At 30.9% G+C, this 142,723-nt stretch overlaps 18 protein-coding genes, 1 long non-coding RNA gene and 1 other non-coding gene across 23 annotated transcripts in view; 10 read left to right on the top strand and 10 right to left on the bottom strand.

The window, feature by feature from the left end:
* The window catches only part of LOC114378070 (probable terpene synthase 2), a 4,627-nt gene extending 3,133 nt beyond the window's left edge, over positions 1-1,494 (bottom strand). Inside the window, exon 1 of the mRNA XM_028336587.1 lies at positions 1,313-1,494. Coding sequence (XP_028192388.1) covers positions 1,313-1,438 — 126 coding nt within the window. The 5' untranslated portion in view covers positions 1,439-1,494. The remainder of the gene's footprint in view (positions 1-1,312) is intronic.
* Positions 1,495-6,872: 5,378 nt separating this feature from the next.
* LOC114379038 lies at positions 6,873-8,555 on the bottom strand. Its single transcript, XM_028337595.1, has one exon. It carries the CDS (start codon positions 8,553-8,555, stop codon positions 6,873-6,875), a length of 1,683 nt encoding a protein of 560 aa, XP_028193396.1.
* A 6,027-nt stretch (positions 8,556-14,582) lies between these two features.
* On the bottom strand, positions 14,583-17,997 carry LOC114379896 (scarecrow-like protein 21). Its single transcript, XM_028338705.1, has 2 exons — positions 17,829-17,997; positions 14,583-16,688 (listed from the first exon to the last, which is right to left on the bottom strand). The coding sequence occupies exon 2, from the start codon at positions 16,543-16,545 to the stop codon at positions 14,830-14,832; it is 1,716 nt and encodes a 571-aa protein (XP_028194506.1). The 5' UTR covers positions 16,546-16,688; positions 17,829-17,997; the 3' UTR covers positions 14,583-14,829.
* A 15,557-nt stretch (positions 17,998-33,554) lies between these two features.
* On the top strand, positions 33,555-38,744 carry LOC114380538 (calcium/calmodulin-regulated receptor-like kinase 1). Of its 2 annotated transcripts, none has more exons than XM_028339644.1 (8): positions 33,555-33,815; positions 34,743-35,119; positions 35,656-35,809; positions 36,129-36,255; positions 36,865-36,950; positions 37,028-37,099; positions 37,451-37,651; positions 38,143-38,744. In XM_028339644.1, exons 2-8 carry the CDS (start codon positions 34,803-34,805, stop codon positions 38,479-38,481), a joined length of 1,296 nt encoding a protein of 431 aa, XP_028195445.1. In that variant the 5' UTR covers positions 33,555-33,815; positions 34,743-34,802; the 3' UTR covers positions 38,482-38,744. The 2 variants fall into 2 exon arrangements, with proteins under 2 accessions (XP_028195445.1, XP_028195446.1); XM_028339645.1 differs by lacking the exon at positions 33,555-33,815 and adding an exon at positions 34,192-34,447.
* A 2,254-nt stretch (positions 38,745-40,998) lies between these two features.
* LOC114377986 (50S ribosomal protein L24, chloroplastic-like) lies at positions 40,999-44,099 on the top strand. Its single transcript, XM_028336478.1, has 4 exons — positions 40,999-41,166; positions 42,511-42,549; positions 43,093-43,323; positions 43,678-44,099. The coding sequence occupies exons 1-4, from the start codon at positions 41,059-41,061 to the stop codon at positions 43,882-43,884; spliced, it is 585 nt and encodes a 194-aa protein (XP_028192279.1). The 5' UTR covers positions 40,999-41,058; the 3' UTR covers positions 43,885-44,099.
* Positions 44,100-47,496: 3,397 nt separating this feature from the next.
* On the top strand, positions 47,497-51,446 carry LOC114378493 (putative anthocyanidin reductase). The gene is made up of 6 exons (XM_028337090.1): positions 47,497-47,735; positions 49,279-49,446; positions 49,532-49,749; positions 49,945-50,104; positions 50,593-50,803; positions 51,158-51,446. Exons 1-6 carry the CDS (start codon positions 47,618-47,620, stop codon positions 51,312-51,314), a joined length of 1,032 nt encoding a protein of 343 aa, XP_028192891.1. The 5' UTR covers positions 47,497-47,617; the 3' UTR covers positions 51,315-51,446.
* Positions 51,447-53,612: 2,166 nt separating this feature from the next.
* On the bottom strand, positions 53,613-55,899 carry LOC114378620. Its single transcript, XM_028337266.1, has 2 exons — positions 54,731-55,899; positions 53,613-54,435 (listed from the first exon to the last, which is right to left on the bottom strand). The coding sequence occupies exons 1-2, from the start codon at positions 55,407-55,409 to the stop codon at positions 53,804-53,806; spliced, it is 1,311 nt and encodes a 436-aa protein (XP_028193067.1). The 5' UTR covers positions 55,410-55,899; the 3' UTR covers positions 53,613-53,803.
* Positions 55,900-70,663: 14,764 nt separating this feature from the next.
* LOC114377960 (probable histone H2A.3) lies at positions 70,664-71,475 on the top strand. Its single transcript, XM_028336444.1, has 2 exons — positions 70,664-70,926; positions 71,112-71,475. Exons 1-2 carry the CDS (start codon positions 70,738-70,740, stop codon positions 71,340-71,342), a joined length of 420 nt encoding a protein of 139 aa, XP_028192245.1. The 5' UTR covers positions 70,664-70,737; the 3' UTR covers positions 71,343-71,475.
* A 2,356-nt stretch (positions 71,476-73,831) lies between these two features.
* Positions 73,832-74,693, top strand: LOC114378016 (probable histone H2A.3). The gene is made up of 2 exons (XM_028336521.1): positions 73,832-74,136; positions 74,267-74,693. The coding sequence occupies exons 1-2, from the start codon at positions 73,948-73,950 to the stop codon at positions 74,483-74,485; spliced, it is 408 nt and encodes a 135-aa protein (XP_028192322.1). The 5' UTR covers positions 73,832-73,947; the 3' UTR covers positions 74,486-74,693.
* A 3,821-nt stretch (positions 74,694-78,514) lies between these two features.
* Positions 78,515-83,678, bottom strand: LOC114378198 (formin-like protein 5). Its single transcript, XM_028336748.1, has 6 exons — positions 83,018-83,678; positions 81,784-82,363; positions 81,049-81,682; positions 80,576-80,784; positions 79,967-80,202; positions 78,515-79,570 (listed from the first exon to the last, which is right to left on the bottom strand). Exons 1-6 carry the CDS (start codon positions 83,180-83,182, stop codon positions 78,701-78,703), a joined length of 2,694 nt encoding a protein of 897 aa, XP_028192549.1. The 5' UTR covers positions 83,183-83,678; the 3' UTR covers positions 78,515-78,700.
* A 3,175-nt stretch (positions 83,679-86,853) lies between these two features.
* On the top strand, positions 86,854-88,286 carry LOC114378402 (21.7 kDa class VI heat shock protein-like). The gene is made up of 2 exons (XM_028336994.1): positions 86,854-87,194; positions 87,776-88,286. The coding sequence occupies exons 1-2, from the start codon at positions 86,885-86,887 to the stop codon at positions 88,042-88,044; spliced, it is 579 nt and encodes a 192-aa protein (XP_028192795.1). The 5' UTR covers positions 86,854-86,884; the 3' UTR covers positions 88,045-88,286.
* Positions 86,965-89,465, bottom strand: LOC114378403. Its single transcript, XR_003659324.1, has 2 exons — positions 88,588-89,465; positions 86,965-87,291 (listed from the first exon to the last, which is right to left on the bottom strand). It is a non-coding gene; the product is annotated as an uncharacterized LOC114378403 (long non-coding RNA).
* Positions 89,466-90,282: 817 nt separating this feature from the next.
* TRNAA-AGC lies at positions 90,283-90,355 on the bottom strand. Its single transcript has one exon. It is a non-coding gene; the product is annotated as a tRNA-Ala (tRNA).
* A 5,149-nt stretch (positions 90,356-95,504) lies between these two features.
* On the top strand, positions 95,505-101,993 carry LOC114380535 (kinesin-like protein KIN-14N). Its single transcript, XM_028339638.1, has 17 exons — positions 95,505-95,829; positions 95,987-96,239; positions 96,477-96,621; positions 96,704-96,813; positions 96,936-97,055; positions 97,178-97,360; positions 98,590-98,799; positions 98,884-98,958; positions 99,046-99,192; positions 99,271-99,409; positions 99,519-99,628; positions 99,834-99,995; positions 100,082-100,305; positions 100,633-100,714; positions 100,813-100,917; positions 101,004-101,108; positions 101,587-101,993. The coding sequence occupies exons 2-17, from the start codon at positions 96,048-96,050 to the stop codon at positions 101,764-101,766; spliced, it is 2,289 nt and encodes a 762-aa protein (XP_028195439.1). The 5' UTR covers positions 95,505-95,829; positions 95,987-96,047; the 3' UTR covers positions 101,767-101,993.
* Positions 101,994-102,680: 687 nt separating this feature from the next.
* Positions 102,681-104,477, bottom strand: LOC114379074 (photosynthetic NDH subunit of lumenal location 3, chloroplastic-like). Its single transcript, XM_028337630.1, has 3 exons — positions 104,090-104,477; positions 103,236-103,522; positions 102,681-103,142 (listed from the first exon to the last, which is right to left on the bottom strand). The coding sequence occupies exons 1-3, from the start codon at positions 104,436-104,438 to the stop codon at positions 103,026-103,028; spliced, it is 753 nt and encodes a 250-aa protein (XP_028193431.1). The 5' UTR covers positions 104,439-104,477; the 3' UTR covers positions 102,681-103,025.
* Positions 104,478-107,251: 2,774 nt separating this feature from the next.
* On the top strand, positions 107,252-108,843 carry LOC114379309 (thioredoxin-like protein CXXS1). Its single transcript, XM_028337949.1, has 3 exons — positions 107,252-107,464; positions 107,592-107,714; positions 108,453-108,843. The coding sequence occupies exons 1-3, from the start codon at positions 107,363-107,365 to the stop codon at positions 108,606-108,608; spliced, it is 381 nt and encodes a 126-aa protein (XP_028193750.1). The 5' UTR covers positions 107,252-107,362; the 3' UTR covers positions 108,609-108,843.
* A 1,733-nt stretch (positions 108,844-110,576) lies between these two features.
* On the top strand, positions 110,577-112,986 carry LOC114377938 (transcription factor ILR3-like). The gene is made up of 5 exons (XM_028336417.1): positions 110,577-110,900; positions 111,017-111,079; positions 111,798-111,875; positions 111,984-112,146; positions 112,407-112,986. Exons 1-5 carry the CDS (start codon positions 110,770-110,772, stop codon positions 112,671-112,673), a joined length of 702 nt encoding a protein of 233 aa, XP_028192218.1. The 5' UTR covers positions 110,577-110,769; the 3' UTR covers positions 112,674-112,986.
* Positions 112,987-113,344: 358 nt separating this feature from the next.
* On the top strand, positions 113,345-114,734 carry LOC114377937. Of its 2 annotated transcripts, XM_028336416.1 has the most exons (2): positions 113,345-113,493; positions 113,536-114,734. In XM_028336416.1, exons 1-2 carry the CDS (start codon positions 113,424-113,426, stop codon positions 114,441-114,443), a joined length of 978 nt encoding a protein of 325 aa, XP_028192217.1. In that variant the 5' UTR covers positions 113,345-113,423; the 3' UTR covers positions 114,444-114,734. The 2 variants fall into 2 exon arrangements, with proteins under 2 accessions (XP_028192217.1, XP_028192216.1); XM_028336415.1 differs by having other exon boundaries at positions 113,346-114,734.
* A 165-nt stretch (positions 114,735-114,899) lies between these two features.
* LOC114377936 (probable galacturonosyltransferase 12) lies at positions 114,900-118,532 on the bottom strand. Its single transcript, XM_028336413.1, has 6 exons — positions 117,876-118,532; positions 116,933-116,988; positions 116,685-116,840; positions 115,988-116,578; positions 115,574-115,876; positions 114,900-115,411 (listed from the first exon to the last, which is right to left on the bottom strand). The coding sequence occupies exons 1-6, from the start codon at positions 118,084-118,086 to the stop codon at positions 115,127-115,129; spliced, it is 1,602 nt and encodes a 533-aa protein (XP_028192214.1). The 5' UTR covers positions 118,087-118,532; the 3' UTR covers positions 114,900-115,126.
* A 10,107-nt stretch (positions 118,533-128,639) lies between these two features.
* LOC114379875 (autophagy-related protein 18f-like) lies at positions 128,640-135,400 on the bottom strand. 2 transcript variants are annotated; one of them, XM_028338667.1, is made up of 8 exons: positions 134,494-135,399; positions 132,085-132,549; positions 131,590-132,009; positions 131,007-131,240; positions 130,077-130,892; positions 129,804-129,973; positions 129,265-129,631; positions 128,640-128,899 (listed from the first exon to the last, which is right to left on the bottom strand). In XM_028338667.1, exons 1-7 carry the CDS (start codon positions 134,788-134,790, stop codon positions 129,292-129,294), a joined length of 2,742 nt encoding a protein of 913 aa, XP_028194468.1. In that variant the 5' UTR covers positions 134,791-135,399; the 3' UTR covers positions 128,640-128,899; positions 129,265-129,291. The 2 variants fall into 2 exon arrangements, with proteins under 2 accessions (XP_028194468.1, XP_028194469.1); XM_028338668.1 differs by lacking the exon at positions 128,640-128,899 and having other exon boundaries at positions 129,499-129,631; positions 129,775-129,973; positions 134,494-135,400.
* Between the last annotated feature and the right edge of the window lie 7,323 nt (positions 135,401-142,723).

Genomic DNA, 142,723 nt, shown 5'->3' with positions numbered 1-142,723 from the left:
CTTATCTGTACTTCAAAACAATAATATAATTTTTTAAATTTTTTAATCTTTGATAGCTAAAAAAAATTAATGAGTATGTTTTAAAACATTTTTATTTTATTATTTAAAAAATGAACACTTCAAAAAATATTAAAAGTACGTGCAAAGATTTTTATTAGTCTAAAAAGTAATTAGAAAAAATATTGGTGTTTAGAGATTTTCTCTCAAAATTGATCTTTCTGCTGTGTGATGCAAGGTTCGTGTTGGAAGTGTTAGTAGCAAATTTCCAAATTAACATTAATTCAAGTGATTTTGAGATATATTCCTTCTATTATAAAATAACAGATGTTTAAGATTTTCACATTTAAGAAAAACAAGTATTTCAAGATAATAGTATTTTTTTAGGGGCATTTTACTAAAAATATTATTATTCTTTTCTTAATCTCATTAAATGCATTATATATGTCTTTCCAGACATCAATATTTATTAAAAAAATTGAAATTGATGTTTTAATGCATAAGTTAATATGATATATATATATATATATATAATGCTAAAATATTAGATGAAGGGAGTAATATTAACGAGGGAAAATTTGTATTTGTTGATACGTGCATGATGATAAAAATTTTTTAAAAATGAGATAACTCTTGAAATTATAAAAAGTAATTAATTGGTAATTATCCCAAAATGTCTTTAGAAGTAATTTATTACTACTATAAAAAGAGTCTTAATATCACCCCAAGTGGAAGGGGCTCATATAAAGGGAGAAGATTTTCAAATTGTGTGTGTTCTAAGCCCTAAAGGACACAAGAAACTAAGAAAATTATATATTACCATGCTAAGAAAGAAGAAGAAACATATATTAACAAAAATGTCAACAAAATTTAATTTACATTATAAAAAAGCTTGATTGAACATATATCACTTCTGTTCTCTTGTTTTATGAACACTCCATTCCACAATTAATTTGATCTCTATCATGTTTGTAAAGGGAGAAGTACAACGCTTGAAAGAGCAAGAAAAAAAAAGTGCACAGGTTTTGATGGTATTTTTTTAAAAATAAATTGCGATTCTTGTTTTTTTTTCTTGTTTAATATTTTAAATGATACAATTTTATTTTTGCAAATAAAATGTTATTTTTATAATTTTATTCAATGCTTATCTCCCTTATGGTTGAACTTATTGTCTTGTTCCTATCTCTATATACTATACACGATGAGTTTCTTGCTTGGAATTAGACTAATCCGAAGGATGTGGCAGTTTTTACATCTGAAAGTGCTTTCATAATAATAATAAGTCATATCTATTTCAAACTATAGGGGTGTATACCTTAGATTCAGAAGCATATTGAAGGAAAGTATCTCCCCACATGCTAGGAGCATATCTTGTAATAGGTCGCTTGATGTCAAATACTGCATGTTGAGTTGAAGCAAGTGTTGAAGCTGGAAGGGACATCTTCTGCGCGCTTTTACAAAGTGCTTAACTTGAAATGGAAAGGTTAAAGATTATTGATGAAACACACAAACATCTAGCTAGATATTTATAGGGGTCAGGTTAAAGTTTATCAATACTTTTAATTTTTCTTTATCTATTTTTTTTATTACATTATAGATCTTATTATATTTATAATTTTTCTCTTTTTCTACTCTCTTTATATATTAAATAATATGTCTCTCAACCATTAATTTTTCTTTATAAACATTTACATACAAACCTTCGTACAATTAAGATTTATCAAGAGTTCAGAGAAGATTTATTGTCAGAGTATAATAATTCAAGATCATGCCAGCGTACTCTCAGAAGTTTTCTTTTCATCACGTGCCAAATAGTTATTTAATAATTAAAAAAACTGTAATATAATTTACAGCAAATACTATATTTACACGCTTCATACTATAAAGGAACAAGATATACACTTTTTTTTTTCATCTTCTCCTATTTCTTCCCACACAAATAAGTCACAAATTTGAATACACGTCAAATTTTAATTCTAGAAAACTTTGCTATGTATGCATATTACTCATCACTATCAAGACAAGCCAGCATATCTCCAAACATTAATGGTCCACATTTCTTAAATTACAACAATTTATATCGGAAAATATGATAGTCCCTAATCCCATTTAAAGCAAGGAACACTCATATGCAGTCTACTGGCTAGCCTAGGAACATAATTTTACTTTCAACTATTATATGAATATGTTTCCCACCTTACATGGTATTAAGCAACACTTTCTCTGTTATGCCAATATTTTTTCTGTGTCCTTATTCTTTCCCCAAAAGCAAATGAAAAAGGCTGAAAGGGAATAAGGGACTCTAAGAGTGTGAAAGGCATGCCGCTAGCTACTCCATATCGGGTGGAAATGTGGAATGAAAAATTATGATGAAGGATTTTGCCTAATTCTGTTCGACTCTAGTATTGGACATGAACTTCATGGTTTGAATCATTTTTAATACATCTACTTTTATTGGTGAGCCAAAAGGAACTAATAATCGGAGCACTGCTTTGCAACAAAACTTTATTGTTTCTTTGTGTTGAGAAAACCAAGGAAAATTAAACACTCAAAAGATCTTTAACAATAAATCACTAACAATAATATAAGTGAATTTAATATCATAATTTAATTCAAAATCAGATTTTAGATTTATATGTCTTCTTTACTTATATGTTACTTAATTTATCCATTTTTACCTAATGTGAGATTTCATTTTATTAATAATTTAGAACCAAATAATCAACTAGCCCTATTCATTAACAGTTCTTTGTTAATAACAATATTGTTTACTTTCTTTTGATCCATCATGTCATGTACTATATGCTTGATTTCAACATTTGAATTAATGTTCATCTTGGGCTAGCTACATGCTAGACTATAATCAAATTGTTTCTGCCTTGCTTACCTAGTGTTCTCACTAGACTATAATCACATTTCGTTTTTATTTTATTTTATACTATATTTGTTCTTTTGTTTTAGAGTAACTTTCTTTGTAAAAATATTGATGTGTTTCTTAAATAACGGAAAACTAAAGCCAGTTTTTTAGAAGTCAGAATCAAAATTTTGATATTTCAAAAAATATATTACCTTCGTCCATAATTATAACATCATTTTAAAAATTTATTTGTATCTTTTTGTAAGATTACTTTTTAATTTTTATATACTTTAATTATTTTTTTCTACATATGTTTAGTTAACTAATGAATTAGATTACAGAAAAATTAAATTCATAAGTTGAGATAAATAGCATGACTGAATTTACAATTAAAACTATATATAATATAAGAATCAGTCTGTTAGTATGTCCCTCGGGTGGCCTGCATTCAATGAAGTTTTACGCCAACTTAAGAGTTTTTTTTTATTATTATTAATATATATATATATATATATATATATATATATATAATATGCATATACTAAAAAGTTTTACTAGTAATGACTTTTTACATAATAACTATATTCATATTTTAACCCAAGAAAAATCTATATATATATATATATATGTGTGTGCTTAACTTGAAATGGAAAGGGGTAGATTATTGATGAAACACACAAACATCTAGCTAGATATTTATAGGGGTCACAGGTTAACGTTTTACTTAATACTGTTGATAACTTCAAAGTTCAAACTAGTTTATAAAGAAATTTATTATCAAATATGCAGTAAATATTTAACGGTTAAAATTTATTCTGCTTTTATTTCATTTTGTTATTATCTGTTGTTGTTATCATGTTGCTATACATGTTATCACCAAAACTGATAGCTTCTGGATTTCGAGGTCCAGACCCTCCACAGAAAAGATGAGAAAGAAGAAGGTAATTAAGGAAAATATCTTCTCATTGCCTTATGCTTTATTTACATGATATTATATAGATGGTCTAGTAACAGAATTATGCTGAGCTGTCTTTCTGGAATAATTCTAGAATATGCATATAACAGAATTGCTTGTCATTATCCTTTGAATGAGTATATATTCGTAATTTTCCTATTTGTTAGGCATAAGGCTAAGTATGATGAAGTATATTGTTCTGTTTCTCTCCTAAACATAATCCTTTAGATAATTGGGCTTGATAACCTTCCTTTTGGGCTTTCCTTCTCTTTGCACCCCTCTATCCTCTTCTCCCATCTTACTCAGATCATCTTCTTCCTCAGCGTCTTCCTTCCCAAGCTCTGTGTTCTCTGTACTCGTATCATCCCTCGGCCCTTGCAGGATCACCTTGTCCTCAAGGTGATAATCCTGGCAAAGCTGATGCCAATCTTCCCATGACGTTTCCTCCGGTGGAAGACCCTGCCACTGGACCAAGACTTGCCACGGACTCTGGGGATCAGAGGTTGCCCGACGAAAATCCAGGATAGAAAGGGGAGAGACGAGTGGTTGATTTTCATGGAAAGTGGCTGGTAAAGGCAGAGGGGATGAGGAATCTGGATCCCCGCGAAAGGGCTTAAGCTTCGAGCAATGAAACACGGGGTGGAGCCGGACCCCCTCTGGTAGCGCTAAACGATATGCCACGGGTCCGAGCTTAGCAACAACTTGAAAAGGACCATAATAGCGACGGGCTAGTTTCTCATTCGTGTGGTTCTTATCTTTTGCAGAAAATTGACGGTATGGACGAAGGCGGACCAAGACCCAATCACCAACGGCGAACTGTACATCCCGACGGTGTTGATCAGCATAAAGTTTCATCTTGCTTTGAGCTTTCAGCAACTTTTTGCGAACCAACTGGAAGGTAGTGTCTCTATCAGTTAAGATTTCCTCCACTGCCTCAATTTTAGAAGACCCCGCAAGATAATCGGGAAAATTGAAGGGCTTCCGGCCGAAAGTAATCTCATAAGGAGTGGTGCCCGTGCTGGCCATCCAAGAGGTATTATGCGACCACTCAACCCATGGTAATAATTTTCCCCAGCTTGTCGGTTTCTTGTGTACAAACGCACGCAGATACTGCTCTACTACTCTATTTAAGACCTCCGTCTGCCCATCGCTTTGTGGATGATATGCAGAACTCATCCGAAGCTGGGTACCACTGGATTTAAATAATTCTTGCCATAGCTGACTAATGAAGAGAGGATCACGGTCCGAAACGAGGCTCCGGGGAAGGCCGTGGATCTTAACCACTAAGTCCAAAAAGAGCCGAGCGACAGCAAGAGCGGTGTGGCTCTGAGGGAGCATGCCCAAGTGGATGCCTTTTGAGAAGCGATCCACGACAACAAGAATCGTCGTGTTGCCCCGATACGGTGGTAACCCACATATGAAATCCAAGGATAAGTCAGACCAAGGTTGAGTGGGAACAGGGAGAGGGCAGAGAAGTCCAGCTGTTTTCTTAGTCTCATATTTGGTGACCTGGCAGTCAACGCAGGTTGCAATGAAGCGCATGACGTCATCTCGTAGACCAGTCCAATAGAAATTGGTGGTGAGACGAGCTACCGTTTTCGCGACGCCGGCGTGGCCCCCCGTAGGGGTGGCGTGGTACTCTGTGAGCAAGGTCTTGATGATTGGTACGTCCGACGGCAACCAGATGCGGCCCTTATATAGCAGAAGCTTGTTGGCAATGGAGAAATCAGGGTGTTTGTCGGGAGTATCCCGTACCTCTTGGAAGAGATGTTGGAAAGAAGAATTCGCAGCAAGCTGGGTATGAAGCTCCTCCAGAAAGGTGAGACATGGAACAGAGAGGATGAGGAGGGCCTGAGAGGGATTTTCCGGCAAACGGGATAGTGCGTCTGCGGCCTGATTGTGGCTTCCGGAGCGATATTGGATCTGGTAGTCGTAGCCCATTAACCTTGCAAGGTAAGTATGCTGTTCAGGTGTTTGAACAACCTGACTCATCAATTCTTTTAAGCTCCGATGGTCTGTTAAAATAATGAAGCTATGGCCAAGGAGGTATTGCCGCCACTTCTTCACGGCGGCCGTGATGGCAAACAGTTCTCTAACATAAGTCGAGGCTCAAAGCAACTTTGGACTAAAAAGCTTGCTAAAGTAAGCGATGGGATGGCCCCGTTGGGACAATACAGCCCCCATTCCGATTGCAGAAGCATCAGTTTCAATTGTAAAAGGCAATTGAAAATCAGGGAGAGAAAGGACCGGAGCGGAGGTCAGAGCCTGTTTCAAAGCGTCAAAAGCTGCCTGAGTGGAGGAGTTCCACTGGAGAGGTTCAACCGTGGTGGCCTTTACAAGCGGGGCGGCAATGGTGGCATAACCCCGAATGAACCTACGGTAGAATCCGGCGAGGCCAAGAAAACTCCGTAGAGCACGGACTGAACGTGGTATTGGCCACTGAGCAATGGCATCAAGCTTCGAAGTGACAGGTTGAACACCTCTGTGTGAGACCAGATGACCCAAATATTCGACTTCTGACTGCGCAAAGAGGCATTTGGAGAGCTTAAGCACAAAATGATTCTCATAGAGTATCTGAAATGTGGCCTGAAGATGACGTAAGTGATCGCTGAGGGAATCGCTATAAATGAGAATGTCATCAAAGAACACGATGATGAATCGCCGGAGATACGGTCGGAAAAGAGTGTTCATGGTTGCCTGGAATGAAGAAGGCGCATTACACAAACCGAAGGGCATCACTTTGAATTCAAAGTGGCCGTGATGCGTCCTGAAGGCCGTTTTCGGTATGTCTTCCGGTTGCATGCGTATCTGGTGATACCCCTGCAACAAATCCAATTTGGAAAAGCAAGACGCACCGCCGAGCTCATCCAGAAGCTCATCGATCGTCGGAATCGGAAAACGATCTTTGATGGTCAGGGCATTCAATGCGCGATAGTCCACGCAGAAGCGCCATGTGTTATCAGACTTCTTTACCAATAATACCGGCGACGAGAAGGGGCTCTTGCTGGGTTGAATTATGCCCCGGTGAAGCATGGTTTCCACCTGAGCTTCGATTTCGCGTTTCTAGTAATATGGATACTTGTATGGCCTGACATTCACTGGTGTCGCATGTGGAAGAAGGTGAATTTGATGGTCCGTGTCTCTTGCCGGCGGAAGAGTGGTGGGGTCTTGAAAGAGAATGGCGAATTGATGAAGAAGATGTTGAACCTGAGGGTCAACGGGCTTGGTCAACGGTTGTGCGGAATCCTCCGGAAGCACTGTGATGTGGAAGTAAAGACTCTGTGGTTGATGGCGGCAGACACGCCGGAATTGTGGGGAAGATAAGAGTTCCCTGTGGGCGTCGGGGTCGCCGCGGAGCTCCACTAACCTATCATCATGAAAGAATTGCATGGTGAGCTTTGTATAATCAGTTAAAACTGGGCCCAAGGACTGTAACCATTGGACACCCAATATAATGTTAGCGCCGGCAATGGGCAGGACATATAAATCCATGGTGAATGAATGATGTTGAAGGACGAGAGTGGTGGAACTGCAAATCGTGTGGCATTGCAGATGCTGCCCATTTCCGACCATGACCTTTAATGGGCTGGTTGATTGACAAGGAAGGCCCAATTGGTGAACGAGTTGCTCCTGGATGAAGTTGTGGGTGCTCCTACCGTCAATGAGCACCAGGACGGGAACGCCGGAGATGGTTCCGAGGAGTCTCAAGGTCTCGGGTGCAAGATGACCCGCTAAAGAGTTGATGCTGAGGTGGGCTGGTGAGTCGGGTCTGTCCAATGGGCCGGGTAGCGGGTCGGGAGAGTCTGGTGGATTTATATTAGAACCCGCGGGGTCAAGGGGGTCTTCATCATCTGCTATCAGTAGATGAACCCTAGGGGCGCATCTATGGCCCTTGTGAAATTTCTCATCACATGAGAAACACAGGCCGCGCTCGCGGCGCGACGCCAGTTCCTCCGAGGTCAGGCGACGAAACATCGGTGGTGGTTGCGGGTTAGGACGTGGCGGCAGAGGGAGCAAAGGGGGAAGGGTGGAGGCGCGTGGAGGTGTGTAGGTTGGGAGCGGTGAAGTCTGCGGTGGGGCTACAGGTGGTAGCTGAAGAGGGCGAGGTCGGTTGGGTTGGCGGAAATCGAAGCGAAGGTCGCGCAACTTCTCCTCGTGGAGACGTGCAAGACCCGCCGCTTGTGCCACCGTAAGCGGTTGATTGATCATCACCTCGCGACGAATCTCCGGCGCAAGGCCAGAAACGAAGCAGCTTAAAAGGAACGGAGCAGGGAGGCCGACGACCCTGTTCGCGAGCTCCTCGAACTCATATAAGTATTCTGCAACTGTGGTCTTCTGAATGAGCTTGAATAGGGATCCTGAGGGATCCTCGTAGTTGGACGGAGCAAACCTGGTCTGTAAGGCCTGTAGAAATACGGGCCAAGAGGTGAATTGGTCGTTGCTTGACATCCATTGCAACCAAGCAAGGGCCCGTCCCTCCATATAAAACGCAGCGATGGTAATACGATCAGTATCGGGAGTGCCGTGATACTCAAAGAATTGAGTAATTTTAAAAATCCAGCCCATAGGATCAGTTCCATCGAATCTCGGAACGTCTAATTTCATTCGATGTGTGTGTGCAGGAATCGGACTGCGAGGAGGAAAAGGGGGAGAAGCTGATGGATTCACGTGCTGCAAGAGGTCCTCAATGCGGGAAGTGAGGCGGTCTAAGGCAGCCTCGACACGATCAGTACCGGAATCAGCCATGGAAGCGGAAGGTCAATGAAAGCACCAGTGATAGCTTCTGGATTTCGAGGTCCAGACCCTCCACAGAAAAGATGAGAAAGAAGAAGGTAATTAAGGAAAATATCTTCTCATTGCCTTATGCTTTATTTACATGATATTATATAGATGGTCTAGTAACAGAATTATGCTGAGCTGTCTTTCTGGAATAATTCTAGAATATGCATATAACAGAATTGCTTGTCATTATCCTTTGAATGAGTATATATTCGTAATTTTCCTATTTGTTAGGCATAAGGCTAAGTATGATGAAGTATATTGTTCTGTTTCTCTCCTAAACATAATCCTTTAGATAATTGGGCTTGATAACCTTCCTTTTGGACTTTCCTTCTCTTTGCACCCCTCTATCCTCTTCTCCCATCTTACTCAGATCATCTTCTTCCTCAGCGTCTTCCTTCCCAAGCTCTGTGTTCTCTGTACTCGTATCAAAAACATAAAGTTGTATATATTGGAACCATGAAGTGCACGTACAAAAAAACAAATAAGCCCACAGCACCTGTTCCTGCATAGCCTGAGTCATAAGAAAATTGTTTTCTATCAACGAAAATAAATAAAAAATAATATTAAAAAAATTATAATAATTGATGTATTTTATTCATTAAACGAGTTAGATTTTTTTTACAATCATAAGAAACTTTTATATTAGAGAAAGTCATGTTTGACTTTAATTACCAAAATTACGTGAGATATATATTTATAGGTTATGAGCCGCCTTAAACAATAAAAATCTGTTAACATCTACACTTGAAATAGTAAAATTCGTCCCTCTCTAATATTTAACATACTTTGGTAAAACCTACCTTCCCTAAAGAATAAAAATATATTGTAAAATATTCTTGAGCCGGCCCCCACCTACCCTAAAGTAAACACTTTAAAAAAAAATAATCGTAATTTAGCATATACATTTAAAAAAATAAAAACTTAACTATAACTCTATTTAATTAATTTTAGTTCCTAAACGTACGTATGTCTTTTTATAGAACTAGTATAGTATCCATCCCTCCACAAGGGTAACATCCATACGTACACGCGTTTTAAAAGTAAATAAATAATAAAAGGTAAAGCATATTTGTGGTTCTTTAAAATTTAAAAAATATTAATTTTGTTCTTATAAAAAATTTATATTAATTTGATCATATAAAACTAAACATGAATAAAAAAATTTGTGACGGTTAATCCCAAAATGAATTAAATAATTTCTAGTAGTTAAAACTCCCAAAATTGTAAATTTTAGTCCTTTCCTAAATAATTTTCTCACATTTTCTTATTAGAGTAGGGAGAAAGATGAAATAACAATTAGTTCCAGTATCTTCTAAGTGTGTTTGAAAAGGTAAAGAGAAAAAACAATTAAATCAGTTAGTCACATTAGAAAACTGTCTAACAAGTTAGGAATAAGGATTAATAAAAATATATTTTATTTTTAAACGGATCAAATTAATACAAAAGTATTATGATGATGAAACTAATACTTTTTCAAATTTTATAAGAACCCCAAATATATTTTAGTCAATAAAAAACACATCAATTTATTGAGGTCATTAGAGATGTTTTACTTGATAATATATTGTTTACATGGATAAAGTATGAAGTAAAAAGTTAAAATTTCTTACATATTAAAATACATTTATTATAGAAATATCGAACTGTGATTTGGTAACATCAACTTCGCAATGTCATACAATCACACCATTTCAGATTTTGGGCTGCTGAATTAATGTGGTTGACGTCGACAGAGTCTGGGCTGGAGATTTCGGACCCTTGTTGCATCCCAGGCCACCATCAGGACGTGTTATGGGCCTGCGGGGCTTCTGCATCAGGGCTTGTTTCACGTGTCTATGGGCTTATTTGTTTTTTTTGTAATTATTTTATTTTTGAAATATTTTTTTAACAGAAACTGATTTATATAATGTAATTATGTTGTAATATAGTATTATAAAAATTAAATCCTGTAATGTAAATTTTTACATACATTATGAAAATTAGTTTCTGTAAATTAATAACGAACTAGAAAATGGTTACATCTAATTTTCGTAATATACACAAAAAAAGTTTACGAGTAAAGGTGAGAGGAAAAAAGAATATTTTGAAAAAATAAGAGAAAAAAAATTGGAGGTAGGAAGAAAAAAACAAATGAGGGTACAAATAAATAGAAATTCTTGTGTCTTTCTATGTGTTATATTTAGGAAATTGGTAAGCGGACTGATCTACCCCGCGTAAGGCTCGCTTGCGTGAGCTCGCATTGATAGTTAACCGGGTCAACCTATCACGCACTCTTACATAAACCTAATAAATTGATTTGCCCCAATCCCAAGGACCACGTGGGTCAAACAAGCTGATCTGTGGGCCTAATTTTAGAAAAATTACAATTTCAACAAAAATACAACAAAATCAAATTAAGTCCAACACAAATGTAAATAAAATTTTAACAATTAGTCAATTACATCAAGAAAATAAATAATGTATTAACAAAAGAAAATCCAAACAATAAATCTAAAATATGAAACTTAAATATCTCGAACAACAAATGATTCCATATTTAAAGTAGCTTGAATATTCTCCGTCTCCACATCTTCACCTTCTTTTCCTAAAACTCAAAACAACAATAAATATTATAATCAACTCAAGTTAAGTGATTAAAAGACAAAATAATTATTACACATTATTTACCTTACACATCAAATCCTAGCAACCAATTTTTAGTACATATCAAGACTTGCACATTGTCGACAAAAAGCCTAGTTCGATATTTGTTAAGCACCCGTGAGCCAATACTAAATACTGATTCGGAAGCCACAATTATAATTTGGATGCTTAAAATATCACAAGCCAACAATGAAAGATTTGAAAATCGAGTTTGATTGTCCTTCCAATATTACAAAACATTAAGATTGGGATGATATTTATTTGAAAATCAAGTTTGATTATCCAGTTGAGATTTACCCACTTGCGACGTATCTTCATCTTCAAAATTGTATATACTCCTACGTTAATTCCACAAAAATAAAAAATAGTTAATCAAAGTAAACAAGAATAAATGATTGATAGTTAAAAAAATTAAGTGAAACCTTGACTTACATCCATAACATCAACTTGAGCAATACTACTAGTACTAGTAGTAGCCATAGTCTCTTGTGATGAACCTTGACTTAAACCAACATTACTTGTTTCTTTGGAATACATTTGAACATACTCATCATATAGAGTATACAACTTGTGCTCCACAACTTTCAACTTTGCTTGACAAGATATTGGATCAAGACCAAGTTTTGAATAACGATACTTCAAAAGTTTGATTTTAAAGGGTGGATCTAGAATGCACCCAAAGGAAAGCACATTACTATAATCACTCCAATATTTATCAAACTTTTTTTTCATATCAATTGCTATGGTTCTAATCAACTCATCTTCATTACTCAAATTTTGAAGCAACAAACATTCAATTTTCCACACTTGCATGAAATACAAATTAGATGTTGGGTAAGAGGAATCAGATATCAACTCTGTGATTTGAAAGAAAGGACGTAGAAAATCACACATTTTTTGTCATCTCTCATTCATCATTAGTAAGACAACTTGAATAGCTTTTATTATCAAATGCAAGACTACAAAAAGCACGTCAATATACAAGGGCACTCTCAAGCATTAGGAAAGTAGAATTTCACCTAATAATGACATCTAAGCGCAAACCCATCTCTGTATGAATACCACCAACTTTTGCAACACAAACTTTAAAAACTTTCATTCTAGCCTCTAATTCCTTAATATCTACACTTGAAAAAGTAAAATTCGTCCCTCTCTAAAAGTTACGGCTGTTACATAAATCACGGGTTGTCCAGAGCAAAAAAATAACTCTACTATAATTAATAAAGGTACAAGAGAGTCTCCAACAAATGCACTGAAACATGCTACAAACAACCAAATCAAAACATAACACTAATGCTTACAACAGAGAGACAAGAAGATGAAACCCCAAAATGCAGAGTAGAGAATGCGAAACACTTATCTCCCTCTCTAGATATCATTTTAACAATCCAACCAGGCAATATGAAGTGTCACGTGTGTAGAACCTACTGTTCACAAATCAGTCTGATTCAATGGTGAATAAATTCGCAGTTATAATCTGAAAAATGCTTTCTGGTGGGGTGTGTGAAAATCATAAATGATTTTCCCTCTCATTTCTCTTTCAAGGTTTTTGTAACTGTTTTTCCCTCACAAATGAGTATATATCTCTCATCCTAATTTGACCCCTCTCAATTTAAAAAAGTGAGACAAAATGAACCTTCTCATTTGAGCATTTACTCCACATAGGGAGGGAGCCCAAAAGACCCAACAAATCTCTCCCTCACAATTTTGTGGAGGTGATCGTCAAACTGACGATCTCACAACAAGCTTCAAACTTCATTGCATCCAAACATTTTTTTTCTTTTCTTCACTTTCCATGGCCTCTCTAAAGCACTCAAGTCCTCCATCGTCTGTTAGGATCACACACTCATTAGTAGAATACCTCCTAGAAGGTTGTCTCTCCCTGTTGGACTTCCTAAGTTGAACTTGAGGTGGTTTGGTAGCATCACCAATATTTTCATCTTGTGACCTTCAAACTTGCAAGAACTTGTAAGGAGCATCAATAAAATATAAAGTGTAAAATAGAAATTAAGAGCGCACAAGAAATATATTTGTTCAACGTGAAAAACTCCTCACTAAAAGCCTTGCAATGGATGGCCTCAAAAGATTTTTCTCACATCCTTTTTGAAATGGACTGTAAAGAGGTAGTACATAAAGTTAATACTATAGATATAGATAGTATTTTTTTTATAAAATTATCTTTTATAGAAATCAGTTTTTTTTTAAATGTAATTATGTTATAATATTTTATAGGATTTAATTTCTCTAATGTAATTTTTTATATTATAAAATTAATTTCTGTAATGTAAATTAGTAATGTATTAAAACATTACTCTACAAAAACTAGTTTTCATGATATCTAAGAAAAGGGGTGTGAAGATGAGAGAAAGAAACAAAAAAATGTGAAGGTATGACAGAAAAATAAATAAGATAATAATAGTAATTCCTAAGTTTTATATTTCGATTGTTATAATATATTTTAAATTAAATTTATATATTATATTAAAAGTTTGTGTGTTTTTAGGTTTCTGTGTTGATTGTTATAATGCATTTTAAATTAAATTTATATATTATATTTAAGACTTGAATATATTTTTATTTATAAATATGTCATTTTTTATTTTTAATCTCTATGTCATGTGACATTATTAATAAATTTTATCATGATGTGACATTTTTATTGACATATAATCATAATGATTTTATCATAATATTTTTTATTAATTTGTTTTCACACAAATATTATTATTAATATTTTTATGATTAACCTTATTAATAAGGACCAAATATGAATTAATTATAAAGATTAAGCATTCATAGATTTTTTTTAAAAAGCATTCAATTATATTAATTAAAATCATATTTAAATCTATTTAAAATAATGTATGCGATTAAAATTATATTTAAATCTATTTAGAATAATGTATGTGAAAAATGATAAAAAAGAATAATATAAATGAAACAACTTTTTTAATTTGAATCCTCTTACCTTCTTCATCTCTTTCCTCAATAAAACCTTTGGTTTAAGTTCATTTTTTCTTTAAAATCACTTTTTTTAAAATTAAGCAAGCAAGCAATCTTTTTATTTTCTTAGTTGTTTAAATTGCTTAACAGAGTAGTTTTCACTTTTTTAAGAAGCAAATTTAAGTTTTTTTTTAAAAAAAAAAATGGTCCATCATGTTATCAATCTCCCTTTCCCATTTTCCCATAATTTCATATCAGAACCCATCATGTTCAATCTGGAAAAAGTATCATCTTTATTTTTTTCCGTGAATTAATTATCATCTTTCTTTAGATATCGAAAACCACATCACCTTAACCAGCTTATGCAAGCAATTTTATCATACAAGATAAGAGTGCACCGAAGTCTACCCCCTAAAGAATGTTTTTATTGAGACAGTCAGTTCAAAATTTTGTGATTCCCATAGTTCATAGGGATCAGGCACAAGATCGAAATATTTATAGAACAAGAACAGTTAACATACGTGACATTTTATAAAAGAATCAATGTACTACTACACTAGTACATGAGATGAGATAGCACTGGCAATGAAACATAAACCGTGGTCAGCTTCCCCCATCATCATAATATTTCTACTACTACACAGTCTATGTTTTAGCAATGCCAGGCTGAAGCTGATATCAAATTTCTGTCCTTCCACCCTAACAACATGGCTCCATCCTTCTCCACCAGTGTATAGTGTTCTGAATAGCACCTCAGAAGGCTTCTTATCACAGAATTCACATAAGAACTCAAAGGACATTGCTGGAAGCCGGCCATCTTTAACCTTGACTTCCACTTGCCGAACAGTTCATGTCTCTCAACCCTTTCCTTGCCTTCACAAGCAATGATATTGACAATATCCCTGGCCAGACAATGTTGCTCCACATTAATCCTCTCCTTGCTGTCTCTTGGGAGGGTGACATCAATGGACTCAAAGATTGCCAAGTAGTAATCCAAGGTTTCAATGAACCTGTTGAAGAAAGGGGTTGTGTTTGTGTTTGATTCCTGCTCCACCAATGTGGTCACCTTGGGAGAAAGTGACCTTACCAATCTCAAAAGTCCATCCCTTGGGTTGCTTACATGAACACTCTCATCAGCTGTGTGATGGAGTTGCAAGGGGAAGTTCACAGCCAAGGCCTCTCCTGGCCTGATATCAAGCATTTCCCTTGTCACATCTGGAGCAAAAACTGGCACCCCATGAAACTCAACTGGGATGCCAAATTTCTCAGACATCAAGGCCAACCTTTTGCCAACAACTTCTGGTCCGTCGCCACGAGCATATTTGGAAACAGGATCATCAATCCCTGTGATCCGCACATGGGGAGCACCGCCAGGTCTTGCCGCAAGCGCTTGAAGAAGAGTCATCCATTGAGTTCCCTGAGCAATTTGGAAGTCTATGATGTGTATGCGATCCTCGTTTCTGCACGCTTCCGCGATGGCTCCATTGGCAGCCATGTAACCAAATTTTAAGTAGGGGCAGATTTCGAACAGCAGTTGCATGTAAGTGAGCAATTCATCACCCTCAGGCTCTTTGCACCTAAGGGCATGATAGATGCTATTCCCCGATGCTTGCGTCCTTGCAACAAGCCCTTCTACCATGTAAGCACCAAGCCGCTGGATTGGCTCCCCATTGATGGACACAGCATCTTTAGCCCTTCCTACCAATTGATCAAAATCATTCATGTTGTTTTCAGACAGGGCTTTGGCACATGCAATCAGCAATTGCTTCAAATTGTTTGGTGGGAAAGCTTCCAGTGTTGCTTCTTCTTCCATCAACTTTTGCCGTTTCTCTACATGCACAACTTCACTTGACTGCCTATTGCCGGTAGCATATGATGGCTGAGCTTGAGTATTATGTTGTGACACATGGTTCTCATTGTTCCAGGACCTGTGTCTCTCGGCCAATGTATTCGGTGTGGTAACTTGATCGTCATCCGGGGCCATCAAAGCAGTTTCTAGCTCCAGCAAAGCATGTTGGATTTTCTGATTAGAACTCGCATTCTGTAGAAGAGAGTTCCGATAAGAATATAATGGGAAACTGTCCAAAGTGGAGATTGATCTATTATACATATAATGGTTGGTTTCCAGTGAAGAGCTGACACCAGAGAGGATTTCTCCTGGGCTGTATTGCTCCTGGCCGTCACTCAATGCTGAAAGAGTATCAGAATCAAAATAAGTGGAAAAGGGTGAATTAGGTGAGTTTCCTGTGTCATATTTCAAGGATCTAAGTAGCCTGTTGGGTAGCGATGGAACAGTGGGAAAAGAAGACATGTAAGGTAATCCTGCACTAGTAACACCACCGAAACTGAAGAGCTGTTGTGAATCCATACTAAGATGATGGCATCAGCTGATCTATGTGAACAAGTGATTTAATAATTTGACTGGCAAATCAGAAAAGCACCAGCCTCCGCAAACTTAATGTTTTAGTTCAGACTTGAACCGCAACAATTTCAATAAAAGTATATATAACTCTGCAATGACAACATAGACAAGCACAAATGAGTATTTTCATAATAACAAAATCACAAGTTCAGGATGCCAGTCATGTAGCGCAACTGCAATTTGGAGAGAAGATAAACACATACACACACACTAGAAATAAAGAAATTGACCAAACACAGGAAAATTCAAGCTAATGAATTTTGAAAAAATTGAATTCATAGCTCTTTTATCCTCACTATGCCGTGCAGAGCATAAATCTTGCATAACTGATTGAGCAGGAAGAAGGAGGCAATCAATAACTTATAGCATAGAAATCATACTAATGAATTTGAAGCTTAGAATTAATTTGATGGTAGGTTGAGGTAATCAAAATTATGCCTGGAATGCCTAAGTAGGATGTCTTTGTGTTCTCAAATGTACAGATTGGATAAAGAAAAATGTTCACACACAAAGAGATAACACTCAAAAACACAAACAAGATGTTTAAGCTTATTGGTATTTAACATGGTATAAACACCTAAAGCATATAAGGGAACAGTTTCAACAACCCTCCCATATGATTTCAGAATTTCTGAAAACTTTGCATCTTAAGATGTAAAACAGCAAGTGAAAAATTCTCAAATATGATTGCATGAAAATAAAAATAATCTCTATCGGTTCTTTTATAATTGCTCCCAGTTCCGTTGGCCGGTAGGTAGATTCCAATCGGATAGAGCATATGAAATGTTTTCTAACTACGAAAGCCAAAAAAAAATTTCCAAACCCAGGAATCACTCTACTAATTCAAACCCCACAAATCAGCCACATCACATCCAAACCAAACTATTATGAAATAAAAAAAAAATAGTTCAATCAATATCAATGATATTATAGTAAAAAAAAATCCATGATGTAATAATCTGTCTATTAAAAAAAAACGTAATCCAATTGAAGAAGAAAAAGAAAGACGCTGAAATCATGACCGAAACAACAAAAGCTGAAACATTGAAAATTAACACAAACACGAAATAATTTTTTTCTTAAAAAAAAAAAAAAGACAGAGAAAACAGATACAGAGACATATCACATATGTTTGATTCAGACAACCACCGAAGTTGTATTGGTTTGGAACATCAAGAAGGCTAAGAAAGAGTATTCATTTTCAGTTAAAGTTGTAAAAGAAAAACTACCTTAGAAAAATGAACCAAATTCAGCGCCCAGAGTTTGAAACTCGAAAGCTTGAGAGTGTTGGATATTAATTTGTGCAGCTTCGATATTGTTGTTGTTTTAATTGACGATTGTGTTTGTGTTTGTTGTGTCAGAGTGTTTTTGGGGTTTGGATGAAGTTGAGGAAGGGGTTGTGTCTGAATGTTATATATAGAGAAGTGTTTGGGTTATCGGATAACAACGGTGACGGTAACAGTAACGGTAAATGGTAGCACTGCGTAATTACGGCGCGTATTTTAATCCTAGCCGACCACACGTTAGGGAATTACCCGAGAACATTCCTCGCTTTTTCTACTCTCACCTCCTACGCGGGTCGCGCGTGCTTCCACTCTCTTTGCTCAAGCCTGATTACTGAATTCTATAAATAAATAAATAAATAACCCATCGAATTAGAATTATGTTAAACGTATGTTAGAGGCAGGGAACTAGAAAACCTTATAAAGGGAAACAGAGATTTTTTTTCTTTATAATTATTTAAATTTTTAATAAATAACACTTTTTAAAAAAAAAATATTTTACACATAAAATTAAAATTAATTTTTATATTAAATGTTATAACCTTATTTTTTTATCATAAAAACAACAAACATATAATTAATTTTACACAGTTTTATATTAATTGTCACTTTAATTATTATAATAAAATAAAAAAATATAACTAATTTTATACAATTTATACTTATTAACATTGATCATTATTATAATAATAATATACAAAATTAATTTTATACTAATTAACTTAATATATATTTATATACCTGAAAAGTTTTAAGCGAGTTCGTCTCCTCTAGATCCATGTTTAGTGTAAGGTTTTGCTGTTTTTATGTGTGTAAAAATAATTTATTTAGTAAGAAAATTTCTATCTGATTTTCATTATATGCAAAGAAAAAAAAAATTAAACTGACAGCAATCATACAACAGAATTAATTCCTGACATAAAAAAGGAATATGTTAGTAATAAATAACTCAAGTACTTAATAAGTTATCTATTGAGTAATGTTTTTTTATCGAAGCCAAAACTTAGCACATCATTAGTGAGAGACTCGAGAGTATAACAACAAATTATTACAAAGAAAATACTAATGCTAATGAAGTTTCACCCATGTTCTTAAGGTCCAATTAAGGGTCATCGTGAGATTCGTGGAAAATTAACAATTGAAAAACTTGTTTGGGATTTTATGTCAACTAGTGAGTTTTCGTGCACTGCGCGCTTTTTATTCTTTTTAATTTAAGTATAATTAAAATGGAAAATGAAATTCATAAGAATGTGATTATTATGAATAATGATCGATAAATTTGTGATTCATAATATAAGAAAGAATTGAATGTAATATAAGATATTTTTTCTTGTCAAGAACGAAAATTTTGTTTGGTTAAATAAAAACACATTAAAGAAATAAAGTTTTGAAATTAATAAGAGAATTATAGAAATAAATTAATTATTTAAATCAAGATATATCTTCTTATATATCTGTACAATGAACAATAATACAGTTTTTCTATATTAAAATAATTTTCTTAACAAATAGACCTCTTGTTTAAGAGTAAATACTCGTGTTAAGGAAGGAAGGATTAATATATAATAATGCTAAAAGTTCCTCTCAAATTAAAGTCTGGTCGTTAGATATATCCGCTCTAAGAAATACTGGTACTATGTTGCTACGCAATTCTCATTTCTATGAAATTGTTAAGAATATTATATTCAATAAAAGTGTCTTTAAAAAAATCATATTCAATAAAAGTCGTCTAACATTTATTGGTAATTGCTACTGATTACATATATTTTCAGATTTTATAATAAGAATAGGGACTAACAAGTGTGCTAAGACACTAATTAAGGAACTAACAGTAAAAAAATTATTGAAAGTTGCAAAATAGTATTTTTAATTTCATGATTTTTTATGTGTTCTCCTGTGATTTATACATTAAAAAAAATTCTTTAACCAATGCTCTTAAGGCACCGGGTAACAACACCAAATAAAATATTTCCTTTAAACTCATATATAGTAAAAAAATATTTTTTTATGTTAAACTTAAATATAAGTAAATATAATTAGTTTGTATTATTGAATATTATCATCCTTAAAACATTCTTTATTTAATTATAATTCTATTTTTAGTGTCTTCTTTTTATTTATGATAGGAAGTTTAAGTGAATAATATTTTAGAAATAATTTTATTTTTTATTTGAGATTAGATAAATCAAATGATGTTAATTAATTTTTTTAATTAATGTAAAATTAGTTATTTCTGTTTATATGTAACTTCAGAGGAAAATTAGTTTATATATATATATATATATATATATATATATATATATATATATATATATATTAACAAGTAATAATCAACTATCTTATAAGTTTTAGTTTCCTAATTTATAACTTATTATAAGCTTTTAGTTAATTTTAAATATAGTTGCAAGGTCAAGGAAAATTATCATCTTTAACAAAAATTTATAATAGAATTAAGATATTTTTCATTAATAGGAAAATTTTAAATATTAAACTTTAATCACAACTAGTATATCCTTAATCAGAATTTTATTTATCTTTCTGTCAAATTAATTAAAATATTTTTTTCTAGTAAACCAAAGAGTTAGTTGTTGATTTGAGTGACAATAAATTTAAATTTTGTGTACGAAAAAAACATGGTTAAAAAAAAGATTCTATTAAAATTAATCATTCAAATTTTTCAACAATTCATAAGTAAAACTAATGAATATTCTATATTAATATCATAATAATTATAAAAAAAAAACCACAACTAGTGTGAATAAAAAAAAGGCATCAATCTCTATTGAATTAATAAACTAAAAAAACAATCAACTTAGTCAATGCTTTTTTAGGGATGAACTGGGGCATTATGACATCTAGACATGTGTTAAGATTATGCATCTCATCTAAAGCCAAACCTAAATTAACTAGCTTGTCCGCAACCATATTACAGTGCTGGTTTATCATGAATAATGGGATAACTATGGTCAATGTTTTTGGGAAGTAAAATCGCGTCAATATTTTGACTGATTTGATAATGAGAAGTAAGTTAAGGCAAACAGTGACATCAAGCCTTCAATGTATAGTAACATACAAATATTACAAAAGAGTGATGCCATTTATAACTCAAATATATGGAGAAGAAATTAAGTATTAGCTATTAAAAATAATATAAATTATAAATATATTACTATCACTTATGTAAAGTTTATTGCCAATTTAAGTTTGTAGCATTATAAATACGTAATAAATATCTTCCTTAATAGTTTGACTTGAAAAGAATAGTTGAAAAAAATTATATATGACTTTATATACTATTTAAATTAAACTTTTTAACCTCTCATTCATGTATCTTGTAGGACTAGGATAAAGAAAGTTATCCATTCACATGTCATTAAGCATAAGGGGTGCTTAAAATCTTATCAAGAAGGATCCTCTTCCTATCGATCTATCAAGAAACAAAGACTTGGTCCATGGCTTTGTTGTGCAGTGAGGATGATGAAGTAATGCATTAAATAATGGTGAGTTCGCACGCGCCACGGGTGGGTTGTACTTTACACTACGTGACTCATGGGTGACGTTATCAATTTACTTTTACAATTTACTATTATTATAATAATAATCTGCTGCGGTAACAGTACAAAAGCGCGTCACGGAAATGCCACCATACCCGTAACACTAATCTCACACAGAGTCATACACGTGTCAAATTCTGAAGCCCCATTTTCACTGTTTGACTTACGTGGCAAGCGTTCACAGGCTCCCTCCGACGGTTTTTTTATGGTCGTGGACCGCATTAATATCCAATCCCACTGTTAAATACTCTTATATCCAGATCCTGAACTCACCCGAGTCCACATTCTCAACATAACTTTTATATAAAATAATAGTTATTAATCACAAAAATAAGTTATTAAAATATTTATAACACAAAAAAATCTGAAAAGAGTATGAAAAAGAAATAAGAAACGGAAAACTCTAAAATTACGATTAGGTTCTATATTTGTTAACATCAATTTTCATAAACTTATGTTAATTGAGCAATGTAATATATATATTAGGCTCGCATGATACAAGAGAAATATACACGGTATATTTTCTTTTCTTTTAATGGCATATTTTAGATAATTCAAAATACAATTTTTAATTTCAAATAATTGTTATTTATATTTTTGGTATAATAATTTTTTTTTAGTGAAAATTGTGTAATTTTAGTTACTCAACTAATTTTAAGTGTTGATACTTCATAGTAACAAAAACGTTTGTTTTTGTTTCATGTTGTTGATCGAGTGCAATTAAACCACTTCTTTTATGATTGAGTTTTTCAAACAATTTTGTTGAATACTTGAATAAAAGAATTTTGCCGCCAATTAATCCTGACAATTGTTCTTATTGTCTATGAGATTTTTTTTTTATATTTTTACATTACTTTCAGTGTCCTAAAAAGGGTTAGTGCAACATTTTTTACAACTAAAAATGGAAATCGGCATAACAAAAGCACAAAAATTAGAGGATTTCTATAAAGTTTAAAAATGAAAAAGAAAATCAAGCAAGAGCAAAGAAACAAACAAAATGGACACCAACAAAGTGATGAAAAAAAAATAGAATTAAGCTGTTTTTATATACATTTGATAAATAAATAAATTAAAATATTGTTATTAAATAAATGTTTATTATATAAGTATCGAGTATATATCGTTTTTATAAAACACATATAGGGGGAACGGATCCATCATCTATTAAATGGGTTAATATGCAAGTATGTGGCACGTGTTTCAACAGATAGCGTATGTAGCAGTGATTTGTAGTCACAAATTGCACAACCGATCAAAGACAGAATCATGTAAACTCAAAATTAAATTCTCGTCATATCTTGAAAAGAGATGATCACGTATTAGATTTGGATATATACAAGCTCTAGTCATTGAGAGATGCCAGTGGTGTGAGTATCGATCCACCACACACTACGTACTACTGTTAGAAAAATTGACAGACCTCTAATATTTTTCTACCAATATGTGTGTGAATTCAATTATTTTTGAGACAATTCCACACCCTTTCTTACCCTATATAAGCATTCATCCATTCCCCTCCCTTCAATGATAATAAGCCCATCTATCTCTCCAATTCCTTGGCTTATAATAACCTGACAAAAAAAATTATGTGTCCTTACAGTACAGTTTATTCTAAATTCTAAATTCCTAATCTCTAGTTTCCCTTTCTCCTTAATTGTGCGTAGGTTAATGTGACAAAATGAGCGTTGACCAATAATAATACTAATAATGTTGTTAAATAGTGTTTAATTTTTTCACTTTTACTCGATGTGTGATTTCATCTGATACTTGTATTTCAACACATCTCCTCCCTTCAAGTGTGAGTGTTTTCCACATGCTAGCCAGCCTCTCCCTTAAGGAGAAGTCTTTATCGTTCACGAGTATAAACTACCTATGGTACTTGCACCGCATTCCATTTGTGGGACACGCTGCACCGCTATCTTATTCGTCTGAGCCAGTCACCAAATTGAATCATTGTACCAATTATTGAAAAGATTTGATGGGAAAAAACACCGGAAAGATTTACACTTTGTGGACCACGAGCCACAACAAATTTGACAATATGAATCACCACAAATCTAACAATATGTTCCTATACATTTTTTTTGTTGAGAGGAAGTTAAATATAAGAAAAAAATAATAATAACCACCAAATGTGCAGTCCAAATATCACAACTAACAAGCTAGTAATAAATATAACAACAAACCTTAATAACGTTTAAAAGGCCTCCAAAAGGATAAAAAAACTAAACACTAAATGAAACATAGTTTTTTAAAAAATAGGAATAAATAGATAGGAAACAGTTTTTATCTTTAAGAAAAAAATGATTGAGAAAAAAATATTTTAAAATTTAAATTATAGGAAAATATTGTTCAGGGGAAGAATGACATCGAGAAGTCAGTTTGAATGAAAAGGCAAAGTCAAGGAAGTAAGGAGAAAATAATCCACATGGATGTATAGATTGGAGGCGCATCACCCATAGGAGTGTGACAACCTTAGGAGCAGTGGATATTCATTAAAAATTGGTATGATATTAAAGGATTTTCTATTTTATTTTACTTGGTAATTTAAGAGGAAACTTGGTAAGAATTCTCTTTTTAAATATCAAAGGAAATTTCGTATTTTACTTCACTACTTTTTAAACAAATAGAAATGGGTGATGTGGACATATTTTATGCTACTCCTCATTTTGTGAACTATTTGGCAATTTTCATATGTAAGAATCACAATGCTAAGTAAATATATGTTACATTTTCTCAAAAAAATTAAAAGTTATATTATTCCTAAAATTCCCAAATTTAAATAAATAGTATTTTTAAAGTAAACAAACCATGTTAGAAAATAAAGCAACAAAGTTTCACTATTGATAAAAAATTAATATTCGGTATTATATATATATATATATATATATATATAACAAATTATAGATATATTAAAATATCAATATTTTTAATTTTACTTCTACATAATGTGTTGAAAGTATAAGATAAAGTACAATAATAATTATTAATTAAAAAATCAACAGTTAAAATTGTAATTAACTTTAAATTTTATTATAATTTATTTAATTTTATCAAAATTCTCATTTGTTGATTTTTTAATTAATAATAATAAGTACATTTTATCTTTTAAACATAGTACACGCCTTCATTTTTTTATAGTAAAAACTAAAGATTATTTTTCGTTGAAAACAATCATACTTAATTCATATAAGATTATTATGAGCTATAGATTTTCACTTTGAGTATTTAAAACTCAAATTCAAAATCTCTCATTAAACTAATTTTTATTGATTTAAATTTACTCATTATTTTAGAGAAGCTAAATGTTACTAAAAAAAGAATTAAAAACATAGAACACACAAGTATGAAGAGATCCCATAACATTTATTTGGAATTGCAATAAGCCAACTATAAGACACTAGCCTCCACCACTAACCCCAAATATTAGTATAATCTAATATCCGTCCATTTCTCTTTTGGGATGCCCATAACCATAAGCCTGGTCTCAAATTTTAATGGGCACATGAATAATGTGAATCCTAAATACACGTGCTTTTCTAAATCTACGTATATTTTTTGTTTGTGTATTGTCCAAATTATACAAATCCCCACGTGGCTTTCCGCAGCTTTTCAATTTCGCCTTCACTGTTGAGTCGGTATGGCACTGTGCATATTCTTGTTTTTTTTTTTTTCAAGCACTTTTTATATGTAGTAGTGAATAATTTAAAGAATAATTTAATTCGTATGTATTTTCTGTGTGTTTTTTTATATTATTAATCAATACAAAATTTATTATTAATAATATTATTTTTTGTATAATCGTCAGAAAATTTAAAAAATTTATCATTCTAACAATTTATAATTGAAAGATAATGTAAAATAACTTTATATTATTAATATTTCTAAAGTACAAATTTTCTCCAAAAAAAAAAAACACTACAAATTCTAACACGGTGAACATGTAATTCAATTAAATCATTAATAGTTGAGTGTGATAGTAATTATTTATTTTTAAATCTCTATTTAATCAAAATATTTTTATTTTTAATGTAAAAACAAAGACTAGTATTATTTATTTTATAAAGAAACTATAGTGCATGTGGAATTTAACGATTTAGCAAAATTATAAAAAGAATGCTATATCTTATAATAGTATTTTCCTTGAAGTCTTGTTATTTTTATAAAGAATGCATTAACTAAAAAAATAAATGCATGCAATATTTAAAATATTAAAATGTATTAATAAATTGATTAGTAAAAAGATTTAAAATTAGAGTCTCATGAATGAATATTTTAAATATACTAATTAATAAATTGATAAATAAAAACTATATATTAAAAATCACTATATAAATATATTAATGATACTTTTCCATAGCGTTATTTATTTTTGCTTAATAATTTTTTCCTTAAAGTTATTAGCTGGGTTTAAAATTTTGGAATGGAATGGATTGAAAGGCACAAAAAAAGCTTCTATTTGTTTGAACATAAAAAAATAAAAAATTTACTTCAAAATAATTTAAATCTTATTTCTTAAATCTGTCTGTTTTCTTTATTTATTTATTTATTCTTTATAATCTTATTATTAGCCATATAGGAGTAGTATTTTATTTTTCTCTTTAATCGACATCGTGAGAGACAAGACAAGAGTGTGATATTCCGTATTCGTGAAATGATCACGTGGGGAATTGCAATAGACGAGATTTTATTATTATTGTGTTCCCATTTATCACCTTATAATATCCACGCGCCACGTAAGCTATTCAACATGCTGTGTTTTGTGGTCATAAACTAAAGTGACGTAGTACCTTATAGTTAGTTTGAATATTTAAATTTAATTCTTGTTTCTCCTTTTTTGCTTAATATATAGATAAAATAGTACAGTATTTTTTAAAATTAATTTTTAATGGGAGCAGGAGTTTTATTTTGGAAATTTATGCTCATTTAATAAAAGTTTTATTTATTATGTGGATTATTAAAGTGAAAATTTGTTTTTGATTAATTATTCTAAAATAGTAATATTTAAGAATTTGTGTGTAAATTTTATCAAAGTTATATTTAATTCTTTTACATGTTAAGTTTTTTTTAGGTGGAATGTAAAAACAAAAACAAATAAATAAATAAAATCTTGCAACGTGATCTTGGATTGGATCGAGTCAAGACAGAGAAAGGCGCATTGATTTTGACTCTTTCTCCAAATTTGCTGCTCAGCTAGCTACTTCCATTCTTTCAATTCCACTTCGTATAAATTATTTTATTTTATTGATAAATCACATGGTCAACAGACCGAAGCCAAACAACAAAATTTTATAATTCTATCAAACCATGCTTGGATATAAAAAGAAAGTGTACATATATAAAGAAATTACTTTTGGACCATTGATCCCTTTTCTTTTCTTTGGAGAAGTACAAGTGGCCAAGTGGGAGGACAAAAAGATTATTACATGACCATATTTGTATAAAAAAAATTGTTTGTGCATATAAAATATAAGCAAATTATCTTTTTGTCTCTTATGGAAAAATTTAAATTTCATTTCCTTATTTTTTTACTTTAAGAATTACATTCTCTTTGAATAATAAAATAATATGTATTATATTTTAATTCATTTTAACGTGAATAAATTTTTAGTCTTTTTGTGACTTTTAGCATTATTGACAATTTAGTTTTAAACCCATACCATCAGATTTAAACTTTTAAAAATTAAATAAATATTATAATTAAGGTGATTGTGTGATTATTTGAAATAAATTTTATCTTCTAATATCATAAAATAAATCAATAATAGTTATGATTAAAATTAATTGTAAGTAACCTTGATGAAATTATAGAGAGGAGAATAAAATAATTTTGATGTGTATTTTATAACTTTTTTATTACCACCAGGCATTAATAGATTTATTTAGGGTAAAAATAGATTAAAATATACTACTAAAATTCTACTAAACTCAGCACCTTAATTAATCTAATACTTTTAGGTTGGATTAGATAAATTCTCTATTCTTTTTTAAGAAACTCGAGAGAAAAAGAGAATATATATATATATATATATATATATATATATATTTAATAAGTGATATAATTTGATAGGAAGAAAATAATAGAGAGAAAGAGTGTCAAATAAGTATTTGTGGTATATGAGTGTCCATATATCATTACTTTCCTTAAAATAATTATCTTTGCAAGCAACTTTTATTTCTTTATTTACAATACATTTTTTTAACCAGGCAACTTACTCTAAAGGTCCATGTTATTAAGTATTAACACCTCATCTTCTCACTTCCCCCTTTTTCTTTTGTTTTTTGTTTTAATTTCTATTTTATCTTTCTTTTCATACACCCTCTTCATTCTCTAAACAATCCCTACTTCCTCATCTTCAAACATTTTCTCACTTTATTTTCTACAAGCATGTCTCTTTCTTGTTCTTTATTGTCTTTTCCATGAGTTTTCGCACCTCCATTATTTTTTCTTTCTAACATTATTTAGTTTGTTATTCTTTTTTGCGTGTCACCTATTTGACAGAAACTAGTTTATGTTATGTCAAAATACACAATACATATTAATTTTTATTAAATATTTTAACAAAATTTTGTCAAGATTTACGACAGAATACCTTTATCAAATATATTTTTATAAAAACAGAAACAAAAATGAGAAGAGAGTGCGAAAATCGAACAGGAGGTGTCAATATCATGGGCCCGCTCAAAAACGAGATACGATGATATGTGCAACTCATTCATTGGGAGTTGCTATTGACACTGCCATTTTTACTATTGGCATTACACACGTGGGTGCCTTTTAGTTGTATTTTCAAATTATCCCTTGGACATTAACACAATAGAAACATGTCTTTGTTGCATAAATGAGAGTGTGAGTAAAAAAAAAAGGAATTATGATCTCATTATATTGTTTAACAATAAAATCATGATTCCGTTATATATTTTTTGACCCTAAACAACATAACGAAATCATATTTTCATTGTGTCAAAGGGGAGTGTAAAAGAAATACACAATAGAAATATGACTCTGTTGTATATTTCATAAAAAATATACAATTGAAACATATTTTTGTTATATATTTTTTACACTACTTTTAATTAATTTTAATTGCAAGTTACCTTTTTAAAAGCAATAAAATTAGTTGTAATAGGATTTATTGTTTTTAATAGTAATCAATATCTTTTTTTAATTAAAATTAAATTAATCGGATAAAAGTTACCAATTATAAACGCAACCGAATTACTTAATATATGTATTACCTTTATTGATAGTAATTAAGCAAATGAATTTATGATATTAATTTGTATCATAATTAATTTGATTACAATTAAAAATGAAGGGGATAAAATAGTGTGAGAGGAAGTGAAATGGTGAGGCTGTCATGATGGAGAAGTGAAGGAGGAAGGGAGAAGAGTTGGAGGTGTAGGAAAACTCAGAAAGATAAAATGATCATTTACTAAGACTTGGTAGTGTCAATACAAATTCTATGAGTAGCAATAGGAATGCCCTAATTCATTTTAGGGGGAAATGGGGTTAAGCCTTTGTTCTGTTGTCCTGCTTTTGCGATTAAAGGCATTTTTTTTTTGGTCCAACAGCCGTCAAAAGGCAAAGTGAGTATGACCAATATAGAAACAGGTAGAATTTGTTTCTCAAAATAAGTAAAATATTATTATTTTTTAAACAGAAGAAGTATAGATAAAATACTAAAAAAATAGAAAACTACTTATTTTGTTATTTTTTTAACAAATAACTTTAAATAAACTGGTCCAAATAAACTAAAAAAAATGTTTATTTTTTCATAAATAAGTTTAAACTCAATGAAGAGTAGTATATGTTTTGTACTTCCACTAAAACATATGATTCATGAAGATGGAACTGGAACTGGAATTGTGGAGGGAGAGAACAAAAGCATATGCGTCCACATGTGCAAATCCAAAGACGGTATATATACAATCCAGCATTAATTCATGCTTCCTTCAAGTGCAACCGTACAAATGTATGTGTTGGAATATATATCTTTGCATTCAAGCTATACGTGCCTACAAATACAATCAATGATCCGTCCCTCTTTCTCTATCTCTCTAAAACAAAATAATAAAAAATAAACAAAAAAATAGGGGGATATGATTGTATATGCTTGCTTAATTCGTCTTGTTTGAGCATTTTCTGACAGGTAGCTAACGTAACCAAAAAGTTCTTGCCAGGATATTCACAACCATCTCAAAGCATGGCATATATTTCAGGGCTTCATCATTAAATAATTAAAATTAAAGAATAAAAAAAAATCAATCCTTTCTTATTCTTATTGTTTCATAAAAGCAGATAATTAGATCTTTGATGAACTAGTTAAAAAGATGAATCTAATGCATGAAACAAACTTAGAAATATATACCTTGAAGCTTGCTAGGGTTTTGCTTTTTTTCTAATTATGAGATGCCGACAAACACTCCAGTTTACTGTACTAACAAATTAAAGTCTCTTTTGAGCCATCTCATGTTAGGAATTGGCACTAGTTAACCTTGAGTTCGAGGACAAGGTATGTCTCCATGAACTACTTAAATTCTACTCATAAGGAAATTTGCAGAGGATAATACTTGCTCATTTTATTAATCTTTCATGTATTTATAGGCTACTACACGAGTATAAAGATAGAAAAGATAATCATTAGCCATTCACAAAATGGCAAAAGCAGGTAAAAAGCATAACAGAAATGCTAATCCACTAGTAAGAGAATTCCACTAATAGTTTCTCTAAGTGATTTTGCAGAGCAAGCAGCACTAAGACCTTCAAGCATAATCCTCAAGGTACGTTGGCTTCCTAACTGCCCTCTTGGGCCTGTTGTAGCTTCTTCCTATCATCTCACTTGACCAATCTCTTGCAATAATTCATTAATCAAACTCATGATTTTCTTGGTTCTCTGCATATATATAGAAGAGTAGGTAAAGTGAAAAAGGCAATAGCTGATTGATCCAATACTTCCTCATTTAAAAAATAATAACCACTACCAAATACCAAATATTGCATTTAACCTTTGGTTTAGTCCACACAAATCTAATTATAAAATCATACTAATGTTTTATTCTTCTATAAAAAACACCTTGAGATTCTCGTCCTAATTGTATTAAATTAAATACAAATATACTATTTACAGTACTGTTCAGTTAAGGTGTATATCATTGGCAACATTAGGGTTGTAAAAAGTAGAAGACAAATTGCGAGGGAAAAGTTTATTGCTTTGGCTTTTCCTGGCAAAATGACTTATTTGCTCTCACAAAATATGGCACTTTAGTATTATTAAGGACTATTTATTTCATTTTCGGTACCAATAGGCAATAATATATGATTTGTCCAATGAAACGTGTACAGCACCAAAAACATTTGCAACATTCCGTCGACTAGTTGTTGGTGTCTGCCTGAAAATCTATACATATTTTGGGGCCCAAAAATGAAAAATCTTTCTTCTTGTTGAGCAAAAGATATGTTATATTACTCATGGATTTGATTGAGGTGCCCTTTCAAGGATGTGGAATGGCCAACCAAACACGATATTATATATACGAACCAAATTTCAGCACTTTGACCTCGCATCGAGATTGATATTTAAAAGAATTGAAAGTTCAATTGGTGTTAGTTTCAGGGAAATATATGACAATGATACACTTGAAAAATAGGACAATGATGCATTTGAATAAAAACTCTATTCATAATTATGGCATAAAAGTTAAAATTAACGATATTTGATTCTGGGCAAAAACTTATAATATAAATTAATGTTACTGTAAATATTTGTATTTATTCTTTCATTTTTTTTTATGTTCGGTTATATGTTAGTTTTACTTCGTTTATACATGTACTTTGATTTTGACACTCACACGTATGCAAGGTGATTTACTTGATTTTAATGTTCACCAAACATTATTTTAAAATTTATTCCTACAGAGAAAGATCCAAAAAAAAAGTATTTTGTTTATGTTCAGAGATGAGTGTGGGGGAAGAAGAAGAAATTTAAGGTCAAGGTGCTAAACTATGCACGTATATATAATAATATGATAAAAGAGATGGGCATAGCAGCCAATAGCTTCTCGATCAGCAGGTAAACATATCTAATTGAGTTGTAAAACGTTTTCACCTCTCTGATATTTTATTCTAATCATATAACCTTACACTATAAATTATTTAGAACCTAAAATCTTTTTCTTAAAGAAAACACACTAACTATTTTTTCCCCATAATTTTATTCCATAAGAAGTCTGTATAGATTTCCATAAAAGGCAAGGCTATATGTCTATAATTTACATGCTTATTAGTTTTGTTCTTCATGATGGCATAGGCTTGAATATTATCTAGCTTAATTAAATGATAATCACAATCAGAATGAAGAAATCAAATTATACAAGAGTGATCACTTTCACAAAAGGTCAGAAGTGGGCTTCACTTTGTTTTCATCCCAAAAGTGCAGCATTGCTTGGATTCATCACTTTCCTTTTGTTTCATATCACATTAGGTCATTTAGGTGTGTTAGGTTGATAGTCGATCGCTTCCGTTCTCAATTTTTCCATACCTATTATCCGCCAAGAATCAACCAACTTCGCTTCACGCACCCGGTTTTTTTAATTTTGCATTTTCTTGCTTTTGGGATATATATGTTTAATTTGTGAATGAAATTTTTTTAATTCTCGTTAAATCTTATGGTTAAACATTTAAATATTTTTCATTGGTCGAACCAACTCCCCAACCCTCCCTTCTCCAAGTTGCAATTGAACCAGATTTGAGGGATAGCCCATAAAGTATTCAACTCTGGTTAGAAAAATAAATTTGTTCCAAAATATGTCATTTTAGTCTTTTAATGTAATATTAATTATCTTTTTTTACTGATATTTCTTATAGTATTAATGATAGAAATTAAAATTTATAAATAAATTAATAATAATAATATAAGGTTAATTTTATAAAATTATTATTTTATTTATTTATTTATTTATTATTTTATATATATAAAATAACTTAAGATGACGATAATTATTTTACAACAGTGGCAATGCATATATGTACAACCAGGTTAGTGATTGGTTGTTGGTACTACTCTTTTCTTTTTAATATAAGACTAATATTTTGAAGTATTAAAATTTATTTAAAAAATTAATCTTTTTTTATACATAATTTTTTACATACATAAATTTGAAGATCAAAATTCTAATAATGTATTTTAAAGAAAAATTTATTTGTCAATCATATCTATCATATTAATTATGTGTGATATGTTACTATTAACATTCCGTTTATTACTAGAATTTAGTTAAAATATACTAATAGCATAAATATTTTCCACACCATAAATCGTTAAAGAAAATATTTAACTTTATAGTTATAAATAATTACTATAAAGTTATATTACAATTATTTTTAATTGATAAAAAATATAATAATTTAATACTTCAACATAATTGCCACTTGCTCATCACAAGAATTGAATTCAAATAAATATGATAGATGAAAATGGAAAGCTCAGACTTGATGTCTGCTGCAAACAACCGTACAATGTTACTTCTCTGTTTTATAAATAAAAATATAAAATATAATAATAATATACTAATATAAAATATTTTTAATAATTATTATAAAAATTAATAAATTTATTATATATGAAATTATGATTGTATCATATTAATTATAATTTTTTCGTTGTAATAATATACTCCACCTAAACGAGTATAAAGTATAAAAGGCAAGGAGTTAATACAAAGAGTAAAAAAATTAAAATTATTACTGTATTTTTTATTTCATTCACATAGTAGAGATGTACAAGTGTTTAGGTTGGAGCTATTTACTCTTCTCAACCAGGCAATCAAGTGGTTATTAAATAATCATAAGTCTGATTGCACGACCAATGATGTGCCACGTGTCTAGCTTAATATGGGGCCTGCCGCATTTGACTTCTCTACCCACAATTCCCGAATCCCCAAACACCACCTCAATCAAAATAATTGCTATATGTCACAAAAGTAGGCAAAAAAAAAAGTCACTTTAATAAAAAAATGTAAATTACTAATTTATTTATTTAACTACGTTGGCGCTTTTTTATTGCAAATTCTATTAATATATATATTTTTTTAACGGCGACTTCACCGTTTTTCGTGTTCTGTCGTTTGTATCTGAACTATTTATCAGTTTTTCCGAAACTGTGTCTGCTTTCAACTCTCTAGTTGCACATAACATAACAGTAACACATTCTTTTCTCTCGTTTTTGTTATTGGAATCTCGTTCACTTCAGGATTCTTTACCCTTTTGATTCCTCCCCACTTCTGAGTTTCACTTTGGTGTCTTTAGCAACGCTTCCACGAAACACGTAGCCAACTGCCTTCAGTTAATTCAGCTTTTTTTCTTCTAGTGTGTGAATTGGTGAGTATACGCTTCATGGTTGTTTTTGTTTCCTTTTTTGTGTCAACCTTCTTTGCTGTCTCTCTCAGTGTTTTGATCTGTCATCCTATGTTTCTTCAAAGTGTGATTTGTGTCTGAATGTGGCTGCTTAGCTGGATATATGATATATCTTCTTCATTCTTTTTCTTTCTTTCTTTTTTGTATTTTTTAAGAAAAATTTGGTGTACCCTTTTTTGGTTTCTAAGAAAGAAAAAAAAAAAAAAAAAACCTTGTGGAATGAATGAAAAGAAGAGAAAAAAAAAAAGGGTTCTTTGCATTTGGTTACACCATGTGACTCACATGCTTATATAAATCTGTGTTGAGATTTCATTTGTGTGTTGGACTTTTTTGCATCATTCTGATCTTGCTCTCATTTTCCTGCTTTTCGGTCCTTGTAAGATTGGATGAATAGAAAAATGGATAAGGTTTCGAGATTTATGCGTTTCAGATTGGTATAGAGGAGAGGATTATGATTGTGTTGCGTTTATTTTGGATATTCTGGTGCCTTTCTATTTTGGGTCTTTGATGCACTTCTTGTTCTGCTTGATTTGTGGTTTTGGTGAATTTTAGTTTTGGATAGACATGATGGGTGGTAACTGGTGAAGTGGTTGATGGTAAGTTGTGCTTGATTGATTATTTCAATGTACTGATGTCATTGTCCAATGTCCAGCTTTGATTTTTCTACCTGATATTAGTTTTGTCTTCTGAGTGTTTTATACTTCCGAAGACTTTTTGATAACGACTTTGAAAATTAAGAGGAAAAGCCTTCAATTGACCGGTTCAAGTTCAATGTTGTAAACCAAGTACCACGGAATGCTCTATATTAGTCTATTACTAGTGGCATATATTTGACTATGTTTTGTTGCATTGTGATGATGATGATGACGATGATGATGCACCTTGTGGCAGGTATGTAAATGGATTGGATGATCAATAGGGAATTATAGCACAGAAGAGGAACGAGGAGAGATGAAAGAGGAGTCAACTGGACTTATCATTGGGATTTCCATAGGTGTTGTGATTGGAGTTGGTTTGGCAATTTCGGCATTGTTCTGTCTTAGATATCACCGGAAGCGGTCGCAGATTGGCAATAGCAGTTCCCGGAGGGCACATACCATACCTATCCGTGAAAATGGTGTTGATTCTTGCAATATTCTATCAGACTCAACCTTAGGTCCAGAATCACCTGTGAGGTCTGGACGAAATGGCATGTCCTTATGGCTTGATGGCTTCAAGAAGAGTAGTAACATGGTGTCAGCATCTGGAATACCAGAATATTCATACAAGTATGTTTGTCTTATAGTGAATTAACTTCATGTACTACCATTCTTCTCGCTCTGAGATGACCCTTCTCTATGTTCTTGCTCATGTACATGTGCTGAGACTGTATGAATAATAATTAGCTGTATGCTTTTCTTATTATATGAAATATGAAATGGTTGGCTCTAAATTAAGCTTAAATGCTTCATGATTTTTGTTCTTTGAAGAGAAATTCACTGGAATAACGGGGTGATTTGGTTGGAGCATTTAACTATTGGATGATGAAACTAAGGAAAGGATGACTTTAAACCACCATAACTATATGATACCATCATACTTGTTAAAATAAATGTTTGATTGTCTCTAGGAATTTGACTCATCATGTCTCATCCTTCCATACCTTATACCTATGATTGAAATTTTGCAATTTTAGTGATTACTGCTTGTTTCTAAAAGTGAATCCAAGTTTACAATAGTTCGAACACAACAACTTCTTGATTGATCATGTCATTTATCTCTTTATTTTTTTCTTTCTGTTTACTTCTTTTTGTCTATGCTTCAGGGATTTGCAAAAGGCAACATATAATTTTACAACACTCATAGGACAAGGCGCATTTGGTCCTGTATATAAAGCTCAGATGTCTACTGGCGAGACTGTTGCAGTTAAAGTTCTTGCAACTAATTCTAAGCAAGGGGAGAAAGAATTTCAGACAGAGGTGAAGATAATAATTTCTCATTACTTTGAGATGCATAGAAGTATTGATAGCTACATATCATTTTGAAAAATCAAAACACGAGAAATACGATTTTACTATATCCTAAAAGATAATTTTTTATATGTAATCCCTTCGTACAAATTTGTGTGCTAAACTTAATGTGAATAATTGTCAACTTAGCATGTTTCCATTTAGATAACTTTGCAATTGGTAATTTAGCAGTTGTGCAGTACTAAGGTATCATGTAGTTAATATTTCTGTATGATCTTTCTGCATATTTACCAATCTTAACCTTGTATGTTCTTTTAATTTTTCTCAGGTTATGTTGTTGGGAAGGTTACATCATAGAAATCTGGTCAATTTGGTCGGGTATTGTGCAGAAAAGGGGCAACATATGCTTGTATATGTCTACATGAGTAAAGGAAGCTTGGCTTCCCACTTGTATAGTAAGTTAGCCATCTATCTTTTTTGGTTTACAAACTTTAAGTCCTAAAAATTCTTCCTTGTGCCACTCGTACCACTTGGGGCAACACAATGGGTTGGATTAATTGCTAATTTTAAATGGCAACTATCAAAGTTTGTTGAATTGGCTTCTGGTTTGAATTTAATGATTAAAGTAGCGTGGCTTACCAATATCAACTGGTTAGGACTATACTTATGTTCTTCCAGGTTATAAAAGCAGCATGCCCTGGAATAATGCATGATCCCCTGCCCTTCATTTTCTTAGTCTTAACATGAAGTGGGTTCATGTGTAGACCGTAGTCAGTAGTCCTATATTTTTGTTTCTGAATATGCTTAATGGAAATATGCATATGCAAACAAAAGTTGAGAAGGTTTAAACTTTTCTGTATTCACTCTTAATATGTATTTCTTTGGGGTAATGCAAACTTTTCTATTAATTATTCAACAATTTTCTCTGCTAGAAGGCCACCTCATATTTCTTAACCAAATCATGTAAGCTCGTTATGAAATAGTACTTTGATGCAATGTTCCTTTCAAGTTCAACTTCCACATGCATTAATAAATGAAGCTTATGTACTTGTCTCTATATTCAGGTGAAGAGAATGGAGCTCTGGGCTGGGATTTGAGGGTTCATATAGCTTTAGACGTAGCAAGAGGCATAGAGTATCTTCACGACGGGGTAAGTGTTCATGTGATCTACACTGAGATAATTCTGCTTTCTCTATTTAGTTATAACTGTATTTGTTGACACTCCAGGCAGTTCCTCCTGTAATCCATCGAGATATCAAATCTTCTAACATTCTCTTGGACCAGTCCATGCGAGCCAGGGTATGTCTTTGCTACTCATCACCTTTATAACAAAAAAGTAGTTTGTAAAAGAGAAAAGGAAGGTTAGGTTAAATATGTTTTTACTCCCTATAAATATAGCAAATTTTGGTTTTATCCTTCAATTTTCTTTTTTGTTGGCTTTGATCTTCATAATTTTTGAAACGGTCCCTATTACTATTTTTTTGGTAATTATGACATGCATTTAGAAATGTCACATTAGTGACTATTCTAGCATGTCATGTGGCGTGACATGTCTAGTGATAATGCTGAATGATTATGTCTATTTCTTCTAGTCATTTAGTGTTGATTAGGATGCTTCTTACACATAGTTGTTGATGCTGAATCAAACAGGTCGCCGATTTTGGACTCTCAAGAGAAGAGATGGTGGATAAACATGCTGCAATTCGGGGTACCTTTGGCTATCTTGACCCTGAGTATATATCTTCAGGGACATTCACCAAGAAAAGTGATGTATACAGTTTTGGGGTCTTGCTCTTTGAGCTCATAGCTGGCCGAAATCCTCAGCAAGGTCTTATGGAGTATGTTGAGCTTGTAAGATCTCTCTCTCCTTCTCTTCTCTGCCAATAAGCCCTGCTTGAGATAATGAATTTAGACCCTCTTTGAATAAATTTCTCGATGAATACTCATAGGAGAGAAAAATAGGAAGGTAAAATGAATTTGAACTTTTCCCTTTAGTTAAAATCAATTTATGCACCTAACTTTTATACAAGTTATTTATTCTAACTTCTTCAAAAGCTAAGATGCATAAGTTGATTTTAGCTTATGGGAAAAGCTCAGCGCATTTTACCTTCTTATTTTCTTCTCCTATAAGTAGTTATAGAGAAGTTTCTCCAAATAGGATCTGGCATTTTTGGGGTGATATATAAATATACTCCATACAACATCAAAGCAAGTCATTGTCAAGCATGTGCTTGATGATTCTATGTGATGACATTGTCCTACCAAAATGCTTTGTATTAATAGCACAAAAAGCATGATTCATTTTTTATCCTAATGAATGCTATTGATTAATGGATGATTAGGCAGCAATGAACACCGAGGGAAAAGTTGGTTGGGAGGAGATAGTTGATTCTCGGCTCGAGGGAAAATGTGATTTTCAAGAGCTGAATCAAGTGGCAGCACTTGCCTACAAATGCATCAACCGTGCCCCGAAGAAACGCCCTTCAATGAGGGACATAGTGCAAGTGTTTACACGGATCCTCAAATCAAGGTACCAAAGGAATCATCATCACAAAAAGTCTCTCTCAGCCACAGTTGATGAAGTTTCCATTGATGTTGATCAGCTAGAAACCAAGAGTTCTGTCACTGATCACAGAAGAGAAGAATCTATAGATAGTACAGCTGACATTTATGATTTGTAGAATAAGGTTTTGCATTTAGCTAAGTTCTTTTGGTTACATTGAATTTTTGGTTTTTGCCTTTGGATTTGATGATGATGCCCGCCATCATCTTCTGTAGTTGTGTTAACATGTTCTTTTGTTGTTTTATTTTTTTTTCTCATTTGTTTTTTGTTTATTTATCTTACCTAGTTCTGTCGTCTCGCAGAAATGACACAACAAAATTTGTATATTAATACTTTCAAGAATTAATTTGAAGTGTCAAAAGAGAAAGTCATCTATTTTCATACTCTATAAACATCCTACATATTAGAATTATTTTTAACACAACTCATCTCATTACACTATAAATGTGTGAAATTATAATTGATCAACATCATACAATTTTAACTTAAAAATCAAATAGGTTGTGAGGAAGGGAACAGCAGACAGGTTAATTTTCAACAATGTCGATAAGAAGGACAACTTACACTGTAAAGGGGATTGATCCTTTTAGTCATACTACTTTCCTAAAATGCCATTGCTGCAAATGATTACTTAGTCACACTGAAGGGTTAAAAAAAAAAACTAATGTTACATTCACATGTAGGATAAATTTATTAATTTATTAATTTTTATAGTAGTTACCTTTAAAAGTATTTATTTTTATTAATTAAGCGTATAAAAAAATTTACAACAATAATATGTGCCTATTAAACTAGGCTTTAAAATCTCAATTTTTATTTATTTATTTTCGTTCTGTCTTAATATGCACTTACAACAAAAAAATAAATGACATACAAGTCTACTATTTATTCTCCACTTTTTTTTTTTTTGGAAAATCTTTATCCGCACTTTTCAAATTTTCGGTTTAGTAACCACGCTCCCATGTATTGAGTCAGTTTTTTGAGTTGGTTAAATGCAAAGGAATCAAAATTGCTTTGGTTGCAGTAATAAAAAAAAAAAAAAAAACTGCTGCAAGCAAGGAGGAAGTAATAAAAAAATTGCTTTGGCAAAGAAGAGAAAATCTTCTTGCAATTTTATATGGTGAGATTATTTTTGCTGACACATGTACTTCTTCTTCTTCATGTTTTTTCATAGACTTTGCAATAAATAATATAATAAAAGAAATCTGTGCTGCAAGCAAGGAGGAAGTAACAAGTTTCATATTGGTGAAAGAACCTATTATTCAAGTAAGAAGGAAGTAGTGGCCATGCTTTGAGGCTGTATTGTAGTCTTTATTAACGAGTAAAATAAAACCAAAAATCCTTGTTTTAGCATACGTCCATCTTCTTCATATTTATGTTGTTTTTTAATATATTATCATAATAATCAGAATTGTTTTTTCAATTTGAAATCCCTTACTTTAGTCTCACTTTGCTTTTTCTAAATTTTAATTTCTATTTTAAAACAACTTTTTTTGTCACCAAAAATTCTAATGTGTTTTTCCTTCTTTATTTAGCTTCTTTTTATTATTTTCTATAAACTATTTTGCTCTTAAGTGTTTTTTCTTTTTCGTTTGTTTTGTTATCTATTTGTTAATATGAAGGTTATGATCTTTTTTTTATTTTTTATTTTGTGTGTGTGGTGGAGATGATACTATCGAGCATGTCCTGTGACTTTGGTCCTTGTATGGATTTTTGTAGGGGAATGTAACAAGTGTAAGAATTAAATGAGACATGTGGCTTGGGGAATGCAACAAGTATAATTATTAAATGAGACAATAAAATGTAGAGATGATTTTGTGGAAAAAAAAAACTAGATTATATCTCTTATACTTATTTCCTATTTGTTTTAACTTAATATTTTTTCACTTTTCTGATCAACTTCTTTAATTATTTGTTTCCACTTAAAAAAAATAAAGGGAGTTAATTTCAATTATTTGTCTCTGTTTAAGAAAAAAAAAAAGGACAGAGTAACATACATAACTAATTTCAATTTTACAGCTTTTTACTAATTGTTTTCATTTACTGAAATCTATTAAAACTATCCATTTTTTGAAGTTAAAAAAACATACCAATATGTTAATTAAAATTGTCCATTTTTTATTATAAAAAATCTACCTATTTTTTAATTAAAGCTTCTTATTTTTAATTTTAAAAATATACCAATTTGTTAATTAAAATTATCCATTTTTAAATTTAAAACTATATATTGTTTTTATTTTTTACACTTTTGTGCGTTTTTTTGCTTGAACTAGATTATATAGGAGGGTCTCTTAAGATCGCCGTGCCATTTTCTTTAGAGATGATCGTGTCATTCTTAATAAACATAAGTATTGCTGTAAGATAATTTATACGTGCAAATTTAATTTATGCAAAGATATAGTAGTATAAAAAAATACAAATTTATTATCTAGCATTACGTTTTAACATTTTGGGCTAATAATAATAATAATATATCTTACTTTAAGAAAGCAAAATGTAAACAGAGTATAGGGTCCTTCCAAATGGGCCAAAATTTGGGCTTAATAAAATGGCCCACTTGAAGCCCACAATCAATTTTGAAACCAATGGGCACGTCGTCGTTTTACCTGTTCATTTTAACCACTTCTCTCACTCTCATCGTTTTATTATCCAAAAGCATTATCAGAAGCAGAAAGAACAAAAGGTTGCAGCAACAATGGCAGCCATGGCTGCACTCCAGAGCTCAATGGCCGGTCTCTCCCTCTCTTCCAACTCTTTCTTAGGCCAACTCCTTCCTCCCATCACTCTCCCTTCTCTTCTTCCGGTACGCACTTTTCTCTCTACCCGTCACTCATTTCCCTTTTTTTTTTTTTTTCCTTTTCTTTTTCAATTCAAGTTTCAATTTTGATCATTCCACGTGCTTCTTCTCTCTCAATACTCAAATGGGTCTTTTACTTTTTAGCAGATGTGCTTGTTCCCTGTTATAGTCCAAATTCATAGGAATTAACAATTCATGTTTTTCTCTTTATTTTTTTTAGTCTTTCATAATATGTTGGTATTGTTAGAGTATGTTTATTCATTAAAATGACTACGTATTCGACATGAATCTGCTATTGGAACAAGTTGGTAGCACTGAGAATGAATATAAACTAAGCACTTATTGGAGGGGTGGGGGAGCAATCTGTTAGTATTTATGAGAAAAATAATATACACTATCTGATTGAAGCAGTTTAATTTGACTTTGATGCCCGGATACAACAATAGAAACCCTATCCCGCTAGGTGAGGTCGACTAAATAGACCACACGACGCCATTTGGCTCGGTTATAAGACTACACGGATCTATATAAATTCACTAATGGTGAATTTGAGATATGAATTCTCCATTTGTAATGTGGCTGAAAGTACTGCTACTTGAAAATTTTGAGATATGAATTCAGACCTGGTTCTCACTATTCACTAATCTCCTACCTCAAAGCATATTCTCACTCTTTATGATGGAAAGCCTGGTAATTTTAACTGTACTAGGCTCAGATGCTTGGTGCTTGTCTATGTGGCAGTGGTACTTTTGAAGTTAGGAATTGGCTTAGCAAACGTTTAAGTTGAAGTTGTTGTCTTGTTATGCTGAAGAAACATACTCGACAGATATGGATAATGGAATAAAACTTTAAGCTTGTAGCTCTTTTCTAACTTTGGATTTGTTGTTTTACTATTTTATTATCTTTATTTTTCCACTATATTAGCTCTCACAAACTTTGGCTTTATTGAAAAAATTGCTTATCATCTTTTAATGAATATTTTTAAGTCATACTGCAGCTACGATTTTGTGTTCCTTTTAGTGTGTATTTGGTTCAAATTATTTTGCATATTTTTATAACCTTTCTGAGAGAACTTCTTATCTCAATGTCTCCAACAAATTTACTGTGATTTTTCTTATTAATATAATCTTTTAAATTTTAGACTCATTAAATTTCTTTTGCTCATCATTTTGTTGTTTCATTTAAAATAACAACTATAATAATATTTTGTCAGACAAACGAATTGAATGGTCATTAAGGATAAAATAAATCAAGTTTGTTACTAAATTTCATAATTCCTACAGATGCAGTACTCAAGAGTTTTGTAGACTAACTTGATAATTGATATTATATTATCTTTTTCATATGCAGGGTAAGTCAACAGAGAAGCAATGTCCCATTGTAATGAGGGTTAGTATCAGATTCTTGCCTTATCCATGACCAACGATTATTCTTTTCAAATTTTGTTAAGCTCAATCAAAATGGACTGAAGAACAGTGCATGTGCAGTCATTTGCAGTTCATTGTTTGTTGGTACTTAGTGGCACTTAAAAAAATCAATTTGTTTAAAATATACTTTGTTAGTATCTGAGAGCACAATTGAACTTGATCCAGTCAATGCTTGTGATTCAAATTTGATCCACACTTGATATAAAGAATTCTACAAATTTTGTGAGCCTTATTTTGCTTTGTATTTAAAAACCTATTCAAAACAAATGTAGTGTCTTACGAATAGTATATAGAACTTAATACTGATACTGGGATCCGTTTTCAATTGTCTTTACAATGAGTTATGAACCTTTTTCATGTTCTTGAGGAAATGTAAACAAAACAAGTCTGAAAGCTTCTCTAAATTTATATTGCAAAACAGTATCTAGACATAGTTATACTCAAATATATTATGTAGCTAGCCTTAATGTTTTGTGTAATATATTTTCTGTTTCTCCTCTGGCAGCTTAAACGATGGGAGCGGAAGGAGTGTAAACCAAACAGTCTTCCTATCTTGCACAAAATGCATGTTAAACTTGGAGATACGGTGCAAGTCATATCTGGACGAGAAAGGGGTAAAGTTGGGGAGATTACTAAAATCTTCAAGCATAACAGCACTGTTATAGTGAAAGATTTAAATTTGAAGACAAAGCATGTGAAGAGTAGAGAAGAGGGTGAACCGGGGCAAATTATTAAGGTTGTCTTCATTTCCCTTGCTTCACTGTTATAGTTATAAAGTCTTTTTTCCACTTTTGCATGTTCTTCGACAAATGAAAGTAACTTGTGTTTTCACTTAGAAAGTATGGATTCACTATTACTTTCTTTGACATCTCATTCATTGGTGTTATGTATAAGCAGAATGGAGTTATAAGATTGACTCGGTGGTTAAAGGAAGAAGGGAGAGGGGAAGGTTGTGGGTTTGAATCCCTCCTACTAACAAAAACTAACAATTAATATTTACTGATAAAGAAAATGTATAAGCAGAATAGTTGTTCATGGGTGTATATGTTCAACAACTAATAATTTTGGGAAACATTTTTTTTAATTCCAGATTGAAGGTCCTATCCACAGCTCAAATGTGATGCTCTACTCCAAAGATCAGAAGGTAGCAAGTCGTGTGGGGCATAAAGTCCTAGATAATGGTAAAAAAGTCCGCTACCTTATAAAAACTGGAGAAATAATTGATAGTTCAGAGAACTGGAAGAAACTGAAGGAGGCTACTAAGAAATCTGAAGAAGCTGCTGCTGCTGCTGCCTAGTTTTACTTATGTAATTCATTCATTCACTAGTAATGTAACTCTAGCAATACTAGTTGTGATCTCTGCTCCATTTTGTGATCTAATGTATATTTGTGGTCTGTCTATTGATCTCCATAAAATGAAACCTGGGTGATCAAATTTGTATATTGCTTGTTGAGCAATTGAGTTTTTTTGAAGAAATATTGTTTGTGTAATTGACAGAGTCGTTGTTTCTTTCTTAGTGTCTCACTGCTCAATCCTGTGGATTAGTGACTCTGTTAAGATACTAAATTAGTGGGCCAATGCTTGAATTAGTAGGTCAATGGTTAAAGCGCACAAACTAGTTTTTAAATTTTATATTACATATTATAGTATAAATTATATTTATCATTTATTAAAAAAACTACTTTAATATTAGATGATGAACTTAGGATGGCCCAACTTAAACTTAAATAGTGAAAAAATATATTTGATGGGTTTAAAATATTATTTATTTAGTTTTAGTTTTAATTCCCCAAATAATAGATGATGACACTTGCAGAATTATTATCTATTTAACTAGTTTAATTTAGGGTTTTGCAATGTGTAAGACATTAATGAAGGGACATGCAAAAAGTAATAAAGGGACAACTTCATCCCCAATCGATAAGTCTTAGCTGCAGACAAATCAAAAAGACATCTCACATATCCCCAATCTAGTTGTGAACAATTTTAGTAACCGTTAAATATGTCACAACAAATCAAGATCTAGCATCATACTGTTAGTTAGTACTAGATTAATTCACCAAAACCATAATGAGTTGAATCCACCCTTTTATTGTTTAGCATTAGCATAATGTTATGTTCATAATCTCTCTTTTTTTCTTTCTTTCTCAAATTAGGCACAAAGCCACAAACCGATGGTTTGGTGCTAGTGAGAATTCTGAAAATGATAGTCACCCATTTAGGGCATAAAACTGTGATAAAATTTGAAAGTAGAACAAAGTAAGCACAAACGGCCGAAAAGGTATCCTACGTACTCGATTAAAGATTTGGACGAACTATCAATGTATAATAATATTCCTATACAATTTTGTCATTATCTCCCATGAACGATCACTTATATTAAAAAATATGCCTGCGCATGCTAAAGTTGGATAGCCCTTATCTTTTAGTATATCTTAGTCCAACTTTCTTTACATAGTGTTCATCATCCGTTTTATTTTATTAATATGGCTTGATTTGAAGTTTGCTTAGACTGGTTGGAGTTTTGAAAAAATTAGTTTTGATGCTTTTTAAGATGGATTTGAGTTATATTTTGAGATGACCTAACATGATCTGAAGTCAATTTTGTTTAAAATAACTATGTATTTTCTAATAATTTTTATTTAAATAATTAATAGAAATATAAAACTCTATTTAAAATTATGACTTACTTTCTAAACAATTATCAAACATAAACAAATATTTTTAATATTTTCTTTTACATAATCAGAAAAGTAATCCATTCCGAACATACTCTCAAAAACAGAATTCAATCATGAAACGGAATTGTGCAGTTGAATTTGGTGCATGTGATTATGTGGTGGACACATGTACGCAATTCTTAACATTTGGCAACCATGCACGAAACTGATAATACTATTGTATAAATATTTATAAACATGGGAGTAAACAGTCAGTTGCTTTGATGAATTTAATTTAATTTCACTTATAATCAAATTTACATTATCATTTATTATAAATTATAATATATTATTAATTTTATAATAATTAATTTGACGATAGATTTCAAAATATAAAATATAAATTTAATACGAAAATTGTTAAAATGGAATTGTTTTAAATGTTCGTAAAAATATTATACATGATAATTCCACCTAACTTATATAAACATAATTATCTCTCACAAAAAAATACACCAGCTTTGTTGAAAGAAAGAAAATCAAGTTGAGTAGAAACGTTTCAAATTAAATCACTCACGACTCAATCTTATAAGATGTTAGAATTTAAACTTATTTAAAATAAAAATTAACAATAAAAAACTGAAAATCAAATCAAACTAACTATTTTTTAATTTGTTTGGATGATTTTAGGCTCAAAAGATGAGTTTGATTCACTTTATGATCTACATTTTTAAACTTAAATCAATATGTAACTTTATGGTTTATTATTATGTTTTTTTTATGTATATCACTTAAATTTTATATTATTTTTTAATATTATATATATATAATTTTACAGATTTTTATTATAAAATGAGATCCAACATATGTGATGTATATGCAATCGGAAGTAATCTGTTCATTTGTTGTCGTTTAATGCCAGTTCTGACATGTTGTTTCAAAAAAAAATTCAATTTGTGTATACTCTTTCCTCAACTAACAAAGAGATATTGACATAATTATCACATATGAAATTGAGCATAATTTTGTAAAGAAATAGTCTGCTTGTTTCTTAATGAAAAACAAACTCAATATCATTTGATTAAATAATTAACTTAGTGCCTTACTGTTTAAAAAAACCCTCAACATTTGATCTTGATCTTTTCGGATGGAAACAAATACTAAATTGATCTATGTGATTTTTTAGATAAAATCCATAAATGACTTATTTTTTTATAAGATATGGACATTACTATATTAAATTTTGATGTATGGTACACACAGTACTCCAAAACATTTCTCCTGTTCCTGCATGAATATAAGTAATTACTTATTCTGATTTTATATATTAATTGTTTTGAACTAATAGAAATTTTTTTGGTGGAATAGTTACATTATGTGTAATATCACTACTTTCAATACTAATCTATATAACATAGAAAAGTAGGATGCTCATGATGTGTACATGTAGGATGAACCAAATCTTCATTAAATTAAACTTTTTCATTATAAGGTGCTCGTGCCTGTTCTACATCATCTCTAGTGAATATTCCGTCAATATAAAAAGTTTTAAATGTTAATTGAGTGTTCAGTTTTCCAATGGAGTGACCCGTAATAATACATGCAGCTTCTCCTATTTTCACAAGTGACCATGAGTAGGATGGGTCATAACACAATCAATAGATCCAAGATGTATTTTTACATATAAAGGGAGTTCGGATAAATATTGATTGAATTTTTAACTTATTAACAAGTTTTGTAGATTGTTATTTGTAAAAAAAATTATTTAATTTGATTTTAAAAATTAATATATATATATATATATATATATATAAATTTTAGTGAAATAATATTTTAGTAAATATCATAAAAATTAATCCAAACTAAATTATAATAAATTGGTTTAATTTGGTTGAAATTTGATAATAAATTCAAATTGAACGAAATTGAATCAAATATGATTCTTATGTTTGATTTGAATCACTTTTTGATAATAAATTAAATCAAATCGTACCGGAATTCCAACTTGTAAATATTTATTGCACATGTCATAGTACGAACTTACGTGTTGGATGCTCGCCAACGACTATAATAATACAGTTAGTACAGATATTCACAATATCTATAAACACAATCAATAAAAAAATTCAAACAGCATTAATATAACTTTAACACAGATCTTATTATCTTTTTTATTATTACTTTATATATCAACAATTTTTTTAGTTGTACCATGCAATCATTAATTACTTTAAAAGAGAGAACCAATTGTTAAAAGGCCATAGCCACATCTAATTGGCACTTCATAAAGGTGGTTTAGTTATTGGGAAGCAGAGAAAGAAAAGGAGGAAGCACTTTTTAAGACGGTGAAGAAGAGCAAAGGTGAAATTATGGGTTCTTCTCCGGCAACATATTGTGTTACCGGAGCAACAGGGTATATTGGTTCATGGCTTGTGGAGGCTCTTCTTGAAAGAGGGTACACTGTTCATGCTACTGTTAGAGATCCTGGTTAGTAATAGTAACCTTTTACTACTTCTAGCTACACTTTTCCCTTAACTTTTTGTTTTAGCATTTTCTGAATCAAAGACAATTACTTATGATCACATACTTGTGCTGGCTATTTACTTTTCCCTCAATGAGCATGCTTGTGCTTCTAAATTATTGTTCTTCTAATGAGTCTAGTGTAGCTCATTGATCTTGACTTTTTGTTCTTCTAAATTATTGTTCTTCTAAATTATTTAAGTTTGATTTCTTTATAACGAATAATCAATTGAAAACAGAATGGTTGAAAAAAGTACGTGTTACACAGTAAAAATCTAATACTTCTTCCATCAAATATAAGAAGAAGAAAAATACTTTTTTATGTTATATATAAAAAAACATTTTATTTATTTTATTTTATTTTATATTATTATCTCTAAAATACCTTTTGATTTAATTATTCGTAGGAGTTACTTGCTTCCTTTTTTTTTTTTTTGGTAGGCACTCTTGGTGCTTCCTATCAATAAGTAGTATTCTTTTCTTTATTTAATCAATTAAAAGGTTGCTAATTATTAATTAAAATGCACACAATCACTTAAAGCTGTATTAACTTTATTTTTGTATGGACAACGGAAAAAAAAACAGTGGTCTAAACGTATATAAAATAAAGGATAAAATTTAAGTAGAATATTTTAAGTACTTTATATGTTTTTCTTTAGTTTAACTTAAAATTTTACTTTACCAAACTTGCACAATAAAGATCAGCCTTAATTATGGAAATGAAACTCTAATTTTAATTAAAGAACCGTATACAAAATATTTAAAGGCAACTGAACCTAAATTTTGTTTAGAAATAATTTTTTAATCCAATTAAAAGAGCGAATGACTCTAATTTTCATTGCTTTGTTACAGATCAAAATGAAGTATAAACTTGTAGGCTTTATTGCATTATTAAAATAATAGTGTTAGATATTTTTAATATTTAATAATAAATATTGAATAAAACATATGTAATTAATCTTTTGAGAATATAAAACTTTAGTACTTTTAGTAGTAAAAAATTATTACAGGAATTTATAACTATTTAATTAAAATAAAATAAAAGATTGAGAGAAAATTCCTACTTCCTAGCTATACACAAAAAGTAAAACATTAAATTTAAAATAAAAGCTTAAAAATATTTAATTTTTTTAAGCGACTGGATAATATATCAAAAAGCTGTATTTTAAAAAATTAGCTATTGTGGACTTGTTGGCCTAGTTAAAAGCCCATAACTTCTCTCTCCCAGTCTCTCTATTTACTTTGTGTAAACGAAAATGCTCATAGTGCCATATCTTTCTTATTATCCTTCCTTCTTAATTAATATATATATATAAAATAGCATTTTATGACAGCATCCCATTAGTGTAGGAAAAAACAAATCAACAGGATAACGAAACTAAAATCAGTTTCTTCCTATTTGAACACTCATTAACAAGTTGAATTATGTATGAAATTGAAAATATTGTATCAATTAATGATTATCTATAAATATTTGACTTTATATTGTTTTAATAATTCAATGTACCAGAAAAGTCACTACACCTGTTGTCATTGTGGACAAGAGGTGACCGATTGAGAATTTTCAAGGCGGATTTGAATGAAGAAAGAAGTTTCGATGAGGCTGTGAAAGGCTGTGATGGCGTTTTTCATGTTGCAGCTTCAATGGAATTCAATGTGGTTCAGAAAGAAAACATCGGTAATGTCATAAGTCAAAATAACCAATGCTTGCAATGAAACTTGAAGTACAAAATACTTTTGACACTTTAATGTTTAACATGCAGAGGCCTGTGTTCAAGCAAATATAATTGATCCAGCAATAAAAGGAACCATAAACCTTCTAAAGTCCTGCTTGAATTCCAATTCTGTGAAAAGGGTTGTTTTCACATCTTCAATAAGTACCATCACTGCTAAAGATAGCAGTGGGAAGTGGAAACCTCTTGTTGATGAATCTTGCCAAATCCAAAGTGAACTTGTGTTGAAAACACAAGCAAGTGGGTGGGTAAGTTACTTAGTTTTAAGTAATGCTTTCCCTTACTAGCTTTTTTTTTTAGTGTACAATGACGGCACTCGGGTTAGAACTTAGAACCTCGTGCAAACTATTCAGTCACTAGGCTGACTTTAGTGGGTCTTTCCTTGGCTAGTTTGCATTTGTATAGTATTTTGCTTCCTTTTGAGAGTTTCTTTACTGTGGCAGGTTTATGCACTTTCAAAGCTTCTAACAGAAGAGGCAGCATTTAAGTTTGCAAAAGAGAATGGCATTGATCTTGTGTCAGTCATAACAGCCACTGTTGCTGGCCCATTCTTCACTGCTAGTGTACCATCAAGTGTTAAAGTCCTACTGTCACCAATAACAGGTTAATTTTTTACCTTCAATGTATGTGTTGTTGGTATAATGTTATTTCACCTAGAGAGAGACATTGAAAAACCATCAACATATGTGGAAACTACTAGTTGTCTAATTTGTGCAAGAAAGGTAAATGAATAATCTATGACTATTGTCTATGATAACTAGTATTCCTGTGACTGTTTCAAGTGAAAGCCATTTTATTAAAAAGTGATAAGCATTAAATATTTATTACTTGAAGTTCTGTTTATTTGCAGAAATTTGGTCACATGAGTGGTCATCAAAGAACATGAACCTTTTGTTTTTGATACTGCAGATTGCATGTGTAAATTTAAGTATCTTGCATGCCAAATTCCCCAAAAGCATTGAATGAATCTCTAGGACTCCTTGTGCATCATAAAATAGACAGCATCAAACTTTTGTGCTTACTATTCCACTTGAGTTTATGAGTCATTTATCATGTCATTGTTTTTTACCATATTGATCTTATATGAATAGGTGAACCTGAGTTCTTCAAGATATTATCTTCTGTAAATGCACGAATGGGGTCAATTGCTTTAGTTCACATTGAAGATATATGCAGTGCACACATATTCCTAATGGAGCATTCTAAAGCAGAAGGTCGATACATATGCAGCAGCCAAAGTTGTCCATTAGACATGTTGGCTAATCTTCTTGCCAAAGAGTATTCCTACTCAAGCAAGAAAAGGTAATGTTTTGAGAAATTAGTGTATGCAATGACCGTATGAATTATTTTTACACTTTTCATCTAATTACTACATGTCATATATGATAAGTTTATTGACTAAGGTCTGTTTGTATACAAGTTACAAGTGCTTTTGAGATCTTTTCTATTGGAAATATAGAGTTTTTTTCAGTAGAGAAGCTCTTGAAAGAGCTTCTAACCTTGTATCCAAACAGACTCTATTACCATGACTTCCTTAAAAATCAGGCCGATTATGATTTCTGATTAGTTGAACAAGTAAAACTTTTTACCCTCTGTAGAGAAAATAACCTCTTTAGTTTTTTTCATTTTTTATGTTATTCTTATACACACTTGCAGGATTGCGGAGAAGAATTATGATAATGTTCCTTCTGAGATTTCCTCAAAGAAGTTAAAAGAGTTGGGTTTTAGTTACAAGCATGGGCTTGAAGACATAATCCATCAGACAATTATTTGTTGCCTAGATTATGGTTATTTACCTCCCATTAGACAATAGTCTTTCAACACTACTGTACATGATTTTAAAACTTTTGTAATTTTTTTTTTTGTGATCACAAAATAAATGAAGTCATATTCTAAAGAGAACAAGTTCCTTCTTGAGTATTTGTATGGACAAAACTTATAAACAGTTCCTTAGGTGCTTTTGGTACTGTTTTTCGATCAAAATTAGAGTTTCACCATAATCTGCACAATAAAGGTTTGCATTACAATATTAAAGGTTAATAAAAATAACTGAGGTAAAATTCTAGTTAGTCCGAGAACAACACCAGAAGCACCTATAAAACACTGTATATAAATTTTGTTTTATCTGTATATGTTATTTAATCTTAACTGTTTTACGAGAATTCATAGCCATCATTAATGATTTATAGCAGAGGCCTGGTCCCAAAATTTTCCAGCGTGATCTGCGGCATTTACACCAACCAGAAGGTGCTGATGAATTCAAAAATGTGACCACATTGTATATTCAAAAATAGAATCTGAATATCTGAGCCTACAATGGGAACCAACTGGGAAGTCTGCAATTATTATAAATATTTATAAGCAAATTCAATCCTAAAGATAGAGCTAAGCTCAACTCCTTAGGAAATATTTATAGGCAAGTGGGAAAACATGGTAACAAGTTTAAGCCATTGGTCTTTGAGAGGCTAGTTCTTCACTACTTTTATCAGAAAACGAAGTCTGAATCAAACATTTAAGAGGGAAACCACAAATGGTTCATAAGTGTCAGAGTTCAGAAAAATGATGTAAAGCTTCTCATGGCTGGGTAGTAGTTGTGGCAGCCTAATTATGAGTCTCATGCCAACTACACCTAGCTCATAACAATTCCGATATTTCCAAAATATTTTACTTCAAAAAGTTTGAAATATCCAATGAAGATACCTTCATTCAATGATCTCCATCCCCAAACAAGAGGGTGGTGTAATGAGGGTTAGTGCACATTTATGAGGTGCATGTGCCATGAGAAGTTGAAAGTTGTACAGATGTTAGGGCAATGAAAGGTCATTCAAAACCCACACTCGGATTTATGCTATGCCTATGCCATGCCATTGGGAGTTAAGACCCCAAAAAGTGGCCAATGAAACTTACCATATATATATTTGACAGCATATAAATACAATAGGAAGAGAGAAATTGACCACATAACCTTATCTTAAACAACCACATAGCTGTTTGAATTGATCCATAAGCTCCAACGAAGAAAAAACTGGCAATTAAATATTTATCAAAACATTGATAGCAATAGCACTATGGGAATATGAAAAGAGACAAGGGATATATGTCTCAACTTTGAACATATACTTCTAATCCTTCCCTATATTTGTTCTAATCCTTCCCTATATTTGTCCTTATTTTTGGAGTCATCTCAGTTTGAACTTGAACCATAACCGTTCAAGGAGGACCACATTACATTATTTATTTATTTATTTTTCTTACACAAAAACAGAAAATGGGTCATTTTAACAATATTTGCTCAAGGTACTAGCAGGGCTGTCACAGTTTATGGGACGGTCTATGTCCATTAATCTGTTAAGGCTAAAGTCACACAGGCTCTCTGATTTCACCTATAAATAACCCACCTATCATCATGAATAGTGACCTCTTGGTGAGTCTGTTTATGTCATTCAACAACCACTTAAAATGGAATCTAATCATCGATTGCATTAATATAAACAAAATAGTCTTCGCACCTTATCCTAGGCTTTACCACTTAATTAAATGCATGCACAACTAGGATTCTTCCATACTCCCATCTCTCTCCCATATTTTCACCTCTCTTCCTAAATATAATTTTTTTTAACTAATTCACGTCTTAATTAATTATATTATCATTTTAAATTTATCTTTTTCTTATCTCTTTGTCTACTTCATTGCTTCTCAATAATATTTGAAGAGAGAATAATTAAATAAGTATATGTAAGAAAAAAATAATTCATACATCTAAAAATTAAAAAAAAAATCTTATTAAAAAAAATAAACAAATTTTTAAAAATGATCTATAATTAGAGTGAGAAAGGATTTTGCAAATTTGATAATATTAGCAAATTCTAATCAAATTTGGTTACTATTTTACGTAGGCAACAACATTTTTTAGACCAATTAATATGACACGGACACAACTACTGCAACCAACAGCAATGACCATTAATTCAAGTGGCAATGTTAGTAAAAGGGATTGTTAATTACTCAAGTTGACTCAACAGTTTGTTGCCATTATCTTACAATATTTACTTCAGGCACTTCACTTATGCAGATGAAAATTTTCAGTGCCATTAAAAAAAATACAAATGTATGAATAGAAGGTTCATTCAATAAACAAAGAAGAAGCACACATGACTTTGTATTGGGAATCAAAATTCTTCAAAAGTTGGGGAAACAACCTCAATGGTTCATAAAAAGGCCAAAATAGGGGGATTCATAAAAAATCACACAATAATGTTCCCATTTCTTTTATTACAAAAAAAAAACCTTGATTCTTTAGCTTCATGGCTTGCAAATTACCACAAAACAAGGAAGAAGACCTCTAGAATTGAGCAAATAAAGCTCCTCAATATTTGAATAAAGACCAACTTTCCCAGCCAATGAATCAAAGCCTGTTTGTCCTGCCATTTCCTGAATGTTCTCCAGTGGTCTATGGACCCTGCCAGCAATGACCCTGCAGACTATAAGTGCTTTTCTCAATGAAGGGTCATGGTCAAAAACCTTAATACATTCAAAAGCCCTTCCACTTGTGGAAGTAGTGAAAACACCTACTCCACCCTTGAGCTCCTCCTTGGCAGAAAACCCATTTCTGATGATTCTACAAACATAGCACTTTTCAGATAAACACAAGCTGGAAGAGCCACTGAGACCAAGAGAGCATGCAACAGTGGTTCCATAGAACCTCAAAAGCTCATTGCCATCAGCAAGACACCTTGGATGCTTCTTGGGGAGTTTACTAGCCTTGATTTTCACCAACTCCCTATACTCCTCAAACCTAGCCAGAGTCTTTTGCATGTTATGCACTTTCAAAACTCTCTCAATTCTACCACATTGTTTCTCAGACTTCAACCAGCTCGTCCTGCATATTATCTCCACTATTTTCCTTGATGAATCTCCTTCCACAAGTTCAGTAACTGTCCAACAAAAAAAAAATCTCTTTAATTCTTAACATGTGTGAAAACAACACCAAACTATAAACAAACTTGAATTCAAATAAAAGGCATTTAAGAGGAGTAATTTTGGTAGTTCAAAAGCTTCCTCACCACAAGATAAAAACAAAAACCATTTATGTCTGATAAAGACGTGGCAAGAAAGTTTGTGGCAAGAAGAATGTGGACCTTATCCACTTGAACATAGTAGAAAACCATGAATGTCAAAAAGTTATAATAAATAAATAACTGACAAGAAAAAAAAAAGATGGTTAGGTACCAGCATGCTTGGAGAGATGATGAGCTTCAGCAGCTTCCCATTTGTTGAATTGATCTCCACATTTGTGGCAAGTGACAGTGGAAGACACATTTGAATCAGTCTCAAGAGGTACCCTTGTGCTAGAATGAAGTCCAAGTACTCCAACACCATGCAAACCTGACCCTTCTTTATCCGATGAATGGAAAGGAGATTTCCTAGGAGGAGTGGAAGTAGTCCTAAAAGAAGGATTAAAGTAGTGCATTGTAGGGTGCCCTCCAGGGCCAGGAGTGCCAGGCCTTAAAGTGCCCACAAAGGTACTCAAGTCACCACTTGTGGCACTTCGATTATTGGCACCTCCTCCACCATCACTTCCAACCCCTCCTTCTTGGAACCCTCCATAGCCAGTGATTTTCAGCTCACACCTTGAGTTGCTTAGGATCACCTCATGGGTTATTGGGTTGAGAAACTCACTGCTACCAATGGATCTTGGGCTGCAACTTGGTGGCTTCTCTAGATGCCTCTTGCTCCCATGGATTACATCTTTAAGATTGGCTATGGACCTTGAACAACCTGACCTACTTGAACCTCCCTTTTTGGTCAAGATTGTGGCCAATTGCTTCCTTGTTTTGGGGTCATGAACATCTGATGGCTCTGATTTGCAATGTAGAGATCTCTTCAAAGAGAACCACACAGTTGGCATATTATTATCCTCACTCCTTCCAACCTTTTTCACCTTTTCCTAACAACAACAACAACTAAACTCCCAAGTGCTAAACTTTCAACTTTTCACCTTCAACTTAACTTTTTCAGAATATTCAACCCAAAAAGGCTCAACTGTTAAAGATATACCATGCCATTTACCAACTTTTCTGCTTTATGCAACCACCCCCTTTTGCTACTATGCACCAAAGGGTCAAGAGAAGAAGAGCAAAAAACGTTTCAGAAGAAAATTTGCAAAGATTGTATCTATATCAGCCCTGAGAAATGATCAAGTACAAATGTCAGCAAGAGAAAAGCATTTGGCAAATTGCATGGGGGTGGTGTCAGGGGATCACACAAGAGAGGGAGTGGGACAAAGACTCAAATCCATACAAGAGGAGAAGTGGTGTGTGTTTGAAGTGAAACAAAGAATCTTTGGCTCTTATGGGACTTGGCACAACATGACAACAACTAATAACTTGAACAAACCGTGTTCAGTGGCGCTATTAAACAAGTATGGTGACAATTAAGGAACAGGCTATTTTGTTTTGATTCATGATTTCATTAACAGTCTAAAATTTACACGTGATCATGTTTGTGTTACTTTTTTTCATTTTATAAAAAAGACTTGATTTGATTGTGGTAATTATTAATTAAAAAGTCTAAAAGGTTTTAATTGTGTATCTACACACACATCATTGCCTACTTTTGCTGTATGTTTGGATAAACGTCCGTAAAAGTGGGTTTTTTTAAAAGTGATTTTTTTTTAAAATTGATTTTAGTTTAAATTGATTGTAAAATTATGTGATTTATGTTTGGATTTTATATTATAAAATTAAGTTAGGGGTAAAATTGAATATAAAATTTTGAATTTAAAGTTACTCAAAGTTGTTTTAAATCATAATTAATTTTAAATCATTCTTTCACATAAAATCAAATATGTAAAAATAAACAAATTTTGCTTCAAAAGAACTAGATTGATTATAAAATTATGTGATTTATGTTTCTTAGGAGTAAAATTAAATATAAAATTTTAATTTAAAGTTACTCAAAGTTGTGTCAAATCATAATTAATTTTAAATCCTTCTTTCACATATGTAAAAATAAACAAATTTTTCTTCAAAAGCACTAGCATAATCAATAATGCAAAAAAAAAAAAAATCAACGAATTAGTATTAAAGTCTTTTTTTTCTTTATTAAATGAAATTAAAGGTGGAACAGGCCAGGATTAGAGATTTGAGAATTTTTAAAGATGCATTTTCGTGTTCATGTTAGTATCATCCCACTAGTATAAAATTCCACCGTTGATAGCTACCTCGCTCTAGTATTTAGGGCTTGGTGATTGAGGAAAAAGGGATTTTAGAGTAATTAAGGTTTTTTTATGCGTTCAGAATAATTAAGTTGAAGTTATAAATTGAAAATAATTTAATTTTTTAATTTAAACTTCTATAAATTAAAGTACAGTTGGTCATTTTTTTATAGTTGTATCTTTTACGGATTAATTTAGTAAAAAATTTAAAAAATGATATAATAAGACTTAAATACTTTTTTTAGACAAAAAACTTAAATACTAAAATGCATAATTTGGTGATAGAAAGCACTATGGTATTAATGTGAAGAAATCATAATTTTTATCAAATTAAATTTAGGATTTGCTCTAAATTTAATTATACTTAAATTTCTTTAATGTTTAAAGTCAATTAATTTTAGTAATTTCATTATAGAAAATTTGATTTGGTGTAAAATTGATTAATATTGTTTGATGACAAATCACATCGGAAAGACATGTGGGTACATAACTACAGGGCAAGTCCCTTTCTTGGGTTGGATATGTTTTTTTTCGTTTTTAGTCACTAGTTGATCAAGTGAGCACATTTTCCCTTTTAGTAATGATGCACGATGAAAAAAATATGTAATTAGGTTAAAGTTTAAAAATAATTTAATCAATTAAATAATTTTAATTTTATGTTATTCAAAATTTATCAATCAAAATATTAAAGTTCACTTAAAATTTATCAATTAAAACTTTCCGCATTTTCAAATCCTAACATCACATCCTACTAAATTCTTTAAATTTAATCAAATTTTCATTAAATTTATCAATATCAGTATTACATTTTTAAAATTATCTCATAGATCATATTTATTACAAATTCTCAACTATTTAATAGCGCTTAAATATTTAAAAATACAATTTGGTGACGAAAAGGACTATGGTATTAACGTGGAGAAAGTAGAAACCTTGTTTTTTATCAAATGGAATTTAGGATTTACTCTAATTTCAATTATACTTTAATTGTTAAATCAATTTTAGTAATTTCCTTATTTTATAAATTGTAACGGAATAATCGTTTTATAGAAATCGACAGCTTAATTAGATATACGGTGGGTTCTGGGTATCTTTCTTTCCCTTTTTTTACTTCACTAGGTGGCCAAGTGAGCAAATTTTCCCTTTAAATAAAAGTAATGTGATATAATTAAAAAAATAGAATTCGATTAAAATTTAAAAATAATCTATTTTTCTGTCAAAAAATAATAATTTACTTTTTATCATAAATCTAAATCTCCATATTAGTTAATCATTTAATTTTATTAAATACTTACAATTTAATTAACTAGTGTATCGGCTTAGAATTTTTAACAACTTTTTAACTACAAATTATTTTTTGAACTATCAATTAGTTATACGGAATACAATAGACATTAATTTGTGCTACCTAAGCGGACTAATCCATAAAAGTAATTAAACATAAACCATTTGTGCGGGGATCAGTTGTTAAATGTGCATAATTGATTTATGATAAATTTTGAAGTACATTAAATGCAATAATTACTTAATAAAAACTATTTAATAATTTATCGAATACTAGTATTTAATTTTCAAAAAAAAAAATATGGCTATCTGAAATATGCTCTTGGAGTTTGTCAATATTAATTATAAAAAAAATTGTTTTAATAATTGAATATTCGAAATAAGTTTATATGTAAATGTCTTAAGTAAAAAGCAGATTTAAGATAATTTACTTGACTTGAATTATTTAGAACAACCATTCTTATAGTAAAATTTTCTGAAAAAATAGTTTGGAATTATTTGTAATGGTTATTTTTATATTTAAAATTATCAATTGTTGGAGATAAAATGATAAAATAAAAGTTAGATAGAATATAATCAATGAAATTTTAAAGAGAATGTCCAAAAAAACCAATATTTTGAAGGGAAAATGCTTTATAATAAAAAATAATATAAAATATAATATGACAAAATAAGTGTATATAAAAGTTGTTGTAAATGTTCATTGTATAAAGAGAGAAAATTAAATTATTATAAAAAAATAAGTTATAATAACCAATTACAATGCATGAAAAAGATGTTTTTAGAGCATCTTCATTATTGTTGATATATGTAACTTAATTTTTTACGATTCAATTAATTTTCTTTTTAATGAGTAGTTTTATTGACAAATTATTTAATTTGTAGATATTATATTTTTTTATATTTAATATAAAATTAAAGAATTCATAGTAATATTTATTTATATAAATATCTTTTTTCATTTTTAAGTAACTCAAAACCATAACATTTTTCTTCTAAATAATCCATTAAACAACTTTCATTATAAATGTTTCGTATGTTGGGACGTTTTTTCTCTAAAAACAAGGCACTTCAAGACAGGCTTTTCCAATGACTCTAAGAATATCAGCTACGATTCAACTGTACAACTTTAATAGAGTAACCCAAAAGAGTGACAATCAATTTGAAATCTCAGTCATTTGCAATCAAGATTGATCACGATTGACATCGTAGAGTGAACGTTTGTTTGCCAAGATTGCAAAGCATTTCATGATCACAAGACTTTTTCTGTGTTTCACATGTACGTAGTGGTGACTACTTTACAGGAAAATGGGGCAAATGATCGAGCAATAGAATAAACATTAATTAGTACTTTATTTTTTGATAGAGGGTTGGATCTAGGGGCATTTTTAGAGTTAAAAATCGGTGATCATAAGACTAATCTTTAGAGAAAATAAAATATTAGTTAAAAGGATAATTTCTCTACTCACAAGTCAATGCATGTTGCTCTATTGGCATAATTAACAATTGAATCTCTCTATTATATATTTAAAGGACTCAAAATAAACTATTAGTCATTTGTATCATATTTTATCCATAATGAACATTAGTAAGACTAATCTTTTAAGAAAATAAAGTTCTAGTTAATTAAGAAAATAATTATTCTACTCACAAATCAATATTATTATATTTGCATAGTTAAAAATTAAATCCTTATCATATATCTAAAAGACTCAAATTATAAGTCATTTGTGTCGCACTTCATGATTAATAAACATTAGTACGTGAAACAACAAATGATCCAGTCACATGGTAATAAGAAGCCGCTCTGACTAAATTCTTTTATGATCTAATAGTCACTTCAATCGTCTTCAAAACGTGGAACAATTATTTGAGGTGTGTTCATGATTAGGAAAGAGATTTGAAGGTTGGAAGGAGTGCGTAACAAAAATTCTTGGATGCACCTTTGGGATCATGGTTATGTTTCTTTGGTTAATTAAAGGAGTTATTGATCCTACTAGGAATTTGTCATCCATTGTACTCACAAAATTACTGTGTCGACACACATACCATAAGAACCCGCCGTTACAAAAGATGAGTGTCCAGGGACATGCCTATATATATAGGTACTAAAAAGTGTTAAGATAAAGATGAAAAAGAAAAATTAGCCTGTAGCTATCTTATGATATGAAATGTTTATATATACATTAAAATCTAATCAAACTTAACTAATCCTACCCCCAACTCCAAGACTTGATTAAAAGTTATCCATCAAATGTATAAAAGATTAAAAGGGATTTGATGATTGTTGAATAAGTTTTATATATATAATGCAACATTTTCATCTAAGGTATTAGTTTTCTCTTGGAGTACTATTATGTATTTACAGTATAAAAAAATGTATTTGCAGTTGTATGCACAATGTTATTATTATTATTATTATTATTATATTTTTCTTTTTTCAATACACAACTTATATTTACATTTACATACAAAATTGTGGGGAGACTACTAGAAAAACCTTATTTTACAATGTACATTTTACATCGGTTCTTCGAAACCGTTTTAAAAAAATATACGATGATAAATTTGTAATTATGTTATGCTAAACAAAGACGGTAGTGCAAAATTCGCCTTCGTATGGATCTTACAACGACGGGTCCAACTATAACCATCATTGAAATGAAAAATCCACATCGTTTTTCAATTAAAACCGTCGTAATATGTGTAGTCACTTAAATGACTAACCTCGTGCGCCTAAAGAGACTCATAGACCCTACGCTTATGCCCTAGCCTTAGTCATTCAGATACTGAGATTTTACTGAGTTCACCTCCTCCCGTTAGTCGTCCGTCGTTGCATGTGCCGCCGTGTAACACCACCATTGTCGAAGGTATGTTTTCATCACTATCTAATAATTATCGCCTCTAACTTATTCAAACTTTATTGGGTTGAATGGGAAAGGAATTGTTGTTCAATGTACACCCAATTGAGTTTTTGAACTATTTCATCATCTTTCAATAATGGCTCTTGCGAAACATGCATTTGGTTTTCTATTGGTCAACTAGGTGTACCTTATTTACTCTTTGGTCAACAGGTTCATGTTTACTTAACTCTTATATTTACTTTAGAAAGAACTATCAACTATTTAACTATTGTATGCTAAATTCAGTAGTTCGCTTTTGGAGAGCGATACTCAGAATTGCTATCACTCTTAATAAAAAAAATTAGATTTGAAATTTTTTATCGTAGAAATGCAATTTTTTTTAGTTTTATTTCCTATAGTATCTGAAGACATGATTTATTTCTTCATTATTTCTTATTTATGTATGGTTCACATAATTTTTTATATAATTTACTTTTTAACGAGTGAAATATGTTTTTCTTTGTTCTCATATTTGAGACATAAAATCCTTTGATAAACTTTTTTTAGGATAAAATTTACTATTTGACCAATAATTTAATTTAATCAACTCTGTATTTTTCATCCCAATTCTAATACGCGAATAATCAACTGATATGTTTTTTTTTTTTTAGAAACTAAAGGAGTCTAGCTCAAAGTAAGGCAACATGCAATTATATGTTGAGACATAGGAGGACCACATATGGACTTTATTAATCCGGTCCAATAAATAAATAAATAAATTGTGGAAGTAGATAGTAGAATGTAAATCTTGTCTCCAGCTAGCTTATAGTAATTTCACCATGACATACAATACCGTTAACAGATAGTAATTCATACAAAACATGGCATATGCACCATTCAACCTTCGTCCAAATAGTAATATTAAGTTCATAAAAAATAGTATTTTAATTTGTGTTTTTTTTTCAGTGGAAAAATAACAAGAGACAAAAATTAGGCTTTAAGGAGGACAGTATCAAGAGCAGGAGTAGGCGGACACAAGAACAAGAACAAGGTTGCGGTGATAACATAGAGAATTGTTTGGCAGTGCATTTAGAGGATAAATATTTAATTTTATACAATTAAAATTTATAATAAATTAATAAATTATATTTTTTAATATATAAATTATATTTTTTATTTAGAACTTGATATAAAGATATACTTAATTGTTAAGAGAAATTTTACAAACTGCAAATAATTTATCTGTAATTTAGTGAGCATTCACAAAATTGATTTTAATTAAAATTAATTATGAAAAAAATATTTTAAAGTAATAATGTGCTTGGATATTTTTATTTTAAAATTAAATTAGTAATAAAACTCAACAAAAATTTTGTTAGGGTAAAATATGTTTTTTATCCTTCCAAATTTTAAAAGTTCAATTTTAGTCTCTTTAAACTTTTTTTATCTTTTTAATTTTAAAATACATCACTTTTGTTCCAGTCTGTTTAAAATTATAAAAAATAATTTTAAGATGAGTGCTTTTAAAAAAATGCTTTTTTAATAATTAAATAGAATTTATTTCTTAAAATAAACATAAAGTTATTTTTTTAAAACACAAACAATTTAGGTAAACACTAAAAAAATAGAAAGTTGTTGATTTCATTAAAATAATTTTTTTTAAAAAAAAATAAATTTAAACACACGGATAATTTTGCAAATGATTTAGATAATACTTTATAGAGAGATAAAAAATGATTTATATAACGCTTGAATGACTAAAAGTGGTGCACTTCAAAAAACCAGATAAAAAAAATTAAAAAGACTAAAATAAAATTTAGAAAGATAATCAAATTCATATTTTACCCAATTTTTATCTAATACAAAAGTTATATAAGATTGTTTCATCTCAAATTCAATTCTAAACCTAGTCAAACATGTTGATATTTAAATAAAACTAAGTGTGGGCCAGCCTACTTTGCAAACTTATTAACGGTAGAAACTGGAATATATATATATATATATATATATATATATATAAGTGATAATCAAAGAAAAAAATAATAATGAGTAAAATTGACTATCCAATAACATTAAATATTATATTTATTAAATATAAATATAGTCAAATAGTTAATATAAAAGGTATTTATATATTTATTAATTACTAATATTATATTAACAATTTTTGAGATTTTTAGAAACCACTTTTTTCAAAATTTTAAATTTTAAAATATGTCTTACGATCTAAATCATTTAAACAATAAAAAAATTTAATTTTGTGGGTGGGTGTATGGATCTTAATTTTCATAATAATTTTTTATTTAAATTCATGATATTTAATGAATATCATAACTAATATATTCTATTATTAAATTTACTGTTCAAAAGCATTCAATAAAATATTCAATAAATATAATATATATTCAAATTATTTAGGATAAATTGAAGAGACAAAATAATTTTTCTGGTACATAATATTTAATAGATAAAATTATTTTATATGTTTATATATTATATCAAAATATATTTCAATTTTTGTATAAAAAAATATTTTAATTTTTCTATTTTAAAATTTAATCTATATGTCATGCTTGGAAAGCACCTTTACTTAATTTCTAAATTTTTTACTGATTAATTTTATGATTGATTTTAGTTTTTAATTTATTATTCTTAATTATTATTTTTTTGCAAACTAAAAGTATGAAAATAGTGACTAATATTTTTAATACTGTTGTGATTTATAGGGCTATCTTTTTAATTATTATTACTTTTTTATTTTCTTATTTTATTTTTAATCATATTTTTAATTATTTTTTAAATTTATGAACTGAGAAAATATTTTCCAAGTACTTATATAACAATGTATCCAAACGCTTATATAAACACTTTTCAACAATTATATCCAAACGCTTATATAAACACTTTTCAACAATTATATCCAAACACAAACAACTTTTTTAATTTTAAACACTTATAAAATTACCTTTTACATATTAAGAACTTGTTAAATATGTCTCTAATTAAGTTGTTTGTCCAGACAAACCCAAAAACTATAATTACCCCCGTATGTTTTATCAGTAAATTAAAATTAAAGTTTATGTAAAAAATTATATTAACATGTTCAGTTCAATTTATATTTATATCCAAAATTTTTATATATTAACATTTATAATTCAGCAGGTTAGTTTGACTGACTTTAGCTACCCGATTTAATTTTTAGTTATCAACAAATTTTATATTTTTTCTGATCATTATTATAAGACATAGTTTAAAACAAATGGATGGTTCTTTTCAATAACATTAAATATAGTATTTATTAAAAAAATATTTAATAAACATATGTATGTATTAACATTTTCAATAATTATTTTATTTAAATTCATCAAAATTAATTAATAACATAACTAATATATTATTATTAAAATGTACTGTTCAAAATCATTAAATACAATATTTATTAAATGTAACATATATTCATATTATTAAGGATAAAAGTTAAGAAATAAGGAGTTAAAAAAAACTTAACAAATATTGTTTTTATACATTTATATAATATATCAAATATATTGCTTTCAAAAAATAATACATCAAATATATTTATATTTTTCTATTTTCATATTTGTCAACTAATGTTGCTAAAAAATAAAATAATAAGAAAACAATTCAATGTATTAAAATACTTCATCCCTTCCAAGTTATATAACATTTGAGAGAAGAAAAAATTTTGTTTCAACATGTCATTTTACAAAAGTAATTATGCATTAAATATTAGTCAGAATATTGTATATTGTATAAAAAGAATAAATAAGTCATTAATTAAAAAGATAAATGATATATTAAAAATTTATCTAATATTTTATGTAAAATTCAATAAATTAATTATATTCATTAATATTTGTACAAAAACCTTAAACATTATAAAATTTGAAATGAAAGAAATGTATATTACATTTATTATTAAAATTTAGGTATTACTAATCAATACTCTTTGACTAATGGTTAAGAAACTAAAAATATAAAGTATTTATTATATAAATCATAAAATAACATAAAAAAGATTGTAATTTTTCACCTTCCAATAAAGTTATTTTCACTCTAAGTTCCTTAACCCGTATAACAGTCGTTATCAGGCTAAAATTGATTCTTCAATAACATTAAATGCAACACTTTTTATTTCAAAAACATTAAATACATTATAAAAATAAATATTATTGAAATCATAAATATTTTGTTTAATGTTATTCAATGTATTTATATTTTTCTATTTTAAAATTAGTCAACTAATGTTGTTAAACAATAAAATAATAAGAAAAAAATTCAATATATTAAAATATATATTACATTTATTATTTATTATTAAAATTTATTCTTCAATAACATTAAATGCTACATTTATTATTTCAATAACATTCAATACAATACAATTTTTATTATATTAATAAATGTTGCATTTATTATAACAATCAATATTATAATTAATGTTATTGAAGACTAATCTTTAGGCTTAAATGTAATTTGATTCCATGTTTTACTCAATGTACATTGTATCTTTATTTTAAAATAGAGATATTTAATCTTTTTATTTCAAAATTTACGTAATTTTGATCCTTCTATTTCAATATAAAGACATTTAGTCTCCTTATTTTAAAAAATATTTTATTTTACCTATATTTTATTTCCTTTATTTTAGTCCAATTAATATATTCATTTAAAGTACTATAATAAAATTTAATTAAATAAAACATAGACAAAATATTAGATAGGAGCAAAATTACATATTTTTAAAAATAAAAAGATCAAATGTCTCTATTTTGACATAGAAAGATCAAAACTATAGAATTTCTTAAATAAAAGGGCTAAAATCTCTATTTTAAAATAGAGGAACCAAAGTTACAAATTGAGTAAAATAGAAAGATCAAAATTGCATTTAAGTCTAATTTTTAATGATTAATGTAATATATGCTGTAATACATTAACTTTTTTGTTTTAATATATATTTATATATATAGGCATTAAACTTTAGGTTTAAAACTAACTTTGGTCTCATATTTTTTTAAAATTATGATTTTGGTCAAATCTTTAATTTGTCCATGTTTATTTCTTTTATTTTTTCCATTTTAATTTATGAAATATTTATTAATGGTAACTTAAATGAATGTGTTAGGGCTTAATAAGACCAAAATAAAATAAAAATATAGGTAAAATTAAGAATAGGGGATAAAATTATGAATTATCTAAATTATAATAATCAAATATCTTTATTTTAAAATAAAATAACTACCATTATGAATTGAGCACAAAAGAAGGACCAATTATATTTAAACTTATATAATAATTATTTTAATATGTTCAAATTCATCCATCACAGTTAATGAATATTAAATTGAAAAAATTATGTTCAATAGCATTAAATATAGTATTTATGAAAACGGAGCTTGTAGATTGAAATGACCATAAAATAGGCAAAACTTATACTTTTATCAAGTATTTTATTTTTAAGACTCATTTTGGTCTTTTAATTTTAAAATTAAATTATTTTTGTCTTTTATCTTTAAAATTTGGATTAAATTGATCCTTCTAAAACAATTATTGTACTCAAATTTAGAATACAATTTTTAACTCCTTTTTTTTATTGATACAAGACGTAAAACTTGGCCTATATTGAATTCACATACGTAAAATTTATAAAACTCAACTAATGTTTGAACCAAAAAAAGTCATAAACATTGAGAAAATTTATGAAAAGTGAATCTAATGAGCAATTAAAAGATTGAAAATCTAATATAATCTTTTTTTGAATACTCACAAAACTGAATTTTCATCATGTCTATAACCATTTTTGGTTTGAACATTAGTTGGGTTTCAAAGTTTGTAGGAAGTTAAATCTAATGGGACAAGGTTCATATTTTGAATCAATAAATAACAAGTTCAAAATCATTCCCAAAATAAATAAATAAAAAATTATTATTTTGAAAAGATCAATTCAACTCAAATGTAAAAGATAAAGAACTAAAATTAATTTTTCGAAAGATGAAAGACCAAAAGAACTATTAAAAACAAAATAAAAAAAGTGTAATTTAGTCAAATATATAATTCAAATTTTTTTGTCTAAATAAAAATATAATCTGTCGACACAAAAAAGTTTTAACACCTCTCAATTTCGAGAATTAAATTCACTATTCACTCGATTTAAAGATCAACATCAACATTCAGTGGTAAAAGGTATGACTTTTGTATTATTAGCACAACGTTTTAACCAAATGGTCTAATAGACTAATTATGTTAAAAAATAATTAACGTCAATATATATTACTAAAATTTCTAATGTATACTTAATACACATATAAGTTTACATAATAAATTTTGTAACAATTTTTTTTATCTAATAATATTTTTATATATATATATAAATTTTAAATATAAGTTTACACAAGTTCGAGACCTTTATAAGTCATTAATTTTAAATCGAAATTCACATTTACTACAAATATTATAATAATATAGTAAAAAAAGGATAATGACTCATAAACTTGACCTTCTCTTTTCGTTTTTCTTTTTTTTTTTTCTTTATACATTGTGGCTCTAAAGTTTTGTCCTCATACATTGTAATTGTCAATATGACATAAATAAGTTACATAATTCGTAAATTATTTTGTCGGCAAATTATTAGTAAATTATTCAAACTTATTTATTTGACCAAAATATTTTACTTTATTTTTAAAAAAATAAGGTGAAGTTCAGGTTTAATTATATAAATAAAATGAATTAAGTTAAACTTTTATAAAGTTGACATTAAATATTTGTAAATAATTTATGTTTTTGTGCACCAGTGAAGAATGATAAAATATTGTTAATGTTATCTAAAAAAATAGATACCAATAAATTTTAATTTATTTTTTAAAGTTATCATTATATAACTTTTAATGTTGAAATATTTTTGTTTTTACTTTTATTTCAACTTTTAGTGTGAAAAAATTATATTAAATTATGACTTAGTAAAAATTAAAAATATTTCAAAATTAAATTGAATAGATAAATAAAACAATAAAGTTATAAAGAATTTTTTAAAATTCTAAATTTATAAAGAACTTAAACAAATCAAACTCAAAATTTATATTTTTGAGCATGTTTAATTTGATATGTTTAAATAATAAATCAAGTTTAGGCACTAATTTGTTAGGGCAAAAGATGTTTAACAATCCCTAAGTGTTTTATAAAAGTATTTTAAGATGATTAATGTTTTCATAATATAATTAAACAAATTAGTCTTACAAACTTAAAAGACAATACACAACTTTCATAAGATGGATGAATGTAATCATCCTCTTAAGACAATTAGTTAAACATAATAGTTTTCTTGCATTCATAATAGATCAAATTGTTCATCCATAAGTAAAGTCTTCAAGTCTTTTGGAGCACAAAGAATTGTAACTTGTGGTCTCCACTGTCTAGGCAAACTTCAAAGAATTATTGTAATATGATCACAATTCATAAGTTTCACCAAGAGATCTTAGATTATCGGTGATAGCTAGTTTAGAATCATACAAACATTTGATCAATAGTCTCAAGTTCTTCCATTTTAAATAATTCATATTGGTGAATAAGCATACTTATTTTAGAGTCAAAATGCAACTTGGTCTATATTTTTCATGCCCATGTGGAACCAAGCTAAACCCTTGAAAGTAGTATAGGAAGGCATGCACGACCATAAGAAGTGTCATTAATATACTAATGCCTTCAATTTTCACACTTTTACTAGAATGATATTTTCAAGTGATTAATCATGATTAGTCAAGTATGTCAATACACTTCTATTCCATAGGATCAACATGGATTATTAGAGTTTCCATAATAGGTATCATCACATTGTAAGTCAAGGTAAGTAATTGGCAAGTGTACCAATTTTTTACAAGTAGTAAAGTACTTGGAAGTTCCAGTCTTGAATTCACAGAGACTTTGGTTGTACGTAGATTGATGCAAATTCAATTTAAAAGCAAGAGATCGGAAAATAATAGATAGGAGATAAGATAAAAATTTAGAAAAAAATAAATATTTAAAGATAAAAATAGAAGAAAGAAAAGTTAAAATATTTAAATTAAAAGATGATAAAGATAAAAGAAGATAGAAGATAAAGAAAGATAAGATAAGAAAAATAAAAGATAAGATGAATAAAAGATAAAATGAAGATAGAGGAAGATAAATTCTCAAGATGTGATAATGTTGGGACCTAGCCTACCTTATTTGCCTAGGATGTATTATTTTAGATTTTTCTCTATCAATTTGGTGAATTTTTCCTACCCATATCTACTAATATGTTAAACCTGGATCCCTCACGATGAATAGCCTAATTTATGTATTCTATCTCCGAAATCCCTTTGCAAAGATAGAATCATAGACAACATTAAGTGTAAAGATGTATGCAAAGGCACAACAAAGTCACTCCATCCCTAGAAATGCAATGTTGAGATACTCTTTTCCAGTTCTGTTAAGGATTATCGTCTCCTGAGCAACTAACCCCTAAAACTAATGCATGTAAGACCTTTCTTGTACTTCTATTAAGGATTACCATTTCCCGAGCGTCTAACCCCTAAAGATGATGCAATAATGAATGATACATGAAATTAAAATAAGAAAGGATAATAGGAAAGAAAACAGCTGATTACATTGATAAATATGAAACATTACAATACATTTGTTGGCTTTTTAGGCCTCTCAAGTCTTAACTAAGTGAGTTAGCCTCTTATTGTCATGATAGACTTTTACACTTAAGAGGTTGATGTAGATGGAAGAAGGTGATAGATGACTAATATTAAGAAAAGAGGAATGACTAAGGAAATATGGTTTCCCTTAAGGGATAGACCCAGTGCGTGGGTTGTGAGATTCCGTCCCTTTCCTCCATGGCTTGACTTTCTTTTTATAGCTGCTGCAATGAACTTGGGTTTGATACAAAAAATCTTCCTTATTTATATTTTTGATATTTTCTAGATCGTTTTTTTATCTTAATCCTTCCTTTTCATATTTGTAAGCCATAAATAAAAAAATATCAATTTATATTATTTAAGTAAAAAATAATTGCTAAATAAATAATAGGTTATTGAGTAATTCATGTAACACATCTATCATATCTTTTCATTAACTTAAATCATATTGTATTTTCATTAATGTACCTTTTTCATGCATTTTCCTAAATTTCTTTATTTGTTTTATCATCTTGTTCCTTGGATTGATTAAATGTATTTATTCAACATAAAAAGTATCATAGTTTGTTTGCTATATTAAGTTACCCAATAGCTCCTTGGATTTTGAAAACATTTACAAGACTTACAAATTTATAAATGAGAAGCATTTTTCCAAGACTACATCAAATTTAAATCTCATTGTCATCATTGATAATAGAATTTAGAGTTTCATTAGATTGGTGGATTTTCTTTTTTGAAAAAAATGTGACATATTCTTAATAAAAACTACATATTTAAGGTTAAATAATTATCACTCATGACCATTTAATTTTAAAAAAATAAGTAACAAAGATGTGAAGCTCTTCATATTTATTTGAATCTTAGCAATAAAATTCTCAAATTACTTAAATTAATTTCTCAATTACGCTAGAGGAAAAATATTCACATACATTATCAAGGTGACATGCTCTAGCATCGTAATTAAATTTGTGGTACTAATACCTCTGTTACTTATGTCAACCAGTTCACTCAAAAACTCATCTCAATCGTTCATTACAATCTAATCCAACAGCACACATTGTCGATCCATGTCATTCAATTTCATTGGCCAAGTTCCAACACAATTTACTATATAAATCGAGCAATTGCTTGAACATGCTTCATATCACCCTTTTTGTTTCTCTCTTTGTCATTGAAACCTTTTCACCCCCTTCATATATCCTTAATTCAGCAATGGCGAGCCACGACAAAGCCCAAGAATCTAGCACAACCAAAAAGGGCATCTCGCGAAGCAACAAAGCTGGTCTCCAATTCCCTGTTGGTCGTGTTGCTCGATACCTTAAGACTGGCAAGTATGCTGAGCGTATCAGTTCTGCTGCTCCCGTGTATCTCGCCTCTGTTCTTGAATATCTTGCTGCTGAGGTAATTTTCCTTAACTGCCTTCGATTTATTTTTTGTTTTTGACATTGGATTTAGAGTTTGTAAATTAAGGCTTATTTCCCCTAATTTTACTGAATGATTTTGTTTCAATGATAAACTTTGAATAATTGAAATGATGAATTTACTTTAATCAATATTAAGTTTTATTTTGCACTTGGTGAGTTCAGGTTTTAGAGTTGGCCGGAAATGCTGTAATGGACAACAAGAAGACTCGAATTATGCCTCGCCATATCCAATTGGCAGTTAGGAATGATGAAGAGTTAAACAAGCTTCTCGGAGATGTGACCATCGCTAATGGTGGTGTGATGCCTAACATTCACAGCATGTTGCTTCCTAAGAAGGTTGGGACCTCGACCTCAACCTTTATGGGTGCTAGTGTCAATGACAATGATGCTTAAATGTTTTTTTTTTTTTTGCCTAAGTTTGACCCATGTTCCCCTTTTGTAATATGGGTTCTTTATGATTGAATAATTCATAATGTCAAGATTGGCATAATATGATAACAAATTGGGTTTATGTCAATCTTTTCTCATATATTATTGTATCTTTAATTGAGTTTAGTTTAGATTCATATAATAATTCTATCAAAATTTCAAGTCAAATAAAAATAACAATAAACTCATTCTAATTTATCCTATGGACACTCGTAATTTCATGGATACAAAATCCAATTTAAATTAAAAACAAGATTTATATATAGTTTCTAGATACATTTGATATTGTTCTCCAATTATAATTAAAGTTTCATTTGAGTCATCCACCTGTGAAAGGTTTCAAGTATAGTTCAACATAGATTATTAAGACAAAACACAAATTTTTAATTTTGACCTTAAATTAGTTTGATGTTCAATTTCATTCAATTTTGATTAGTTAGGAAAAAATCTAGCTAGATCCAAAGTCCAACTTAATCCATTGGCCTACAATGATCCACAACTCTTCTCAGAGTCTTTAATCAAATAAACACACAAGATCTAAATCGTCCATAGGCAACGCAATCCAATGACAACCAACATCGATTTGAGTTGTTCACTCTCTCATTGGCTCAATTTCCACACATCACACCATATAAACCTCTCATATCTAAATACAATCTCTTCTCATATTTTCTCAGTCACTAGGTCGATGGTTATTATGCATTCATTTGTGGTTATTGTGCATTTATTATTTGTTATTCTTCTCCCATTAATTAAAACGAAGAAAAATGAAATATTTTATAAGATGTGTATTAAAAAAGGTTAAATTGATTTGTAGATTTTCATACTTTTACTACATTTTAAATTAGTTCTTGAACTTTTTTCTTTTAATTGAACCCTTGAATTTTTATATTTTTTTTAAATTAAGTCCACTTGTCTAATTGTTCTTATGAAAAATTAACCGCAAACACTTAATTAGAGGTGTAGAAAGTGGACTATGCTTTTGGAGTGTGTTATAAACACAACCAAATCAATTATGCGAGTTTTTTTTTTTGTAGAATTTCAATTCCCAAAGGAAAATAATTATGAGAATCTTTTAAAAGAATAGTTGGATTGAATTGGCTTATAAAAATTGCGAGAGACTCTATAAAAATCTCTCACACTTGACTCAATTGTACTAATAACATACTCCATAAGCACGAGTCCATTGTCTTCGCCTTTAATTATGTTTATGTGTTTAATTTTTTCATAATGACAATTAAACTGGAGGACCCAATTAAAAAAAAATAAAATTTCAAGATTTAATTAAAAGAAAAGAATTTCATGGACCCAATTAAAAACTTGATAAAAAGTATGAGGACTTGCAGAATAATTATACTAGTTAAAAATTCATTATCTATTAAATGCCTTAGTGTGATATTTAGGATCTGAGTGGCCCTTGAAAATCTCCTCAAGGAATCAACCGTTTACAATTGCTTGTTGCTTGAGTAAAGTAAGTTTGTCGAGAAAAGTCTTAGTTCTCAAGCTTGTAGCACTTTTGTGGGCCCTAAGGCAACTAAACTTGTTTAATGTTACTATGAGTAATCAGGATCATTAGTTCATCTGGGATATTCATGCCAAACTTGAAAGTTTCTTTCAATAATAAGAACCAAGCCAAAAGGGTTATGGGTCCTTCTATTTATCATTGCCATTAGTTTCCCCTAAAAGCATGTGACCTTGATGTTGTTCATGCTTGCCTCCACTTTCGCTATCCCATATATTCAGTATTGTCTCGCACAATTTTGGGGTTTGAAGCAAAAATTAAAAAAAATCCATAAATAATAGAAATATATTTTATAAATAATTCATTAATAAAAAAATTTCATAATTTTATAAATTCAATCATAAAAAAATAATACATTTTGTATTCCTTATACCCTTACACCTTACACCAGTGTGCTGTGGTGGTGGAGGTTGGGGTTTTAGGAAGTGGAAGGGAATTTTATATTTTTTTTATATTTAAATATATAGTAAATCATATTATTTATTTAACGTTTAAAAAATAAATATAAAAAACTAAAATTATGCTGGTCAACATTATCTAATTAATAGTCAACTTTTAAAATCTGCAGAGGATTCATATTATTTATTTTGAAAATTTGTAAACCTAAATATCTCTATTTTAAATTAAATGATAAATAAAGGAAAAAAAATTATATTTTAGCATAAAAAATTGTTTAAAAACTAAAAAAAAAATTAAGAATAAAATTAGTTCACGTAACTAGCATTGTAACAAACAAACAAAAAAAGAGAGGAGAAATTATAAGATTACTTCACGTCACGTAATTAATATCTCCTTTTAATCCAATCGTATACATGATCTGAGCCGTCCATAGTAAACCCAATCCAACGGCAAGTACTATCGATCCGCGTCATTCACTTTCATTGGCCGAATTTCCACGCACCCCACTATATAAAAGTCGCAACCGCTAAAAGCCTTCAGATATACATTCTCTTGTCACAGTTTTCTGTGTCACCGGAACTCGTTTCTTTCAAAACACTTCAAACATCTCGAACGCTCTCTTTCCGGCAACTAGGTTAAAGTTCATCAATGGCAGGTCGCGGCAAAACCCTAGGATCTAGCGCCGCCAAGAAGGCTACCTCAAGGAGCAGCAAAGCCGGCCTCCAATTCCCCGTCGGCCGTATCGCCCGTTTCCTCAAGGCCGGAAAATACGCTGAGCGTGTCGGCGCCGGCGCCCCTGTCTACCTCGCCGCCGTACTCGAATATCTCGCGGCTGAGGTAATTGCCGCAATTAGTCGTTCATTTCGAATTCGATTTTGAAATTATCTCCCTCTGTGATTAGATCTAGGGTTTCGTAATTTCGATTAGATTCATTTGCCCTAATTGAATGGTTTGAACATTGTTTTAGGTTTTGGAATTGGCTGGAAACGCTGCGAGAGACAACAAGAAGACTCGAATTGTGCCGCGCCACATTCAATTGGCGGTGAGGAACGACGAGGAGTTGAGCAAGCTACTCGGTGACGTCACCATCGCTAACGGTGGCGTCATGCCTAACATTCACAATCTTCTCCTTCCCAAGAAGGCTGGTGGATCATCCAAGGCTGCTGCTGCAGACGATGACTCTTAAATAGGGGTTTTTTTTCCGTGAAAAGTTATCGAATTTATTCTCTTTGGATTCTCTCTGTTTTTGTAGTTTTTCAGTTTTTGATAATTGTGTTCTGTAGATGTAGTTAGGTTTTCAGTCACTGATGTGAATAGAGAACGCTCTTGTTCTTCAAGAAAGATTGTTGGAAATTTAAATCATTTTAATTCGTAACCTTTCAGTCTTGATCTAACATTTGAATCCTAATTGCAATCTATAACGCTCGATTGCAACAAATTCGAGAAAGTTAAACTTTTGTTTCCTATTGCTAATTTGGCTTTGAACAATTTTGTGGTTTACTTTTTGTTTTGCATGCGCATTGATTGTGGATTGCGCTTTAGTGGTGGCTTGGAATGGAAGATATTTGAAATGTTTGATTGGTAATGTGAGATCATTCAGTTGGTTTTGTTTTTGAAATGTTACATAATATGAGTAATTGATTTTTGAAATGTTAATTAGTTCCAGTTTTGACTGGTTTTGGAGTGTTACATAACGAAATATGGTAATTTTTCAAAACCGAACTCATTAAGCGGGGTGTAGTTTTGGGATATGGTTATTTGGTATTTTAAATGTTCGATTGGTGATGTAGGAACAAGTTTGCTTTGGTTTCCTGAAATGTTACGCAAGTCCAGTTTTTAAAACAGAACATTTGGTTTTGGAGACGATACATACTCAATGTTGTGTTTCGAAAACCAAATCATAACGAGAGTATGAAGTAGATATATGTTTTGGTTTTAAGTGTTTAACTGGTGACTCGAATGTGGCTATAAGAAGGGAATAGAATCTTTAGTGCGGGATTCCTTAGGAAAAGGATTGTCTAACCTTGTGGTGGCAAAGGAAAGGGATTCCCTCTTCTGGGAAAATGATTTTGTAACCTTGTGGCGGCAAAGGAAAGGTTTTGTAACGATGTGGCGAAAAACTATATCCTTTTGTATATGGGAGTAACGAGAATGGAAAACGTATATGTTGTCTCTGATATGGGCCATAATACGATTTTAGCTTGTTTATGGAAGGGCACTGGAAAACATATATGTGCCCTCTGTCTGATGCTACTAGCTCTTTGTTCTTTCCATTTGTTCTCAATTGTCAAATCTGTCACAAAAGACACTAGAATTCTCTACCATCAGATATATGCGTATCTAAGAAATTTATTTTGGAAATGTCACTGAATTGCAAATGAGAAAGGGAGTAAGCAATTCACTTGTTCTCAATCCTGTCATGGCTGGTATGAGTAAAAATTAGACGATGGTGATTTAAGCATAAAAGGGCAAATGATGTATGGCAAGAATGAGGGAAACTATGATAGTGATTGTTTAAAGCTACTATCAAATCCTATTCAATCAAACAAAAGTAGTGTCAGCTATTCAATGGTGCAAAAGGTTATGAGCAATTGCATCCTTTGCCCTTCTGAAGCTGTCAGATCTCAAGGCAACCTTTGGCACCAACATGACGTTGTCGATCATTGCTCATGACCAAAATTGTATTCATCGACCACTGAACAGCCAAAATATTATTGATAAAAAAGAATGCAATTAAAGCACAAGTTATAAGAAAATAACAAAAACCCGAACCCATGAACAATAAACCTGACATAACGCATCACCCTCCCATTACATATATGATAGAAGGCCATCAGAACACAGTTTGTATTCCCTATAGCCTGACACCTTACACCAGTTTGCAGCGGTTATCCAACCTATCAGCAGTCTACCTTAGCCACTCGAGCCCCATATTTACTACCCAATGCTCAACTGAGTTGCCTTCGTTCATTATTGATCAATTCAGCAACAAATACACTGTTTGTTGCTTGAGCAAAGTAAGCTTCTGAAGGAAAAACTTGAGTTCTTGAGCCTGTATCTTCCTCCACCTATCATTCCAATCCTTCTCTATTGTGGGTCTCAGGGCAGCTAAACCCTGTTTAATGTCATCGTTCAGATGTAATCGGGATATTGATGCCAAACTTGAAAGTCTCTTTCAACAATGGAACCGAGCCAAAGGGTCATCCTCCTCATTTGGATCGTGAGGAGGATCCTCTTGATCCTCTTTAGGATCTTTTTCGGGATCCTCTTCTTCTTCCTTCTCTTTCTCCCGTATATCATTGTCACGAGTTTCTCCTAAAAGCCTGTGATGTTGATGTTGATGTTGTTCACGCTTGCCTCCACTTCGGCTACCCCATATCTTGTTGCCCGCATCAAATGCCTCTCGCTCACGTGGCTCCAAGAGTTGACCCTTCTTGCACATCTTCCTCACCCTCTTCCTGTACCTATTCCTCAGTCTCTTATTTTCTTCAATTTAATCATCCAATCTCATGTTGATCCAATTATGGTTGAAATCTTTGACGGATCTTGAAGTGCCAAATGGGTAAATCTCCTTTGAGTAGTAGTAGTCGAGAGAACAATTCAAGAACCATATTTCACGTTCCACGTCGTCTATGTAGTCATTTTCCTCCACAGACTCGTTGGTGAAGAAACCTAACTCTTTGTTCACCATTTCAGCGGCTTGTGCCAGCATGTCATAATGAGAATGACCATGAGAACTCATGCTAGTAGATAAACTGAATGAAGGGGAACGAAAGAAAGAATGCAAAAGAAGAAGAAACAAAACAAGTTCTTGAAATGCAAACTCCAATGCCTTTTTCTAAGAGTGCATGAGATTGTGAATGCTGCTTGGGTGGAATTGAATTTATATACACAAAACACTAGCGGAAGAGCCAAGAGTCTAAGTTAATGATGCTTTAAAATTTAATTTTTTTTGTTATTAAACATCATTTCCCCAGATTTACTAATTTGCTACTGTCCACTATTGTTTTGATATCAAGTTATCATTATTTTCGTATCTCTAATCCTTATTTTTCTTTCAAAAAGGACGATAAATATATTTTTTTAAAGGAGATTAATTTGATAAAATAATTAGAAATTTGAGTAACTTGATTTTTTGTATTAAGAACTACTCAACTCATTTGTCTGTTGAAATTTAATTCTTTACATAAAAAAGGATTGTGATTCATCGACAAATTTATTTATACAAATGAGGCAATACTAGTGAATCAGTTTAGTTTTCTATGGACAGAACTTCAAATTGATTTACAATTATCAACGTTCAATTGCTTCCCATATAGTGTAAAGGAGTTGAATCAAATCAAATTTTTTATAGGTTGACCTAGCTATAAAAAAGAAGTTTGATTAATTAATTTATTTAAATGAGTTAAATTTAAAGATTGTGTCCTACTTAATTAAAAATATGAAGTCTGACTTGATTCGGCTGGTTCGTTATGCTTGATTATTTTTATTAATCTGAATTTTTATTATTAGTATTAAAATATGGTTTAAATATATTTTTAGTCTCTTAAATTTATAAAATATTTTTTTAATCATTCCTAAAATAAAAAATCGTTACGAATTACACATTCAATCTGTCAAAAATTATTCAAGAGGGACTACAAAAAGTATTTCACAACTTTGAGAAGTAAAAATGTAAATTTTAATTTGAGGGACTAAGAAAGTTAAACCCCAAATTTGATGGGGATAAAAAACAACAAATGATAGCATCTTATACCTATTTATTTTTCTTAATTTACTTGTCTAATTTATTTAGTTATCTTTTTTAAAACTTTATTTGATATCTAATTATTTTTTTTAATTTTATGTTCATAATTTTGTATTTTTTTATTATTTGGTTACTAAGGTCCTAAACAACAAAAAAGTAATTGAGCACCTTTTGTTTTTCAAATAACTAAATTCTTAGTCTAAACTTAATATGTGAATATTAAGAAAAAATGAAGGCTCAAATCAAAGTAAGCCTAAGGAACACTATAATCTGTGTATTGTGTATTTATGATGATAATATGAATTGCTTTGGTAAATGTTAGCTCCAACCAAGTTTGTACTATGGCATTTTTAATTAGTTTGACAAACATCATATATGTTCTAACTTCAATGCGATAGATGTACAAATAAGAGAAAAAACACCATGTCCATTCAACCGTTTTAGAAGAGAAAACACTAACCATCCCCCTACAAAAGGCAGGTTGATCTAAAACCACGACTCAAAATTTACATGATTAATGATTAATAAGATAATTTTCCCTTCAAAATTAGATAAGTATATGCAAAGTTGTGACTCTAATACAACAATGCTATACAAGGACATTGCCAAAGGAAAGCAATAGTTTACAAGTACCACTTCAAAACTTAAACCTAATTAAGGACTCTCATCATCTGAACTAAAGCCATCCATCCTTCTATTAGCCACTACTGCTGGAAAAATTCTCTGACGAATATCAGGAGGAAGAGGATGAATTTCGGAGGAAGACGACTTTCTAGAATGATTAGAAGCTTCTCTCTTCACATTTTTGGCTACAGGCTTCTTTGGTCCATTTTGAATCTCCTTGCACACCTTATCCAACATTACTAAGAAATCACGTACTATTACAAACAACCTCAACCCTTCATCCTTCCCTGAGTCCCCATGAAAGTAATCACCAGTGTTCTTGACTAGGGCCATGATTTTCTTCTCTTCTTCTAGTAAACTCGTGACATCAGCCTCAGCTTTCTCCACAAAACTCTTCACTGTCTCATGAAAGCCTTTGTCATCATCTATGTTACTTAGGTCTTTGTTTACAAAATCTCTTGTTTTTATGAGTCCATGGCCTAGTCTAGAAGTTGTTCCTATTAATCCATCAGCATCTAAAGCTGCTGCTTTCTTCACATTCTCGAGTTCACTGCTCAAACGTGAAACCACTTGAAGACCAAGTTCGCGGTATTGGTCTTCTGATTCATAAGAAATGTCTTCAAGAAGGTCCTCCGATTTTATACTAGAGAAACTGTGGTTCTCTTTTGCCATGCGTGCAGCTCTTATGCCCTCGGTTCGCATTATCTCTTGAACTACGAAGTGTAGGAGAGTGGTCTTGCCATCTACTCCTTTTACATCAGATAGTTTCAGCAGTGTGTCGAGTTTGAATGCTTGTGCGCCGCCACGGAACGTTCCATCGTTCATACGGTTGCCGGTTTTGAGAACGGCTTCAAGAAGCTTGAGGAACAATCTACTGCTTCTCAGCGTTTTGCAAGCAACCTAGCATGATATGAAACAATTCAATGTCTTACTTTCCCCATACCCTCATTTGACACTTTAGTGTATAATTCTTTTGATATGTCATATTGAAATGAGATATATATCACACTTAAGTCATTTCATGATCTTGTTTTGCATTAGATACATTATTTCTTAGGTGTCGTGAGAAATTATTCCATAATTCTGAATGACATAATTTTTATTAATATTCACATGACATGTAATTAGGTGTTATTATTTTTTTCTTGTCAATAGAAAAACTTAAATATAGGTCATGTAGTAATTGGTTAGAACCTCTTAATAATTTCTCGTCGGAATCATTGAGATAAAAAGAGTGTAATCAATGTAACATGTGAGTAGTGGGGAAAAAATGGTGATGTGATTTGGATATCATACCTCTAAAATTGCAAAAGATTCTCGAGTACCAGTGAGTTCTTCTTGAAGAATACCCATGTAAAGTAGTGCTTCCATTCGTTTAAAAGCAAATGGAATGTCAACTAGGGCTTTTAGGAACCTATCTGCAGGCCCAAGTTGGGCTAAATTACCATTGAAAAGTCTAAGCTTAAGTTCTTCCTCTGATGTTGGTGCCATCTTCAATAAGGTTTGAAGGAATTCTGTGGGGAGCTCATTTCCTGATCAACCAAAGATGGATTCAAAGTTATCATACAAGCAGAACCAAAGACAACAAATTATTTTCGTTTTACATTTCTCTGTATTTTATCCTTGATGAATATATGTATAATGAATTGAGAGTTATAAGGTGGTTTGGTGGTTGGAGAGAAGAATATAAGGGTTGGAGTAATAAGAAGGTCATGGGTTAGAATCCCTCTACTAATATAACATCTTAATTAGTAACATTTGCCCATACAAAAATATGTATAATGATTTAGTATATAAGATCCAAAGGAAAAAATGCATCTAAATATGACCTACTAGAAGATTCAAATATTAATATTATAACTGTCAACAATTCTAGAAGAAAAAATGAAGTAACAAAATAATCACCTTCAAGAAGTGCCTCAGAAACTTCTTCTATTGTCACATTCAATGCTTTTAATAAAATAGATAAATTTTGTGATTTCTTTGAGTTAATGATCTGTATATATTGAGGTGAAGCTGACGGGGAGGAAGCCTCTTTCTTTTGTTGCCCTTTGCTTTTTTCCACAGGCGTAGTATTATAGCAAAAAAGCGTCTCCATCATTTCTTCATTAAACCTGTGAAAAGTTTACCATTAAGAATATCAACAATCAATAATAAATTATGAGTTTAATGGTCATGTGTAAAACACTGCTAATCAATCACAAATTACTGTTAATATAACTTTTACAAAAATTATTATAAAAATTAATAAATTTATCTTACATAATGATTTGTAATTGAATGACACTGTGAAATTATTTATACTGTCAGTGTATGGTTTATTTTCTCATAAATTATTTTTGGGGAGTAAGAGAAGAAGTTTGAGATATATCACTCACTGGAATGATCCTGCTTTGAGTTGATTCCAGACCATTGTTTGATCTGAGTTAGCTTGAACCTTATCCCAGAAAAAAGGCTTTAGCTTAGCTTTATTAGTAGCATTAACTTCACCTTCAGAATTGGCTCCAACTTCTTCCTGAGTCTTAGCAACCTTTGAACCAAAAGGGGGTGTTGTTCTTGGAGGACCTCCACCAACTCTAGGAGGTGGTGAAGGTCTAGGGCCAGGCTTGCCTCTAAGTGGTGGTGGTGGAGGAGCTCTAGGGCCATTGCTAGGAGGTGGAGGAGGTGGAGGGCCAGCACTATTAGGCTTTGGTGGTGTAGGAGGAGGAGGAGGAGGAGAAGGAGGAGGAACAATGGAATTATCAAAAGGCTTAATTGAACATGACTCATGAGGAAGAAGATCAGGCCTTCCAGGAGGAGGTTTCAAAGGAAGCACTCCATTGTTTGCTACTCTCCCAGGAGGAGGCTTTAATTCAAATGATGGTCTTGTAGCAGCACTAGCAGCAACTCCTGCAAATTGAGTTTCCATCATTGAGTTCTTCCTGTCATCAACCAATGTATTACTTGATGATTGAAACCCAATTTTCTCCTCTTTCATTGAATTTTTGTATGGATTATTATTGGAAGAAGAACCTGTGAGTAACATTGAAGTACATTTTGTCAAGACAAGTGTGCTTGTAGATATATATGTGACATTAACAAGGTTTTAAAAAATGAAATTTTTTCATATGTACCAACTGAGTAGTCATTCATGCTCATGCTGAGAAGGGGCCTCTCATCATTTTGTCTAACTCGACCACTCCCACAACATAAAAAGAGCAATGCTGCAACTAAAATTGTCACTATTATAGTTATAGCCATAGATGTGTTTTTGTTTTTATCCTTTGAGCCAGAAGACTTCGACTTCTTTTTGTCTTTTTTATTAGAGTCTTTTTCCTTAGGCTTGTTCTTTTTAGGTGATTCATCTTCCTTGATTGATATTTCTGATACGTGCTGGGGAAAAACTTGACCCAAATATCTTCTAGAAGAAAGTGATCCCATGTAAGTGACATGCCAAATCTTGGAGTCACCCTCTTCCTTGAGAGCATTGAATGGAAAATTATTTTTTCTCAAACAATGAAGAACATTTTCCTTTAAGTGAGGATAACATGAACTAATCAATTTTTGGATGTTTTCTCTGGCTATTGAACCAATTTCTGAACTAATTTCATTGGTTTTTCTGTATGATTCCTTTGGGAGGCATAAGTCAAGATCTCCAACTTCTTTCTTTAAATGAATAAAATCTTCCCAGCAAGTGATCCATAGTACCTCTGCCTGTAGTGAAACTATAACCAATTTTAGAGTCCATTCAACCGTTATGTGCTTTCAAATCTGACAAATATGATTACATAGTAATCAAAGCATTGTAATTTAGTACTACATGTAGTCTTAAAAATAATAACTTTAGTAAATTTAAAAACTTTTCCTTATAAAACAGAGTCCATTCTTATGAACATCTAGTAGAAATTTACTAAATTTCAAATCAAAATTGTATTGAAGTAGAAGCACATATGTATTCTTAAATTATATAACTTTTCTTGATCAAGTATGCATATCATTTTTACAAATCACAAAGAAGTACATATTCAACAATAATCTCAGAGTTCATATAAAAACACATGCAATAATGTCATATAATAAAAACTTCGCAATAGTATGACCTTTGGTGATCTTTAAGACAATGGATAAAAAGCCCAAATGCTAGTAATATACTCTTAAACACACTGCATCACTTGACTATTTGTAAATCCCCTAAGGAATAGACACAAAACTACTATTTTAGTTGGAAAGTTATCACCTTAAAATCTCCATGTTTCTATGTTGTGTTAATTTCTTTCCTTTTTTTGGGAGAGGGGGAATGTAAAATGATGAAGTTATTTGAATTTAAAAACTATATACATACAATTTAACTAATGAAGTGAGTCTCACCGTGTCCTCAGTTAATAGTCCAGATGTTGGATCAAATAGTTGGCTAATGAATTCTTCTTGAGTTTTCTTCTCTTCAATGCTGACTATTGCCATAATATTAAAAGTCAAAATGATGCAAAAGATAACCTTTATGATACCATTACCCATATATTGTTGAATTGCCATTTCAAAGTGCTTTGTATTACATCAAGGCCTAATCCCAAAAAACATGTAGGTTTACATTGCCTTCATGAACATCATTTTTCATTCTACAATGCCAATCCAATTGTATTCCTTTGTAGATTACCGCAATCATTGGCTTGTCGGCACAAATTCCAAAATACCCACTAGATATGTAGTAGCTTCCACCACAATTCTGGGTTCATACATAATGAACCAAAGCAGAAGCCATTTCTTTCCACCCTCTCCAAAATTGCCAATTTGTTATTAAATTGGACAACCTTCAATAAAAAGTTACGATTATAATAACATCCTAGAACAGATATTGGCACATGATAGATTGAAATTCAATGTAATTACAAATGAAAAGCTTCAGGGGGAGATTTAAGAGAGGATCGTTTGTATTTTTTGCACATGATAAGGATTCAAAGAAATTAAGCAACCAAAACCATGTGGTATCAGATCAATGCAAATAGACCACGTCATTGATAATGAAATATTGGAGAATGTTACAACATTTCTGTGGTAATAATAATGACTCATATACTACAACATGTGATGTGAAGTTGGTGAATGAATTTTTATGTGTTTTGGGTTATGATGAGATGATGGAAAATTTCTTGGCGCGAGAAACCCTAAGCACAAAGGGCCGTCCTATCAATTCTTCTGGAATAGGACATTGGCACCTACTCTGGAACACAGATTCTCTTTTTTATGTTTTTTTTTTCTCTTTCTCTTTCTCTCTCATCTCTTTTTTTTCTTCTTCATTTTTTTGCAAATATTTTTTTCCTCAAAATTTTCTAATTTTATGGAAATTACATGAAAATTTATGAGCCATTGTAAAATCAGAGATTTATTATTACCACTCTATCTTTAGCTACAGATCACTTGTAATGTAATAATGAAGGCACTGCTCATTGAAATTCGTTATCTCTTTACCTTTGGTTAAAATCATTCAAGCAATTAAGGCACTATTCTGATACAATTTTATGTTTATGTGTTCCAATTCAATGAATTTATTTATCATTCTTAGAGGTCTGTATAATTGCTGAATTGTTTATCTTAATTTTATGAGTTCTATAATAATATATAGATTTAAAAATTTTATACAAAAATTTACTTAAATGTTAAAGTTATTAGAGTAAGTGCTTAATTTGAATCACATTAAATTTTATGATCGAAAAATAATTTTATGATCGAAAAATAATTCTTTAACAGATAAGAATAAATCAAACAACATTTACGTATATAAACAAACAAGGCATTGTGAAGTCATTTACTTCAATGGTAAAAACTTGTTAAATAACATTATTTAATTTTAAGCAACTCATAAAAAACCATCATTAAAGATGTTTTTAGGTGTCCATAATGATCATCATCACAATCATAATAATTATAGTAAAAAAATAATGAAAATAAAATCCTTCTTCTTCTCCTCTTCAAATATTTAATCAGCATAGTGTTGAAATGAATATATTATTTAATTATTTTAAAATCATTTTTAATAAATGATATTTTCAGAAAATAATTTTTAATATTTAATGTTAAAGTTATATGAATTCTTATACATTATTATATTATATATAGAATTTTTAATCTATAAATAATATTTTGATATATCATTATTTTATCATCTCTATTTCATTATTATAAAATGGTAATAAATAATATTAAAATATTAAGAAATATCAATGACAAAGTTGTGTTTAATATTTAAAATAAATTCTACTTAAATTCTAATTATACATAAAAAGCTTTCCATTTCATCTACAGTATATAACAGTATAAAATGAAAGTGAATATTTTTAGAAGTGTTTCTTATAATAAGTGATGATTAATGTTAACTATTCGTAAAAAGATTATTAATATTAACTATATAGTTTATTCCCTACCGCCGAATTTTTGAGGTAGCCGGTGAAATTTGGTTTATCCTAACTTAATAATAATAATTATTATCAAATTGTTAATTAGTTTAATTGGAACCGAGATCGGATCCTTGAAAAAAAGTCTTGATTTCAAATTTATGATGAAAAAAATATGGTTAAGAAAAGATTGTTTATGTAAAAGTAATTAATCAAATTTTTTGATAAAAAATAATCATTAAAAAAATTCATAAATACTTCGTATTAATAATAATAAGTGAAAAAAAAACTGCAAATACTATAGGCACCGCCCTAGAGGTAAAGGACCCACCGTCCAAAGTGACTTCACTATTTATTTTGATGTGCTACAAATTCTAACATCCATCAAGTAGATTCCAACCCTGCCTTTGCCAAAAAAGCTACTCTATGAGATTCCCCATGAATGATAAGCAATGCCTTAAGCCTCATTGCCAGCAGTCAAAAGTTCAATGCCCTTACAAAAAAGATACACAAAAAATTATATATAATATATATGCTCGTATAGATTAAGGATGTGCATCAAGACAACACACATCCATTCCTTCCAAGGCATGCAACAATCAATATTCCTTTCACACAACTTTTCTCTGTGGAAAGGCACGTCATGAAGAATCTTGAGTTAATGCAATGGACTTGGTTGATAACTCAATTGAAAGGCCAACTACAGAATTATTGGAAGGTACTTGTTTTCTTTAGAGAAGATTAAAAAATTGAATAGGGGGGTTTGACATGGATACACAAAGTGCAATATCAATGGGGCAGTAGAAGGTTTTCTAATGACAATGGTAACAGTTTATCACTCTTTAGAAAAATTTAACTTTGTGATGCACTGTTGTTGCCATAGAAAAATTGCTACTACTTATTTGTTCTCTTTAAAACATGTCACCATGTCTACATATTATCATATGCAAGCAATCTACAACAAGAAAGAATCAATTCTCCATGCCTGGCACGTGACAAACACGTAATTAAGAAAAAGAGCAAGAAAATTGATGGTTGTCGGTTCTCAATCTGTGAAATCAGTAATCTTCTGGTGAAGTTTATAAAGGACAACAAATATACATAAGCATTCATGATTCGTTGAATAGATCATAGCCTGCCTCACTTAATTAATCTAGTTGAGTGATTGGCAAGAAGAATATGGTTTATAGTAGATGATAGAACATGAAGGTTGAATATTACTTATAATGATCTGATTTACACGTCACAAACAGAAAGAGGTTGAAGATATTGAATGTTTGGGAACAACCTTTCTTGAAAATAATCAATTTGTTTTTTAAAGTTCTCTTAAAAAGTTGACAAAAATATATGATTATTTGTTTAAATAAGCTGAACCTCTAACAAAGTGGTTAGTACATAAATTAGTAGCCATTATAAAAGAATGACTAGAGTTGCACAAACATTATTATTATTATTATTATTATTATTATTATTATTATTATTAATGCACATTATTAAGCCAAAGTATTCCTACAAGGGTTCCCAGATTCTGCTAGAGCATCTATCACTTGTCACAGGACTTTGACTTGATTGGTATCCCTTTCCATTTTTTCACCTCTTGTGCTAGACAACCCAAAATGCATAGGGATACCACATATCCTTTAGCCATACGTAATATGCCTGACATGGTTTCTCTTTAGAAAGTAGAGAAGTTTAGAAAAGAAAATATTCCCTTATAGCTTTACATCCCTCAAATATGCCAAAGGAATTTGTTCTGTGTTTCATCATATAGCTTCTCTCACACTATAAGAGAAAGGCAAAACTCTCTCCACCAGAGCCTCACAATTGCTCAGTTTCCTAAGCATTGATGACTAGTTCTAACAAGAGGCTTGAGGTTCAAACAGAAGATCAAACTCCACATAAATGGTGTGTTTCACTGGGAGAAGAGGCTTTCAAACGATTCTTCAGCCAGACTAATCCGACAGTGCATAAGGTTTTTGGTGATGGATCACTTTTCAGTCCACTGTTGTTTGGGAAGTTCTTTGATCCTTCTGATGCCTTCCCTCTATGGGAGTTTGAGTCAGATGTGTTGTTATCTCATTTAAGGAGCTCCAGCCAAAACACTGTGGATTGGTGTCAGACAGGTGAAGGCTATGTATTAAAAGCAGAAATACCAGGTAAGACTACCAGTTTTTCATTTTGCTCTTATTTGTAAACTGAATCTATGGTAAGCAAATTATGCTACAATGAAACTGCCCCCTTCATTTTGAAGACCTGAAAAAAATAAAAAATAAAAAGGATCTCAGAATTGAAGGAACTATTGCTTATACTTTCAGGAACCTAAGGAGAGCCTTTATCTTGCATTGAAATTTTTCTTTACCAGGTTATAGTAACAACAGGTAATAACCTATGAATAAACACTATATGTACTGACAGTGTTATACTATTGACACTGTCATCCAATGAGAAATCATCCAATCAGATATCACCATGATAAGTTTGTTAAATATTATAATAACTATTTTAAAAGTCATACCAAAGATAATGATTTCTGATTGGTTGGCAGTGTAAAAACTTATGCACTAATAGTACATGCCTATTAATCTCAACTTATTTATATGGTGGATCTTTCAATCAAATAACCAAATAAATGAACTTGATCTGGTTGGAGTTGATGGGGCCAAGTTTCCTTAGATTCAATTAAGAAAAGTGCTTAACCAGCCAAAATTTCTGTGACACCAGTGGTTTGTCAAAACAGGAACTGGGAAAAATAACATTCAAGTCCATGTTGATAAAGGGAAGGTTGTGGAAATTAGAGGACAGTGGAAGGAGCAAAGAGACTCAAAGGCACATGACTGGAGGTGTGGCCATTGGTGGGAATATGGATATGTACGAAGGCTTGAGATGCCAGAGGATGCAGATTGGAAGAACATAGAAGCGTACATACATAATGACACATATTTAGAAATACGAATACCAAAGAGCCAACAAGGTCGTGATCTTCCTCAGGGAAAGGATATGGCTTAAACATGCAGGAAAAGTGTAAATTTAAGAGAATAACAGGTAGAGCTACTAGAGTTTGTCACAATCTAGTAGCAACTTCTATGCAAATTGATACCAAACATTTAACAAAGTCATAACTCTTTTAAGTCTCAAGCTAATATCAGCCAACATGAGAAGGCCTTCTGATGATGTAAAACAAACACACACACACATGTATGCAAAGAGAAGGGAATAAAAAGAACATTATGGTGCATAAAATACAATGATTTTTTGTTTTGTTTAATATTAGAGCTGTTTATTAATGATTATTTGATTGACAGTGATCATTGAAAGAACACAGCAAAGAACTTTTCTTATGTAGTAAAGTTGGGAAGAATACGAGGAATATTCCATGCAATACCATGTCTGAAATCCTGATCCCCATCAGCATAAATTTCTATTGAGAGTTTCAAGTTTTCAGATAAAATACATAGAAAAAAGTTGAAAATGTCCATATTGTTAAACATATATGCCAGGAAAACAAAGAAAGTGTTTCATTGCTTGATTTTAAAAAATTCACTACTTTACCAACATGGTGTGTCATGTTGAAAGATAACCTAGTCATCATGGTTCGATCCCAGGTCCGTGCCAATGTTGAAAAATGTCAGCCCTGCAGATGAATCCTAGTATTAGTCTTGGCTCCTGACCTAAGGATACACCCGGTTACGAAAAAAAATAAAAATTCATAACTATGTAAGAAAGTGGTATGCAGAAACACAAATTGGTGAGTCATCTGAAAAATAGTAAAGAAGACAGTATATTGTATATCAGTGAAGACCAATCCCCAAATCCTACAAGAATAGGCAACACAACATCAATTAATAACTAACAAAACTATATGTACTTGAAGTTACATAAATTTTTGTTGCATCAGTCATGTTGAAAAATGCAATGGATAAAGTAGGTAATTCTCATTCTTAAGTCCATTAACATATACTATTAATCATGACAACTCAATTGTGCATGCATATTTCAAAAGGCATTCATGTTTGAGTTAATGGGTTGGTTGTAAATATTTATTGTTTGTTGAATGTGAGCCTTATGGCATTAAAGGAATTATAATCTGACAGCTGTTTTACCTGTAAAATAAGCAAGATTAGGCACCACAAGACACATATGTTTAATGTTTTCTACTCCTAATAATCTCTTGCATTGTCTTCATAGACACCTAGTTCTACTTATCCAGTGTCTATTAAAGGAAGCATTATTTTGTTAATAAATGTATTACCAAATACTTTGAACAGTGTCATGCAATTTTCTCACTGCCATTCCCCATGTCATTTAACATGGGTCAATAATTAAATATGATGGTCAATTAGGCATTGAAAATTGTGGCCTCGTAGCAGGTGGCAAGTGGCAACAAACGAAACAGGAATAAAATCACCATGACAAACACTAAAAATCCATTAAATTTACTGGATTCACAAATTATGTGATAATTACGACTTTGATGAAGAATTGGACCAAATCAACATAAAAATTGAAAGAACTATCAACTATCAAATTAATGCAAGCCAAAAAACTCTTATTAGAAAATAAACTATTTGCCTACCTCAAATAATTACATAAAGCGCACTGCATAGTGCATTAGTGCATATACGAACTATAAAATCTTATTAAAAAATGACACTTCTTTAGAGCAAGATAAATCATATATCAAGTGTGTGACGAAATGGGGTAGGACAAATGGACCCTAAAACAATGGTGATTAATTCAAACCTGACTCATAGAATTTCTAGCCATTCCCACTAACACATCCCACAAAAATGCTAAAAAGAGAATGAAACTTCATCTCTTATACAGGCACTTGTTGAAGAAATGGAAGGCAATGGAGCAATTATATAGCAAAAACAACTTAAAATTTTTTATGAGATGTGTCCAATGCTCCCAACAACCTTATCAATCAAATGGGCCAAAAAAACCAGGTTGCGTCTGATTTATGAAATATAACTGTACTAGAGGCAACTTTTTTCCCAAACATGTAAATGGCATTAATTGAACATATATAGTTTCTTGTAAGCCTTAAGCTTTTTAAGACACTTTCAATGGCTTGTCAATGACTCAGATTGAGACACCTCAACTGTTTCGTGTAAAATTGGAAAATAATCAACAAGAAAAATTTTACGGGAAAAAAAAGGTTACTTTTTTTTTTTACCAAAAAATTAGGATGGAAATGTTAATTACTATTGAAAATGAAAATATGTAATGATTTTCATAAAAAAATGGAGATGCGGGGTATCGATCCCCGTGCCTCTCGCATGCTAAGCGAGCGCTCTACCATCTGAGCTACATCCCCATATTTCTGTTTAACAAAAGGATAATATAATACTTTACTGTTCACATTGAAAACATTTTGCAAAAGGAACTGGGCAAGAGAGGGGATTGAAATATAACATGAGACTTCTAATGTTACCGTTGATATTTATGGGATAACAGAATAAAGAATACACGAGTTCAATTAGTGAAGCATAACTTAAATGTCCATCCAAATGTCACCGATTCCAAATTTAATCTTTGAATTTTGAAATGTTAAATCTTAGTTTTTCCAGTGCAGTACTGTTTTTTATTTTTTTTGAAAGAGGATAAACGTTTGTGACACAAGATGTGAGGAACGTTTTAAATTATAAGATTTTTTTCATTTTATTTTAACTTTAAGGAAATGAAATGAATTTTATGAAATGAAACAATCAAACTCTTAAGTGGGTGAGCTAAAACAATCACATATGTTTAATGCCATCTTTATTTCTTTTTAAGGATCGTTTTTCTTACAAAAAATGTTTTTTTATATGTTATTTTAAAATTTTGAGATAATGTTATTTCTCCTTCCATTCAAAAACTGTTGTTTTAGATATTTTACAGTGAAAAAAAGTTTTTTTTCAAAACCAAATAATAAATTAAGAACATACATAGATTAAGCCTAAAAATTGAAGAGGTAAAATATCTTATATGTGACAACCTTAAACTCTGACGGCAGAATATATAGAAGTCAAAACAGTTACAAATAGAGAATTCCATATTGGTATTATATCATACAGGTTCCCTAGAGTAGTCTAGACCCTTCCCAAAACCAACCAGGCCAAAACATTCAAGTTGTACCAAATATGCTTCAATTAGGCCAACCAAGGTTGTACTAGGTTTCAGAATAATCTTCCATTCATGACACTTGGAGAAGCCACTGTGCAGATAACTGCAGGCCAACAAGTGCAACCAAAAAATCTCTACTTAGAGTTGATTTAATTAGTCTACACATTTTTGTCCCACACTACCTTGGAATTGTTAAACTAACGGTAAAGCCAGAAGGTAGAGTGAATAACCAAACTCAAGTTTACTAAAATCATGTGAAAGTCAACTGTGGCCACATCAATAAAGGTACACTTTGTTATATGTAGTAACTTATTCATGACTAAGAGCTTTGTATAATACACCCAAAAGATAATTACAATGTCAATAATTATTGGTAGATCAATGATCATATTGAACACTAATATTCTATACTTGCCAAACAATCATGTGGTAATTATTCATCTCACCTAACTGATATTTGTTTCTGCCTCTGAACAAAGACTTGGTAATTAGCTTTTAGAAATTATTAACCTTTCCTCATGCTTAAGAATCAAGCACGGAATTGCTTGGCAATCTAGCAAAGGGAATTACACGGTCACTTTAGGATCAGTTTCGATTTTGACAGAAAAAATCTGAGTTGATTGGGGTCGGGATCGGGGTTGGGGTTGAGTTCAGATTTTCTCCGACAGCCAAAGTCGAATTCGGAGGATGAAATTATTAATACTCGACCTGAACCCGTCTCGCTAATAATTAATTTACAAAAATATTCTTGCATATATATAACACACTAAAACCTGAAATTATTGGATTGAATTTTATGCTACTGTTGGATTTGATTTTATGTTGTCATGTACAATTTAAAAATATGTTGTGATTGTTATTTAAAAATATATTTTTCATTCTATGAAAATTTATTTTTTATAGGATTTTATAAATATGTCAGGGGCAGGACGAAAAAAACCCGACCTCGTCGAGACAGGGATGAAAGATAAATCTACACCACTGTTGAGTTTCAGGAGCAAGGGCAGGGGCGGGGTAAACAAAATTTGACCTCGACCCGCCCATTGCCATGCCTACTGAGCTTATTCTTATTATCATATCCAGTTAAAAACAAAGTTTTAAATTGTAATTCTAGTTGCAATTTCATCATGTTTTTTGATATCGTGAAAAATTGTAGACAAATGCAGTTGATGCAATCACAGTTACATATACTTCAAAAACCTTTGTTTAAACCAAAATTACAATTGTTAATTGTTTTTTAAAACCTTGGTTAAAAACTTAAAATCACCAATAAGATTAATTTCCTACCCATTTTCATTTTTGGTAACCACAAACCAATACTTATTTAAGAATTTATGCAAAGCAAACACCAAATGGTGTGTGATTGATCAAATCCCTTCGGAAATTTTGCCGACAATCCATTGTTGCCAAAGGGCAAGATCCGAATATCTAGAGTGAGATTTCTAGAGTGAGATTGTGACACAAAATTTTGAGCTTTATTCTACTTAATATGAACAATGATGTCCACTATATTATTGCAGTAAATCAACACGCATAGGACAAAATTTTTTCTAGTGCATAGAGAGAGGAGGATAAGTCAATTCAATAGGCATAGTTGAAGAAGAAGACTCAAGAAATTAAAATAAAAGGGGCTCTTAGGAAAAGGACAAGGAATGGAGCTTAGTACCAAGAAGTGAATGGAAACACCAACAACTACTTGTGTTGTGTCATGTGGAAACATAGATGACTCAAAGACTTGAGAGACTTAAATTAAATTTAAGAATAACGTCTTTTATTTACTCACTCAAAGTGACACAATAATCAAGTAAATTGAAGAAGTAAGTTAGAAGACAAAGAAGTACGAGAGATGAAGACAAAATTAGAATTGAATAGGAAGAGAATAAAAAAATAGAAATAAAAGAAATTTTTTTAAATTTCTTTAACTATTAACTATTAAATATCTTTTTTTCTAAATAAAATTGTGATATTAATGAAGAGGTATTACTCATTAATTGTTACTTACCGTACCAATAAAAAAATTAACAATTACTTACAAAATTTTAATTAAAATTTATTTTCAAATATAATTTTACAATAAAAATTTTTTGAAGTATATTAGTACTAAAAAAATTTAAAACTTTTTTTTTTAACCTAAAGCGCTTGATGTGCTTGGACCTTAAGTCCGGCCTAGGTGGGAGGGTATGTGTGGTACGTTCTCTACTGTTTCCTTTTTGTTAAGTTGGGACTTGGCAGAGGAGCAAGTTAATAACTTTTTAGGAAAATAAAAGTGAAAAATTCTTAACTCTCTTCTGACGCAACTGAAAATAATTGTTTAGTGATGGTTCTAAGAAGATCGGCACAGTTTGGATTGGATTTGGAGGATGTTCTGTTGGATCCTGCTACAGCAGTGGAATGAATTAATAAGGGTAATTAATTTATTCCTTTTTTATTTTATTATTTGAAGAACATTGAAGTGGACTTCTTTTATTTGTGTCACTAATCTAGGTTTGTTGCCCCTCAGATTTGGGAATAAAATTAATTTTGGGATCTAACAAATTTACTATCAAGAAAATGTTTCTTTGTCCCTAATCATATGGTACAGCAACATGTTTTTCTGTTGTTTATGACTGTAAGTTTTGTTTAGATGTTAAGAAAAAATATAGGGAAAAAAAAGAAAAAGTACTTTTTATTATTTGGATGAAAGAAAAATGTGCACAACATAATAAACACTTTTTTGTTTGATAAAAAATGATGAGAAGAAATATCTTTTATATGTTGAGTAATTTTTATAACTTTTTAATGTAATGATAAATAAGTTCAAACAAACTTTTTTCTCATAGGAGGAAAAAGATTCAGTTAATTAGTTTCATCAATTTTTTGGATTTTTATTCTTCGTCGATCTTTTTTTTAATCCCAACGATGCGTAATAATGTTTCTCACTCAAAAATTTACTCGGAACTTTATTCTGAATGATTAATATTACATTATTGCTAGCTTTCAAACAATCACAGCCAACTAAATATTAAAATAACAAGAGGTATTGTATTATTATTTATTACATAGTGTTGACGGCATATTCTTTTATTATTAGATAGATTTATATGTTTATTAAAACATCTGGGCTGTTGTTTTTTAATGATATATAGAATTTCACTCAATAAAAAATAATTTTGTGTTAAAACGATTATATCAAAATATTTTTTTGTTCGATGAAAGATTAGTCAAAAGATAAGTTACTACTATTTTTGAACTCACTCAACTCAGCATTTCATAATTCTTTCATATGCAAATAAGCACGATGGAAGAATTTCGTATATCTCAAGGTAAATATAGTGCTACCAAACCATCATTGTCTTGCAAATTTTTTCACCCATGTCCATTACACATCCTTTTCAATTTTGTTGAAGTCTTGATCAACAGGTATTTAATAATTTTCAATCTAATCCTCATTATAAAAATACAACAAAGGCAATACGCATACATACAACTTTTTTATCCTCTAAATGGTTTTATAGTGATTAAAAAATGATTGATTGATTAATTGACACTAATCAAAAAAATATTTGGTACACATTACAATATTCATTTTCCTTATTTTTATAAATTCATATAAAAATAATGCATCCATTTAGAGTAACGTCAATCAAATATTTTGTTCTGCTTTGCCTAATTTTATAAAAAATTATTTCAAATATTAACAAAGATTAACTTCTTGTATAAACATAAACAATAATATTAAACGTGATTATCAAGATTATTTTTTTTCATTAGTATTAGTCTTATTTACTTGAATAAATATTGTTTCTCATAATATATATATACATATATATATATATATATATATATATATATATATATATATATATATATATATATATATATATATATATATGAAAAAAATTATAAACATCAAAAATATATCTGATAAAAAAAATTATGTATTGGTAATATAAAATGATTATTCACATATATATATAAATATATAGATATAATTTATCATGTATCATAAATTTATTGAGTTTTATAATAATTATTTTAAAAGTCATATAAATATTGATTTATAATTAAATAATTATGTAAAATTATTTTATGTTATAATATGAGTGTATAATTATTAAATTCCATATTTTTTATATTAAAAAAATAAATATTTTCTTAAAAAAACATTTCTTAGGGATAATAAATGAATTGCATGGAAGAACGAATCTTACACGTGATAGCCAGCAGCTGATTTTTAAAAGTTCAAAAATAACAGGCAGTAAAAATCTAAACTAAGTCCGGACTGACAAACAGTACCAAACACAACACAAACACAGATCTACAATCCATGGAAGTGAAGTCCACTTATCAACACAACAAAAAGATAACATTAATAACAATTAACAAACCCTTTTCTCTATTTTCACTTCTTTTCTTTTCTTCTTTTTAAGGATCCACCCCTTCTCTCTTTATGCTCTTTCTTTGTGTATGTATGTGTGTGGATCATCACCAATCTCTTCTTGCTAAAGCAACTTCCTTTCATCTCTTCTTCTTAGCTTTCAACACAATCCATGACCCCACAACATTAGTCTCTCTCTTTCTCTTTCTCTCTCTATATCTCTTTAGTGCAGTTAGTAGAGTGGTGAGCTTCAAAATGGAGACCATGAACTAGAACTTGTCTCAAACCATCACTCACACTCATACCTTCAACCCCTTCAAGGTTCAAAGGTACCATCTTTTCCCATCCCCATGATTTGTTTTTTTCCCTTTTCACCTCAGTTTCAGTCACGGGTGGTTGTTGTTTTTTTTGTTTCCCTTCACATTTGTTCGGTGCAAGTGAAGTGTCACGGTTGAAAAAGTGATCTTTTTGCTGTGGTTTTCCTAGTTTGTGGGTGATGAGCTCCTCATAGACAAAGACTAACAAGCTGGGGCAGAGAGAAGAAGAGATGGTGGGAACTCCAATTAACGGAAGAACAAGGCTATCTTTTGGTGCTGTTAATGGTGGCCATGATCTTGGCCCCAGTAGTGCTCCACCAAGCAATGCTGGCTCAGATTATGGCATTATAGAGTTCACAAGAGAGGATGTGGAGGCCTTGCTGAATGAAAAGGCCAAAAGGAAGGACAGATTTAATTACAAGGTTAGTTGGAGAATTTCTCTTAATGGTGATTTTGAGTTTGTATGATATGTATTGTATTTCTTGGTTACTACTTGTTTTGGCTATTTATGTTTGAGATCCAAGGGATGTCAAGTTCTATGTGCAACATTTTGGTCCTTAATTAGTTTATACATATATGTATAGAACATAGTGGTGTTTGAATTACTGTTTGGTTAGTTGCCATTGTCTTTTTGTTAACATCAGATTTTGTTTTTTTAGGAAAGATGTGAAAACATGATGGACTATATAAAAAGGCTGAAGGTTTGTATCAGGTGGTTCCAAGACCTTGAGATTAGCTACTCACTAGAGCAAGAAAAGTTGAAGAGTTCATTGGAATTGGCCCAGCAAAAATGCACGGAAATAGGTTGAGATTTTTCTTTGTTTCTTTTTTCGGAAAGTCCTCATCGAGTTTGGGGACTAAGGCGGTTAGATTCATTTGATTGCAGAGCTGCTGCTAAAAATCAAGGAAGAAGAGCTAAATTCAATTATTGTGGAAATGAGAAGGAATTGCACTTCTTTACAAGAGAAATTGGTGAAGGAAGAATCCGAAAAAACAGTAAGTGAGATTTTCAAGTCAAGTTAGTGGAATTTCAAGGGTGATTTTTCGGTGCATAATGCAAGGGAAAGGTTAATACTTGATAATAAAGATATACTTCTTATTATCTTTGAAAACACTAGGCAGCAGCAGAATCTCTTCTTAAAGAGAGAGAAGCTAGGCTTAACTTTGAGAGGTCACAGAGTACACTGCAGGAGGATCTTGGACGAGCACAACGAGAGCTCCAAAGTGCAAATCAGAAGGTTTAATAACAGCACAGTCTCATGCTCTGAATTCAATATTTTTTATACTTCTTATCTGATGCTGTTAGTTGTGTCAGGAATTATTCTTATAATTAAATGTCTACATCAATGGATTTTTGCAGATATCATCTCTCAATGACATGTATAAGCGGTTACAGGATTACATAACAAGCTTGCAGCAGTACAATGGAAAACTGCATTCAGAGCTTTCTACAGTTGAAAATGAACTTAAGCGTGTAGAGAAAGAGAAAGCTACTGTACTGGAGTCCCTTACCATGTTAAAGGGTCAGCTTACTTTGTCTATGGTAAGTTTGCTCCTCTGTAGTGTGAACTGTTTCAATTCAGATTCAAGTAGTCACTGAGTAAGAGAGAAAGAAATACTTGGAATCTTTGTAGATACCTACTACTGTTATAAGCATAGGAATGTGTTTAGTGCAATTTTTTTTAATGAGGATAGATGATTAGAAAGAATCTTATGACTAATTTAATCTTGATTTTGGCTAATGGGGATGTTTAGATGAAGATGATAATTCTGGAATGCATTGGATGCAGTAGATTTTTGTAAAATGTTTTTAATGACTTGACTATGTCTTCATTCTAGGCCTAGATTTTCCTTTCCTCTTTGTACGTTACTATCTCACAAAGGGTTGATCTTATTGTACACAACCTCAACTCTAGGGGTTTTACTTAAAAATCAAAACGATGCTTAGTTCTTGAGCTATCCACATAAGGATAAGATGTATTTTTGGTTTGGTTTAGGATGAGTGAGTTGAAGTACACTCTCAAGGAAAATGTTTACTGTTAAACTAATAGCCATGGTTCTTCTGATGATAAATTTACAGGGGGAGTTTCTTCCCCCTAAAGCATTAATAAATTACTAGGTAGTTGGAATCTTCACAATTTTCTTTTAATCTTTTAAAGTAAAAGAATGTTGTATCTTTTTTAATATTTCAAAAGGTTCCAAGTCCCACATTGGGTGGTTTATCCTATCGTCAAGGGTATATATAAAAGTGGGTTTGCAGGTAATTCCTTGAGAATGGCGTTGGGTTAAACAACAAAGAACACAGAAAAAATGGTTTACCTTTCTATTATATATCTGCTTAACTCTAATGATAATATTGACACGAAACCATTTGATATTATGTATATCTGCAGAAGTGTGTGATGCATGTTTCTTTTTTTTTCTTCTTCTTTTTCTTTAATTGTAGTGCCTCCAAAGATCACATAACAGTCCTTAGTGGGAAGAACTCCAGAATTGAAAGAGTTTATATCTTGGCAAGTTTGGTAGATCTATTGAAAAAATTGTAGTTTTGTATACCCTTGTTGAATTTATTTTTTGATTCAAAAAGTTGTAGAGTTTCTAGAGCTGATGTGATATGCATTTACTTTTCTTCTGTGGGTGTGTGTGTGTTTTATAAATTTTAACCATAATGCAATACCTATATGTTATTACTACCCTTCTTGAGATTCAAGAAATCCATTCTTCTTAACATGCTACCAGTATCTTACATAGTTTAATTGGTTGTTTTATTAGGCTTCTCAAGAAGAGGCCACGAAACAGAAGGATGCCTTGGCTAGTGAAGTTACATCTCTCCGAGTAGAGTTGCAACATGCGAGGGATGATCGAGACCACCAATTATCTCAAGCGCAAACTTTAACATCTGAATTAGAGAAATCTAAAGATTCTACAGAAAAGTCCTGCTCTGAACTGAACAAATTGACTTTAAGAACAAATGAACTTGAGGTGGGTTTATATCCTGTTTCTTTTCTGTAAATGCCACAGTCTCTTGTATTACTGTACAAATGAGATTATGACTTTCCTGCACAGGCAAAATGTGCTTTGCAAGATGAGCGGATAAAGGTACTACAAGAGCAGCTAACTACTGCTGAGGAGAAACTTCAGGTAACGAATGAGGTGTAAACTTAGAAGAAAAGGAAGTCTCATTGAACTTGTGATATGACACATTGGTTTTTTTTTATTCCTTATCAGGTTTGTGACATATCTGCAAGTGAGACAAGAATAGAATATGAAGGGCAACAAAAACTTGTACACGAGTTGCAAAGACGTTTGGCAGATGCAGAAAATAAAGTTATAGAAGGGGAGAAGCTGAGGAAAGAATTGCACAATAACATTTTGGTAATTCCCTGAGCCAAAGTTTGCTGATGATAAAAAAATAAGATAAAATCCACACCATACTAATCTCCATTTTAACAGGAACTAAAAGGGAACATCCGCGTGTTCTGTAGAGTGCGGCCTTTGTTACCTGATGAAGGTTCTAGCACAGAAGGAAAGATTATATCTTATCCCACATCGATGGAAGCTTCTGGACGGGGCATTGAATTGACACAAAATGGTATATCTCATGATACAGACCTTGAAGTTGTAGTTTTTCTAATTGATATATGTTTGTTATAGTTTATTATTTAACTATGTTGTAACTCATGTTGCTATTGTTGTTTTAGGCCAAAAACATTCTTTCACATATGATAAAGTTTTTGCACCTGATGCATCACAAGAAGAAGTTTTTATCGAAATTTCACAGCTTGTGCAAAGTGCTCTTGATGGTTATAAGGTAATCTCTTGATGGTTATATCATTTCAAATTATATTATATGCTTACTATTGCATAACTGCAAGCAACAGAATGATTTCTAGTCAGATATAGAACACAAAATCTAAAGGGCTTTTGATTTATAATATGCATGTTTTACTAACTTTTGTGCATAAATTTTTAACATCAAGGATCCTATGGAATATGATAGACATTTTCTCTTCCAGGTTTGCATTTTTGCATATGGTCAGACAGGGTCAGGGAAAACCTATACAATGATGGGAAGGCCTGGACATCCAGAAGAAAAGGGCTTGATTCCTCGTTCACTTGAACAAATATTTCAAACAAAACAATCTCAGCAACCCCAAGGCTGGAAATATGAAATGCAGGTGATATAGAGTATTTCCTTCTTTTTTTCACACATGATTGCAATGTTTATAAATTTTAAGGATGATTCGTTCATAAAATTTAACAGGTGTCAATGTTGGAAATATACAATGAAACCATTCGTGATCTGTTATCTACAAATAAGTCATCATCAGAAGGAACACCAACACGAGTGGAAAATGGTACTCCCGGGAAGCAATACACAATCAAACATGATGCCAACGGAAATACACATGTTTCTGATCTCACAGTAGTGGATGTTCAGAGTGTAAAAGAGGTTGCATTTCTTTTAAATCAAGCTGCAAATAGCAGGTAATTAGTTCATAAGGTTCCTTTATAGGCTTTCTAGTGCTTAATTCTATGTGGCTGTGTCTACTACCTCATTAAGACACAATGAAGGAACTTGCAATTTTATGGCTAGATTATATTGCACTTCCTAGTTCTTAATGTATTCATGGTATCTTTTTTTTTTTACTTATACATAGGATCTCAAGATGAATTGACTGCTAAGTTTGGAAGAATAAAATTTGACATAGTTCTAGTGCAATAAAATATTTTGATTTATTTACTTCTAGAAGGTAAAATCCTTTGCCTTTGGAGGTTAAATTTAACTATATTTGCTTTTTTTTTTCCTTTTAGATCTGTGGGAAAAACTCAGATGAATGAACAATCTTCTAGAAGTCATTTTGTATTCACTCTTCGATTATATGGTGTAAATGAGGTATGGTTGTTTCTCCTCTGACAGTAATTGAACCATGTTTCATACACTCAATAGCAATCTAACAAGCATTCAAATTGCAACCAATCTTGTTCTGCTAGAGCACTGACCAACAAGCACAAGGTATTCTAAATCTCATTGATCTTGCTGGGAGTGAGCGTCTTTCAAGGAGCGGGTCAACTGGGGACCGATTGAAAGAAACCCAAGTATGTAAAACCCTGATGTTTCTTATTTCACATAGTTATGCTTATTTGAGTTCTATTAATCTAAACTTTCTTTCATTTGAAATTAGGCAATAAATAAAAGTCTGTCATCATTAAGTGATGTTATATTTGCCTTGGCCAAGAAGGAGGATCATATCCCATTCAGGAACTCAAAGCTTACATACCTTCTTCAGGTGATTATATTTTGTTCATATTTTTAAACATTCTTTATTATTTAGTTATTCACTATATTAAACTCATAATAATGCCAGAATTTTCTTACCTTGCACAATCATAACAACTAAACAAAACTAGTGTTTTATCCTATACTATCTAAAGCCATTTATTTGAATGCACAAGAGGGATTTCTATGCTATACATTGTTAGTATCCCTTTGTTGTAATTTACATATAAGAAAATGTATCATAACTAAATTATATTAGATGGGCAATCAGTTGACCAAGAGGTCTAGCTCAGTTAGTTAAGCAATGTGCATGAGTTGTTGGAAACCTCCTGATACCTAAACAAAAATAGAGCAGTCACTTGATTGTTAAACAAAAATAGCAATGCAGCAGATTTGACAATTTTACTATATTAATTGCATCTTTGTTGCTATCTTGTAATCATTTGAGGTGATCTAATTTGTGTTCTTGAATACAATGCTGAACACAGCCTTGTCTAGGTGGTGACTCAAAGACATTAATGTTTGTGAACATCTCTCCTGACCAAGCTTCAGCTGGAGAGTCACTATGCTCACTACGGTTTGCGTCAAGAGTCAATGCTTGTGAAATTGGGACACCTCGCTGTCACACCAGTGGACGCCCTGTAGAATCTCGCTTGACCTATTTCTAATCTTTCCACACATGAATATGGTTATATTGTTTAACCTATTTGTGTCATCTCTACTACAACCAAAATAACTCCAATTCTAACATCATGCGTATAGATTGTAATGTATAGTAAACAAGTTACCAAGTATGCATTAGTTTTAAAAAATATCTCCCATTATTATAGTTCCATTTACAATTCTGCTCCATGTTATTTTCATAATTTTATATTATTCTACTTTATTATCAGTAGACATATTTGCCATTCTCACAGAATATTTAATTTTGTCAAACGTGTAAGAATCACAGTGATAGTCATTATTATCCCGATAATGTTTTTACAAATCTGACGTACTAAAACAACCCTCGAAATTGTCAACATGTTCTACCGTTGAGATAACCATGTGCTTTTATATATATATATATATATATATATATATATATATATATATATATATATATATATATATATATATATATCAAAGCATTGGAATGCTGTATAATTTCAAGCAATCCGAATTCAATCTGTGTGAAATTCAATCTGTCAATTAAGCTGTACCTTGTGGAAAGAGACTATATATTTTGGTTATCCATTAGTTTCATTTTGAATACATCCCTTTGCAAAAAAAAAAATAATAATTAATACATTGATAACCAATTTAAATAGTAGTGTAACAGCGTGTTTGAGCAGACGTTTTAAACGCGCGTATCCCATGATTTTCAGCTCAAAATGGAGTGTTGATGCAAAAACTAAAAGTTGTCTGCTTTTGGAAATTCATGTTAATTTGAGTTCATAATCGTTTTCAAGCACACACTAAGTATAAATGACCCTTAAAATAATTATTATAGAAATTTGGTTTTCAATAATGTAGTAATATGCAATTAGTTGAGAGTGTAAATTAAATTTAAGACTATTATAATATTTTCCAAAGTCAAATTTGTGGAACTACTACCAAACCGGTCCAAACTCCTGAGCATGTGCATGCATAGGGATGTCAGCATAGCAGCTTTTTGCTTCTTAGAGGATTTGGATATGCCAGTTCTTAGGCATGAAACATTTTCGCCAGGGTGGTGGTACATATCCTGATATCCATCAATAATTGAAAATATAATAATTGGCACTATCATACACATCTGCAATTTTGCTGAAACTCACCTATTAAATAACACTTTCCTATATTCTTGATGGTACCCTTCTCTTGGACTTGGAATCAGCATGGTATACCAAAAAAGTAAAATTGATTTTTATAAGAGAAATAATAACACAACTTGATTAAGATAATGTCAAATTGATTTGTACATTATATCCATCTTGTCCATGACCTCTTTAAGCATAACTTCAGTTTCCTGATAGCATGATTTTGTTTCAGGTAGACTTTTCTTCCTTGAAGCTTCTTCAAGCTGTCATTGCAACACAAACTAAATTTGTCAATTAATCCAACAACCATTATAATATAACACACCATTTTGAAGGGAGAGAAAAAAGAGTATTACCCTTTCAAAATTATCAAACAATTTGTTAGCCATATCAGTTAGTTGCTGCTTATCATCCACTGGAATGGCAGAGATAACCTTGTCAAAATCATAGTACATGAATGTGGACTTGAGTCTTAGGTACTTCCTCACATAGTTGAGTGTGTCTTCTGCTATCAGATCCGCCATTGCCAGAAGATCAAAGGCATATTTCTTTATCCTAAACACACTTCCTTTCACTCCAATGTTTGCTATGTAAAGCCCCCTCTTAAGAAAAGAACGTGTTCCCGTTTTCTCATTTGCAATATCTAACCAAATAATCAAACATTCACATCAAAAGATATAAAATACCCTATTTGGCTCAACTAAAAGCCCAGTATATAAAAATTAAAGTTTTTATACATTGCCAATGTAACAATTTTTATATTATTAATTAATCAGAAGTCATGCTAAGAATAACTTCTAATGTAATTATTGTTAAAATCAATAAAATTTGCAGTATAAAAATCTTTTACACTATATATATATATACTCAAAGGTATATTACACTTTAGACAATAAAATACAGTAATAACCATTAACTAAAAACTCTGATTGAAATATGTGAGTGCAGTAAATTATTGAAATTTGAATTGTTAATTTGTTAATCAGTAGTTATTGTATACAAGATGCGCATTTTAGAGAACCAAGTCCAAAAATACTATTATTCATAATCCAAGTGAGGAGTGAAACAACAATAAAGTATGAGAATGAGAGATACAAATTTCAACTCATTTTATCTGCCATGTAACTGTATGAGTATATATGTTTGTGCATACAAGAGCTACTTACTAATACTTTGTTCATTTGTGTAAACTAGTTACAAGAAAGCTTACTGTTAGTGACAGTTGGTCCAGGGAGAGGATGATCCTCATACCAGAAACCATTATCTTTAGCCAATGAAACCTTGTCATTGAATTGCCAAGTAAGCACTACAGTGGCAAGGCCTAATGCTGCTGCTCTTCTTGTGGCCTGAACTTGACACTCTGATGCTTCCTTTTGTGCTTTGCTTCCAAGAAATCCAATCACTTGTCCTCTCTTTGTTATGCTTTTGTGTGCATTTGGAAGGTGGCATGTGATGGGAATTAAGGTTTTGGAGACTGCTCCATGCAAGTTTGTCACAGGAGCCATGATGGTGGTGAAGGAACTCATATGTGTGAGGTCTGAGAATGAAAGATGGTTCATCAAAGTTTGGAAATAAAATAAAATAAAAAATTTGTGTCATATCCGTTGGGAAAAAGTGCTATCCACTGAGTGCCAATAAAATGTTTATCCCCTTCAAGGATGGTATGGTAATTTCACTTTATGTGGTTGTATGGGCTTGCTGGGCCTGGGATGTTGTTGTGACTCTGTGGCCCGAGCCTATCTTTTATGGGCCACACCTCTTAACCGGGGCAAATGGGGGCTCTCATTTGTTTGACTGAATTATGAACAATTCTAATTTATTTGTCTTACTTCTTCGACGTGATGAAAGTAAAATATAAGGTTTTCAACTTGTTGGAAGAAAATTTTATTTGAGCAAGAGTTTCAGATCGACGAAATGTTATTTATACTGATTTTTTAGATTATAATTACAGCTTGTAAAATTGGATTTGTTATTGTATTGAGATTTATTAATTTGTTAACATTTTAACTCTTCCTTTATGAGTCTTACAAAAAGGAATAATAAGAAAATGAAAGTGCTTTAAAATATTAATTAGTTTTAATTACTTATATTTTATTATATATGACATGTCAGTCTAAGGATAAAATAACTAAAACTTAAACTTTAAGTCAACCAACAAAAAATAAAAATTATTAATTTTTATAAAGCAATTGTTAAAAAAAATCACATATATTGGTGTAAAAAAAACCTAATGTATAACACTTTTATTTAAAGAAACAAAATCTCTTAAAGTTTGTTTTAAACCTTATTTACTGCTGAACCATCCAGGACTTGAGAAAATATCTGGTTTGTTTAGGATTTTTTTATTTATGCTTTTAATACTCATACCATGAAAATGTAGAATGTTTTTCTTATATGTTTTTGTTCTAATAATTAAAAATTTCTATTTTTGAAATTTTAAGAAAGACTTAATAATTTTTTTTATGAAACAAATTAAACATGGTTCTTGAGATTCTTTTAATTTAATACTATTTTTAACGAAGTTTCTGTTCACATGGCTCAATGCAAATTTGGTAACAACTGAGATTTTAAAAATAATATTATTCTTTAAGAAAACCCTTACAAAAATTTATAAAAGATTACCTTTTTCAAAAGTAATATTATAGCTTTAAGTTACCTAAAAAATAATAGTAGCCTTAACTTAAAAATGCTTTATTCAAACAAAGTATCCAGAAACACGTGATCGCGGGTTACCAACGCTGGCTTCAGTGTCCTTGCAAATTTCAACAGGTAGGGACAAAAATTACTTTAGTATTTAAGTTTTTATTACAATATTTAAAAAGTGTTGCCAAGCATTTATGGTGTGTTAATCATGTTTAACTAACTTGTAAACACATTGTGGAATAAATAACTAAAGGATAATTGAACAATTGGCTCTAATTAAATAGGTTAAGTTACCTCATCATCTTCTAGTGTTTGATAAGGTTGATATGATACCCATTTATTAGTTTTCATATAATAGAGCCAGATAAAAAATTTAGACTTTGAGAACAAGGATGGCCTGCATATCACAAACCCTAGTTTCGTTTACATATGTGCCAATATAAAATGGGCAACTTGTCTTTCACCTGATATGGTTAACAATGATAAATGAGGAGATTTTGTATATATTCGCTGTGAAAATGACATGATGAGAACTATCTCAAATTGCAAGTTCCCCAGATGAATGAGAAGCCACAATATTTATGATTTTTGTTGGCTATTTCTACCCAAAAACATATCCAAATAGTGAAAAACTTGATTCCCTTGCTTAATATGCAATTTGGCTAGTTTCAGCTGGTTCTTGAAGATTTTTTTTATCATTCCCCACACAAACAAAAACCTTTCTCTACGAAATTATTAGAATTTCCTAAATACATTAATTATCACAATAATATAACCTATATTTTTGCAATGACCATTGTTAAGTGAACCAAAAAAAAAGGGGGTGGTCCACCCTCCCCAACTGAAAAATATTTGGATGTTTATAATATTATTAGAATATTGTTAACAAGTATCTTACGGTTAAGAAATTATTCCATTTGTCTCATTATTATTATTATAGTCATAAATTGTTTTACACAAAAAATAATAAATAGATGAAATATAATAATTTTATAAATTTAATCTTATAATCACTAATTTAATTTTAGTTTTTATTCTCATATCATTAATATTATAAGAGATATGAATGAAAAATATAATTAATATTACATTAAAATCTAAAAGAATAATTATTTTAGGATAAATTTTGTCTTTCTTAAACAACGAATTATTATGAGACGGAATAGGTAATAAATAAAAAATTACTAACTATCAATCCAAGAATGTATACTATAATATTTTTATATAATATTTTATTTTTAAATTTTAATTAGTGCCAGGACACCTGTTAGTATTCTTATTATTATTCAACGTGTTTTACTATTATTCCAGCGTTGTGGACCACGAATATATCTTACTTTAATTATAAATTTTTATGTTATGACTAAAATGATATACACTTTTTCTTACTCTATCAAATTACCAATTAAGAGTGTGTCCATCCTCCCAAACTTGGAGGCTGAGCCATAACTAGCATTGATTGTTTTTATACCACGAGGCATCAAGAAAAGCTGACAACTTAGGAAAAATGCCATTTACCTTAATTTGGAAATTTTCTCAATATTGATACTATTATTTACGTAGAAAATAAAAGTTGGACCTATGCTATATTTTAATTCATGCGTGAACCACATGACCATTGGATTGACTAATCTAGAGGCCCCAGCTAGACTATTTTTGTTGTATCCCGTATATATCAATCTAAAAAATGTCTTATTCAAAACAGAAAAAAAAAAAAGATAAGAAGAAAATGATAAATCAGCATTTTTTTTTGTGCAATCTTGTTCAAATAGTCACATTTTCTCCAAGAGCATTTTTGTATGTATAGACCCTTTTAAAGAAGCAGCAGAAGCAGAAAGAAATGGAGGAGAAAAAAGAGCTAAAAAAGTCTAAGGTTATCAAAATAGACTCTCAAAAATCATGGGAACACCACATCTCTCATGCCACCAATAAAAAGTACCCAGTGAGTCTCTTTTCTTTATATGAATTCATTTAGTTTAAAGCACTTTGGTTTCATATATTATTATAATTAGTTAGCTAAGGAATTCAAAGATAATTTATAAACTATGTTTTTTTGGTCCATTTTGCAGGTTGTGGTTCATTTCTCTGCTTTCTGGTGTGTGCCTTCTATAGTTATGAATCCTTTCTTTCAAGAATTAGCCTCCACCTATGAAGATGTTTTGTTTCTGACGTTGGATGTGGATGAGGTTAAGGTAATTTGATTCCCACACAGCACCACATAATTTATTTGTTAGAATTATGCTTGGTTTGGTGTTATTTTTTTTTTGGTTTGGTGTCATATATACCACATATCTGCAATTTTCAGTTCATCAATTTCTATGCCCTGCCTCTAATTTGCATAAATTGCTATCAAAAGGGAATCAATTAAAGGGTAAACACACAAATTCTTCTAAATTGTTTATTTTCAGATTCAAACCCCACTTTGAGCTCACATGATCCTCGTTTTATATAAACAATCATAGTATAATTAACTAAATCTTATCTCTAATGTAATCTTCAATAAGAATATTCATAAGGGGCTTTAATTTACACCAATGAAAGTATGAAACTACTATTAATTAATTATAATATTTCATAGTCGTGCCAATAATTTTGATCAATCTTCACGCAATATAGAACTGAATTTTTTAATTTACAAAAATAATTAATAAAACTTAATTACGTGTAAAAGAATAGTTAGTTAGAATCATAATAATTTTGAATCATATAATAATTTCTCTTTTTTTTTTCTTCAGATAATCTTTTATTCTTTGTCTAGTGCATTGTGAAATTTGCAAGTAGAGTATCCACTTCCTCATCTCCATTCTCTTTTTTATTCAAATTAAAGGAAAGGATTCTAAGCATAATTTATTGCTGAAAGTGGAATCCATATATGTTTTAACCCATTTTGTCTACTTCTATGTGCATTAATTATGTGGCCTTCAATTCAGGAAATTGCTTCCAAGATGGAAATCAAAGCCATGCCCACCTTTCTGTTACTGAGTGGAGGGACTCCCATGGACAAAATTGTGGGTGCAAATCCTGATGAAATAAGGAAAAGGATTGATCATTTTGTTAACTCAACTCATTCCTACAAATCTGTGTAAACCATGCACATGATGAACAAGGAGTTGGCCAAATCCTAGAACTGTTGTTCATTGTACTAGGAACCATTTCATATATGTTTTATATTCCAAAGTAATATTAATACTGGTTGAATTCTGTGCTTGTTTGTGTATGTTTGGTGAGCAAGGGAAAGTCACTGGAGTGTGAATGGTACTTTGTATTGAGTTTCATCATGATGACATTATTCTCTTATAATATTCTTTCTTGTTGTATCAATCAAGCGTATCACCTGATAGGACTGAAACTAATATTATTCCTAATATAATAAGCATTATTGCTTAAGCTTGCTTAAGCTTCACTCCTGCCTCGTATCCCTTCCCTTAAATCTTTAATCATATATATAAGAAAAAGGAACGAAATATTTAAAAAGTAATGATATTTTCACAACACCTTCTCATAACATCCTTTACAATAAGAAGAAAAAAGAAATAGGAAAATAAAATAAGATGAGATAATGTGAAAAGTAGAAAAAATTGTAAAATGTAACATCTGATTTTTGTTTTATCCAAACTAAATTAATTATCTTAAAAACGCTCTTTAACGAACTTATCTAAACAAAAATTAATTATGATTGTAATTTATTATATATAAATTAATTATTAAAATAATCTAATTTTTGCGATTATCTCAAATGCATTCTTATATTTAATTGTTTATCTATATTAGGGATGTGTTCTCGATGTACCAATTTAAAGAACAAAGATAATCAAAATCCGACATGAGAACAGTGACAGTATTTCAGGGCTTCACGTTCACACAGTTCGTACATACACAATGTAGTAATATGTACTGCTTAATGATGACTCATTATTTGTCGGCCTATTTTTCCCATGTGCAATCCATGCATAACAAAGTAGTTCCATAATCAATTGTGTTAAAAAAAATTATGCTTAATTAATAGTATTATGCGACCTGAAGTTCAATTTTAATTTTTAAATTAAGATTATTTAATATATCTCAAATTTGTTGTAAAATCTAAAATTTAGATTTAAAAAATAAGTGTTTTATGCATAAGAAAATAACTAAAATGACTAAATTATCTAGTTTTAAAAATGAAGAAATTTAATTAATTTAAAAAATTGAAAGGAAAAAGCTATACACAATCAATTTTACTAATATATTATACTACTAAATTTTAGAATAAAATAACCAAAACACAACTCTATTCACTTCAAATTTTATTTTATAGAATTTATTTTCTTCAAAATCAATTTTATTAGACTTTTAACTCTCAACTACATTAAAAAAAAAAACACACATTACGGAATAACAAAGTAAGGTGAAATTTATCTTGTGTAAGAGCAACTCTAACGGGAGTTTTTTTCCTGACAGGAGGAACAGTAGTAGCAACTTTGTAAAATTTCACTTTCCATTGGAGAGCAACTCAGCAGAGCTTACGAGAAAACAAAGTTTCCAACTGCAACACTAGTTCTCTCATTTTACACTGGGTCTATTTGCAAAATAAATTAATAAAAGTAAAAAGTAAATATTGTAGGGTCCATCTCACAAACTTTTGTGAGTTTTTTGGTTGGAGTAAAAACTTATTTTAAATTGTCTAAAGTAAGAAAATGTGAAATATTATTAAAAAAGTATAAGAGAAATTTTGAGGGGTTTGTTAGTTGGAGATGCTGTAAGAACATTTTAATGGGAGTTCTTGGCACAGGATATCATGCATCTCAAAATATGGAGATCCAACACTAGAGTAACGACTAGGATCTCCATTATTTCAATTTTAGCTATTAAATTTTAATTTTTTTATCTTTTAGTTATAAATTTGTAATGATTTCATTATTTGATGGAGTAAAATGGTATTTATCCTAAAATAAAAAAATACTAATGGTTAAACAATTTATTCCATTTCCTAGTGGGAAGTGGGAACTCGTAAGCATTGTTGTGATTGTGTGTGTCATAGCATTTTTAGTGGTGTGATTGGTTCATTAATATCTCTATTGTGGTCACATCCGACACTGTTGACACATAGCCATAGATTCCCATTTTGGCAGCCACTCTTTCTCTCTACCCTCCAACGTGCTCTCCTTCCAATCACACTCACAATAACAAACTAACCAATTCAAAGTTCACACACACACAGCTTGGGAAGAAAATCGAGAATTTTCCGAGAAAATCCGAAGAAGGCGGGCCATGGTTTCCCCGGAAAACAGCAATTGGCTGTTCGATTACCCGCTGATCGACGACGTTATTCCCGTCGGCGACGCCTCCTTTTCCGTCTCCGCCTCCGCCTTCTCCTGGCCCCCACCTCCCGCCAATGTCAGGTACCTACTCGTTCGTTCATTCCCCTAATTAGGGTATCTGTTTCAAATTTTCAATCTTAGTTCTGAACTGGTTCATGTTTAATAACTTGTGTTTTGCTTATACTATCTGTTTCCAGTGTTGAAATTGATGCTTCGCTTGGGGATTCTGATGGCCCCAAAGATACTGCTTTGAAGAAAAGGTGCACAGTTTTCCCCCCACGTTTTCTTTCTCGTTAATTTAATAAATTCAAATTTATAAAAGAAAAAAAAAAAAACACATAACCACCAAGTGCATGGATCAGTCTAGCTTAATGAGTCCAAGTTCGAGTACTTAGTATACAGTTGTGTTAATTACTTAGAAAAGCTTTTGTTGCTCATAGTAGTTGTATTCGGCTGGAGCAGAATAGTTTTTGGTAGAGGATACATAGGTCTAAAAGAAAAACACACATAATCCTCACTTGGCCTAGACTTTAGAGTTCAGATTATTTACTTTACCGATTTTTTTTTTTTAATTTTTTTCATAACTTTGAAGTAACAATTGAAGACTAGAAGGCAGGGTAGATTTTTCCAATAGTTTAAAAAGACATGCTATGCTAGTCATAGGTTTGTCATCGATTTAACTGACAGGTGTGGAGTAATATAATTCAGTGAAAATGGCAATTCAACAAAGTTTCTAAAATTATGATGGTGAGCACTGGCAGCATTTTAGCAGCATCAATAAACAGCTTGCCATGACAGATCCTATTGCATATATGATGTTATTTTGCTTAAGTATGATATTACATTTTTCTCCTGTTTTCTTTAGCCACTCTCCCTACATCTTCTTTCCCTGTCTAAAGGTTAAAGATTATTGGGTTTAATCCAGATGCTTGTTCTTGGATGAAGTTATACCATATCTCTTGTTTATTCCTGTTGCAGGGCTAGATGTGATTCAAGTACTGCTTCTAGCTCTAAAGCGTGTCGGGAGAAGTTGCGGAGGGATAGGCTTAATGACAAGTAAACTTCTGAATCATCCCCATCTTCCCTCTGTTCATAACTGCTCTCCTTGTGGGTTTGTGTAAATATGTTTTGGGGGCATGCATCTAATATGATTGACCTGCATAGATTTGTTGAATTGGGCTCCATCTTGGAGCCTGGAAGGCCTCCCAAAACAGACAAGGCTGCCATTCTGATTGATGCTGCCCGAATGGTAACACAGCTGCGGGATGAAGCCCTGAAGTTGAAAGACTCAAATACGAGTCTTCAAGAGAAGATTAAAGAGTTAAAGGTGAGGCCCCAATTTATATTCAATAATTTTCTTATTAAGATGGAAGGACTTGTTGAGAGGTATTTATTCTAGGTCACTTCATTTCCTTAAAAAAATTTGCCATAACAGTAGTGGGATAAGGCTTTGTTGAATTTTGTAGTCTACCTCACCTAATGGGATTAGACTTAGTTGCTATTGTTGTTGTAGTATATTACCATAGCTGTGAGGAAAACATCTTGTAAACCTTTTATAATGCTATTAAATTCCTATCTCCTATGCAGGCTGAGAAGAATGAACTTCGTGACGAGAAACAGAGGCTTAAGGCAGAGAAAGAGAAGTTGGAGATGCAGGTAAAATCAATGAATGCTCAACCTGCTTTCTTGCCACCCCCTCCTGCAATCCCTGCTGCATTTGCTCCACAAGGCCAAGCCCCCGGCAACAAGTTGATGCCTTTCATCAGGTACCCGGGAGTTGCCATGTGGCAATTTATGCCTCCGGCCACCATGGATACCTCACAGGATCATGTTCTCCGTCCACCAGTTGCCTAAGTTGGCATTGTACAATTGTTTGGGCTTCCATTTTGGCCCAAAAGTTGTATTCGTTTTCCCATAGCTTTTTAGTTATTATCTTCTAAGTGTTCCAAGTAACTGGATTCAGTGGTGGCTTTGACTGTATTTGGCTTCTGATACTATTATGAAGTATAATAGCTGGTATTTGCATGTAAATGTTAATAAGCTTGTCTGGCTGTCTTCGCAGCGGCTTTAATTGTTGTTACTGCTTTTGATATAACCCAAAGGCAGAACCAAAATAATAATAACAATAATAATAAAAGGTCAAGCACAGCAACTTGCCATTTTCGAATTTTGTTTATCCCATAAAGAAACAGTAGAAGCGTCAATGCTGATTTAGTTTTAAATTTGCTGCAGCCACATTTATTCTTGTAGGAGGAAAAAATGGAATAAATTCAGACTAGTGGGAGTTTCTCCGTTATAATAATGAATGTCAAACGAGATGCATGCGAATAAAGCAACGCGTTAAAGCTGAGATTTATTTTTTCAAGTGTATTGTAACTTAAACTCAATAAAATTTGAAGTTAAAATTGTATTTATTTACTTCACTGTAACTTCCCGTGGCAGTAGGTTTATAAGTTATTGCTATATTATCCTCCACCGCATGTTGAACTATTGTGTGGTTGTGAACAAACGGTGGATGTTAATATCTATCTTATCCAGATAGAGCTTTGTTGAAACTACTGTTTCATATCAGAACTATAACCTTGCTACTCTGTAAAACCTTAAATGGAATCTTCCTATCTCCACGCAACTCATTTCCAATCTATCCAAATTTGCAAGCTAACATCATGTCTACCTCCACACTCAAATGCTCAGATCACATCAATTCCATTTCCTACTACTCATTATCTGTACAACCACTGCAACAGCTTCATCATCCCTTTAAGTTTCACTGTTCCCCTCAAAGCATTATCCACTTCCATCCATTCCTCACTTTCTTCCCCTAAGCCACCTATCACAAAGGAGGATGCCATACTTCAGGCCAAAACATCCCTTTCAGCAACCTTAGAGAAGCCCCTAAACAATACCAAACTAATAGGCAAATTCAAGAAACTAAGGCAACCCAAGTTCCGGGTTGAAATTCCAGTCATTGATGACTCACCGGATTCACTGTCTCAACTTGCCCTTGATTTTTTTGGGGACATGCCCATCAAAAGAAAAGGTTCTCCCATCAAGATCTTAATCCTGTGGCCTGATGCTAGCTTGAAAGAATCTGCCACTATTGGCTTTCAGTCTCATTCAACTTTTGAACACATTGACATTCCTTCAGTGACCAAAACAGACCCCAGAATCTTGAATTCTGCGGATGTGGCGATATTTTTGGCGCCAGAGAGTTCCCAATTGGCACTGATAAGAAGAGTGAGTGATGCCTTTTATCCAAAGCCATTGGTTTTGTTCAACCCAAAATGGGCATTTGAGGAAGAGAGCAACTTTGGTGATCTGAGTGGCTTTGTGGATTCTTTTGAAGTGGTTTATTCTTTTATGGGATTGGAGGTGAGAGGGATCTTGAGCAAAAGAAAAGGGGTGATTTTTAAGTGTGTGAGAGATGGGGTTGTGAGTGGAGAAAGATGGAATGTTTTTGTAGAAGAAGGAGAAGAATTGAAGGTGGTTTCGTCATTCAAGGCCAGGCCAACTATTGTTGAAGTTGAGAATGTATTGTACAATCTGATGGCTATCAATTCTCCCATAACCAAGTCTGCAAAGTTCATCAAGGGATTGGTATCCAATGTGACAGGGAAAAAGTAAGTGGAGCTGAAGCATTGGTCTTTAAGATCTCTATTCACATGAATTGTACGTAGAACATGTTTGTGATTGTGAGCATGTCTTAGTGATTATAGGTGCAATACTATGACCATTGTGTGAAGCAAACATATAGTACCACTCACCAATTTTGAATGAGAGTTCAGATTACTTTTGAGGACTACGCCTTAAGTTATTGATAGTCTGCCTACAGCACACTTATGAAACATTTAATGTCATAAAATTGCAATATACCACTGTCGATTATGAATTACATGATAAGAAGCTTTTCTGTTAGCTTGATGTATTATATGTTGGTTTAAATGAAATTGGATAAAATGGTCCTTTGGTCTCTCGCTATCTTACAAAAGTTTATTGTTAAAACCTTGAGCTCGCAGGTTTGTTTTCTCCAAAAAAGAAAAAAAAAAGTGTTGTTTTAATATATAGTATTGGTATATGATCTACAAATACTCATACTTACAACATGGATTGAAGAGAAAAAGAATGTGAGAATTTCAATTGAAGAAAGAGTTAAAAAAGAAATTTTCAAAGCAAGAAAGGAGCATCATGCTCATCATTGTTGTCTTGGAAGGCCTGATGCTTGAAAGAACTCTCATTTTCCTTTTCCCTCGGATGCAAATGTCATTTCTTCAACTCATCAATGAGGTCGTGTTATCTTAAGATATAAGCTATGATGCCCTAATGTGACAACTCTTGATGAACTTATCTGAGAAGTCAACATACTTTGTCCACAATTTCCTTAGTTGTGGAAAAGCTATTTCTAACCATGGCTTTGCCCTGCCATTGAAATGGATGACACCAGCACTCTCAGCATCAGCAAAACTTGTATTTTCCTGATATCCCAATCCCAGCATATGCCAGAAAGGATCAATAACGTGGACATAACCATGAAATGCTATCAATCCAGGAGGTAATGTCCCTAGCTGCCACAAACTCAGGTCTGATTTGATATTCTACATAAAGCAAACCAGAAACATCAATATTATATCAACTATCACTCTTATGGAAAACCAATTTTAATGACAAATTAGAAATATATCTAAAGTAATTTGACTTATTTTTTCTTTGTCATTATATTATTAAGGTAGAATGGAAGATAATCAAGATATAAATACCTGTTCAACCCAATAATGGTAAACATTGCTTATATTGGTCTTCCTCCAAGCCTCCAAATCAAAAATGTTCATGCCATAGGCCCAGGCACATTCGTTGGGATTAAAAATTTTGGATATTAGAGGGTGGGAGAAGTTCAAATAGCTCTTCAGCCTCTTTGACATCACAAACTTATCTTCTCCATTGCATGTTTCTACAGCTCCATTTACTTTTCCATTCATTTCAATGTCCCACAAAGGTGAAAGATCAGTTTGTACCACGATGTCATCATCAAGGAAGACCACCTTGTTAATACTTGGAAACAACTGTTATGAAAAAAGCATCATGACAATAAGCATCACAGGAACCAAAGGTTTACCAGCTTATAAGCTATCAAATAAAAGCTTTACTTGCTAATTGCTATATATATATATTACCTCTGGGAGATGTATCCGGATGTGGTTCATCACTGAATTATACTTGGGACTAAGTGCTTGCAGTTTTGCTGCAATTACTTTTGGCTTCTCAGTGGTATTTGCAACTATAGCTGATGACCCCCCTCTAAATTGTGACCTCACCTTTTGATCTTTCTCCATAGCTTCCAAAACAGGTACCTTTCCCTTTGTAAACCAATCAAAATGGTGCAATGCCTTGACCTCAATTATAGCAGGTGACAAAGAATGCAATGAGAACCAAGCCTGCATGGGATAATAAGTCTTCTTGTCTGTAATTATATGCAGAACAACCTTCTGAGGTCTCAAAAAGTTGCGAACAAGCGATGCTGCAACCACTGATGCAGCCAACACATTGTCTGAGGCAAGGACAAAGTGGAAGTAGGAATTGTCAACCAGAGCAGGGACTAGTTCTGCAGAGGGGAGCTGAAGGCGTGCCGCTGCGTTGTTGGTGTGTTCATTGGCCAAAGTCAAGGAAAGGCAGTGAAGTTGTTTTGGTATGCTGCTTGATGCTACATGTCGATATAGATATTCTTGGATTTTGGCCATCCTGGTCCTTTGCTCCATAAGGGTTACCTAGGAAATGTTTAGCTTTATAGTTAATGGAGAATTCAGCTTGAACAACTGTAATAAATGCATTAAAATAGTTCTCTTCTATTTGAAAAGAATAGGAGAATTTTACCATTTCTCGAAGTTTAACTGCAAATGTCTTGGCATCATATCCACCTTTCTTCATTTCAGTCATGAACTCTTCTAAGGTCTGTGGAATATCAGATCTTCCCTGAAGTTCATTTTTACCAACAGGTTCATCTAATGTTTGGTATATCACTTCTAGGACCTATCAAAAGCCATATCATAATTCTCAGCCAATAATTGCACAAAATCCATTAAGATGGTGATAAATACAATTAGAAGAGTTCAGGAGATTACAGTTGATTCAGGCCGTCTTCCCAAAATCCTTGGTCCTAGTTTTTTCCCTAGGCAACCTACAAATATGATTTGAAAGTTAATCAAAATCCATATATAAAAGCGTAATAAACATATTTTTCTGAAGTTGTAATTTCTATCTGTAAAAATCATGCACACGCTTGAAAAGGTCGGATTATTTTTCTTTTAATAGATAATAAAGTTAAGAATTTATGATTTCTTGATTCTGAAGTTCATCCTTTTTCATTATATCTTTACTATCATGAGGTCTATCAAGTGTGCACGTGAACTTGTACTGAAGTTTACCTTATCTACACTTTAAATTGGAAATCTTGAATGAATGGTCAGATTTACCCCGACAATAACTAATGACAAATTCTATCTGCTTATACAATACAAGATAGATAAATTCCAGTTCTGACAAAAGGGATAATATAAAGAAACTCACATATATAGAAGATATATTTAAACTTGTCTAATGCATCTTTTCTTATTACAGATTTACAGTTCCCACATGGATCTATAGTAGGTGGGGTGAGATGATATATATAGATAGATAGATCGATATTTCTGATCAAATAGACAAACTTACGTGTACATCAACCAAGATTTAAAAACAAACACACATGAATATTCATCTTTTCCTGTGTGTGGCAACTTGCAAGTTTTCTTAATTTATCAAAAAGTCTCATTAATTATAAATTTTATAAATCAAAGGTCGGTGAAGTTTTGACGATTTGTTCGAGGAATGCCAAAGAGCTATTTCAAAATTTGTAAAATAATAATATGCTTTGAAATATGAAAAATTCAAGCCTTATCCACCCTTCTTGTTTCACTTCCACTAGTGCACCTGTTTGTGTCTTTCTGTCCATGCCTGCATATGATTGTGATCTTATGTGTGTGTATGTGAGTGCATGTGACAGAGAAAAAGGAGCTAATAGTGTACCTATGGTAGTGCATTTGTTTTCTCCATCAATGCCATCCACTGCTGTTAAAACAAACACAAACCGGAGAAGAAAAGTGAAGAACAAGAGCGAATAGAAGAGCATCCGGTACGAGACACGCCTCGATGCAACCTTCACTTTGATAAACTCCTTGAACCCTTTGCTTGGAAACACAGTAACATGCCTCAAACTTGGAGATATGTGCAGCTGCATGTTGTCCTAATGCAAAAAGAAGAAAATACCAACAACACAATAAAAGGGCCTTGAGTTCCTCCTCTTTCAAATGGTATTATCGTTATTTCATTTGAATTTTCAACAGCAGAGGAGAACTGCAAGTACCCTTTGTCAGGTTATGGTGTAAAAGGAAGGCTTTGGTGGTGTTTAAGGTTGCTATCTTCCACCTAACCTTGCTTAGCATTTGGGTCAGGCATTTCAATGGTGTTTGAGGCTTTAATATTTTTTTTTTAATCTTTATGAGGTGAGAACTGAGGTGGTTGTTAAGGAGAAAGAGACATGGGACTAATAGGGAGGGTGTTGTTTGGTTCAAGTTTTGTGTACTGGCTTGGTTTTGAAGGAGGGAAGTTGAGGATGAAGAGAAAATTAAATTTGAACCTTGTGTTTGTTGGGTGCATAGTTTATGTATTGGCTTTGCCTCCACATGAAGCTTTTTTAGTATATAGATTTGGAGTTTGGACTATGACAGAAAAAGACTTCTATATGGACAATGACTAATGCTCTCTCTCTCTCTCTCTCTCTCTCTCTCTCTCTCTCTGAGGTGGGGTTGAGGATGTGGTTGTTGGAGTGAAAATTCAGTAAACGTTACTTCTATTTTCTCTTGGAAGCATATGGAAATATATGGTAGTTCAAACCCTTGTTAGGCTTTTATTAGTAAGGGGGGTTATTGGCAATTAAGAGAATCTGATTTGACCAGATTCAATGTTGTTGATTTGTCTCTAATATTAAATGGTGTACGGGGTATAATTTGGAATTTTGCATTAGGTGCAAGAAATTATGTCTCATCATTTTCAAGTTCATTTTCAACAATTCTATCTGTGGGACACATGAGGGAAAATGGTATGACCATGGCCCCAAGTAATAGACAGAAAATCTTTCATTTCTTTCACTAAAAAAAAGTAGCCACCATTGAATCTTTATTTGCTTACTAACCTTGTTTTGTCCTACAGTTATACTTAAAAAAACCAACAAAAAAAAAGGTACTAAAAGGTACGAAGGCCTAAAACTTAAAGGAATGATATTGTGTGATTTTAAAAATTCATTTTGAAAAAATGTTACTCAGAACAATTTTTTTTTTTACGTCAGACATAGAACAGTTTTTTATAATTAACAAATTTTACGTATTCATTTTTTTCTTTATCTCTATCAATCATATTACGTAACTTATGATACATTTCTCTTTCTTATGTCTTTCATAATTATGTATATTTGTTAATTTGATGTTTTAATAGCATTACTCATTCACTTCTATTGAACATTCATGTATTCTAAGTGGGATTAGGGGTATTTGCACTGTTCGCTTTTAGATAAAAAAAATCATCTAAATAAAATAAAGATGTAATTTGGGTTAGTTTGGTTTAAATATAATATCAAAGTCCAATCGAACTAAATTAAACTTTTATGATTTGATTCGGTTAAGTTGGAAGATTTTTTATTTTTTATTCTACTATCATAATTTAAAATTTATCAATTAAATTTACATAATTAACATGCTATATTATTTTAAAAATAAATTTTTTTAAATTAAACTTTATTTAGCATATTTTAGTTTAAAAAAATATTATTTTTAATTATATTTAACATTAATATAAAATGATATTATCAACTCTTTTGGTAACATAATAATAATTTGTGTTTCACTTAATATTTAATTTTATTTTATTTTACAATATTAGTACATACTTTTTAACATATAAAAGTAAAGCATGCATAGTGGTCAAAGGAAAAATAATAAATTATTTAATATTTATTAATAGTTAGTATAATAAAAATTAATATAATTATAATATGTAGTTTATTTGGTTTGTTTTTAAGTTTTTAATTATTTTTAGATGAATTTAATGATATATGAACGGTTTGAGTCAGTTTTGAAGAAATCTAATAAACATGTTTTTCTACTTAAAAATCTGATTAGCTGCTGCTGATCTTCGTAAGTTTATTTTGTAACGGAACTTTGGCGTAGAATGATGATGCTGAATACAGAATATTGGATATGAGGACAAGGTTTCTTATGTGAACAAGTGCATATTAGTTATTCACTAGATTTGCCCTTTTTTTCTTTATTTTTATTATAAGAAAAATGCTAGCAAGTGTCAATTCTTATAATAAATTAGGAGTGTCTTTTACTTGAAATTTTTTTATTCAAGTTAGGTCAAATCACTAAATTATTGTGAGAGATCAATTTCTTTCTATTAATATTTAACAGTATAATCGATACTTAAATTCAATGTCACTTACCAAATTATAACAATCATACATTAGTTAATTCACACACTAGAGTTGTTGTTTGTGTAAATGAAAAAAAAAAAAAAAAAACGTAACATTTCATTAATTGTTCAGAGTGTAGTTCTTCTCTCTTTTCAGTCTTTACCATTTACAGTGTTTCTCCACGGTCGCAAAGTTTTCTTCTTCACTTATATTATATTGTTGATCAATTAAAAGCCATCTTACATACAATTTTTGAGAATTATATAAAATTAAGTCTTATTATATTATATGTAGTAATCAATAATTAAATGACAGTACAAAAATCTTATATATTATCAAAACGTACTGATTAAAATATTAATTTAATTTGACTAGATTATACATATATATATATATATATATATATATATATATATATATATATATATATATATATAAGTAATTTAATTAGATGGATTATTCAGGTGCTCAAACTAATCGGATTGAACCCCCATTGAAACGTAAGGAAAGATACTACTGGTGTTGTTTTTGAAGTCAAGAAAGGAAATCCCATTAAGCTAGGCTTTAATATCGAAAGTCCTGTCTTGTCCAATTCAAGAAATTAGTTGAGGTTGCCATTCGCATGTTGTAGCCACATTACACATGGCAGCTTATAAGAGATAGTAACAAGGACAAGAACTAAGAAAAAATAACCTTGGGATTTCTTCATTTACCGGCAAATTTTGTGGATTCAATTAATTGGCCATGCAAGCCATGCTTTTGAAGGAAATTAAACCTGCTTACTCCATGGCTACCTAGTTTGCTCAGTCAAAATTCAAAACTCAACAACATTATAGCTTGGCATAATTGGCTAAATGGGCAATCATGCATTGGTACATTTGTCTCCACCGGATACTAATTTATTGAGCAATGCAACTAAAGCTTGCCAAAATGGAACATACACAAGGAAAATAATCCATGCACACCTAAGTTTTAATTAACACTTGTAATGATCTATTTAGTTTAGGAAAGAAAATGAAAGTACAATAAAAGAAAAATAGTGTAGAAAATGAGATGATTTTTGGTTGTTTGGTAAAAGAAAAGGAAAATAAATTTGTTCTTTCTTTTTATTTGGTTGTATAAAAATTGAGAGAATATATGACATAAATATCCTAAATAAGAAAAAGATGTTACATAAATAAGTATATATTTTAGCATGTTTGGATTGCTGATGGGGCAATCCGAAACAGATCGAGGTTCCAAAAGCAAGTTCATTGATACTTTTGCATTGAAATTGTTTTGTATTTCGTACTACAGTAAAATTGTTGGAGTGTCAAGCATTCCCTTTATCTTTTACTGATCATTCATTTGATTATTTTTGCTCAAAAGTAACGGAAAAACTATTTTAGATTATATCCATATAATTCTCTTGTTTCCTTTATGTTGTGCAATCCTCCAAATAATAGGAATATGGCTTTATCTCGTCTTTTCTTTCCACTAAGAATCATTCCACCATTTTCAATAGAAACAAACAATGGATTAGAGAGAGACTAAAGCAAACTGTGTTTCAGTTGAGTAAAAATTTATAATAAAAAAATATTCATTTAATAATTTTTTAATAAAATAAATTAGTTGATATATTACCATAAAGTTATTATGTTAATATTTTATTTACTTTTTCAAATAATATATGACTATCTTAATTTAAAAATAAAATATTTCTCTTCCCATCTCTTTCTTTCTTAAACATAATTCCTACGCACACTTTAAGATTGAAAGGAAAGAGATCATTAACATATTATTTAATTAAAAGTACACAAGTGTTCAAGTAACTTTTTCCTAAATTTAAATATTTTAAAGAAATTTTTACTTATTTTTATTTATTTTCTAACACACATAATTTTATATCAATCAAATTTTATTATTTAGTTGCAAAAAGTCTGACAAATAATTTTTTTACACCTATATGTTGAGTTGATGATCTTCTAATTTAGTTTCTTCATTTTATTTACCGATTATGGTTATAATATATAAATTGTGAAAAGATTGTTTATGTTAAAAAAATTCATAATTTCTTAATGTCTTTATTTTTCAGTTTTTTATTTTAATATTTTATATCTCATTATTTCTTTCTATTTTTTTACAAGAATCAGTATTTTAACTTGTGTTGGACAAGATGAATATTTATTTTGTATAATTAAAACTCATAATAAATAAATAACTTTAAATAACTAAATGATGTTATAATTAAAATTTATAATAAATAAATAAAAAAAATTAATATATAAATTATATTTAGATTTAGAATGATAATTTAAAGGTGATATAAAGTTACTTTTGAAATGAAGCGGATAGGCGTTTAAGAAAATAAAGTGTATATAGATAAAGATAAAAAGATAATGGTTGAGAGAATTTTTTATTAGTTATAGACTTATAGAGATAAATACATTTCCTTGGAGAGAGAGAGAGAGAATGTTAAAAATACTTACTTGATAATAAAAGGATGAGAATGAATGCCATCCTCACTTTTCATCTCTATCCATTCATCAAATTCAGAATTCTAATTCGTAATACAAGAGTAGATGGTAGATAATTGAAAACGTAATAGCTAATGTTAGGATTTCTTTATTGCCCATGAATTAATGCTAGAATTTTAAAATCTCATGTAAATAAAAAATAAATTTGCTTCAAAAATGAGAAATAAAAAAAAATAGAGGTACTCTAATATACTAGGAGAGGTGAAAGATAACATTAGTAATGTTTAACAAACCTTATCATGTATCATTGTACGTGAAATTAAATGCCGATTAATCACCTTATCAACTTCGAAGTTGATGTATTAACAGATAAATGGCAATAACTGATAAGTATGGATTGCCTCTAATATTAAAAAATTACATCCAGAAAATAAAAATATAATATATAATGATAATATCTCTATATTTATTATTGACTCCTCCCTCTCATGTGTCTTCATTATAATTGTAAATTTTATTTTTATCGATAAATGTTAATTTATTAAAATTATAAATAGGAGAAATTGGGACTCGTGACCTCTCATTTTCCATTCTCCTTTAATCTTTAAGTCTTTTTTTCTGACTATGAAGTTAATTTTATATCTCCCATTTGATAGATATGTATGTTTAACTTGTTTTAGAAAGCGAAATTAAGTAATGTAACATTCAACAAATGATGTATGATAGTATTTAGTTACACAAGGGTATAAATGTGTGTAGATCAAAATCGATTAAGCTAACTGTCTAATTGATCAATCAATAAATTAATCTTGAATCACATAAAACACAATTAAAATGTTTTTCTTTTGTATAATAAATAAAGTAACAAGACCATGGTCTTGCATTCTAAGATTCAATATCTATCCTCTTAACCTTTAAAGACACTCTTGTTGACAGTTGCAGCAGCCAAAAACTGACCATTTTGTGGCTAATTTTGTACTCCAAAACAGAGAAGTTCTTAAACCTGGTTGACCATGTGAATCACAAATTCCAGAAGCACACTTGGTTGTGATTTCAAATACTTTATTTGCACGTAACCCTAAGTGCAAAGTCCTTATATTACTGTTTTCTCAACCACTGCAGGTATGGCTCTTGGTAGAACAAGCAATACTTTCGAAGCATTTTTGGGCCCTATTATTATTGTTTACCTAAACAGGTAATAAGACTTCATTACACAACATAAGTGGGCATCTTATACAAATTCCTTCACTGAATAAGTGGGGTATTAACCTTTGGGCTTGGCCCTGTATAATGTTACACTCAACAACGATGATATATATATATATATGAGTAGAAGATAGTGTTAGGGAGTTTAGAGTTAGACTCTCTTGGCTATTTGCTTGATTAGAGAGCTAGTAGAAATTGATTGAAGAAAATAAATTTTAAATGCAGTTATTTAGGATTTGTTGTACTGTTTTTTTAATTATGTTCTGGACTCATCCTTAGAAAATTTGGCCCAATTATTGAATGATCTAAATCCATCTGGACCTAAAAACACACCATCAAGAACTTTGTAAGACCGAATAGATCGACCTTAATGTAGTCGTAAAGCATGGGAATCATGGCCAAATTATATTGATGAGGGATTAAGTTATTCTTAAGAGTTACTATCAATTCTTATATTTCATTTTCTTTTAATCTTATTGTTAAAAATGAATTAATTATTAAAAACATTAAATTAGAAGAAAATTAAATGTGAGGATAGAGGAAAACTCTGTTAAAGTTATTCTCATAATAACTTAATCCCTCCTCTATTATACTAGAGATAACAATTATGTTAGAATTTATCCAAAAAGATATTTTCCATACCACATGAGCAAACACTACTTCTGAGGTGTATAATAATAGCATATCAAAGTGGAATTGTAACCCGTTGGAGAGCATTATATTGGGACCTGTTTCAATTGAAAGTTGTTTTCGGCAACACCGGTTGCTCTTCCTGCAAAGTGGGCTACACCATGGCAAATTAATATCAAAAAAATAAAGAAGGAAGATGGCCTTAAAAAAATGTGAGAAAGGAACCGTTTGAGAAACTTTAGAGTTTAATTTCTTGGTTGGAATAAAAATTTGATTGGAAAAAATGTGATGTGGTATTATACGAAAGCATAAAATATTGTTAAAAAAGTAAAAGAAAAACTTTGGTGGATTTGTTGCTTGGATAAAAAATCAAAATATAGTATTAAGTAGACTAAAGGATCTAAGGAATTCCTCTATCCTTTTTCATCCATATCCTACATATACTAACTAAGTGTCAAAGTCATTGTAACCATTGAAATTTGGTTGGCGTGTGTTGAAGGATAATTCATTTGAATATTCCATCTTAGAGAATTGATGTTGAATAAATTAGAATTCCAGTTTTATCTCGGTATTGCGTGCAATAAAACCTTTCATTAAATGTTAGTATAAGTTATCAAGATGAAACTATAATTCTGATTGGAAAATAACACTAAAAATACCTAAATAACTGAATCTATATTTAAAAAAAAAAACTAGCAGAAACTACTGAAGCTAGATAACATTTTGGAGATTGAAATTGAAACGTCAGTTCCTCAACATGATGTGAAGCTGGAAATGGCCTTAGCAGAAAACACAAAGAAAAACAGCAAACACTAGTAAAAGAATGGTACAAGAATTCCATGTAGGTTCATTTTAAGACAAGGTTTTTCAATTTGGTTTCCCGTGGTGATTCTTTCGTTGCTTCTAACATATCAAGAAGTTATTACTGCAACTTGAACTAAGAAATTTGGAATCACTTTTTAAATTTCTTCACACTCCAACAATTTAAGAAGAAGAAAATATTAAAACCATTGTATTAAGCGCAAGTTATCTTGTAGTACCATGAAAGAAAGGTTCCAGGGAACCATTACCAACGACTACTTTGGGAGATCCTAGAAGAATGACTTGCATTGGAAGAAATACCAAGTCTAGAGTTTCAAGCAGGGACGATTTTATCAATTTTCTTAAAGAGTTTTTGGAAAGAAAAAAAATCCCCTCTGAAATAGTTGTACTACGTAATAATTGTTATCAAGCAAAACTTCTACTTTATTTTTGAAGTTAAATAAATTAACTTTAAATGGTTAACTAAATGTAATTGAAATATTTATTTAAATTTATTAAGGGAAATGATAATTAGTATGAAAATATTTTCGTTCGTAAAAGACATATGAATGATGTATATTGGTTATTTTTTTACCAAGTTCACTAGCTGAGTAGTTAAATCTTCACCTTCGTCTAGTGGGGTGGGAATATTTGTAAATAGAACTCTAATGATAAGTAAGTTAAATATGAGATATTCATGTTTTTGAGAATAAATAGAAATGTATCTTTCTTTTGGGTTTTTCGTCTCATTAATTATTCTTTACTAGTTTGACGTGTACTTTCATCATGTAGATTGTGCCTAGAGGTGTTCAACTATGGGACACATGCATGCAACATCTATTGGATTTAGTTTCTTTATTATTCTTTCTCATGTTGTTTTTTGTTATCTCTTTAAAATTATATAATTTTTATAATTAAATGTCACCATTAAATATCAACACAATTATTATGAGTGTTATTTTGATAGGGTAACAAAAGGACAACATGAGAAGAGATGATAGAAAAACCAAATCCAATATCTATCCAATTAGGTACCGAGCGTTATGATCTATTGAGTATGCATCAAACTTATGGCCTGTACGATACAGTTATATTTTGAAAATTAAATTATGGTGTATCCCGTCAAATCTTAACTACATAATGCTATTGGTTAAAAAATGAATTCATGCAATTTGTGGAATGAAGGTTTCGTACCAAATAGCAATTCTCTTAAGTTAACATCAATCATAATTAATCTTATATTGAAAAGTGTGTTACAGCCGACAGAACAAAGAATTAATTACAGTGTGACCAAACAAAATAATATTAAGAACCACCAAATTATAGATTCATTGGAAACAACATAGTACATCACAAAAATAAGGGTTGCAAGTTGTAACTTTAGAATTAAAAAATTGATTTAGTTCCTCTTTATTTTAAAATATGCTAGAATTAATTATAATAATTTTTATTTTAAACCATGAACATAACTTAGAATGTGTGGTAAATTAATCTTAGCTATATAGTATACATTAAAATATGTGATTGATTTTACATGATAAATGAATGACTTTTTGAAAACACTTCTTACTAATTTATTTTTTGAAAAATCAACTTGTTGTGTTAAAATAATATATAATAACTCATTCAGAAAATAAAAATAAAAATATACAATAATATCTATAAACCATCTTGTATATCTAACCTAATTTATTTTCCGATTGGTAGATACTATTAAATTATTAAATTTGAGGGGTTTAATTAGTCATCGAAACAAAGACACAAGAGAAAACACAAGAGAAAAAAAATTACACTCACACCTCTTGAGGTTAGTGCTTATTACACTTATACCCCCTTCTTAAAATCGTATTTCGTTTGTCTTCTTTGAACAATCATTGTTACCAATGGTATTAATTTTTTATAAAATACCCTAAGAACCCCTATAAATTGAAGGGGATGTGAATCATCGCATTCAAGCAGGATGGATGAAATGGAGAAAAGCATCGGGGGTGTTATGTGATGCAAAGGTACCGATCAAGCTAAAGGGAAAGTTTTATCGGACTGTGGTAAGACCGGCGATTTTGTACGGAACAGAATGTTGGGCGGTCAAGAGCCAACATGAGAATAAAGTAGGTGTAGCGGAGATGAGGATGTTGCGGTGGATGTGTGGTAAGACTCGACAGGATAAAATTAGAAACGAAGCTATTAGAGAGAGGGTTGGAGTAGCGCCTATTGTAGAGAAGATGGTGAAAAATAGACTTAGGTGGTTTGGGCATGTAGAAAGAAGACCGGTAGACTCTGTAGTGAGGAGAGTAGACCAGATGGAGAGAAGACAAACAATTCGAGGCAGAGGAAGACCCAAAAAGACTATAAGAGAGGTTATCAAAAAGGATCTCGAAATTAATGGTTTGGATAGAAGTATGGAACTTGATAGAACATTATGGCGGAAGTTGATCCATGTAGCCGACCCCACCTAGTGGGATAAGGCGTTGTTGTTGTTGTTGTTGTACCCTAAGAACCCCTATCACTCTCTACAAGTTTGTTCTCAACCCAAGTTCAAGCCAGATTTCGCCTACAAAAAGACCATCAACTCACTCTTCATCTCCCTCATCAACTTCATCACTTTTGTCGATCACAACAACTTCATTGTCCGCGCCTCCTCTGATGCCATCTAAGGCCTCTTCCGGTGTTGCAGCGACCTCACAACTGACCAGTGCTCTCACTACATGTCACATACAATCACCCAGCTCGACAACCTTTGCTTTACCTCCTGTGGCTGGCACATTGCAACTTGACCGTTGTTTCATCGAGTACGACAATACCACCTTCATCGAGGTCAAGAACGTGATCACAATGCCACAAGATCCTCACTTCTTTCTCCTTTTCTCATTATCTTTGATATTGTTACTAGCTCAGGGGGTCACGATGTAATGGATAATAAAAAAACAAGAGAATCTTGTGTATGATAAAAAAAAAGAATGAAATTGAGTGTAATAAGCACTAATCTTAAGGATGCAATTGTAATTTACTCTTAAAAAAACTTTAAATATTTGCCTTCATTTTATTGTAAAAGTAAAGCACGGGTGTAGTTGAATATTTAAACTTTAAATATTTAACATCAAATTCTTTACCAAAAAGACAAAATAACTAGTTTAATGAAAGATTGAGTTTACAAATTACAAGGATTTAGTGCCTATAATCTTTTATTATATACTTTTGTCTTCCTACAATAATAATAATGATAATGCAGGATGATTGGGAAATCAATTTAATTAATAGAATAAAAAAGGGAGGAAGATACAAAGTGATTCTATTACTTACACATTAAAAACTAATTATAGATATACATCTGTCTCTTATTTACAATGTCAACAGACAAAGAAACCCATCGTAGTATCCACAATTTTGCAGTAGTAAAGCTATACTCCTCAAGCTTTCTCTACCTCTCCAACCATATTAAATTAACAGTGTTAATTAAGCCTCCAGTGCCAAATGAAACAATATTTCCATGCCTGAATTTAAAGGTGGAAAGGAGAAGGGCAAATACAATTACAATTAACTATAGACCAATGACAAATGTATATAAATTAATCAATATTAATAAATAAATATATCCAACAGTTCCACATATATGATGAACAATTCTTGTACAAGCACAATGCCTATGCCTATACACAACTAATATAAATACCAGTGATAACATCAATAAGAACTTTGTTGTCTTTTTCTTTATTATTTTAATGTATCCTAGTTTTTTTTTTAAGTTGCCCCTAGAAGCATTATATGCTAATACAAGAATTACAAATGATTAATTGTGTTGAAAAAAAATATACCAAGAAACTTAAAACAATTAGTAAATCAGATGCAAACAAATTACCTCCAATCAAATTCATCTCCATTTTCTTCAAAATGATTCTTCATTTTCAGGCTTTCTGTCACTATTTACATACATGAGATGAGCCCCGGTGTTTAAGTGCTCCATTCTATTATTTACAATCTCATGCTGAGTATTTGGTCTAAAGGTGTCATTGTTATTTACAAAGTTCAAAGTTTCAGATGCCACCAAATGATTATCCCACTCAGTTCCTTCAATTCCACTTCTAAATTCAGAAACAGCATCACCAGCCTTAGTCACACTCTCAGGAGATTCCAAAATAGTCCTGGGTGAAATCCTGCCATTTCCGGCCAGCCTAGAACTGCGATGCAACAGCTGTTCATTTGTCTTGCTATCCATAGCAGGAGTCCTGTAACACAATCATAACTTTTGAATGTCATAATTAAGCAAGCTACCTCAAAGAAAATGAGGGGACAATTCAAGAATGTATTAAAGCAGGAAAAAAAGCCTAAGGAAATTTATGTCAAATGTCAAGTATTAAAAACTACATACTCTAAAATTGAATTAAGTTGTCATTAGACCTTGTTTGTGGTACTTTTGGAGTCTGAATATGGTCGAAAATCGGAACCAAGTCTTTCGATCTAGCTTCAATCATGCAAGTTGGCATACTTTCAATCTCAAATTCACCTCCTGAAGCAGCTGCTTCTTCATCCATTATGGTAGATTCTTGCAACATTGAATGAAAATATATCTGGTTGGCAAAACAATTGCACATGTAAATATCCAACTATAGGGTATAACATAAGAGACTAAAAGCTTAGTTTTCTGACTTTAAATTAATAATAATAATATACCTCTGGCTTTGCCCACAATGAAGTCTGAGCTTCATGCATTTGCAGTTCAGCTTCTGAAATATACAAAAGATGCTCCTCCTCAAGACAGAGATTCACTTTCATAACTCCATTCTTGATTTTCGGGCTAGTGTTTTTCTCCTCCCCCACTTCCTCTGGATATATTTTATTGACGTCTGAAATTCCATTCTCACCATATATGTCTACATTATCTTCTCGCTCTCTCCGACTATGACTCTGACATATATTCCATTTATGGATGGCCTCAACTACTAATCTTGTATCAGCCTGTGGAATGGATTCATAAGCAGGGGACAATCCAGAAACAACAGCTGAATCTTGACCAGTTATTGTCCTCAAAGCATATTGTACCATGGAACCAGAGGGTGAAAAGACCAACAGCTGATACTTTGCCTTAGGAAAGTTCCCTTCATTGCCTTTATAGTTACGGAAAGATGAAGCAATGGCCCCAGAAAGGGCATTTTTCCTACCAGTTGCAGCTGCAGCAGCACCGCTTACAGTGCCTCTCCAGCCATTAGCTCCGTTCCTAATTCTGGTTACGACAGAAAGTGTGATTGGAGGGCCAGTAACAAACAGGCTCTGCTGTTTAGGCATTTGCATGGCCGAACTATGAGACCGACGAACTGCATGATTAGTTGTAGTGCCTAATCCACTATTTTTTGCCGTAAAACTATCATCAAAGGACTGGATATTTACATGTCCTCCTTGAGGATTTATGGCAAATAGATGGCTAGTTCCCCTTGAAGAACTAATCATAATCCACTTGCTGTCATCACTGAAACTGATATCTTGTATAACCTGAAAAGTCCAATACAGATTGATGGGTCCATGTTGCTTGTAGATATATATTGTGAAAAAAGACAATGATTATGAATTAAACCAAAGAACAAGTGGTAATGAATATGCACTTACCGCATTTGTAAAGCCGCGTTGCAACCTATACAAATGAACATAAGAAGGACCAGTAACAGATGCTGGCAAATTCTCACTTGCAGGCATTATCTTGAAAACATTTATATTATGACCTTGAATGGAAGCTGTCACTAAAATGGTGCCACTAGGATCAAAGCACAATGCTGAAATAGGACTCTTGTGGGCCCAGAATTGCGCAATAACATTTTTTGAGACAATATCTTTAACAATAACCTGAAAGAGAGCAAAACCAAAGTTATCTTATGTAAACACAAAGAAATGCAACAATGGCGGCAACAATAATGAAACATAACCTGAGATAAAACAAAACGTAAGAGTCGCAAGTAATTGCAAAAAACTTATGTTTAGAAAGACATGACTCTAATAGAAACAATATTTGAACGTAGAATGCAGAAAGTGGATACAATTTAATTAACAATATAATACTAAATACCATCTCAACCAACCAAGTACAACCTAAGATACACTAATTTATCATATCTAATTGAGCCACAAAATAAAATATTCAAGTGCAATATGAAATATTGTATAAGTTAGCATAAAATCAAGAACAGCATTTCACCATTCCAATGTTATCTGCATCAGTTGAATGGCCATTAATAGTTCCATTGCCCTTAGAGACAGAATTTACAGATTGTAATGAACCATTGCTATCAGAGCAATATCTGGAAAGTTTCTTATACCCCATGTCTCCAAGGGTCACAATCCCAGAAGCAAGATGCTTGCTGGACTCTTTGGCAAAATGTGCAATCAAGCTCCCATTAGAAGAAAAACCAGGAAAGCTTCCAGAAGGTGTCAACTGTTGTGGACACACATGTCCTGAATTGGAGATTGCAACTGGACTTCCACTATAAGCAAGCCATCTTGGTCCCACAGCAAGTGGTCCATAACCTATGCCTCCGGAACCAGGGCAACTCATTACTATAGGATTGGTAAGTAAAGTATATTCCCTTTCTAATGTGGTAGCATCAAAACAGTGTATCTGCAAAGGAATGACTCCGTTAAAATTCAAAGAAAGCACATACTAAACGTGATTGGTAAACATTAAAAAGTATACCTGAGTGGACTGAGAAACCGCAACTACCCGAGAACTGCACCTCACAGAATAAACAACTGATCTAAACTTCAGTACATGAACGTAAGATTGGGATTTCATAGAATAAAACCGAACGGTAGTTGGCAGATAGCTTCCATTTATTTGGTCATGGGAGTTTGTAGTGCTTCCATTGTAAGGGGTGGTCGACCCATCCTGAACATTGTTACTTCCAGCAAAGAACCCATCAGTACAAACTACCAACAGCTGGCGACTGTTTGCATACTTGTCTTCTGATTTCTTAGACGCAATTGGATTAGGTACCATTTGCATAAACGAAACAGGACCATCATGTCTGGAAACCAGGTCTCGAACATTGTTTGATTCATCGACATGCCAAACCTGGAATCCAGATCGATAACCTAGAAGAAGTACTTGTTGAATAACTTCACCCTCACTCTCTAACTTGTCAAACCCAGCCCAGATAACCTATATAAATTTAAGATTGAAATGAATCATCAGTTCTGAATAAAATTTTAAAATCTAAATAGAATAAAGTATTAATTAATCAGTAAGAAAAGAAAAAATAAATCTCAGATGCCAAACAACAAATCAAACCTAGCTTTGTGAAGAAAATGCTATGCTAAGAACTTGATGTCTATGTAACCAATGGACATCAATTCAATAGAAACTAAAACGAAAGCTCAAACTTTTCAACTTAGCAGTCCCCTTACAACAAATAATGCACCTTGATAGGAAAATTCATCAAATAACCTGTTTTGAAGGAATAATTGATAAGCACAGTGAATTTGATTGCAGAAACCTATAATTTATAAGTTCGCACATCCACCTCAAAAAAGGGGATTGCTGTCATATACAGAAGTCTATTAATTCCATTATCAAGAGAGAGAAATATAAAGGCACTCCAGCATTCCAAATGATTGTGACATTCAACTTTTAGTTTCACATCAATTAATGTGCCACTGAAGTAAAGAAAAATATTTATTTCCAAAACAGACTTCCTATACCTCTTTGACTACCTAACAAACACATGGTTAATTTAACTACCAAGAAACAGAAAGAGGCATAGAGTACACTTCAAAGAAAATAAGTTAATGAAAATTAATAGGGATATCCATGATAAGGTACAATTTGGTGACCCAGAAAATATTTTAAGCCATATAAAACTTTATACTCAAGTAACCAATCCAACAAAATATGTTAGGAGTTCAACATTCCAACCAATAAAATGCTAATAGCTCAGAAGACCAAAAATAAAATTATAAAATAATTTTTTGACCAATTTTTAATCAACAGCATTATGTCGCATGATATGCCTCTGCTCGTATCCAACAAGAGTCGTTATTATTCCTTAAACACAGGATCCTCAAACCCAAATATTCCATATTTCTAGCCAAAATGAATAAAATCTTAAGTGACAACTAAAAACCTTCATAACACCAAACTACCCAAGAGACAAGCGGGAAAGAGACTAGCAGAATTATAAACTAGAAACCTAAAAAGAACCCAAACCACCAAATTGTCTGATATTAAAGTGTCCAGACACCAGCATATCGAAATTGCAAGAATGTATTAAACTACTTTTTTAAATACAGCCTGCATATACCCAACATGGTTGGCCTCAAACTTTACCCACTATAGCAGGGGTTCAAACCAAATTTGAGAAGGGATGCCTAATGACTACGACTGACCTGAGGGTTACACAACTGTGCTTATGAATATAAAGTATAGCCTGCATCTAAATGTTAACATTTTTCAAAACATTCCATTCTACAAAGCATCTTTGCTAAATAAACAAGACAAGCATGCTCAAAAACTTCACAAACTGGAAGGCGCTAACTTAGCAAACACACTCACTCAGTAAGCTAAGATGGCTAAGCAATGGCATTCTTATCCCCAAATCACACATAAATTCTTGGTTATAAAAAATGCTTGACAACTGCAATTTTGACCGCATCATCAAGCTTCTGGGGGGTGTCCACAGCTACAATTGCAGCCACATCAGCCGCATTTCTATGCAATTCCCCAAAATATCAAGGAACGCAACAAATTCAAGTATAGAATTTTGTACAATGCCTAAATTACTGAGTATGAACTAACAGCAACTATACTAGATTCAACGCGTAAAAATTAAAACCTATCATCAGAAGAAACCACAACCGTTCAACAGGATACATAATCAAGATTTTGTCTCAAACTCTCAATCACAAACTTAGGAATTAATTAAATAATTATGCTTAAACCAAAAAACAAACACCCTATAAATAATCATACTTAAACCAAAAATAAACACCCTATAAATGCAATCAGCCGCCTTCAAAATTTAAATCTATACAAACCACAAGTTCACCATGATGACCAAACAAGCAACTATTCCCGAATCACCAATAAATTAAAAAAACTGACACATACCTGATCATGGTCAGGGTCATCATCCCTCTCCACAATGGATGATGCAACCGATGCAGCAGAACGTGCAACAGTGGAAGCACCAGAGGAAACAATTCTGAGGTAGCTAGAGAGAGCACGGAAAGAACTTGGAATGAAGCCGTTGGTTCTGCCACCACCAGCACCAGCACCACCATTACCCTGATGAAGAAGCTGTTGCTTCTGTGCATCATTCCTCATCCCCATCACCAAACACACCAAAATAGCACCAACCCACAACACAAAAATAATCAACGATTCCTCAAATTCACCTTCAATCATAACCCCCCCAACTTCCCTCCCTTTTCAATCCACCACCACCACTTCTTCACCCTCTTCCACCATCCAACCCACAACCTCACACAAAAAAACAACCTTCAAATTTGCAATCACACCCACCAGAAATCACAACCACCCCAAATAAAAAAAAAAAAATTGGGTTTTGTTCCAAACCACGATCAATTATTTTTGTTTTTATTATTCTCTATTAACAAATGAAATAATAAAGGATTCAACTAATTACACAAATTTTGAAAGAAAAAAAATGAAACTTTACGGTTATAAAATGTAAGACATGATTGAAGATAGATGATTGAGAAAGAGGGGTGTTCCGAAAACCGCCAGAGAAACGGGAAAGAGATCTGAGGAGAGAGAAAACCGAAAGCTAGAGAGAGAGAGAGAAAACTGTAGAGAGAGATTTGGAATTGGTGATTGGATAACGAAGGAAGGAAGAAGCAAAACGAGATGGGGCAAAAGAAAAAAAAAGAGCCTTGGTTCACGTCTCTTATGTTTCTCTCTCTAAAAGGTTTTTTATTAATTTTTTTTCAAAGGTGTTTCTTCTCTTCGGGTTGTTTGTTGGTTGTGTTGGAATTTCAAAGGTTGTTGCTTCCAACCAGTTCAACAAAAAAACTAACCTCGTTTCTCCTTTTATATAACCACTATTACACGTTATGTCCAGTATCAAACGCTGTCAAAAACAGTTTTTCTTCTTCCTTCTTTTCACCTCTTTCTCAAAAGAACATTGGTTTGGGGGTACCACTTTTTATCTTGCCTAATTAATTATTATTAGTTATAAGATTAAAATGATTGATGAATTAAATTAGGAGGGTGGCTGTCCCAGTTCCCATTATGCTTTTTACACTTTCCAAGTTAGCAACTTCATTTATGGGAAGAACAATGAATGATAGGAGCACCTAAATATACGTCACTTCACCCATATGTTTACATATTGTTTCTCGATAGTAATCCTTAATTATTTTCATTTCAAAATAAAAATAAAAAATCATTCCAACAAGTAGATAGGATGAGTGATATTATACTCAAATATCAAATTCCGTAAGTAAACTCAAGTATTTATTAATGTTAATTACATTATTACGAAAAAAAAAATATTCCTATTAATTATTTAGAAATTACTAATTTTAAAACAATTAATATACAAAATTTATAGTTTAAAAAAATATGATAATATATGATTAGATGATAATATGAAAATACCAAGAATTTAACTCGACTAATTAACTACGATACATAAGTTATTGTAAGTTTTTGTTATAAAATTTTATTTTGATGTATTACTAGTATAAAGGTTTTACATTATTAATTAATTAAAATCATCCTAAAAGCATTTATTATAAAAAAAATCTATATTCTATGTGACAATGGGTGATTAAATAATATTATAAAAAAATTATATATATATATATATATATATATATATATATATATATATATATATATTTCTTTTTTAATCTCTATTAAAGTTTTGTATCCACCAATGTTTTTCCTTTAACATAATTAAGTATAATTGTATAAGTACACCTTTTATATAAAAAAATGATTTATTATCTTTTTGGTCTCCAAATTATTTTTAGATTTTTTATTTTTGACTTTAATTTAAATCTTGACTGATAAATTTTTTTCTAAATTTCTGATAACTGTTAAATATGAGTTATTTTGATAGTAAAAATATCTTTAAAATATCTTTAAAAATATTTATTTAGCAATTATCTTTGGCTTAAATATTAAGATTTGATATTTTTCTTATTTATGACTTGCAGATATGGGAATGAGAGATTAAAGGAGAAAAATATCGAAAAAATATCTAAGGAAATCTCAAGAAAATATGATTACAAGAAAAACAAATCCAAAAGATATCAAAAATATCAAAAAGGAATATTTTTAGCATCAAGGCCCAAGTCCACCACAACAACGATAAAGAGGGAGTCAAGTCAAGCAACAGAACATCACAAAACCTCAAAACCTCTCTCGTAAGGGTTTCATTTACTCCCTTACTTTCACCCCTCTTATCCCATCAGTTCTTATACTCCTTTCATCCATTGTAAAGCCCCTCAATGGCAATGGCCTTAGTTAGGGCCTGGCAGGTCTAAAAGCCAAATGATCTTTCTTTCACCCCTCTTATCCCATCAGTTCTTATACTCCTTCCATCCATTGTAAAGCCCTCAATGGCCATGAGTGGCTAAACCCTTAGTTAAGGCCTGACAGACCTAAAACCAAGCGATGTATGATGTACTCACTATATATCAATGCAAAGGTATTTTCTATTCTATTATTTTTTTGCTTTTATCTTGCATTATTCATCTTTATATTCTGTTAGGGGTTAGACCCTCGAAAGAGGGTAACTACTAAATAAAATTTAAAGAAGGTATGCATGGTTTTAGGGGTTAGACACTCGAAAGAGGGTAACTTCTAATAGAACAAAAAAGAAAGGATTTCATAATAAAATCATTGCTAGGAATAGAATGATAATTTTATACCCATGCATTCTTGCAAACATCTAGAATTCATACTTTGCATTTTATTTATTGAGTCTTTGCAAAAGAATTTGGAAGATAGATAAATAAAATAGGTTTGTCATCGTGAGGAATCAGGGACAAAGAAAAATCATAAACTCTCTCAGGCAAACAAGGCAGGTCAGGTTCCAACCTTATCAAATTCTGATTTTATTTTATTTTTATCTTCTATTTTTATCTTTTATTCTTCTTATCTTATCTTTTATCTTTTATTTTCTTTTATCTTTATTATATCTTATTTTAAATATTTTATCTTTTCTATTTTCTATTTTTATCTTTAAATCTTTTGTCATTTCTTTTAAATCTTTATCTTATCTTTATTTTAAATTATCTATCTATTGCTTACAAACGAAGTCCCTCTGGATTCGACACTCGGACTTCCGAGTACTTACTACTTGTGACAAATTTGGTACACTTGTCAACGAGTTAACAATTTCCTCTATTATCACATTTAATTTTTTTGGTCAAATAACAATGTTAACTAATTGATGATGTAACAAGGCTAGAAGACCTATTTAGTCTCTTTTCTTTGTTCAATTTGATTTTTTATCTTTTAAAAATTTCATTTTAGTCATTTATCTTTTATATTTGAAATGGTTCTTCCTTTTGTTCATTTAAAATTGACTCTATTAGAAATATTAAAATATCAATGGCTAAACAATGCTACAAAATGTATATTTCTTAGTTTCTCTCTTCTTCCTCCTTCAAAAGTCAAACCAACATGCTTTTCCACAACCATGACATCCATCATTTGCCTTAACTTCTCAATCCTAATGTTGCACCCTTCCTCTAGATCCCTTAACACATTTTCACTTCCTTCCACTTCCTCCAATCTTCACACTCACTTCCTCCAATCTTCACACTCTGCCTCGCTGTTGTCACAAACATCATCATTGCAAATGTTGTCGTTGTAAATATCACCACCTTTACCCATGGTTTCAAACTTTTTGTTCTCAAACATCACCACATCCACCCTGTGCATTGTCACTGTGAACGTTGTTACCTCCATGTCATACAACAAGATGTTCACATACAAAATCATCCTCTCTCTTTTATCTTCTTCGTGTTGCCTGAGTTCTCGATTTGAACTTGTATCACAAAAGAGAATTGAATTGAATGAGTGAGAATTAGGGAAGAAGTGTTTAGATTGATTGGGATTTGAGTTTCAAAATTTGGAAAAAGAGGATTAGGTTTTTGAGATTGTCAATTTGGAAAATTTTCATTTTATTGTGGCTAAAAAATCGTTAATATCTAAATATTATTAATGGTATTATTTTCAAACTAATAAAAAAACCATTTTAAAAAGATAAATGACTAATATAAACTTTTTAAAATATAAAAAACCAAAATAAACCCAAAAAAATAAGATAAGAAACCAAATAGATCATTTGGTCACCTAACAATAAAGTTGGTAGCTTAACAATTATGCTATTAAAGAGTTTGACAAGCCAATCATTTATAATTTTCTTAGGTATATTATGTTTTTAGCTCAATATTTATTCAAATCATGACATTAAACTAATTTATTAGAAAATAAAAGCATACTTTATAAAAAAATGTTTAATCATTATGTCAAACCCGTGTAAATATGTGACTAATCATTAAGTTGTAAATGATGCTATTACACAATAGTTAACGTTGTGGCCAAAATTTTAATTAGAGATAAAAAAAAAAGTATAGATATGAAAAAGTTTCAGAATAAAAAGATAATAAATCCTGTAAAAAAATATGTTTCATTTAATCAACTAATCAATTGTATCAAAAGAAAATTCACTTAATTTTTCCGTTACAGACAAATTCATTGAATTGATTAGTTAAATAAATTTTGGACATTTATTATTAATTGAATTTGGAGAGAGAACTTGATTTTTTTCGCTGAATATAGAGAGAACTCGATGATTATTATTAAGAAGAAAAACAAGAAAAATAAAAGGGGAATCTTAATTATTTGAAGAAAAAAAAGTATTAATAGTTTACCTTTTATTTTAAATTTGTTGTTATCTAAATTAATAAAAGTCATACTTTATTGTTTATTTAGAAAAACGAATATTTTCCTCAACGATAATTATTTTTTAAATTTTTCTAAAAATAACAAAAACAAATAATTTTAACCAAACATATATTTATTTTTGTCTTTTGTATTATCTTTTAATCAAATTTATTTTTGTGCTTTTTTTGCTTCTCTATAATTTCTGTTTTTTTTCAAACAAAATATTCTTTCACAAAGATTAGTCCGTAAATATTATTAAAGATCTTTCACAAAGATTATAAACACCTACTTTAATTATGAACACGTTTACTTTATTACTTAATAATATTTCAAATTCCAAAACAACAACAAATACGCACGATAATTAAATTCTAATAATAATAATAATAAACAAGTCTAAAGCAACTACAGTACTACTACTAATGTTTAACCTTCTGATATGTTTCCTCAAAAAGTAAATAGTAAATAAATGCAACAGTTGAAATTAGTCAAATATGGGGTTCTGTGTGACTGTGCAATGCATAAATCAAAATTGCAATGCATCGTTAATTTGGTATGAGGTTCTGTGTGACTGTGCAATGCATCGTTAATTTACAAAACAAAATAAATATTCAATCATGATATCATAAATCAAAATTGCACTTTTTCCAACTAGCTCTTTTCTTCCTTTTAAGGATTGAAACAGATCAACCATGAACAACGAAAATTAAGATACCCAAAATGGTGCAGAAAAATCTTCCATATGTTTGTTATAAGCATGTTTTTCCATTCATGTTTATTATCTGAATTTAGTTATTTTCTTAATACACAGTGTTTTCTCTATGATATTAATCGTTCAAAGCAACATTCCCCACTTCCACAAGAAAAGAAAGGTGGGGGACCAAAAAATTTAGGCCACCCGATTAGGGGAATGGCCCATCACCTTCAAATTATTGGCCATTGTTATTAGTATCAAACTGTTGTGATGCAATTGCATAACTCCAAACAAAAACAGACCTCTCAAAATATCCAATTCTATTGTTTTCAACTCTCATGTAAATGTGTAGCTATCCTTCCATCAATTGCAAAATTTAGATGAACAAACACACACAAAAGAAGGAATTTTTTTAAGAAAATCTTATAAATCGCTTCTAATAGTAGTTTTAGTTTTTGGTATGGAGCCGCAGGTTATTTTTATTTGAAATAATTTTATTTGAATCAAATAAGATTAGGTCAATTTTTTTTCTTGATATTTAACACAATTTTATATTTAGACTCCAACTCAAAATCATCAATTAAACTGAAACAATTATGTGATATACACGCTTGGTAGAATTTGCAATGAAAATTTGAGTATATGTATACGTTTAAAATAAATAAATTCAACCATACAATATAGCTCAGAATTTCTTTTTCTTGCTATCTTTTGTGGTGTATTGGTTTGAATCTATTCCTATATTTATTTATTTTTGGTATACTATTTCTATATTTTAAATGCATGAGAATGAGATTAGAACTTAAAAGAATATATACTCCTTGATAGCAAAGCATCGGCAATGATCTGTTTAGAAGGCTCGCTAATGCTAACCTAAAGCAACAAGAAACCCCAAAGGCAAAGCTAACCTCTTTTTTTCATGAAGTCAATGGGAATGTATCATTTCATAAAGGATAATTTTAAAGCGTGCTTGTGAGGTCATTTTAGGAGTTTATTTCATTAACTTATAGTGACCTTTCATATTTCATATATTACTTGAAATAGTATTTGAGCTTATACCTTATACCTTATTATTTAATTTTTATTTTTATCCTTAATATTTAATAAAAGATGCATTTATTAACTCTTTCAATATTAAATCATCCTTTTAATTCTTAATAACCTATACTGTTTAATTAAAATTTATAAGAGTTTAAAATTAATTATAAAACCTAAAATTATACTAAAAATATATTGTTATCAAAAAAATAAAAATAAAAAACATTTTTTTTAAATATAGAAATATGTTATATTATGTACATTTGCATTTATGAAGTTCTTTTAACTAATTTAGTTAATTTAACATTTTTAGTTAAAAATTGACTTATCGTCATTTTGTAAATCAAACTTAATACAATGGGGCACTTATATATTTAAGAAAATTATATTTATATCCTTAAAATTTTCACATAAGATAATTTATTTTCAAATCTCATATACACTGTGAGTCAACAAATGGAAAAGTTAAAGGGAAGAAACCACTAAAACCTCTACCACACATGCCGATTTTATTTAACTAAGAACAACAAATTATTGGTTGAAAATAAATGTTTTGTTTTTTTGCCTAGAGATAAAAAGAAATGGCGCCATAGAAGATACATAATCACATGCACCACTACTCTATATGTACTTAAGACCACTCTGACATAGACTTGCTAATATTGCACATGGAGTGGGATGGATTATATGCATCTTGTAAAGGGTTTCAAATTTAACGAATAGATTAGTTAAAATTTAAAAGTTCGATGAGTTAATTAGTTGACTTGAAAGTGTTTAATAAAAATATTTGTCGAACTAATTGATATATTAATTATTTAATTTTAAATTTGATAATTATATAACTAATTTATAATAAATAAATATTTTTGAATATACAAATTAGGTTATAAATAAAATTTATAATAGATATTTTTAAGAATATAATTTATTTAAAATTTACAATAGATAATTTATATGCCATACTAGATCATTTTTTAATTATTTCATATTTTTTAAAAGGAAAGTATATATTGAAATCCAATTTAGAAATAAAGATAAATTAAAAGAGATAAGCAACTATGAAAATCAAATATAGAGATAAAGATAAAAGGATAATGGTTTGACATAATTGAAAGAATTTTTTTGACATAATTATTTTTTTACTGCAAAAAAATCAAATTTAATTTAAAATTGAAATTAATAAGTATATTTAAAATAAGAAAAAAATAAATGTTCAATATGTGATATTTATGATAAGACATGTGTCCTAACGAGAGCGATAACAACTTGAAGAAATGTTTTCGTATAAGAAAAACTTGTAAAAGGGGGATTTTGTTGAAGAATAACTCGTAAAAAAACTCGTTCAATATAATTATTTTAATTCATATGCAGAGCGAATAAAAATTATAATAATAAATATTTTAAATTATATAAATTATATTATAATTAAAATAAAAAATAATAATATTTACGAACATATAAATTATATTTTAGATTTATGATAAACATGTATAATATGGTACAAGGTTATTTTTAATTATTAATAATTTGTTTTAAAATATTGAAATTCAATTTAAAAATAAATATAAAAAGGTTAGATTGAAAAAGATAGAAAAGTTAAGAAAAAGAAAAAAACTACTAAAAACGTTATTGTTAAAGAATAATTCTTAAAATCACTCTCATGGAACATATATATTCTAA

This window comes from Glycine soja, chromosome 12 (genome assembly GCF_004193775.1).
Source record: "Glycine soja cultivar W05 chromosome 12, ASM419377v2, whole genome shotgun sequence".
Classification (NCBI taxonomy): domain Eukaryota; kingdom Viridiplantae; phylum Streptophyta; class Magnoliopsida; order Fabales; family Fabaceae; genus Glycine; species Glycine soja.
This window is presented reverse-complemented; position numbering and strand designations above follow the sequence as displayed.

Bases quoted from the DNA above. Each gene is read 5' to 3' on its own strand.
- LOC114377960 (XM_028336444.1), top strand. From the start codon at position 70,738: ATGGCGAGCCACGACAAAGCCCAAGAATCTAGCACAACCAAAAAGGGC. The intron at 70,927-71,111 runs GTAATTTTCCTT...TGGTGAGTTCAG, and splicing joins TTGAATATCTTGCTGCTGAG to GTTTTAGAGTTGGCCGGAAA.
- LOC114377937 (XM_028336415.1), top strand. From the start codon at position 113,424: ATGGAATCTTCCTATCTCCACGCAACTCATTTCCAATCTATCCAAATT.
- LOC114378493 (XM_028337090.1), top strand. From the start codon at position 47,618: ATGGGTTCTTCTCCGGCAACATATTGTGTTACCGGAGCAACAGGGTAT. The intron at 47,736-49,278 runs GTTAGTAATAGT...TCAATGTACCAG, and splicing joins TGCTACTGTTAGAGATCCTG to AAAAGTCACTACACCTGTTG. The intron at 49,447-49,531 runs GTAATGTCATAA...TTTAACATGCAG, and splicing joins GGTTCAGAAAGAAAACATCG to AGGCCTGTGTTCAAGCAAAT.
- LOC114379074 (XM_028337630.1), bottom strand. From the start codon at position 104,438: ATGAACCATCTTTCATTCTCAGACCTCACACATATGAGTTCCTTCACC. The intron at 103,523-104,089 runs GTAAGCTTTCTT...TTATTTGGTTAG, and splicing joins TGGACCAACTGTCACTAACA to ATATTGCAAATGAGAAAACG. The intron at 103,143-103,235 runs GTAATACTCTTT...TTGCAATGACAG, and splicing joins TGTTTGATAATTTTGAAAGG to CTTGAAGAAGCTTCAAGGAA.
- LOC114377936 (XM_028336413.1), bottom strand. From the start codon at position 118,086: ATGCAGCTGCACATATCTCCAAGTTTGAGGCATGTTACTGTGTTTCCA. The intron at 116,989-117,875 runs GTACACTATTAG...TCATATTTGTAG, and splicing joins AAACAAATGCACTACCATAG to GTTGCCTAGGGAAAAAACTA. The intron at 116,579-116,684 runs GTAAAATTCTCC...AACATTTCCTAG, and splicing joins CAGTTAAACTTCGAGAAATG to GTAACCCTTATGGAGCAAAG.
- LOC114377938 (XM_028336417.1), top strand. From the start codon at position 110,770: ATGGTTTCCCCGGAAAACAGCAATTGGCTGTTCGATTACCCGCTGATC. The intron at 111,876-111,983 runs GTAAACTTCTGA...TGACCTGCATAG, and splicing joins AGGGATAGGCTTAATGACAA to ATTTGTTGAATTGGGCTCCA. The intron at 112,147-112,406 runs GTGAGGCCCCAA...TCTCCTATGCAG, and splicing joins AGAAGATTAAAGAGTTAAAG to GCTGAGAAGAATGAACTTCG.
- LOC114378198 (XM_028336748.1), bottom strand. From the start codon at position 83,182: ATGGCAATTCAACAATATATGGGTAATGGTATCATAAAGGTTATCTTT. The intron at 82,364-83,017 runs GTGAGACTCACT...GTTTCACTACAG, and splicing joins GACTATTAACTGAGGACACG to GCAGAGGTACTATGGATCAC. The intron at 79,571-79,966 runs GTATGATATCCA...ATATCATGCTAG, and splicing joins AATCTTTTGCAATTTTAGAG to GTTGCTTGCAAAACGCTGAG.
- LOC114377986 (XM_028336478.1), top strand. From the start codon at position 41,059: ATGGCAGCCATGGCTGCACTCCAGAGCTCAATGGCCGGTCTCTCCCTC. The intron at 41,167-42,510 runs GTACGCACTTTT...TTTCATATGCAG, and splicing joins CTCTCCCTTCTCTTCTTCCG to GGTAAGTCAACAGAGAAGCA. The intron at 43,324-43,677 runs GTTGTCTTCATT...TTTTAATTCCAG, and splicing joins AACCGGGGCAAATTATTAAG to ATTGAAGGTCCTATCCACAG.
- LOC114378016 (XM_028336521.1), top strand. From the start codon at position 73,948: ATGGCAGGTCGCGGCAAAACCCTAGGATCTAGCGCCGCCAAGAAGGCT. The intron at 74,137-74,266 runs GTAATTGCCGCA...ACATTGTTTTAG, and splicing joins TCGAATATCTCGCGGCTGAG to GTTTTGGAATTGGCTGGAAA.
- LOC114379038 (XM_028337595.1), bottom strand. From the start codon at position 8,555: ATGGCTGATTCCGGTACTGATCGTGTCGAGGCTGCCTTAGACCGCCTC.
- LOC114379896 (XM_028338705.1), bottom strand. From the start codon at position 16,545: ATGGATTCACAACAGCTCTTCAGTTTCGGTGGTGTTACTAGTGCAGGA.
- LOC114379309 (XM_028337949.1), top strand. From the start codon at position 107,363: ATGGAGGAGAAAAAAGAGCTAAAAAAGTCTAAGGTTATCAAAATAGAC. The intron at 107,465-107,591 runs GTGAGTCTCTTT...TCCATTTTGCAG, and splicing joins CCACCAATAAAAAGTACCCA to GTTGTGGTTCATTTCTCTGC. The intron at 107,715-108,452 runs GTAATTTGATTC...CCTTCAATTCAG, and splicing joins TGGATGTGGATGAGGTTAAG to GAAATTGCTTCCAAGATGGA.
- LOC114378402 (XM_028336994.1), top strand. From the start codon at position 86,885: ATGACTAGTTCTAACAAGAGGCTTGAGGTTCAAACAGAAGATCAAACT. The intron at 87,195-87,775 runs GTAAGACTACCA...TTGTCAAAACAG, and splicing joins ATTAAAAGCAGAAATACCAG to GAACTGGGAAAAATAACATT.
- LOC114378620 (XM_028337266.1), bottom strand. From the start codon at position 55,409: ATGCCAACTGTGTGGTTCTCTTTGAAGAGATCTCTACATTGCAAATCA. The intron at 54,436-54,730 runs GTACCTAACCAT...TTTGTTGGACAG, and splicing joins TCATCTCTCCAAGCATGCTG to TTACTGAACTTGTGGAAGGA.
- LOC114380535 (XM_028339638.1), top strand. From the start codon at position 96,048: ATGGTGGGAACTCCAATTAACGGAAGAACAAGGCTATCTTTTGGTGCT. The intron at 100,715-100,812 runs GTATGGTTGTTT...TTGTTCTGCTAG, and splicing joins GATTATATGGTGTAAATGAG to AGCACTGACCAACAAGCACA. The intron at 101,109-101,586 runs GTGATTATATTT...TGCTGAACACAG, and splicing joins AGCTTACATACCTTCTTCAG to CCTTGTCTAGGTGGTGACTC.
- LOC114380538 (XM_028339644.1), top strand. From the start codon at position 34,803: ATGAAAGAGGAGTCAACTGGACTTATCATTGGGATTTCCATAGGTGTT. The intron at 36,256-36,864 runs GTAAGTTAGCCA...CTCTATATTCAG, and splicing joins CTTGGCTTCCCACTTGTATA to GTGAAGAGAATGGAGCTCTG. The intron at 37,100-37,450 runs GTATGTCTTTGC...TGAATCAAACAG, and splicing joins ACCAGTCCATGCGAGCCAGG to GTCGCCGATTTTGGACTCTC.
- LOC114379875 (XM_028338667.1), bottom strand. From the start codon at position 134,790: ATGATTGAAGGTGAATTTGAGGAATCGTTGATTATTTTTGTGTTGTGG. The intron at 132,550-134,493 runs GTATGTGTCAGT...AAATTTATATAG, and splicing joins ATGACCCTGACCATGATCAG to GTTATCTGGGCTGGGTTTGA. The intron at 129,974-130,076 runs GTATATTATTAT...TTTGCCAACCAG, and splicing joins CATTGTGGGCAAAGCCAGAG to ATATATTTTCATTCAATGTT.